The 121,896-nt window shown below is 40.3% G+C and overlaps 7 protein-coding genes across 12 annotated transcripts; 5 read left to right on the top strand and 2 right to left on the bottom strand.

The window, feature by feature from the left end:
• Positions 1 to 5,794: 5,794 nt before the first annotated feature.
• Positions 5,795 to 9,861, top strand: LOC131105575 (MARVEL domain-containing protein 1-like). The gene is made up of 4 exons (XM_058053833.1): positions 5,795 to 5,923; positions 7,453 to 7,626; positions 7,697 to 7,816; positions 8,913 to 9,861. The coding sequence occupies exons 1-4, from the start codon at positions 5,795 to 5,797 to the stop codon at positions 8,997 to 8,999; spliced, it is 510 nt and encodes a 169-aa protein (XP_057909816.1). The 3' UTR covers positions 9,000 to 9,861.
• On the bottom strand, positions 9,183 to 16,077 carry LOC131105574 (zymogen granule membrane protein 16-like). Of its 4 annotated transcripts, none has more exons than XM_058053832.1 (6): positions 15,802 to 16,077; positions 11,324 to 11,399; positions 11,127 to 11,253; positions 10,922 to 11,021; positions 10,709 to 10,801; positions 9,183 to 10,641 (listed from the first exon to the last, which is right to left on the bottom strand). In XM_058053832.1, the coding sequence occupies exons 2-6, from the start codon at positions 11,373 to 11,375 to the stop codon at positions 10,492 to 10,494; spliced, it is 522 nt and encodes a 173-aa protein (XP_057909815.1). In that variant the 5' UTR covers positions 11,376 to 11,399; positions 15,802 to 16,077; the 3' UTR covers positions 9,183 to 10,491. The 4 variants fall into 4 exon arrangements, with proteins under 4 accessions (XP_057909815.1, XP_057909813.1, XP_057909812.1 ...); XM_058053830.1 differs by having other exon boundaries at positions 11,324 to 11,422; positions 15,802 to 16,076; XM_058053829.1 differs by lacking the exon at positions 15,802 to 16,077 and adding an exon at positions 12,278 to 12,959 and having other exon boundaries at positions 11,324 to 11,422.
• Positions 16,078 to 24,399: 8,322 nt separating this feature from the next.
• On the top strand, positions 24,400 to 32,790 carry LOC131105344 (nuclear receptor coactivator 7). 2 transcript variants are annotated; one of them, XM_058053363.1, is made up of 7 exons: positions 24,400 to 24,613; positions 25,553 to 25,721; positions 28,240 to 28,389; positions 29,444 to 29,596; positions 29,691 to 29,786; positions 29,879 to 29,952; positions 32,037 to 32,790. In XM_058053363.1, the coding sequence occupies exons 1-7, from the start codon at positions 24,588 to 24,590 to the stop codon at positions 32,173 to 32,175; spliced, it is 807 nt and encodes a 268-aa protein (XP_057909346.1). In that variant the 5' UTR covers positions 24,400 to 24,587; the 3' UTR covers positions 32,176 to 32,790. The 2 variants fall into 2 exon arrangements, with proteins under 2 accessions (XP_057909346.1, XP_057909347.1); XM_058053364.1 differs by lacking the exons at positions 24,400 to 24,613; positions 25,553 to 25,721 and adding an exon at positions 27,905 to 28,069.
• Positions 32,791 to 37,176: 4,386 nt separating this feature from the next.
• hint3 (histidine triad nucleotide binding protein 3) lies at positions 37,177 to 39,110 on the top strand. Its single transcript, XM_058053410.1, has 5 exons — positions 37,177 to 37,348; positions 37,667 to 37,784; positions 37,897 to 37,966; positions 38,128 to 38,254; positions 38,387 to 39,110. The coding sequence occupies exons 1-5, from the start codon at positions 37,205 to 37,207 to the stop codon at positions 38,432 to 38,434; spliced, it is 507 nt and encodes a 168-aa protein (XP_057909393.1). The 5' UTR covers positions 37,177 to 37,204; the 3' UTR covers positions 38,435 to 39,110.
• A 66-nt stretch (positions 39,111 to 39,176) lies between these two features.
• Positions 39,177 to 40,283, bottom strand: si:dkey-29b11.3 (actin-binding Rho-activating protein-like). Its single transcript, XM_058053411.1, has 2 exons — positions 40,173 to 40,283; positions 39,177 to 39,977 (listed from the first exon to the last, which is right to left on the bottom strand). The coding sequence occupies exon 2, from the start codon at positions 39,959 to 39,961 to the stop codon at positions 39,473 to 39,475; it is 489 nt and encodes a 162-aa protein (XP_057909394.1). The 5' UTR covers positions 39,962 to 39,977; positions 40,173 to 40,283; the 3' UTR covers positions 39,177 to 39,472.
• Positions 40,284 to 40,737: 454 nt separating this feature from the next.
• On the top strand, positions 40,738 to 49,318 carry trmt11 (tRNA methyltransferase 11 homolog). Of its 2 annotated transcripts, XR_009119914.1 has the most exons (14): positions 40,738 to 40,861; positions 41,263 to 41,328; positions 41,446 to 41,519; positions 41,614 to 41,695; positions 41,776 to 41,868; positions 42,185 to 42,319; positions 42,393 to 42,549; positions 42,654 to 42,734; positions 43,324 to 43,488; positions 43,721 to 43,793; positions 43,888 to 44,022; positions 45,853 to 45,973; positions 47,834 to 48,634; positions 48,723 to 49,318. XR_009119914.1 is itself a non-coding variant. In XM_058053265.1 (13 exons), the coding sequence occupies exons 1-13, from the start codon at positions 40,784 to 40,786 to the stop codon at positions 47,978 to 47,980; spliced, it is 1,407 nt and encodes a 468-aa protein (XP_057909248.1). In that variant the 5' UTR covers positions 40,738 to 40,783; the 3' UTR covers positions 47,981 to 49,318. The 2 variants fall into 2 exon arrangements, 1 of the variants encoding a protein (XP_057909248.1); XM_058053265.1 differs by having other exon boundaries at positions 47,834 to 49,318.
• LOC131105712 (uncharacterized) lies at positions 49,268 to 50,347 on the top strand. Its single transcript, XM_058054119.1, has one exon. It carries the CDS (start codon positions 49,268 to 49,270, stop codon positions 50,345 to 50,347), a length of 1,080 nt encoding a protein of 359 aa, XP_057910102.1.
• The last annotated feature ends 71,549 nt before the right edge of the window (positions 50,348 to 121,896 follow it).

The raw sequence follows: 121,896 nt of genomic DNA, 5'->3' as shown, positions 1-121,896 counted from the left end.
GTTTCCTCCCACATTCCAAAAACATGCTAGGTTAATTGGCGACTCCAAATTGTCCATAGGTATGAATGTGAGTGTGAATGGTTGTTTGTCTATATGTGCCCTGTGATTGGCTGGCCACCAGTCCAGGGTGTAAATATTTTAATTTGTCAACAGCTTTTCACACTGGACCGTCGTGAAGGTGGCCCAGCATGCAGCAAACATGACATGAATTTCTAAACGAATCTCTCGCTGACGAGTATGAAGGTGATTCAAACCGTGTGATTGGTCACCAGAGACACTTTGGTTTTGAGATGGTTTCTTGGCAACTTAAAGTCTCATATGTTCAATGGGATTAAGGTCCATAGACGGACTAGACCACTCCAGGATCTTCATGTGCTTCTTCTTGAGCCACTTTTCTGTTGCCTTGCCCGCGTGTTTTGGGTCATTGTCATACTGGAAGATAAATCCAAGACACATCTTCAGTTATTTTGGCTGAGACCAGAAAGTTCTCATCCAAGATTCTATGGTCCATAGTCCCTTTAATCTGCTTCTCAATGCAGCAAAGTGTCCCTGTACCCTTAGCAGAAAAAAGCCCCAAAGCAGAATGTCCCAGATGGGTTTGAACGTGCGCCTTCTTATGGGCACTGCAAGATCCCTTTCCAGTTGGACTAAGTATGTCTCCAATGGTTTTCCAGCTCCAATGGATCATTAGCAGGCTCCTCCCTTTTAATTCTGGGCTGATATGTCAACTTTTTCAGAATCTCAGAAACTTTATTATTATTTGAATCCTTTGAAAAATACATTGTAGTGTAGTAGAACTGCAAAGATGACTGTACTGTACGAAGAGGTCATAAAGGGAATCACATGAAGCCATGAAGACCTTCCAAGGTAAACACTGCAGAGGTTGGGGAAAAAAACGAGTTGGTGTTTTTTTTTAGCGCTGATGTCAGGCCCGGTGGTTAAACAGGGCGGGGCTGCTTGTATAGTGATTGTAGGTTTGCGTACACTGTGCGTGTCTGCATATATGTGTGTGTGTGTGTGTGTGTTTGTGTGTAACCCACATGTACTCATGTGCTGGGGGATGTGGCAGATGTTGTACCGGCAAGGATTAGTGTGCTCGTGTGTCTTTAAGTGAGTGTATTAAAAATATCTTCACCAGAGCAGGAAGCCACATTGGCCAATTACAGTGCCGCATCTGGGCTAGCACACGATTATTAGTGTGTGTGTGTGTGTGTGTGTGTGTGTGTGTGTGTGTGTGTGTGTGTGTGTGTGTGTGTGTGTGTGTGTTTAGAGGGGATGGGGCGGTTCATGCAGAGTTTAGGTTATTTACATCGAAGCAAGCAGAGTTTTAATAAATGGAGCAAAGTGTACGTGTCGGTGACAATGATACAAGGCTTTGTGTGAATCTAATCACACACCATGAAGAAGAGGAACCAGAGGACAGAGCCCGGGAAACGGGAATTAGAGGGGAGGAAGTGTTCATATGAAAGTGAAGGAGACAATGGTTGGGAAGATAGCAGAAGTAGGGGAGGTTGGAGAGAGACACTCCCTCGTGCTTTGTCGGTTTGGACAAAGATGGGTTGCCGGTCTGTGCGCTCAAACGTTCACGTCGACGGGTAATGTGCGGTCTCCCATTAAAGGGATAAAAAATGACATTTTTAAGAACACCAGCGAGCCGAGCATCCCGTGTGAATTTCACCTGGCTATGTAGCTAGCTAAGGAAGTACATAATATAAGGCGATATAAGTAGAGTGGCCAAGTAGAGTCATCCAGAAACCTTCTTCGGTTGTATATTTTTAAGTGTGGAGTCCCCCTATTTATGTCTCTGGTGGGTGTGCCCCCTGGAGGTGGTCACAATGGGGTACACACAATGGGGTGGCCAGTCTTATGGAATGATACAATCTTTGGGGGAGAGGTGTTGGCTCATTGTTGGAAGTAGACGATCAGTGATGGCACAAATAACCTACTTTGTTCCTAGACGGCCTTTCTCGTTTGGTGTCAATGGATCCCTCCAATGGATCCCTCCAATGGATCCCTCCATTGGATCACTCCAATGGATCACTCCAATGGATCACTCCAATTGATCACTTCAATGGATCCCTCCAATGGATCCCTCCAATGGATCCCTCCAATGGATCACTTCAATGGATCACTCCAATTGATCCCTCCATTGGATCACTCCAATGGATCACTTCAATGGATCACTCCAATTGATCCCTCCATTGGATCACTCCAATGGATCACTCCAATGGATCACTTCAATGGATCCCTCCAATGGATCACTTCAATGGATCACTCCAATTGATCACTTCTAGAATTCTAGATGATACACAGGTGTTCAAATACTTATTTGCAGCTGTATCACACAAATAAATTGTTAAAAAATCATGCATTGTGATTTCTGGATTTTTCTTTTTAGTTTATCTCTCTCACAGTGGACATGCACCTACGATGAAAATTTCAGACCCCTCCATGATTTCTAAGTGGGAGAAATAGCAAAATAGCAGGGTGTTCAAATACTTATTTTCTTCACTGTAATATGTGATAATTATAATTATGCACTTCAACATTTTTTTTTCTAAACGTATGTGTTCTTTCATTTTGACAGAAAAATTGTACTGCATCTAAACTTGAATGTTATCTGACTATGTAAGAAGGTATTTGCAACATTTATGGTTATCAAAAATAAATACTTGACTGTGTGCTCGTCACCTTGATATTCGCACTTCACTTCAGTTATCCATCAGTTAGTTAGTAATTAAATAATCAAATGCATGGTTAATTCTTCCATAATGTAATGAGGTTATACTGACATATATTGGAAGTTTCAAGTCGCCATAACTGTGATGACGCCATAACTTTGACACTCCAGGCTCAAAGGTTGCTTGATCTCCCCAATGTAGAGGTCGTTGCTCCCCTCGCTACACTGCAATGCGTAAACAACGTTGCTGAGTTTGCTTCTTGGGATGTTGTGTTTGGGGTCAACGGATATGAAATGCAGAAAACCCTTCCGAGTATCTGTAAAAAAAAAACTTCCAAATATCTGTAACAAATCAGTGGTGTCATTGACCACCACATTCCGCCTCCAGTTTCTATCCTCAGGCTTGGGTGGAGTGGCCCTTCTGTTACAAAGGCCCGGATACGACACCCACGGTTAAAAAGATCCTACCTAATGTGTTTCGATTCCACCTTTGCGGATTACCATGACCTGGATGGCCGAGCCGCCGCACAGACCTATACAACTGATACTCTTGGTCTATATGGGGGTGGGAAAAAGTCACTTGGATGTTCCTGATGAATGGAGATCATATCTGCACCATCATGAGAGGACCCCTTCAGCATGAGCAGGCCTTTAGCGTCCAGAAATAGAGATCGAGCATGCACTCAATACACTGGCACAGAGAAAGTATTCAGTAGAGGAAAGAATTAGCCCATTTATTAGCATAAGGTAAAATATGTAAAATAATGCATGTCAGGCGAGAAAGCACAAAGCATCTAAACGTGAAGGTTATTTTGTTTTTTCATAAGCTTAACAACAAATACCTCATTTTGTTGGCTCCGGTGCCATTTGATTTTTGTGATACAAACGATTGGATTTTTGTAATCTGGTTATTTCAATCTCTCTCTAAGCAGCCTTGCGTCCAGAATTTCCGCCTGGGGAAATGTTGCACGAGCCAAGACACGTTTAATTCCTCTGATTAAATGTTAATACAAATGATATACAATTTGCACAATTTAGTCAACATGCATGCAGTATTTTTGCATCTGTGTGTATTTCTCCTCCCGGCTCCTGTTTTCTAAAGAAAATTAACCTAGCAATTAAATAACATGATTAATAATCATGCTTCCATATTAGTATTAATATAGCAGTAGACAATGCATGCCCACTATGTCACCTTGAAGTAATCATTGCTCTGCTGTCAATCACATGGCCCCTGGACCCATAGCCCCCCCCAGCCCACTGATGTCATGATGGCTTTCACCAACCCTCATTCTTTTGTCCGAAACACTTCTCCCCTCACAAGACTGATTTCAATTGGCACTGATTGTGTGGAAATACTGCCCCCTAGCGGAATTTACTGATCACTGCTGCTGGTGTCTGTATTGCAAAAGGAAGAAATGTTTTATTTATATATAAAATAAAAACAAAATAAATCAGATTACATAGGCTTTACCATGTTGGCATGTAATTAATTGTGATGTAATGACTAATTGTAGATTAATCGGAAGCACATATGACAATACCAGTATGCTTAACTACAAGACAAACTGGTTGAACTGACTCTTCCTGTGTCTGTCGGAGTAGTTTTATGGCTTATTTTGTACTGAACATTCAGTAGTCTTCGTATTCACCCCATGCATAAGAATTATATTTGACTTTCAACATTAATATGACTGAATGATGAATTTACCGGGCTGCACGGCGATCGTGTGGTTAGCGTGCAGACCTCACAGCTAGGAGACGCGGGTTCAATTCCACCCTCGGCAATCTCTGTGTGGAGTTTGCATGTTCTCCCCCGTGCATGCGCGGGTTTTCTCCGGATACTCCGGTTTCCTCCCACATTCCAAAAACATGCTAGGTTAATTAGCGACTCCAAATTGTGATTAAGGTATGAATGTGAGTGTGAATGGTTGTTTGTCTATATGTGCCCTGTGATTGGCCACCCTGTCCACACACACACACACACACACACACACACACACACACACACACACACACACATTGATACAGTTATTTGAGTAGGTTTAGGCTCTGTCCACAAGAACACACATTTGTCTAAAACGATGCCTTTGGGGAACACTCAAACGTAGGTTTTCCCCCCAATTTAATGTGGTATAAACCTTGTTAAACTGCTGTGCGATGAATTTAGTGTTGTTTTTAAGATGGCATCTTGAGCCGGAGAGGAGTCCACCAGAGTGGGGAGCTGACGTCATTTCAGCACCCCAATGAACGCCTTGCTCAGCCGCAATACATTATGGGAAAACTGAGTTGCAACAAAGAGTTGTTTTCCCCCCAATTTAAAGTGATATAAACCTTGTTAAGCTGCTGTGCGATGAATTTAGTGTTGTTTTTAAGATGGCATCTTGAGCCAGAGAGGAGTCCACCAGGGTGGGGTGCTGAAATGACGTCAGCACCCCAATGAACGCCTTGCTCAGCCGCAATACATTATGGGAAAACTGAGTTGCAACAAAGAGTTGTTTTCCCCCCAATTTAAAGTGGTATAAACCTTGTTAAGCTGCTGTGCGATGAATTTAGTGTTGTTTTTAAGATGGCATCTTGAGCCGGAGAGGAGTCCACCAGAGTGGGGAGCTGGCGTCATTTCAGCACCCCAATGAATGCCTTGCTCAGCCGCAATACATTATGGGAAAACTGAGTTTTTGTCCTTTGGATGAAGATTTTGAGAAACTCTGGTTTCAGCGTATGTTAAGTTGAGCATAAAATTGAGTTGACACAATAATCACGTGTTGTCATTTCCACACCAAATACATGCCGAGAAGACTTCTCACATGTTTCAGCGTCAACATACTTTCCTACTTTTGCTTTTTTTGCTACACTGACAAACAAAGGCCCCAAAATTGCTTCTGAAGATACGTTCTCCAACATCTGTGTGTGATGCAGCTCAGTGATGGACTATTCCATATTCACCAAGACACACACGAGTCTTCATAAAATGTCCGTCAAAATTGTATCTCGTCTGGCCAGCAGAGTGTTTATCAGATTGGGGGGTGTCCTTGTTTGATTTCGGGACCGGAATTTAACTTCCTCAGCGACGGTCTCACTAAGAGCAACACAGACGATCTGCATCAGTGCATCATGGAGAGAAGCGCCGTGGGATTGGACCGCCGACCTCAGGCTCGACCAGAATGCATTTCACCCTCCACTTTGGCCTACGACCAGCGTTTCACATCAACTGCTCAGGGGAGGCTACTCATTGGCCAGATAGTAAGTAAGAAATATTCTCGTTTTTACTGTGTACTTTTGATAATATACATCTGGACTGATTTTTAATCAACCAAATAGAATTTCGGAGTACTTATTGGACATGGAAGTTTTACGAAATCAGTGGACGGCAGCCCAGCGACAAACCTTCATGTCCCTGAAGAGGTTATCGTAGAAGCTGAAATAAATGTAAGAATATTACCTTAATACCTTTGTAACTATAAATTGTTAGAGGTACCCAGGCTAACATGCATAAATATAGAGGTAGGGATTATCATTATTATTATCAATAATTATTATTAATTATTACTTTACAAAAAATAGTAATAATGGACAGCAAGACATCATTGCTTCAAAAATTGGTTTGAGCACAGACCTAAAACCTTGCTTCCTAATGCACAAGACTAGACACACACAAACTAATAAACACGTCTAAAAACCTCAGGTAGGGTTTAACAAGAAGAAACTGATGTTTGGGTTGGTCACCTGTCCAGACACAGTCTCAAGTTCTTGTTTTTTAATGCATAAGATTAGACACATGCAATACAGAAAATAAGTAAATGTCACAAAAAAAGTGGGCTAATAAATTGACACACAAAGACTGCAGATTTCAGAAAAATAACAGATGAAATCTCTACACTCTACAAGAAGCAATGAAGTCTGTAAAATTAAATAATTAAAAATAAAAAATCACAAAATTTTTAACTATAATGATGGAAATGGTAATATTAATGATGATTATAATGATGGTAATAATGATAAAGATTATAACAATAATGATAATAATGATAATAATAATAATAATAATATTACAATGAAAATAATAACAGGGGAAACAAGACAGTGGCATGAACATGATTATATCCTGCAAAAAGGGGTAGGCATTTATAAGCTTTTGCTTCAGCCTACTCCTTTTGGGCTTGTGATCAGATAGTTGAATACAAATGTAAATAATGTAAAGTTATATTTTGATTGATGTAAGAAATGCACTGTAATGATTCACATATTTGCCCAAATAAAGGGGGGGAAAAAAAAAATCTTAAATGAGAAAAGCAAATCAGATGTTCATCAAAAACACCCCCCCCCCTTCCCCTTATTGTCTTTTTGTTTCCTTCCGAAATCAGCTGAGGAAAAAAGTCTGAAAACATAATCTGGCAGGCGGCCACTTACAAGCCAGAAACGTTAGATTCCATACTAATACCAGAAGTTTATGATCCATAATACATAACCAAAGTGACTAATAGGGACTTTTACTTATGTATACGTCAAAGACGAGAAGTATTTTTGGGCAGTAATATGAAACTTTCAGGAGGACGCTTGACTGAAACAGGAAGGGCAGGTTTGTTTCAGGACGGTGTTTTGTTTCCTTAGCTGCAACCTGACGAAAACTCAAAGAATGGCGGAGGTAGACGTCAACCATGCATGTATACTGGGACAATGCAAGTCCTGTAATGAGTCCAGATTTAGCGTTAAGTCCACCAAACATAACATCAACATGTATAAATCATGTCCTGTCATCTGCTCTCCTGCAGGTATGCGGCATGATGGTGTGGATTCTGTTAGCAGGCACGGATTATTTTAATCTGTCTGCCCTCTGCTGGGTTCTGTTTCTTGCCATCTTTTGCTGGGTTATCACTCTTTGCCTTTTTATAATGAACCTCACTGGAGCCCAAAGGAGGACACCCAAAGTACCGTGGACTACGCTGGTAATATATAAATTCAAATTAAAGGAGAGTATCAGTATCTGATGTAATAATACGTGTGCGTTTTTTATAGTCATTGTGTTTTAACAGCGGTGATACGGTTCTCTATCTGCTGATAGCAGTGGTGGAAGTCCTCTCACTGAAGACGACCGTCGCCGGGAGACACAACTACAACTGCTGGGCCGCATCAGCTGTGAGATCTATTCATTTGTATCCCCACACATTGCATACTAGAAGCATGGATTAGGGTATTCCCAAAAAGCCATTTGGGTGACTGTATTTTCATTACCGAAATGCATAAGATGATTTCAATACATTTAAAATATGCCTTCTCTGTATGGATAGAGAGTTGTTATATTATATACTTACTATCTATAACCAAAGACACAAATTCCAGAAGGAAGAGATGTACAAAAGCAAAATAACTATATCAAGGGTTCCAACTCAGGGCCCACCTGAAAACTTTTAATTTAATTTAATTTAATTTAATTTAATTTAATTTAATTTAATTTAATTTAATTTAATTTTATTTTATTTTATTTTATTTTATTTTATTTTATTTTATTTTATTTTATTTTATTTTATTTTATTATTTATATAATTTGTTTTGTTTTGTTTTGTTTTGTTTTGTTTTGTTTTGTTTTGTTTTGTTTTGTTTTGTTTTGTTTTGTTTTGTTTTGTTTTGTTTTGTTTTGTTTGTTTGTTATTATTATTATTATTATTATTATTATTATTATTATTATTATTATTATTATTATTATTATTATTATTATTATTATTATTGTTATTATTATTGTTATTATTATTATTAAGATTCAGGATTGAAATGAAAGCAGGGGGATAAAGGAAGCCCAAACTTTTAATCTAATTAATTCTCATACTTTTCATAACTGCATTCATAACTGCATTCTAGCATGATGACCAGAGAGCTACGTTCTAATTATAAACTGTATAAGGTTCCTAAAATATTGTGACAGGTCAATAACACTCAATAGGTTATTACTTAGGCCTATAAATAGTTTTTTAATGCTGCAATAAATATTTTACAATAAAAATAATTTTAAAAAATAATATTTGCAAAAATGAATCATATTTTTAATGACCTCTCATGGCCCACCTGCAGTACCACCATGGCCCATCAGTGGGCCGCGGCCCACACTTTGGGAATCACTGAACGATATTATAGAAATACCTTATTAGAAGAACCAGTGTGATAATAATAATAATACAGTATCTTCATGTAATCAATTTTCTTCATATAATTTCTCCTTTTTCTCGACTTTTCACAGTGTTTCGCCGTGGTGACCGCAGTGTGTTACGGAGGCAGCACCTACGTCAGCTACCGTGCCTGGAAAGCCACCAAAGAAGAGCAGTAGTCTCATGTTTTGTTTGGAATTCCTTTTCATGGAATGCTAGCTTCCAGTGACAGAGGTCAATGCTAATTCCTGTCAAACCGGTTCAACTCCGCCACATATGAGAGATGGCTGCCATCAACAAACTTCTGACGTGTAGGAAACCAACGTGAAAAACAAATTATATGGAATGATGATGTCTTTAAGTTGCTCAAAGATGCAGTTTATTCACCCTTAATTGTTGAAATAAATCATCTTTGTTGTGGACACAGCAATTTAACCTGAGAAATATACAAACATTAAATACAAATAAATGTTTTCCTATAATATATTGCATTTGAGCAACACATTCATTGGAGGACAAGCAGCAAAGAAAATGTAGTTATGTCTCTGTCCACCAGAGGGAGCCAGAGAGGAGTCCACCAGGGTGGGGTGCTGACGTCATTTCAGCACCCCAATGAACGCCTTGCTCAGCCGTAATACATTATGGGAAAACTGAGTTGCAACAAAGAGTTGTTTTCCCCTCAATTTAAAGTGGTATAAACCTTGTTAAGCTGCTGTGCGATGAATTTAGTGTTGTTTTTAAGATGGCATCTTGAGCCAGACAGGAGTCCACCAGAGTGGGGAGCTGACGTCATTTCAGCACCCCAATGAACGCCTTGCTCAGCCGCAATACATTATGGGAAAACTGAGTTGCAACAAAGAGTTGTTTTCCCCCCAATTTAATGTGGTATAAACCTTGTTAAGCTGCTGTGCGATGAATTTAGTGTTGTTTTTAAGATGGCATCTTGAGCCGGAGAGGAGTCCACCAGGGTGGGGAGCTGACGTCATTTCAGCTCCCCAATGAACGCCTTGCTCAGCCGCAATACATTATGGGAAAACTGAGTTGCAACAAAAAGTTGTTCCCCCCCAATTTAAAGTGGTATAAACCTTGTTAAGCTGCTGTGCGATGAATTTAGTGTTGTTTTTAAGATGGCATCTTGAGCCGGAGAGGAGTCCACCAGAGTGGGGAGCTGACGTCATTTCAGCACCCCAATGAACGCCTTGCTCAGCCGCAATACATTATGGGAAAACTGAGTCGCAACAAAGAGTTGTTTTCCCCCCAATTTAAAGTGGTATAATCCCTGTTAAGCTGCTGTGCGATGAATTTAGTGTTGTTTTTAAGACGACATCTTGAGTCAGTGTTTACATACGTATGTATACATATGCATGTACACACCGTGGGTTGACAAACTCATTGTGAGTGCACTGATAGCTTGCGCCAAAGAAAGCGCTACAATATTTAAATAATTAAATGTAGTTCTGAAGAAAAGAAGATTAGTCACAAGATTAGAATTTAGCCAGAAATTAGCTGCACGACTGTATGAACCGCAGGGTTCAAAATTAAAGTTGGAATTTACAGTTTACAATTTCAATCAAAATTTCATAATTACTCATTCATTGAACAGTAAACACAGGATTGTAATATTATATCCACGTTGAATAGGTCCACATCTCATCCATCATGACTTGATGATCAAGCCGGCATGCTTTTGTTCACGTTGGCGTCGCTGAGACTTAACAATCCCCAGTGAGCTCCCAGCGCTGTGATGCCAAACCCGTTGCTACGGCCGCTCACGAGTCGGAGCTCAGCCTCCGGGTAAATGGGGTAAAAGTTAAAAGAGGTCTGTAACATAGCATCAAAAGTTAGCATGAGGCTACAGTATGTAAAAGTGCGCGGTGATGGTCATCACCTGTGATGGCTGGCCACTAATCAACGAGCGTCCTGTGCTGGTCACGAATATCAGCTGATAGATGTAGTTGGAGGTGTAGTACTTCCCAGATACCTGTAATATTGAAGGTAGTATGTATGTTGTCTTCAAGACATGCAAGTAGAACACAAGTCTTTAGTTTCAACATACATGTTTGTACTAGAAATATTCACTTCCGTGAAGTGAGTCTCAAACCTGTACAATTTTTTCTCCACCGTGCAGCATCATTTCCTGGGGCTGGCCAACAATTCGGCCAACTAAATTAGTCCAAATATGGTCATAGCGAAACTGAATTCTGCACCAAAACACAAAAAAAGACACTTTAATACACTGATCTGGATGGTTAACACATGAATTTCCAGACAATTTTTCGGAACTGAAATACTGACGAGACACTGACCCGGTGATGTAACTGCCACTTTGCTCCCAGACGCGAACTGCCGTGATTTTACCGACTCCTTCTGTCATGAAAGAAGTTCCACTACCACTTCCAACCGTTGGCGAAAAAGAGTAATAGTCCTGGACAGCTGCAGGGCCAAACAACCCCGCTGTTAGAGCGCTGCGGCTTGGTTTGTTAAATAAGTTGCTGGTTCTTACGTTGTGTCAGTGAAGTTGCACAGAGCATGCTGAGGAGCAGGTACGAAAACATGGCGGTGGTTGGAGTTGGTCAGCTCTGGAATGGTCATCAAACATCACCTTAGTAAAACAGAATATATTATATATATATTTAAAATAAAATTAAAAAACTAAACTAAACTAAACTAAACTAATTATATAAATAATAAAATAAAATAAAATAAAATAAAATAAAATAAAATAAAATAAAATAAAATAAAATAAAATAAAATAAAATAAATACTTATATTTATATTATACAAACCCAGTAAATACTGTAAATCAAAAGAATAAGTAACTCAAGTAGCTTTAAGCAACAGTATGATACCTTACAGAAATACATAGATACTGTACATCACCTTAGTAAAACAGAATATATTATATATATATATATATATATTAAATAAATAAATAAATACTAAATAAATAAATACTAAATAAATAAATACTAAATAAATAAATAAATAAATAATGATGATGATGATGATGATAATGATAATGATAATGATAATAATAATAATAATAATAATAATAATAATAATAATAATAATAATAATATTAATAATAATAGTATAATATATAGTATATAAATATTTATATTTATATTATACAAACATAATAAATACTGTAAATCAAAAGAATAAGAAACTCAAGTAGCTTTAAGCAACAGTATGATACCTTACAGAAATACATAGATACTGTACATCACCTTAGTAAAACAGAATATATTATATATATAATAAATAAAATAAAATAATCATAATCATCATAATCATAATCATAATAATATGTAAATATTTATATTTATATTATACAAACATAATACAGTAAATCAAAAGAATAAGAAACTCAAGTAGCTTTAAGCAACAGTATGATACCTTACAGAAATACATAGATACTGTCCTATATTATGTACATATAATGCATCGGGCTCACCTGTGACTTGCGCGAAGTCAAGTTGTCGACTTGTGTGAGCAAGGTGAAGCAATAGTGTCCCTTATGAATCTGGAATTCCCTCCCCTCGTGTCACTCAAACAAGCAGTCCCACACGTACAGAATAACCCTAACATTCCATTTTGGCTGCTTTGACAGCTGAATGGTAGCATACCTGATATCATTTGGCCAAAACCTGCCTTGTTATGAGAACACGATAAAACCACAAAAGTGGACGAGGAGATACAGGATATACAAGAATACATCCATTCATCGTCATACAGTATTTATTGAATTTGAAACATCCCGAGCCACCTATTTAGTACCTCATTAAGTCATGCACGCTAATTGTCAAAAAGGTTTCAAAGATCCGGTTGATCAAGTTTGGACTTAGCAGTCAACCGATATTGTTTTTGTTTTTAGTCATTATAATTACTACATTATTGAATTCAGATTAATTTAGAGTCATATTAAGTCATATTAATATTGAACCCGGATAAAAGTATTTATTAGAATGTACTGTTGGTACACACTGGAAACTTTTGCTGTCGCAGAGGTCTTCAGACGCCAAGCTGTTTTAGCTGGTTCTACTGGAATAACCTTGCTGGTGTGCATAGTACATCATTCCAGACACCCACATGGAATTATTAAAGCTTGCAAACTTCCTGCTTGAATTTTCCGAAAATGTCATAGTAAAATGTATGCAATGTAGGCGTCAGAGTATACATAAAAAAAAGACAACAAATCACAGAACAAATAAGTAATAATAATAATAATAATACAAATCCAATCTGTGCTAATTGATTGAAAAACTGAAACCTATGCAGTATTGTAGAAACAAAATGTAATAAAATTAATATTTTGCCTAATGGCAAGATTTGATCGCAGCATTAATTTTGTGTAGGAGTCATCTTGGCTATGAACTTCATCTGGAAGATTGTGAAATGATTGGATGTTGGTACTGGTGCTGGTTGGGCTATTCCAATGCCCTCATCTTCTTGTCCGGCTCGCAACAAATATTTTTTCTCTCCTTCCTGATCTTCCCTGCTTTTCTTCTTACGTCTCGTTTAGTTTAATCTCATATTTTTAAGAGCCTCTCTTTGCACCAAAACCTAAATTATGGAATTGATCAATTGGTCTCTCCACACAGTTTGCAAGATCTTCTCAACGAGACATTTTGTGACAAAAAGCAGTAAGAAGAACCCGGTCCAGCCAATAACGAGATTTTATTGGTTCCATGTTACGTAGTACACGCCACTATTTTGCAGCTTAATGTATTGCTATTGGTTGCTATTGGCTCACCACACTACAGTTAATAAAAAGTCTTTTAAGGTGCACTGGCTCTTGGACTATGCAAAAATAGAAGAGGAGTTGCTGCAAAACAGACAGGAAATATGGAAATAAAAGTCAACTAAATTACCCAAATAAATGGTTAAAAAAAAAGAAACTGAAATAAGCTGGAATGGGGCACACCCTGAACTGGTTGGCACATATATACAAACCACTCACACCTCCTCACACTCACATATACAGTATACCTATGCATAAGTTATGTATAAGTTAGTATGGATAAGTCATGTCAATCAGTATGGTTTCCACCATAAAGTCCTCAAAGTGTGAAATTGTAGTCCATCCCCAAACATCATCACACGTTATCATTTTTTCCAGGCTAGAAGAAGCTGCATGTTGGAAATTGTGTTAATGTTTACAATAACTACTGTATATACTCACGTACTTCAATGTTCGTCACAGGAATCGACTCTAGATGTCAGTGTTTTATCATTTTAAACCGGAAGCAGCATGAGAATTATTGCATTATTACACCCAAATGGCACCCACTCCTGGCTATATGTAAGAATATATGTATTGTATAGATATATAATCATTCCCAGATTTCATTACAATACAGTACATACTGTAATAACAACAATATCTATAAACAAAAGTTGGCTTATTTCTAACAAATAAAATGTGGAAATCAAATTGCCTGATAGTGTTTTGGTACGGCTGACTTTCATACGTGGCCTTGATTGATTCCCTCATCTGTCGACTGTATATGTTCCCTGTGACAGAAAGGCGGCTGGACAGACTCCAACTTCCTGTGACACTAAACAGGTTGAGCAAGGCCGTCACTAGGACTCAAAGATGGGGGGGGGGGGGGGGGGGGGGGGGGTGCTTAGCCACGAGGTCAACTTTTAGGAATTGGACTTCATCAATGATTTTGGTTTTGCCTTTCCTCTCCCGAGTCGTCAGAATCTTCTTTTTATTAAAATGTATATATCTATATAAATATATATGTATATTAAAGTTTTTACAGATTGTTGCTAATAAAAAGGAACCCAATACAATTACAATGTAATACTGCGATGCCTTTATTTTGAAGCCTTTTTTTCACTGAACCGGAAGTCATTGCATCGATGCTGTGTAACTAGCCATAAGGTCAACGTCTAGGAATTGGGCTTCATCTATGATTTGGGTTTTGTCTTTCCTTTTCCGAGTCGTCACCATTTTCTTTTTATTAAAATGTATATATGTATATAAATATATACGTATATTAAAATTATTACAGATTGTTGTTAATAAAAAGGAACCCAATACAATTACAATGTATTACAATGTAATACTGCGATGCCTTTATTTTGAAGCTTCCTATTCACTGAACAGGAAGTCATTGCATCGATGCTGTGTAACTAGCCACAAGGTGAACGTCTAGGAATTGTGCTTCATCTATGATTTGGGTTTTGCCTTTCCTTTTCCGAGTCGTCACCATTTTCTTTTTATTAAAATGTATATATGTATATAAATATATACGTATATTAAAATTATTACAGATTGTTGTTAATAAAAAGGAACCCAATACAATTACAATGTATTACAATGTAATACTGCGATGCCTTTATTTTGAAGCTTCCTATTCACTGAACAGGAAGTCATTGCATCGATGCTGTGTAACTAGACTCGAGATAAGTTGCACTTCCTTATGTGAGTCAAATGAGTTTTTTTTTTATTGAGTAGCCACATACGACACAGGGGTCCTAATGGTATTTATTTATTTCAAAGTAATGCTATGCTATATATGCTAATGCTATAACAATGCTATGTTTACTTACTACTTATTTGTTATATGATAGGGCTACTAAAAGTATTACATTATCTGTCGTCACTCAGTGTTTCTGTCAACTACTAACTTTTGGATGACTTATTATAGATTTATTACCTCTTAATATTAATGTTATAAAATGAGAAACATAACAACGCACATACTCCAAACAGGCTCATCATTTTGTTGCTTCAGCAAAGAAATATACTCTATAACAGGGGTGCTCACACTTTTTCAGCATGCGAGCTACTTTTAAAATGACGGAGTCAAAATGATCTACCCACTACAAAAATGCAAAACATCTATTTATTTTCAAATGTATTGAGGATTATTTGTACGTACAATGTATGTTGATGTACCTTACATAACCAAATGAGCCAATATTGCAAAACACACATAATTAACTATTGAATTTTTTTGTAATTACCTGAGTTTACTTTGATGACTTGCACTGAATTGAACCAGCCAGGGATGCATAGTCCGGACAGTAGCTTCTGATAGCCAGCTTCAAGCACACTTCCAAATGTTTATCAGTCATGGATAATATCCGTATCATAATATCCGTATAATATTCCATATCCGTATGGAAGTGATATGTTTTTTGCCTTTTTACTTGGTCCAGTTTTTGCCTTTTTACTTGGTCCAGCTCCTTCACTCATTTTAGTGACCATAAACTTTAGCGAGGGCTTTAAAATCTCGCAATTCGCCGACTAGCTTAGCACTTTGCATCGTTGTTTACGCATGAGCGGTGACCTAAAGGTCAAAATTCAGTTGTCATCTGACTGGTTGTCCTGTATGTCAATCAAGTAACGGGGATGGATGATAGGCTGACATCGTAAGTTCTGCTGCACTTAGAGACGTTGTTTGATTTGATTGGTCGCCCGAAGGGCAACATTCAGTTGTCATCTGAATGGCTGCCCTGTATATCAATCAAGTGACGGCATTGATGCTGGGATGATATTTTTTTAATGTCACGCCGCGATCGACCAGCGATCGACCAGTGATCGACCAGTACCACCTCCGCGATCGACCGGTAGCTCGCGATCGACTTAATGAGCACCCCTGCTCTATAATATTGCTGATACTGCCCGTGTTCAATTAGTCTGCACTTCTTTCTTTGACCGCTGGGTGTCAGTATAAGGAGGAAGTACTCCCATTGCTTTGAGAAGCCAGTATTTTTCCATAACCTCCATCCCAGAACAGGATGGACATTGATGTCGCTTGAAAAAGTAGCAGCGGGTTTACTTGATTACATCTGGTTTGGCTTCTTCAATTTTAGATATCATGTTTTTATTATTAAATAATTATTCCAAGTATATTCTCAGTGATAGGAAGGGAATAGAAAATCTACACTTCTTCTCAAGACACATTTTTACACAGACACAGATCTTCTCCTCTATAGGAGAAATCCGACACTCCACTTTTATGAGTTACATAAGCATCACTCCATCCATAAAAAAAAAAACTGTTTCGCTGAGTAAGTGCCTATGGGAGCCTTTTTGGCAATGAGAGCCATGAAAGCCACATATGTGAAAATATAGTATTCCTGTGAGAAACATTGAATACAACTAAATACGTGCATTTTTAAGCAAGACCAACACTTCTCCAATAAGAAAAAAGACGTCTCATTGTTATTCTAAAGCTCCCTGATAATAAATAAATACTTCCTACTATTAATGCAACTTATGGTGCTGCATGTTTTGCAACCTATTCCATATAGTTCCGTCTTTTCTTTCCATTTTATTTGTCTATACGGAATTAGCAAGATGACAAATGATTTGATGAAAAGGAGGGAAGTTGACATCTCAACGACCCAGGTAGGTTACCACCTTACCCAGTATTGATTGGGTTTTACACCCAATCTTAGACCGCACCATCTTCCTGATCTCCTGACTGTCTGGGTTTGAATCCCCGCTCTGTGTGGCGTTTGCATGTTGTCATGACATTGCGGCCAGTAGCTGAAAGTGAAAGCAGCACCGCCATGGAGCAGAATAATTCACTAAATCCGATTATCCAATTAGTTATAATATCGCCGATGAGTGTTATGAAACAGAAGTTTGCAGAGGAAAATCTGCAAAGTTGCACTTCAGCGAGGAAGGAAGGAAACCCAATTCTTTAGCCTGACCCTGTTTCATAATATGGAGAAGAAGATTTAGTTTGCAGAAGAGAGCATGCATGAAAATAGAAGTTCAATGTAAAGTAAATACATGTATTGCTCAAGTACACATTAGCCATACTTTAGAATATATCGTAATGGCCGTTACACATCAGCAGTCAACATTCACACATCAGCTTTTAGACTTTTAACAATTTTTAACCTGGACACCAACAAAACAGATATAACGTAATGTCTTTAAATATCCATCGAGACAAAAAAAACAATGTAGTGCTAATGTCCAACAGTGCAGTACTATTCTTCTATCATCATTTTCCATCATGCCATGTATAAATATATATCTATTATGAGGATACAGTTAGCGAATGCTGCAATGCAACGCAACCCATCTGCACTCAGACCCATAACTATAAAAAACTGACAGAACTAAACGTAACCGATGTAGCACGTCAGCAATAGACTTCTGTAAATGTTTAGTGGTTTTTACACGTACTTAACATTTATGGGTGTGAGGCGATTTAACAAGATGCAGAATATGTGCCATGCTACTGAAGGTGAAGAACAAATGACCAAATGTGAGCGGGGGCAACACATTCGGGCTGGAGATTAGATTAGCACATCGGCATCACATTTCTGTAAATGGTTAGTAGATTTACACATAGTTAACATTTATACGTGTGCGGAGAAGGAACACGATCCTGAATGTTTACCACGCTACGTAAGATGTAGAACAATCTGTAAATGGGTCATGATCGCTTCTGATTTGAATAAACTCGCAGGAAGGCTCAGCTTTCTTCCATGTGTTAAAAACTAAATTTGGCAAAAACGATGGAGTTTTGTAATCCTTGTTAGGAACAATGACAGAGTGACTAATTACATAATGGGCGACCGCTTCTAAAAAAAGCACAACAAATCTTATTTCAACCTGCTTATTCGAATAGTTAAGCTGACTTGCGACATTATTCTCCTTCATTGCCATGATAATGTTAGGCATTAGCACTCCTATGATGCTAGGAAAAAAGTTGACAGTTCTGCATTGTTATATGAACAATAAAAGACGTATGAGTGGTTAGCACACAGACGTCGCAGCTAGGAGACCTGAGTTCAATTCCACACTCGGGCATCTCTGTGTGGAGTTTGCATGTTCTCCCCTTGCATGCATGGGTTTTCTCCGGGTACCCCAGTTTCCTCCCACATTCCAAAAACATGCTAGGTTAATTAGCCACTCCAAATTGTCCATAGGTATGAATGTGAGTGTGAATGGTTGTTTGTCTATATATTCATTCATTTTCTACCGCTTTTCCTGACGAGGGTCGCCGGGGTTGCTGGAGCCTATCCCAGCTGTCTTCAGGCGGTCACCAGCCAATCACAGGGCACATATAGACAAACAACCATTCACACTCACATTCATACCTATGGACAATTTGGAGTGGCCAATGAACCTAGCCAATTAACCGTGCATGCGTGAGAAACATGCAAACTCCACACAGAGATTGCCGAGGGTGGAATTGAACCCTGGTCTCCTAGCTGTGAGGTCTGCGCGCTAACCACTCGACAGCTGTGCAGCCCCGAATTGCAAACAAAGAAACACTTTTTGCGAGCCATTGCTAGCAACGTCAACACAGAAGCAGAGCTCGGGGGTGAGAGCTTATTTGGCTTACAGTCACGCCCATATAAGGAGATCTGCTCTTTGTGACATCACAAAGGCGCAGTTTTACCACGCCTTCTGAAACTGAGCGTTTTGAGCCATCCTAAACTTTTTTCAGGCCTCACTTCCAAATTTGCTAACATTGTTATCTCATATCTGTCACAATGGCGTGCCCTCAATTATCAATTCAACCAAATATAAACAACATATCTGAAGGCGTATGGTTTTGACCTTTACATAACGGAAAACAAAAGTAGTTGTTTCCATGTTTACTGTCATTAACACGACATTTTGTTGTTCTTCTGGTGGTTATACAAAGAAATGTCCTTGGTTAACCACCCTTCCATCTTCATAGCCACTGACATTTTCTCTGAAACAAAGCTAGAGAGGAAGTCTGGGTTTGTTCGAAATGAGAATTCTACCAACTTAAAATCTTCCGACATGACCTACATTTACTTGTGGTGTGTGAGGGCCATTGAAAGTATGATTCTAAAAGATAGTACAGTCAAAGTTATAACACCATTACGCTTAATTTGGTTATAAATCTAAGTTCTTACAACTGTTTTATACAAGTGTGCCATTACGTGGCATTTAAAGTTACATTTCACTACAAAGTGCCAAGTAAGCGATTTCATTCAGAGGCCAGGCAGTATAGTTCCTCCTGACTGAGAACTCTCACAGGCCCATCCTGTTTTTTACCCCCCCCCCAAATTCCTGTTGCGTAATCTTAGACCGTGCCAAGTGGGACAGCCTTCCTGCCTGACTTCAGTGTTACTACAGATGGTAGGACTTAACTCGGCATATCATTCTTCTCCTCCGGCGGTTTGCAGTAATCTAACACTGTACTGCACGTAAATGGAGTTTTAGCTACATGTGAGTAGCAGCAAAAATCAATCCCACCCCCCCAAAGACACACACACAAAGTTCACATGTGGTCATTTCACTTTGAGTAATGTTTAATTTGAACTCCTGCACCATTGACCACTCTTACCAGACACTTTATTTGGTATACCTGCACCATATGATGAAATAATCCAAAAACTGCATCTTTACTCTGACAACCAAATACCCAATAAAAAAACAAAACACAGCTTATTTTCTTTTAGGAAACTCTGACAAAGACAACAATGATCAGTTTTGACTGAGGTGTTAAATTCATTTTGCTCTGACTGTTATGGTAATGGTAATGGTAATGGTTTTATTTCATTTGAACATGCATCAGATTACAATTAAGTGCATCCCATAATCAGTTCCCAGTTCCACATGTCCAAAAGGAGTAGGAAGAAGCAAAGCTTATTAAATCCTACCCCTCCATCTGGTACTTTTACAATCAGTAACTGATACATTTGTTCACTTGCTGCTTTCCTAATATAGTAATTTAATTTAATTTAATTTAATTTAATTTAATTTAATTTAATTTAATTTAATTTAATTTAATTTAATTTAATTTAATTTAATTTAATTTAATTTAATTTAATTTTATTTTATTTTATTTTATTTTATTTTATTTTATTTTATTTTATTTTATTTTATTTTATTTTATTTTATTTTATTTTATTTTATTTTATTTTATTTTATTTTATTTTATTTTATTTTATTTTATTTTATTTTATTTTATTTTATTATGTTTTATTTGTTTTTTTAATTTTATTTTTGTCAAGTACCGCAGTATGAGGTGATATTTCTATTATTTCTATTAATTCTCTTATTAAGTGTTTAATCCCAAGGATGTGCTCAGGAATCTGTTCAATCTGACTTATTATAACAATAAATATAATCCATCCTGAAGAGATGTGCTATTATATAGGCAGAAAGAAACAAGTAAGAGCATGTTACAAAGAATTGTACCACCCTGCACGACTAATCAAACTAGCGGATAAAACTGATATTAACTCGGCACTAAATTGAGTGATTCTACCCCTAAAAAAATGTCTAAAGGAATATAAAGATATATTAAAGTTGTTCTTCCACACTTCACAAATAACAATTTTTGTATTTATCTATAAGACATACGTAAGCCAAACTCTGGTCAAGAGTTCATCCAGAATGTAGAAATCAATATGGAGAACAAGCGTCCTACATCAGGGTCAGAGGGAAATCTAAAATGTTGACGTGATGCCAGTTTGAGTGAGCGTGTGCTCTCGTGCACGTCTGCTCTAGCGAGCGTGCCCGGAGCCAGAGTGGCGAACGTGTTGTATGCTTGTTGTCGTGCTTCTCTTGTTGATATTGGGTTGGATGTGTGCACGTGAGGCACGAGTGGACACATAGAAATTAGACCAAAGTTGAGGCAAAGCTCCTGCAAAAACTGCTGCCAAGAACATTAGGATCCAGTCTTTTTCTCAGGGACATAAGAAGTCATAGGAAAATGACAAAAGAGAGAGATTTTACTAGTTTAGTTTAGTTTACACCATCATAATGGGTTTTAAACTAAAATGTCATTAAAGTGCAGACTTTCACTTCTCAATTCATTATTTTTGTGGGGCGTTTGGGTTGAGATTAAGCCAGGGATTTGCACACTGAAGAATATCAATATAAAAAAAAAATCATAATTTGGAAAGGCTAATTATTTGTAACTCTGACATGTTTCTGCAAGTTATGTTGAGATAGTGAAGAAGATTTAAGATAGATACTGTAGATAGATAGCTAGATAGATAGACAGATAGTCTCTCGGGAACCGCCAGTTTGACCTAGATAAAGTCAAACTGTCTGCACAACGCTATTGCAAAACGTTGGTGTTGCCTCATGAACCGTTGTGGACAGTCATCATTTACTGTATGATTGTTTTGTTGTCTACCTGCATTGTCTGCATGCATCACACGTGCATAAAATGAATTTGTTATATGCATAGAGCACGTAGTACATATCTAGGTTCAGTTTATGTATAAGAACCTATACCTCATAGATACTGCAGGTATACATAGGTACCAACTCGGTCAAGCAAGTACCCAGCCCTACCTACAGATTGTACATAGTAGCAAACTGTATATGCAACAAACTGAGCACCATGGCTGCCAATTAAATGCATTTTTAATGTGTGTTTTTTTCAGGCATGAATAAATGCAGTACACAGTCACCACCCGAGAACGGTCACTTGTTTCAAACATTAATTCATGAATAAATAATTGTATATTTAATTTAATGTATATTAATTGTATATTATATTATATTATGTACATTTTGTTCTGTATCTGTATCTGTTCACCCATCTAAATGATCTGTAACCGTATCTGTACTCGGAATGGGCGGGATATAAACCGGGGGTGGATGTAATTTTCTCAAAAATGGGTAGGGCATGACCCAGAAATGGGTGGGGCTTTAAGTCTGAAATTAACATGGATTGATGAGAAGTTGCTATATTTATTGTTCATTAATCGACTATACGTGTACTGTGTGTGTGTGTTGCTATATTTATTGTTCATTAATCGACTATATGTGTACTGTGTATGTGTGTTGTTATATTTATTGTTCATTAGTTGGCTATATGTGTACTGTGTATGTGTGTTGCTATATTTATTCTTCATTAATCACCTATATGTGTACTGTGTATGTGTGTTTTTATATTTATTGTTCATTAATCAGTTATACTTGTACTGTGTATGTGTGTTTTTATATTTATTGTTCATTAATCAGCTATATGTGTACTGTGTATGTGTGTTTTTATATTTATTGTTCATTAATCGGCTATATGTGTACTGTGTATGTGTGTTTTTATATTTATTGTTCATTAATCAGCTATACGTGTACTGTGTATGTGTGTTGTTATATTTATTGTTCATTAATCGACTATACGTGTACTGTGTATGTGTGTTGTTATACGTATTTATTGTTCATTAATCAGCTATACATGTACTGTGTATGTGTGTTGTTATATTTATTGTTCATTAATCAGCTATATGTGTACTGTGTGTGTTGCTATACTTATTGTTCATGACAATAAGTATTGTTATTATTATTATTGTTCAATCAGCTGCGCGTGTACTGTGTATGTGTGTAAGTGATCTGTCAGACTTATTAGTTTTTAGTATGAACTCTTCCACAACTTCCATTTTTTTACTGTTTACTGTTACTGTTTCCACAATTTGGCATTCACAGGCCCATTAAAAATGCCGTCCTCAAATGGCCCAAGGGCCACACTTTGGACATCCCCGGTTTACACACCAGGTTGAGGTGCGCTTTCCTGTAGAGTCTCCAACAGAAGAGAGAACGTCCACAAATACATGTACCATACATAATCCCATACCAATTCTTACCCCCCCCCCAAAAAAAACAACACTGAATGTTGCATAAAGTAAAAAAAGCCTAGCAGAGTCCTGCCTTACCACAGACCAGAGCCATCCCCTTTTTATTGTTCTTCTGCAACAATATGTCATTTTCGACAAGCCAAAAAGAAAAAAAAACTGCTCCGCTCTTCCCTGTCCGTGTACTGCCTAAAAGTAGGGCAGAATGTACTCAAAGACTGAGGGAAAAAAACCCAGATGAGAAACAGATGTGTTCACTCTTTTCATGTATGGATATACATTACATAGCATGCCTTAACGGGATTTTAGTGTAATTGCAATCTACTGCTGCATTTTTGTCTGACTTTTTATATCCAATGTGATGTTTAACTGCCTGAGTATCTGCTCATCTTTGTTGACAAATACAGCTAATTTGTCATTACCTTCATTTGGATTTTTTTTTTCTTCTTCATTTGGATTTTAATGCTCACAGAACAAACTTCTGGCTCTTGACGGTGTTGGCCATGATTTTTTTTTTTTATCATTTGGCTGTGATGAGAAATTGCAAACATTATTCTACTAATGTAATAAAATGTGTGAATCTAAGAGAAGACAACATGAAAAAATGAACAGATGTTGGTCTATCTCTCATTCTTCAAGACTTGGAGACTAGAAAGAAGGTTTAAAAGACGTACTAGGAACAGAAAAAGGAGAAGATTGTGACTGGTTGATGGAAAGAAACCACTTTTGCTGAGGTACCCATGAGCATGCCGCTCTTGCTGGCAACCTGGTATGTGTATGCATAAATCACAATGAGTGTCACAGACATGTACGATGTAAAAACTGTACATTTAAGTCCTTTATCCAGCACTTCCACACAGTCTTTACAGCGCCACCTTGTCCCCGTGCCACAACTTTGACACATTAACTGACTAAACTCCATGTTAAGCACAGGTAGCAGGTCAAGTTAATTACTAACTTCTACTTCCAGCCCCCTTTTTTAAAAGGCTGGTGTGAAAACTCATCCAGCCCGAGTTCAGCTTTCAGTGGGAAAGGGAGGGTTTTATGGTCAAAGGGGCTTATCCCAGCACCAGTCCAATGGTATAAAGCAGGAGCTCTTGCAGAGGCTTGCCGTGGACATGCTGCTCCAGCATTGAGCCTCCATACCCCATCTCTTTTCTCTCTTCTTCTTCTCCTTTTTTCTACATCACCATCAACTCTTGCAGTCAACCATGGGAGTTGCCTACAGCGTTGGAGAGTAAGTGAAGAGCATGCACAATATGAGGACGCTGGAGACATTTTGAACGGATTTTGAACACGCGGCCGTGCATGGGAAGCAGATACACCAGAAGGATATTCAACGTGTGTTAATGCATGGCAGTTGCAGAGCAGATTGAGGACTGATAAGTTTAAATGCATGTTCATCAAAGTGGTTTCTTGTTACATGTTACATAGTACGTGTTATATGGCAAGGTAGAACTTTGTTCTAGAATGATTTTGACTGCAAATTGAAAACGGACCTGCAGGAATTCACTCCTCGTACAAGGACCACTAGGACAATGATTAATACTTTACACAATTAACACAAAAGGTGTGCCTCGTTTTTTTTTTTTTTTTCCTGCAGAATGCATGTCTCAACAGATATCAATGGATGCTAAAAAAAAAAAAAAATTATAAATCATTCAACATGTTGAGGCCACACTGTCAGCACTAAATGATCATTAAATGATTTTATTTCACAACTCGGAGAAATTATATCACATTACAAGTCTAACTTGTGAAATAGCCGCTTTTGATGGAAAATGTACTGAATATGCAACATTCTGATATATTATATATGGCTTTATGAACAAAAGGCACTCTCACTGGCCACAATATTAGGTACACTTACATAATCTGTTGCGAAAGCTCTGTCGAATGCGTCTGTTTTTACAAAGAAATTGCTGTTTATGTTTTTACTGCCGATGTATGCATTACTGTGGCTGTTCTATATGCATTGGGTAATTTCTGCGAGGTAATTCGAACATTTTGGTTACCTTATTAAGCCACGTCAGAGGCGGACATAATCACTTATCAGCATGACGTATTGCAATTCAACACCGCACACTATTACTACATGATTATATTCAAATTATGACTACTACAACTTTTATTTTTAATTACTCAGCAAATGTTCTTTTTATGTCATTTTTTACAGGGTTGACCACCTCTACACCTTCTTTGTGCAATGGTCGCCAGATATGTACACCAACAGCAACAAAAAGAAGAGCCAAAGCCACTTTATTCGGGAAAAACATCAAAATCGCTATCATGGCAAGAAAACCAAAAATAAGCAGCTAAACAACCACGCGGCAAAAAACTGGGAGGTAAGTGAACACGTTTATGTTTTATTTGATGCAAGCACTCATAATTGCAAAGAATGGGTTCGGGTTTTTTTTGACGTAAAGTGGTAAGACATCCCCATCAGCAGTGTAGTGTATCAAAGGTGACTTGAACCCCCCTTAGAGGCCCAACTGTTAATATATATGAATATTAATATGAATATAACCTCATGGAAAGTGGTTAGCATGTTGGGCACACAGTCAGGAAATCGGAAAGATCTGGGTTCGATTCTCCGGGCAACCGGCTGGGATAGACTCCAGCATACCCACCACCCCGGTGAGGATGGGCGGCATAAAAAAAGGATGGATGGATGGATAACCTCATGATGTTATTAAACAAGTATTTTATAATTTTTTTCAGACTTATTTTTTACTTTAATTTGCTTTGAAATGAGAAGCGAAGTGAGAATGTCAAGGTGACAAGACGACATTATGCAGACAAGTATTTCTTTTTGACAACAAAAAACGCTTGGAATATCTTGTTGCATGATCAGATAAAATAAAAGTTTAGAAGAGCTTCACAGAAAACACATTTTCTATCAAAGTGAAAGAGTAAATCCATTTACAAGGTCATGAGTGACAAGGTCGTTATTCCCAGGCTCTCGTCCGCCAAATGTGGCCTCTAGGAGTTTGAGAAATGTGATCTAGATGTCACTTCAGTCACCACTGTTCACTACTACTACACAGGAAGCTAAATAGCTAGTCATGACACTTGTGGTTGCTCACTCTCAAGAAAATATAATATAATATAATTGGTCAAACCCCGCCTCTTGCCTGAAGAGAGCTGGGATAGGCTCCAGCACCCCCCACGGCCCTCGTGAGGAAAAGCGGTAGAAAATGAATGAATGAATGAATAATCGGTCAAACCCCGCCTCTTGCCCAAAGACGGCTGGGATAGGCTCCAGCACCCCCCACGACCCTCGTGAGGATAAGTGGTAGAAATTGAATGAATGAATGAATAATCAGTCAAACCCCGCCTCTCGTCCGAAGACAGCTGGGATAGGCTCCAGCACCCCCGCAACCCTCGTGAGGATATGCAGTAGAAAATGAATGAATGAATGAATAATCGGTCAAACCTCGCCTCTTGCCTGAAGACAGCTGGGATAGGCTCCAGCACCTCCCACGACCCTCGTGAGGATAAGTAGTAGAAAATGAATGAATGAATTAATGAATAATCGGTCAAACCCCGCCTCTCGCCTGAAGACAGCTGGGATAGGCTCCAGCACCCCCGCGACCCTTGTGAGAATAAGCGGTAGAAAATGAATGAATGAATGAATAATCGGTCAAACCCCGCCTCTCGCCTGAAGACAGCTGGGATAGGCTCCAGCACCCACGCAACCGTTGTGAGGATAAGCAGTAGAAAATGAATGAATGAATGAATAATCAGTGAAACCCCGCCTCTCACCCGAAGACAGCTGGGATAGGCTCCAGCTCCCCCCACGACCCTCGTGAGGATAAGCGGTAGAATGAATAATCGGTCAAGCGTGGGTTTTCTCCAGGTTCTCCGGTTTCCTCCCACATTCCAAAAACATGCTAGGTTAATTAGCGACTCCAAATTGTCCATAGGTATGAATGTGAGTGTGAATGGTTGTTTGTCTATATGTGCCCTGTGATTGGCTGGCCACCAGTCCAGCGTGTACCCCGCCTCTTGCTCAAAGACAGCTGGGATAGGCTCCATCACCTCCCTCGACCCTCGTGAGGATAAGCGGTAGAAAATGAATGAATGAATGAATGAATAATCGGTCAACGACATGATCTGGTGTTTGAGTTTGATTAAGTGGTGGAGGGTCAAGGTTACAGACACAGCACACACACACACACACACACACACAGAGAGAGAGAGAGAGAGGTGGGCGTGAGATGCACGCTACAAGTGAGCCGAAGGAGTCGTGTCTTTCTAGTGAGCCGAGCCATCAGAAGCGGCTCTCCTGTAAGAGACAATAGAGCAGCTTTAGACTCTTAGGGTTTGGCATCCATCCCGGTTGTTGTAACTCCCACTCTGCCTTTACATGGACATCCTTCCTCTGACTACTTCCCAGCACGGCAAACTGCCCACCCCGCCCCTTTTCCTGTTTTACGGGAAAGGAAACTTGCAGCATGGCAGAGCAAACCAATGAGATGAGTTCCCATCTTTTCATCTCACCAATAATGCGGCACTGAGAAAGTGAAAGTTATTAGGAGGGGCAACACGTGCGGTGGGGGCGGGCAGGTTAAATCAAATGTGGCATTGCAAAGAAGGACATTTGATAAAGAAATCGAGAGCTATGAAGCAGCTACCAGACAATGTCAAGGTGCTTTACTTCGCCAGTGACCACGTGGAGCCGTATGTCCAGGTAAAGAGACGACCATGCTGCATTTATCTCCTCATAGGTCAACCATGTATGTTATACTTTCTGGCACCTTCGTGTTTATGTTCAGCTTTAGTGATGGGGGTGTCATTTAGAAGAAGTGCAGATCATAAAGAATACCAATATGTACCATCTTTGTGCTTCTTATGTTCCAGATTATCAATGTCAAAGACCCTAAGCGACGTTTGAGTGTGTGCAGCTCTGACTCTGAAACAGAGGAACCCGAGTACCAGGGGGAAGTAGCGGTTGTTCTACCTGTCCTGAGTGACTACAGTGACCTCCTGGATCGTAGACATCTACTCAGTGTAAGCCTTACTTTTCACAGACGTTACACGTTTGGTTTGGTGCATCAGATTACAATTGAGTGCATCCCATAATCAGTTCACAGTTCCACATGTCCAAAAGGAGTAGGAAGAAGCAAAGCTTATTAAATCCTACCCCTCCATCTGGTACTTTTACAATCAGTAACTGTTACATTTGTTCACTTCCTGCTTTCCTAGTTTTTTAAAATTTTAATTTAATTTAATTTAATTTAATTTAATTTAATTTAATTTAATTTAATTTAATTTAATTTAATTTAATTTAATTTAATTTAATTTTTAAGCCCAAACTTTTATTACAATTAATTCTCATACTTTCCATAACTGCTTTCAAGTTCGTGACAATATCAGGGTTCCAAAACTTTACCAACTCAGGGCCCACTTGAAAACTTATTTAATTTAATTTAATTTAATTTAAGCCCAAACTTTTAATATAATTAATAATAATTAATCATACTTTTCATAACTGCTTTCAAGTTCGTGACTATATCAGGGTTCCAAAAAGTGTCACGTGCCAAAGTACGAGGTGATGGTTGTATTGCTTGTAATACTGCTTGTATTGTTTCTTGAATTAGCACATCGTTGTGCATTGTTTGATTTCCTTACTCAATCCATTCCATAGTTTGATTCCACATACTGAAATGCTATGGCTAGCATAACGTAGTCCTAGCATAGAAGTGTTTCAAATGTACTTCTTCCCTGAGATCATATTACTCCTCTCTTGTAGAGAAGTATTGTAGTATTATTAAAAGTATGAAAGCAAATTTAAGTATTTGTGATTTTAGAAAAATAAGGAGTTAGTATGTTCTCTGTAGGCGGCGTTATGAATTATCCTTACTGACCTTTTTTGCAGTACATTTAGCGAGTGAAGATTGCTTTTATAGTTATTAGCCCATATTTCCACACAATAAGTAAGATATGGTAGAACCAGAGAGCAATAAAGAATGTTGAGTGATTTCTGATTGAGAACAAATTTTCGATATAACTTTGTAAGCACGACATGTTTGGATGTGAATTACAGTCCTTTTTTCCCGTGTAGCTCGCATCTCACATGCCAGCAAGGACACAAGGCTACCCGTGGCAATTGGTCTACAGCACCGCCGTCCATGGGAGCAGCCTGAAGACGCTTTACAGAAATATGGCCGGTTTTGACAGTCCGGTGCTGCTCGTCGTCAAAGACATGCAGAAAAAGGTTTGATTCTTGCTTGTGCTCTTCAAAAATGACGAATGCACTAAATAGTTTGGCTCCGCTCTTCATTATCTGTCTTCTTTTTTATTGTCTTTAGGTGTTTGGAGCTTTTTCATCAGATCCATTTCGAGTCAGTAAATACTGCTATGGCACAGGAGAAACTTTCCTTTTCAGCTTCAATCCCGACTTCCAGGTAAGACTGTCTTTCATTTTACCACACGGAGCAGACGTAAACGGTGCAGGAGTGCATAAGGCCCCATGTCTTTCTATTTATCGTTCATTCAGGCTTATAAGTGGACTGGAGAGAACTCCTACTTTGTGAGCGGGAACTTTGAGTCTCTTCAGATCGGAGGTGGCGGGTAGGTTGACATTACCGATAATTTGGTGCTGTATATGTACACTGTATATGTTCAAAATAATAAGATAAGATAAGATATGCCTTTATTCGTTCCTCAGTGGGGAAATTTGCATTGCACAGCAGCAAGAGTACAGAATCATTTAAGCAGTACAATATACACAATATACAAAAAAATAAACAATATAAACAACCCGAGTATTAACAAATCAACAATTTTACCCAGAGTTACATAGACATAGACATAGACATAGACATAGACATAGACATAGACATAGACATAGACATAGACATAGACATAGACATAGACATAGACATAGACATAGACTTACCCAGAGTTACATAGACATAGACATAGACATAGACATAGACATAGACATAGACATAGACATAGACATAGACATAGACATAGACATAGACATAGACATAGACATAGACTTACCCAGAGTTACATAGACATAGACATAGACATAGACATAGACATAGACATAGACATAGACTTACCCAGAGTTACATAGACATAGACATAGACATAGACATAGACATAGACATAGACATAGACATAGACATAGACATAGACATAGACATAGACATGGACTTACCCAGAGTTACATAGACATAGACATAGACATAGACATAGACATAGACATAGACATAGACATAGACATAGACATAGACATAGACATAGACATAGACATAGACATGGACTTACCCAGAGTTACATAGACATAGACATAGACATAGACATAGACATAGACATAGACATAGACATAGACATAGACATAGACTTACCCAGAGTTACATAGACATAGACATAGACATAGACATAGACATAGACATAGACATAGACATAGACATAGACATAGACATAGACATAGACATAGACATAGACATAGACATAGACTTACCCAGAGTTACATAGACATAGACATAGACATAGACATAGACATAGACTTACCCAGAGTTACATAGACATAGACATAGACATAGACATAGACTTACCCAGAGTTACATAGACATAGACATAGACATAGACATAGACATAGACATAGACATAGACATAGACATAGACATAGACATAGACATAGACATAGACATAGACATAGACATAGACATAGACATAGACTTACCCAGAGTTACATAGACATAGACATAGACATAGACATAGACATAGACATAGACATAGACATAGACATAGACATAGACATAGACATAGACATAGACATAGACTTACCCAGAGTTACATAGACATAGACATAGACATAGACATAGACATAGACATAGACATAGACATAGACATAGACATAGACATAGACATAGACATAGACTTACCCAGAGTTACATAGACATAGACATAGACATAGACTTACCCAGAGTTACATAGACATAGACATAGACATAGACATGGACTTACCCAGAGTTACATAGACATAGACATAGACATAGACATAGACATAGACATAGACATAGACATAGACATAGACATAGACATAGACATAGACATAGACATAGACATAGACATAGACATAGACATAGACATAGACTTACCCAGAGTTACATAGACATAGACATAGACATAGACATAGACATAGACATAGACATAGACATAGACATAGACATAGACATAGACATAGACATAGACATAGACATAGACATAGACATAGACATAGACATAGACATAGACATAGACTTACCCAGAGTTACATAGACATAGACATAGACATAGACATAGACATAGACATAGACATAGACATAGACATAGACATAGACATAGACATAGACATAGACATAGACATAGACATAGATGAAATATATGACCAGTCTATACATTATGAGCTCTTGCTAGTGAGTTAATATGAGCCATTATAGAAATACTTCACTTAGAGCCTTAATATTGCACAGTGAATGGAGCCCGGAGTGACGATAACAAAGATAAAAAAAACAAAGTATTGCACAGGTGTACATAGTGTAGTGTAGTGTAGTGTAGTGTAGTGTAGTGTAGTGTAGTGTAGTGTAGAGTCTATTGAGAGCAATAAGTACATGTGTACGTGTATAAGATTTAACCGGACAATACTTGTTTGCTTGTAGGGGGGAATTCGGCCTCTGGATCGATGCCGATCTGTACCGTGGATCCAGTTTTTCATGTCCCACCTTCCACAACGCTCCACTCTCCACACAAAAGGACTTCATCATACAAGACCTTGAGGTCTGGACAGTACAAAACTGAACACGGACATCTGGAAAGAAATAGAAAATAGAATTAGAGAAATGGGAACGGGTGCGTCCACCAACGCCACCGCCGCCGCCGTGTGTCGCCTGCAGTAGCTAAACGTGTAGGTGGCGCCTGATGACGCCTGTTATGAAGGCGTTACCGATGAGGCGCTGCATAAAGTCCTGTGATACGGGGCGTTGTTGCCTTCAACTACTGCCTACCATCTGCAGCCAACGCTAAGCTGTAAGCCTTCCATTCCCTCCTTTTGTTCAGGAGAGCGTCACAATTCAGAGTTTGTAATAAACTTCCTGGATGAGATATTTTGTGAAAAAAGCACTTTTAGGATTAAAGCCAAATTCTGAATTTCTTTGAATGTTACCGGGCACATGTGCTTGGAACTTGTTAGATGATGTTTACGTATGAGCCCCATGATACTGTGACTAGGTTCTCATGAGTATTAGTACCAATCAGGTTCTGGTAAAACCTAAAAAGGTCATGCTAAGAAATACATGTACAAGTACTTGCACTGTTGACAGTAAGGCATCCTATTTTTTTTTTATCTACGGTTTCATACTTTCACAATGCTGTACCTTTGTCCTGTTTTAAAAAAAAACAACATTTCACATTTTACTTCTTTTTTTTTCGTTTGTACATTTCATTCCGAAAACAACCAAGCAATTAAGAGAGCCTAGTTTAATGTTTTTTTTTTTTTTTTTTTAATGTTATTTATTTATTTTACCGTTACAGCCATTGGTCGTGCTGGCTGTGTGGAACTAAGATAAGATAAGATAAGATATGCTTTTATTCGTCCCTCAGTGGGGAAATTTGCATTGCACAGCAGCAAGAGTACAGAATCAGTTGAACAGTACAAAAATACACAATATAAAAAAAATTCACAATATAAAGTATTAACAAAACAACAGTTTTACCCAGAGTTCTGTACAACTACAGTATGCAGATAATAATACAGATGAAACGAGATGAAATATATGACCAGTCTATACACTATGAGATCTTGCTAGTGAGTTAATATGAGGCATTATAGAAGTACTTCACTTAGAACTTAATATATTGTATTTGGAGCCTACTATCAAACACTTTGAACACTACTAACGAACAGTTAAGACACCAGGTCTTAACTGCTGACCATGAATAATAGCTTTAGACCAGGGGTGGGCAAACTACGGCCCGGGGGCCACATCCGGCACGCCAAGTGTTTAAATATGGCCCGCACGTTCTTTCCAAACTTAACATACAACCTGACATCATGGCTTTAGCCAACCTTTTGATGGTTTAGGTAGTTTTTTTTTTTAATCAATTTGTTTATTTGATGTGATCTGCTGTTTACAAAGTGCTCCTGAAAAAAGGACACAAGCACATATACATAGCAGGTTGCATGACACTTACAGATACAATCATTCCAGGTGGACTGTTAGAATTATATGCGTAAAATATATAGTCTGGTCCCCTGTCAATTTTGTTAAATCAATGCGGCCCGCGAGTCAAAAAGTTTGCCCACCCCTGCTTTAGACCATCCCACGCTTTATTGGCTGAGCAAAATATTGGAATGGGAATCCTCTAAAATGTATTTACGTTCCATGAAGACAGACTACAGACTTAGAGGTGGTGACGTATGCCGTTGTGGCGTCATGACGGCTTGAACAAGATGATGAAAGTGTGCTGGTGAGTTGATGAACCTTCAAGACCACAAATGCAACCTCAAATGAATAGTTGGGATTTTTTTGACATGAAGTTGTATGACACCCCCTTAAGCAGTGAAGTCAACAGCGACTCACTCCCCACTTTGTGAGTTCTGGTCAGATTTCGGTGCTGAGGAAAGTAGTTCCAGCTAGTTGCCGAGGACAGTTAAGTAAGAAGTATGGCTATTATTTTATCTGCCGTTCTATCACTTCTTGCTCCCACCTGTCCATTGTTGTTGTGTGTGTTCCACAGTGTTTAATGTGTGTAACAATGGACAGGCAGGAGCGCAAAGTAATAATAATATGGCAGAGAAAATAACGCCGAGCGATTTGTGAGGTTGGATTTTTTTCTAGTAGGCATTTTGTGATGCAAATATTATGCTTTTGAATGCATCTCGTTTTGAGAAGCCAAACTCTTGACTTAACTGTCCCCAGCGACTAGCTGGAACTACTTTCCTCAGCACCATGGACTTGCTCAACTGAGTCATAAAAAATGACGAGAATTCAAGGAATGGAAGCAGATTCTTTCAAATGATTCACAAGTCAAACGTATGCTCAACGTATGTAATAAAGCTTTATCATTGAAAATGAATGACAGGGCCAACCTTACACAAAATATATAAATAAGAACAAATCAGATCAAATAAGACTGGATTCTACAAAGCCACAGAAATGTCAAGGTGAACTCTAAATCAGATTGCAAGTAGTCCATTTTAAGCCACAGAAAAGACGTGATGGGACAAGTAAAGGAGCCAAGGCTGGAATGCATAGTATCAGCTCAGGCCAGCGGGGGCCAGGAGAGGGAGGAGGAATCCCGCCCAAGTCGAACATAGTCGAACAAATGGCCTACTGTGAGTATGCGAGTATGTGAGTATAAGGGATTTTTATGACACAAACCAGTGGTATAGAGCACGGATTTAAAACACCTCAACATTGAATGTATGTGCCCATCAGGGGCGTCACTAGGTTCTGAGGACGGGGGGGATTAGCCCCCCGGAGATGCACATAGACATTCAAAAAAATCCAAAAAAATCTAAATATCCAAAAAACAAATAAGGTTATAACTTTCCCACTTTTGGACAGATTTAGTAGAGATACTCAATTGTTTTAGGCCACCATTAAATGTACACAAGTACACACAATATACACTGCAAAACCGCTGCTATGCAATCATTCTGTCCAGTGGACAGTGATTATATATTATATACAATTATATAATATTCATTCATTCATTTTCTACCGCTTTTTCTTCACAAGGAAACCCTGGACTGGTGGCCAGCCAATCACAGGGCACATATAGACAAACAACCATTCACACTCACATTCATACCTATGGACAATTTGGAGTCGCCAATTAACCTAGCATATTTTTGGAATGTGGGAGGAAACCGGAGTACCCGGAGAAAACCCACGCATGCACGGGGGGAACATGCAAACTCCACACAGAGATGGACGAGGGTGGAATTGAACCCGTGTCTCCTAGCTGTGAGGTCTGCGCGCTAACCACTAGACCACCGCGCCGCCCTCAATTATATAATAATTATGTAATAATTATATACAATTATATAATAATCATTATTATATTATTATTACTATCACTATCATTATTATCATCACTATCATTATTCTTCTTCTGATTATTACTATTACGAGTAGGCTAGTATTAGCCTGCTTATTGGCTTGTTATTAGCCTGCTTTTGCGCTATTATATGAAATTTGTCAGTAAATGTTTTTTTCAAAATCAATAAAAAATATCAAATTATTTAGGGGGGCTTAAGAACATTTTAGCTCCCCTAAAATAGGCCTAATGACGCCACTGGTGCCCATCAAAAATGTAAGCTTATGCACCTTGACAGAGAAGTATTGTGTTTTTTTTTGGTGGGGGGGGGGGGGATCTAGTGGTAACAACAGAATGACGCATTGCTGTCCACTTCTCTGTGACCGCTATTTGTGTTTTTTCTATGAGGCATAAAAATCCCTTAAAGGGCAAACTCACAGCAGGTCTAAATCATAATGTGAGATCTAAAAGAGGACGTTTCTAGTCGCCGTAAAGGAGTCAACAGTAATTTCCTCTGCATCACTGAACCTGCGTTCCTACTGTATGTGGTTAATGTTTTACAGGCAGAGCATCTGATCTCATCTACAGTGTGTGGTGACTCAGGGATCTGTGCTTCCATTCGAAATATCATGTTGGATGATTTGGATAAATGGTGTCAAATTATGATGCATCATCACATTTGAAGTTGGACGTTATATTATGACATTATGATGAATAATATATAATATATTATGGTGAATTTAAGGCATGTGTAATATGCTCTAAGGAAAATATCTTAAAGTGGCGGTACCGGAATTATGCTTCCTTTTTCTGATGAACCAAATGACAACACAGTTTGGGATTGCTCATATTACTTGGGTATGTTAAATCGTTCAGCGTTTTTACCACTTTTGTCTCATAGACAAACAGACGTCACCGCCAGTTTCCAGCAATGATGATTCGAAAATAACGTTGCATAATAAAGAGTGTACAATGACCTCATGGTAGATTCTACACTGCAGTCTACATTTGGGGTTAAGCTAACATGTTTACTCACTGTGGATGTATTGGAAAGTGGGGCAATTTGTGCTGACGTTGCTGATATCCAAGACGGATACGTATTTGGAACAAGAAAAACATCAACGGTGGTTGAGTGGTTAACGGGTTGGCCACACAGTCAGAAGAACTGTGTCTGTGTGCAAATATGTGATGTGTTTTGCCCTAAATGCCCCCCCCCAAAGATGTACGTATGTGCATGGCAATAAGGCAGCAGTTAGGGACATTCATGTCATTTTATTAAAGTGCAACCATTTTTATGTATATTAACTTGGAATTGTGAAAAATATTGACATTTTTGTTCATTCTGTCATTTTTTTCCCCTTTTTAGGTCAAGTTTAGGAACTTTTGCAGATCATTCCATGCAAAGGGACCAGTATTTAAACCACTCTTGGTACCATATACTAGCCGGTTCTTACATTTTTTGGTTTAAAAAAATAAAAATAAAAATAAAATAAATTATATAAAATAAATAAATAAATAAAAATGTATAAAATATTCAAAATAAAAAATATAATTTATATAATATATAAATATATAAAAGTTGCATACAATCCCTTTAAGAAATGGAACTACAACAGCCTTTCAGGCAGTTGTGTTGGTTTCGTTGAAAGGCATGCACTTGTCGCCCTCTAATGGCGACAATGCGCACTTCAAACTTCCAACTCGACAATCTCTGTACTTCCCCTTTAATCGTTCGATGACCTCTGCGATCGACTAAGTTGGTCTTTGACTATTGACACAGTCCACAATGGAGGAAGCTAATGTTAATACAACACAGTCTATGCAGGAAGATGTTTCTAAAACTAGACAAGTATCCGTGGAAGAATATGACAAAAAATGTATTTTTTGCAGGATTGTCAACAATGAGATGGGCACGGAACTTCTGCACTTTGTGAGCATGTTGTAGTAGCATTTTAGCACACATGTCATCCGACATTCAGCAATTTAGTCGTCATAGATCTTTAATTATATTGACATCGCCTGTTTAGTCGAATATCCGTTTCTGAAATATGTGCCTCATATGACGTGCTTGTATTAATTTATGCGCTTTAATACATATCACTTTAATAAATGTAATACATATTAGCATCGACATGCTAGCTTACCATCTCTGTTAGCTTTATGCGGAAGATCCCTTATGACAAGTGCCGTTGTGGTTCCAATGTTGTGCTGTCATTACTGCATCAAAAGTGTCCATTATTCACAACAGGATGAAGAGATCTCATGTTTCCGAGACATCAAACCTGGAGCTCCGCACCATTACCTGGTAGTGCCTACTAAACATGTTGGCAACTGTAAATCACTGGGCAAAGACCATGTGCCTTTAGGTGAAGTGACGTTTTTATATTGTTTTTCACTTCCTTAATGTAGACACATAGTTTAGAATCAGCAGTTGATACAAAATAGTATGAGGTTGATGTTCATATTTGTCATATGCAGTGAAACGCATGGTGGAGCTTGGCAAGGAGATCCTGCAGAAGAACAATGTGACGGCTCTCAGTGACGTCAGGTGAGCACAATGTTAAAGTACATTGTTTCTTTCCACCTGGGTGCACTATGGACTGTTTCCTGTTTCCTCTAACTGTTTCTGCTTGGACTGTTTGCCAACTGAAGCCTAGTACATGATCCAAATATATAGCCCGTCAATCCTGTATCATTTTTTTTCTGCAGGTTCGGTTTCCATTGGCCCCCATTCTGTTCGGTCACACATCTACATCTTCATGTTCTGGCGCCTGCCAGCCAGATGGGCTTCATGTCTCGCCTAATCTACAGACTAAATTCTTATTGGTTTATTACAGTAAGTCATTCCCAGGTCTACTAGATTTGTCATTCTATTTGTTCATTGATTATTTGATCAATTTGCCACAAAGGAGTCACCACTAATTACCTGAGTTCATACTGTATACTAAATGTGGTTAATGTTTTGCAGGCAGAGCAACTGATAGAGCTTCTCAACTCCAAGGAGGAAACCAAATGATGACATGCCCTGAATTTTGCATCTATGAGGTGACTCTGATGTGTGGTTCCTTTCTACGTGTTGGATGATAACAGATTTAGTCAGTTTAAATGATGTCAAATAATAATACACTATTTATTTCCTCCCCCAACAAACACTATCACACTTGAAGTTGGGTGCTAACTTGGTATTAAGTTGAATTTAAGACCGGTGTCATATAGTGTAATCAAACTGTTGTTCATTAATGAAAGTACTGTTCCACTAAGGAAAATGCCTTAATTAATGTGACATCAGACCTTACCGTGACATGCAGTAACATACACACACGTGCACAATGACTACTTTCAGTAATGTGACATCGTTACTGCTGGGTATTTAGTAACATTGGAAACGAGAGCTGAAGCATCAAGTGGCATCTGCATGAACTATTTACAAGCTTGCTTTTAAGTGAAAACAACTAAGTAATCCTGATGCTGGAAGTTAAGTATGCCAAAGGAACCCTGCAAGTATTAGTCTAGCTTTTTAATAATATGTATGTGAAATTTGATTTCCTTTTCTGTCTCTAAGTCAGTGATTGGTTGTGTTATGTCAATGGGATGTAAGGACAGGGAATCATACCCTTTGATCTGTATCGATGTATGCACTTTAAGAAACATTCATATGGCATTTTAGTATCATGATTAAATATTAAACACACTCTTTGTACTGCTCGTTACTTTAATGCCACAAAAACAGTCATTTATTCAAGCATTAATGTCTACACTACTATGAATATTTCATTTATCAAACCCCTTGTGTGTTATATTTTAAGTAGGTTACATCAAGTTCATCATATAGCACCGTGTGTGACTTCATTTGAATTATTGAAGTTCCACTCATCCACATCTTGTCAATAAACATAAATGGGAATTGGCTTTTAACTGCAATGAGGTAAAGTATGATTGGCTTTTATGTAGCAATATTTGGCTTCATGTAATAAGCAACAAACACCATGCAATTTCTTTTTTTTAGCTTCAAAAATGTTATATTAGGCTTCTACAATAAATCTTTACTTTTTGGTCATTGCAACAGAGTAATCATAACATCATCATCCTTCCCTTGCCACAGCATTTCACCCTCAAAGTCAACCATCTTCTGCTTCCGGGCTCGTAGAAGAATCCCCACTAGTTTGTTCGAGATTGTCACGTAATGCTCAAACAGCTTGCCAAATTTTACAGAGATGCCTCTACCAGCTCCGTCTTCATATGTCTGCTCTCCAATCTTTCTAATAACCTCACACAGCTCCTGGACCTCCCTGCTGATGTGTGTGTGAGCATCCTCCCCGCGTTGTGCCGTCAATGAGCCCTGCAGAGGCCTCCCATAATCGTATTGCCCCCTCTGGGGGACCACTGCCATTGGTCTCGTGTCGTGACTGAAGGGGTTGTGCTTCTGGTGTTCCTGGTGATTGTCAGACCACTTCTGCCAGTTGTCTTTCAGGCCTTTTACAGATACAATGCATGCTGCTGTGTCATCAGTGAACCCAGCAGGAGAGTTATTTCCATGGTCCATGATTTTGTTGCTGTGGCTTTTAGTATCCGAATATGGGAGAGAGAAAAACATCTTTTAGTTTAAGAAAATAAGTATTCAAATCACACTTGCAGTTTATTTGCACTCTTTCTCATATTACTTGAGCGTGACTGCAGGGAAGAGCAACATTTGTAAGTGTTGCTCTTTTTGGAATGGTATGCAAAAAATTACACAAACTGGATCTGAAACTTACATGTCAAACTGGAATGGTCACTCCCGATAAAGGTACACTCCAGCCAAGTGCCTCGGTATGAACATGAGCTCCACAGAAGAGCAGCATTGCTGACAATACTAGGAGGACAGATTCTTTGCTGTGCCAAGGTAAAACCGCTGTGATGGACACCTTATTTAACCAATGGGCTCTTCGAAACGACACAGTTAGCCAATCACTGACTAATTTGGGCGGGCCAGACAAACTGCCTGAAGAAGTAAAGCAGATTACAACCTGAAGAGAAGTACAAGTAGTTGTGTTTGACACGAAACTACTTTGGTTATGAATAAGCTGTTATTGATTGAGATATATGACAATATGAGTGACTCAAAAACCACAAGTTCACCATTGTTATTCTAATAATTACTTCATCCACACATTTAAACATTGGTAAATTGGTTGTAGCTATCTTATCTTATCTTGTAGCTATCTTATAAATATGCATGTATAAATATATTAATATTTGTTTCAATAAACAGTTGATTATGACAAAAGGAAACGTTTGCCATTTATGGCAATTACGCCCCTAAATGGGTCCAGTTTTCCACTCAACGTAGTTTCCAGTCGGACGTATTTTGAATGAACAAAAAAACATGGCAGCCCCTGGTAGACGATCATGCGTCCAGTATTTAATACATCTTGCTCAAGACAATTTGGACTTCAGGTTACCGGTAAATGTTGTTAAACAGCCATTAAGCCGTCTTGCTCTTTAAAAACGTAATAGTATCGGTATGTGTACAAAACAGCAGAAATATATACCAGTACTATCTATCGGTCATGTAGCGGTAGCATTTCAGTAGTACGCTTTTCAGTTCAGACTGGAGTCAAGCTAAATGGAAACTTTAGCTTCTATCAAATTAGTCATATGAAATACATAATTTTGACAGTGTCTTATAATTACATGATGGTAACACGGTCATAAATTGTTCACTAGCACCTGTGTAGCGTTTAGTGATAAAGTTACCACTATTGCACTGTTTACGTCATAGCATTTATGCTACTAATGATGGACAATGCTATCGTTGTGTGTTTTTCTCTGTTTTTACTGTAAATATTTTGTATATTTCTCCAGGAAATTGAAGCTCTGCTGGCTCTCAGAGGGAAAAAAATCAATCCTGTGTGGCGCTTCAAAGAAACGGTATTTGTGCTATACTTATTGTGCTTTCTAGTAACCAGACAGGAATATCTTTCAATTCATTAAAAAGTTGTTCCCTAATTGGCAATACTTATAACACTCTTCACTTCTCTGGCCAAGGCTCCTTTCTGGTGTCTGGATGATTTGACAGAGGAAGATGTCCGGGGCATCATGACCAGATCGGTTTGTGCAAAGTAAGAACCCAAATGCTCACCATCTTGAAATCAATGTTATTGCATGTTGTGTTTGGTACAGTGATTAAGTGATGTTTTTTTTTTTTTTGTCAAGGTCTGCTTTTGAACTATGGGGCCACGGACGGACACACAGTGAGCTCAGAACATCTTTACTGAACTACCCAGTGGAGAACATGGTCAGCGAGTATGAGCCTTATTCTGTGATGTTGAACAATCTTTACTGTTTAATTAAACCTGTATACGTTTCTCTCTGCAGTCGCCATTCATGCACAAAAACTCAACATACAGAATAAATGTTTACACCTACAACAAAACCCTGGAGTTTCAAGAGAGAATTAAACGAATCGATGTGAGTATCGAACTATGTTTGTCTGAGACATTTAAAGAAAGGGTGTGTGTGCACAATCCAAAGATTTGCATTGCATTCACTTACAATTATAGTACAATTCAATGTTGTTTACATTATTAGAGAGCTATTAATTTAGCAGCATGTTTTGTATTGCAGTCCATTTCTTATAATCTTCTACTACCGCAAGCAAATCAGATGTGGCATTTTTAATACATTTGTAAAGATACATACATCTCTTTAGATGTGCAGGTGTCATTAAAGTTTACATTTTAATGACTGCATGTTCACAATAACATGCTGTGTGTTCTTTCTACAGGCAATGGAATACCTTCCATTTCAGGGTGTCGTAAACCTAAAGAACCCTCAGCACATCTTCTGTTTGCTGGAAGATTACGGCACTGACCCCAACAACATCCCTGAGCATCCGGATTACATTTTTTTTGGCCGATGGGTGAGACGCCTGGACACTAAAGACTGTAAATTTAATACTGAAACGTTTACCTTACCCTTGTTTACCGATACAGATAGCAGATGGTCAACGTGAATTGATACGTTCGCACAGTGTGAAGAATCGCCACTTCATAGGAAACACCAGTATGGATGCATGCCTCTCATTTATCATGGCCAACCATGCAAAGGTCAAAGAACACGACCTTGTCTTTGATCCGTTTGTTGGTACTGGTGAGTTGTCTTTGTTCATACGCAGACAAAAATTAAATTATAGCTTGCAAATTTTAGAGCATTTCTAGTTAATTTTGAATTTCTGCTTTGTTGATGTCCTGTAGGGAGTCTGCTGGTTGCGTGTTCTCATTTCGGAGCTTACGTGTGTGGATCGGATATTGATTACAACACTATCCATGGCAAAGGTGTTGTATACAATTGTTTTGTCTTTTTTCAATGTATGTACTACATATTAATACAGTAAACCTCGGATATATCGGATTCAATTGTTCCCACTGGTTTTGTCCGATATAAGCGAAATCCGTTATATGCGTATACCGGAAAATGTCAGTTTTACGCATATATCGGATTTATATCCGGTATATGCGTAAATCGGATTTTATCCGTTATAAAAAGGCACTTCCTTGACTATGTTTCCAATGTACCTGGACGCGCAGGCAATGCTGCAAACGCTGCAAATGACGTCGTATAGCGGCCTGTCACGATTCGGCGAATCGGAGCGCCACGATGCGGCCATCCGATATATGCGAGGGAAATTTAATGGAAATGCATTGGAACGGGACTGGAGATTTTGTCCGAAATAGGCGAAATCCGTTATAAAAAATCTGATATATGCAATGAATTTTTTTGGAAATGCATTACAGAAAAATTGGTTCTTTTTTATCTGTCCGTTGTGAGCGAATTTCCCATATATCCGAGTCCGATATATCCGAGGTTTACTGTAAAATATTTCGGGTATCATTTAACTGTACCATTATTTTCTTGTTCTTTAAGGACGATCAAGCCGTAAAAATCAGAAATGGCGTGGACCTGATGAAAACATCCGAGCTAACCTGCGACAGTACGGAGCAGAGAAGATGTATGTCGACGTGATGGTGTCTGACGCGTCCAGGCCTGTCTGGAGGAGGACGCCACTTTTTGATGCCATCATTACCGATCGTAAGTAGTTTTTGTATCGTTGCTTTTTCCTCTTTTCTGTCATGTGGATCTAGGTTTAATAAACAACGAATCTGCAACAGTATCTGTTGCAGAACCATGATCATTTTTGATTCTTTATTTAACAATGTGGAGAATATTATGGGTGTAAACTGAGGTGTTTATAATCATTTTGCTATACCACCACCACCATTTGGTTGTCATCACGGAGTACACTTGTTTGCTGTGTGCTCAGCTCCTTACGGTATACGTGAGTCCACGAGAAGAACGGGTTCCCACAAAGAAACCAGCAAGCCTCCGGACGGCATGTAAGTTTATTATTCATTTTTCAATCAAAAGATTCCGTGGTTCAAATTGCAAGGTGTACTATATTGTAAATATTTGGTTTTGTGGTAATTCCAGCTATGCCGAGTCGCATGTGGCTGTGTCCCAGTCCTACCACTTGAGTGACATCTTAGCTGACCTGCTAAACTTTTCTGCTCATCACTTAGTCATGGGAGGAAGGATGGTCTATTGGCTGCCTGTTCATCGGCCAGAGTAAGTAAATACATTTATAGTCACTTATCATATTATGATAATTATAATATTTCTACAAAGAATATTCAACATTTGTTGATTATTCTGCAAAGGTAGCGGACCAGTAGGATCCAACATCTCAGCTGCGGACATTGTGACAATCTTTAAGGGTATTTTGATAAGCTCGTCTATGATTAGCATTACTAAGTTCTAGCATAGAAGGTTAATCTTGCATTTCCTGTTTGAAACTCTAAATTAATTAATCTAAATTAGTCTAAATAAACTCTAAATTAATTCGCGTGTGATTTACTCAAGTCTACAATAATTTATTACATCATTATACAGTATTTCACCATGTGAGGTAATACTATTAACTGTCAGCAGGGGGCATCCTCGTACCAAAAACGGCACACAACATAAAAGTGAAATACTGTTTTTCCGTAATAAATACTGCAAAAACAGTCCAAGAACCACAAAAGTTTTCCAGTACACTTTACCCTGACATTGCAGAATACCCCCCCAGCACTGTGTTATTGCCATTTCTATATAATTGTCTGCAAAACTGCACTTACCTGTGTAAATGACAGTATAGTGAGCAGCATACAGGTGGGTCCAATTAGTAAACCACAACTGACAACAGTGCGCATCCTTTCGCACTCCAAAAACTACAGGACAAATCACATGAAACAAAGTTGTGCATTGTTTAAAGTTCCGCGCAGATGTAGCGCTGACTGCATATGCAGGTGTTGGTGCGGGTACAGGTAAGAACCACAACAAACAGCGAGCATGAGGATGACATAATGTTGCATAAGATGGGTTTTCCTGCCTGCATTGGCGTACGTGTCAGCGAAAACATAAACATTAGTAACCTTTGAAACCTATTTCATTCATTGCTTTTCTGTGTGTTTCACATACATACACACACACACATACACACACACACACACAGCGTATGCATGGATGTGTGTGGCCTCCTTTACAGGCACATCTGTGTCATCATGTTCACACATTTGTCTTGGCTACTCATCTACTAGTGCTTGACTCCGACTGTCAGAGCAAAGCCAAAATAAACGTCTGAGGCCATGCAAGTCAGATATGTCAACTGTCTGTCTGTGTGGCGTACACGCTGACCCCCGTGTCTGCTTGTAGAAGCCCAAATGTGGTCTGGTCTCCCGGGCCTAATCTGAGGCTCAATATGGCAGATATCAGATTTCTGTTACCCCCCCAATAGCTATGAGTGTGATTGCAACAATGGCGAACTGCTTATTGTGTACGTGGGTGTTTTTGCAGGGGACAATCGTCACACGAGTGGTTAGCGTGCAGACCTCACAGCTAGGAGACCAGAGTTCAATCCCACCCTCGGCAATCTCTGTGTGGAGTTTGCATGTTCTCCCCGTGCATGCGTGGGTTTCCTCCCACATTCCAAAAACATGCTAGGTTAATTGCCGACTCCAAATTGTCCATAGGTATGGATGTGAGTGTGAATGGTTGTTTGTCTATATGTGCCCTGTGATTGGCTGGCCACCAGTCCAGGGTGTACCCCGCCTCTCGCCCGAAGACAGCTGGGATAGGCTCCAGCACCCCCGCGACCCTCATGAGGAAAAGCAGTAGAAAATGAATGAATGAATAAAACCATCTAATTACTGTAGTAGTACATGTTCTAGTATGTTGTAATGGCAAAGGGACACCCGAATAGCTGTTAGTTGGGAGCATTTCCGTTGTGCTACTATTACGCAAACCTACACTTGAACTTTGGGTCAGCAATATCATAAATGAAATATGGATGGTAATTGAATTCATGAAAACTACCATTTTTTACGCGTATTGTTATTATTTTGTTTTTGCTTCCAGATACTGTGATGAGATGGTTCCCCTTCATCCATGTCTTCAGCTCATTAGCAACTGTGAACAGACGCTATCAAGCCACACGTCCCGTCGCCTGATCACCATGGAGAAGGTCAAAGAACCCGAGGTGAGTGAATATGTTTTGGGGAGGTAATCATTTATATTTGATGTATGCATTAAAGACTCCACTCAATAGTCTGAATGACGCAGCATGCAAGCAATGTTTCCGAGTACAGGCAACATTTCTGTGTTCAAAACATGTAATGATGATTGTTGGGAAACTTCTTCAGGGATTTCAAGCATATTGTTTCCTTGTGTGACTTGAAAGTTTATCTTTATAATGGAATTTTATTTGCATCCATTAAAGTCTGGCCATTTGGGAGCATGCTGTTGTAGGTTATGTTTTGTGGTTTTGTAATTGTAAGTGACAGGAACACATCTGCACAGTAACAACACGTGTGTTTATTACAGTACAGTATGTGTGAGCATGCACAGCAGCACAGTTCATGGAAAGTGAGAGCATATGCATAAGTCTCTATACTCTTTTTTTTTTATTTGTATTTTTTTTATACTGTACATCCACATTTCTTTCATATGCAACCGCATGAGTTGTCATGTACATGTCAGTGCAATGTTCAATGGAAGTCATGGTGTCACTTTGGACCAAACCTTACATCATAGCATACATCTTTATACATCTGTCATATAGGAATCTAAATGGCTTAACCAGATTTAATGAAATAATCCAGCTCTCCGTCATCCCACACACTCCACACTCTCCAATCTTAAGAATTCCTGGGATGCTAAGAGTGTTCTTAGAATTTACGTGTGAAGACAACAGTTACTCACAAAGCATCTCGGGCCTTCAGAGAGCTCCTAAGGCGGCAAATATGATGTTCAATGTACTTTTCTTTATTTTTAATCTAAATACCCAAATACTACAAATGAACAAGTATTATATACCTAACCGTCAACACTTGCAGGATTATTTATTCATTTTCAACATTACTTTACTGTTTAATATCATCAGTGCTTACATTTATTGTATTTTCTTGCAAATGTAAATGAGGTACATTCAAACATTTTCAAACATTTTTTCATGTTTATGACATAAAATCGCGATTATACATTTCTCAATACAGTCCAAATTCTAAGTGATCGATACATTTTACTGTCCGTTCATTACAAGGAGTGCGGGGCTCATGTTTTCCTTTTGACTCCGTCATACCAGCAATGGGGTCAACCACACCTCCTCACTAAGATAAACATTTCTGTCCCCGCCTTGCTCGGAATTGCTTTCAGAAAGTTCCTTAATCATTCTTATATTAAGATTCCTTGCAAGGACTTTAGGCTAAGTTATTAGAATTGTTAATAATAATACCTCCACCAATAATTAACCTCCACCCTGACTAAAAGCAGCATTTTCAATTAAAAAAAAGCACAATGATGGCATCATCCGTGTTTCAGCATAGTTAGGATATTCTTCTGGCGTTGCAGTGCTGCTTTTGGTCTGCTGTATTTATTATGCATATTTGATGGACTGGATTCAGCATTTGTAAAGCCTTGGGGGCACGGGACCTGATTTCTGGGTTACACGGCTACATCAGTGAGGGGAAAGGGACGTGTTGACAAATTACAGACCCGGCAATTTGAGTCATCACTTCCACTTGGCCTCGCCCTTTTCTTGTGGCAACCTTGCAGCCAAGACTAACTGTTTGTCTGAAGGCATCTGTAACAGTTCAGAGATGCAGACACGAGCTGCTTTGTATTCTCACAAAAAGGTAAAGACACCTACGACCTAAATATCGGACTAATGTGCTGCCGGTCATGACTTTAACTTGTTCATATTGTAATCTTTAAATTGGATACATAATAATAATGGTGGGTGTGACGTTTAATCCATTTAGTCAAATCTACACAACCGAATACGACAGCCTGAGAGGGAGCATGTCCACAGTCACATTTCCGTCCTTTTGTCTCTTCACAGGAATCAGACGGTCTAGCACACCTAGCGGACCCCCGCTTCTGCCCCTACCAGGGCCACAACGCCTTCAGAGAGAAGTACTTCAGCGGCGTCAACAAGAGGCTCGGCAAGGACAACAAATCTGATGCCAAAGAAGATGCAATCATTTGAAACCGCCATCTTCATAACTCGACATTATTACGGAAAGATTTTTTATTATCGGATTCCTTCCTAATGTGGTTAGTGACTGTACAGTATGTATTTCTTATGGTACTTTTGCGACACATTTCAAGTTTGACGTCTATTCTTTTCACTATTTTTTAAATAAATGTATAGGATTAACTTTTATTGAGTATTCTATGTGGACATTTAATTCCACATACACCTGCCGAGTGTACACGTCAAACAGATAACATACGCCCATTCAGAATATGCCGCTATTCCGCATTCCATCCTTTAAGTGGCTGAAATGTATCTTTGATGATCTCCAATTTTCATAATTATACTCCAGGATGTCACATTTTGTGACAGAATCACCGTGTGAAGTTTTCTACACGGATAAATCAATGTTTGTTTTTTAAATATCTCCTTATGTCTGAAATAGGGGCAGCAGGGTGGCATGGTGGTTAGCATGCCCGCCTACTCCGGATTCCTCCCACATCCACGAAACATGCATGTTTGTCTAATTAGAGACTCTCTATCTGGAATGGATTATTTGATTTAGATGATTTTCTATGGGAAAAATGTAATGACTACTTAGGTAACGCTGATTGACGTATGGATGGTCCCAAAGTCAGCTGGGATTGGCTCCAGCTTATGAACAAGGTATAGAAAATGAAACGATGCACGCTTCAAAAAGTTCGGTAATACTGCAAAACTGCAACTACTTGTATTTTCTGTATCTTCAAAACAGCATGGTGTCCGGCTTTCCACAGTCCTGCACCTAGTCTGCAGCTTTCTTCTTTTCCGACCGGTTGGCATGGAGGCGCCCTGATTCTTCAGACTTCCAGTTCACGCTCCCCGTTGTTTACCAGTCGAACCGCCATCCCTGCTGTCTCCGTCTTCACAGGAAGAGGGTGCCAGCCACCTCATTTGTGGTGCGTGTTGTTTACTGTTCCCAGCATGATGTTTTGTCGCACATCTTCATCAAGGACAAACAATTGGAAACCTCACACTTATCGCTTCTGTAGTTTTGGCCTCAGCATGCCTTGTAAAAATATAAACCAGTCCCATGTTTTCCACAAGCCGACTGTGTTAACTTTTAAAGCTTCTTTCTATTTCTCTTTGAAGCCTGCTGTGCGTGTGTTTGTTTGCGCTGCCACAAAACAGTGACAAAGCCCCCGGGCTCAGTAATTAAAGACTGGAGGGAGTTGGATGGAGGGGGTTCCTCGCTTTAGCGCGTAATTCCATCCAGACGTCGTGGAATATTAACTGGCTGTGTTTGAGGATCTGCTGTGCATGAAGTATGAAGTGAACTTGTACTCCGCCCTTGTCCTCACCTCCATCAGTACACTCCGCCCTCGTCCTCACCTCCACCAGTACACTCCGCCCCCGTCCTCACCTCCACCAGTACACTCCGCCCCCCTCCTCACCTCCACCAGTACACAGATCCTCTGTCCTCACCTCCACCAGTACACTACGCCCCCTTCTGCCTCAGTCCTCACCTCCACCAGTACACTCCTCCCCCGTTCTCACCTCCACCAGTACACTCCGCCCCCGTCCTCACCTCCACCAGTACTCTTTGCCCCTGTCCGCCCCCGTCCTCACCTCCACCAGTACACTCCTCCCCCGTTCTCACCTCCAACAGTACACTCCGCCCCCGTCCTCATCTCCACCAGTACACTCCGGCTCCGCCCGCCCCCATCCTCACCTCCACCAGGACACTCCTCCCCCGTCCTCACCTCCACCAGTACACTCCGGCTCCGCCCGCCCCCATCCTCACCTCCACCAGGACACTCCTCCCCCGTCCTCACCTCCACCAGTACACTCCTCCCCCCTCCTCACCTCCACCAGTACACAGATCCTCTGTCCTCACCTCCACCAGTACACTCCGCCCCCGTCCTCACCTCCACCAGTACACTTTTCCCCTGTCCGCCCCCGTCCTCACCTCCACCAGTACACTTTGCCCCTGTCCGCCCCCGTCCTCACCTCCACCTGTACACTCCTCCCCCGTTCTCACCTCCAACAGTATACTCCGCCCCCGTCCTCATCTCCACCAGTACACTCCGGCTCCGCCCGCCCCCATCCTCACCTCCACCAGTACACTCCTCCCCCGTTCTCACCTCTAACAGTACACTCCTCACCTCCACCAGTACACTCCGCCTCCGTCTGCCCCCGTCCGCCCCCATCCTCAGCTCCACCAGTACACTCCGTCCCTATCCCCACCTCCACCAGTACACACAGCCTCTGTCCTCACCTCCACCAGTACACTCCGCCTCCGTCCCCACCTCCACCAGTACACAAAGACTCCTCTTCACCGCCTTACCCACTTCACGCTGCCCACCACCACCCTCTCCTGCCTCCTTGACTCCTGATTAAACTCCCACATACGCACCCATGTGGTTTGGCATTACTGTGCTAGGACTATTACATATGGATGGATATATGGATCAGGACTATATGGAACAAGTCCTGATCCATCATCCATCATCATTGGTTCAGGTGTTAGATGGAGGCTCTTCAGCATGTTGGTCACACTGAGTGGACAGGGAGTGAAAGGTGACCTTCTGACCTCTAACACTGAACTGTTGGAAGAGGCTCGTGTGTGGCTCATAAGATGCAGATTGCAAGCGTGTGCCGGGTGGGCTCCATTTGTCCCACCTGAGTCTGTGTTTCAGGAGGGAGGTTTCAGCAGGTGTATTGCACCTGTCCATAGCGGGGGGGGGGGGGGGTTGGCCTCCCCTTCTCCTCAGGTCACCAAGGTGCCCCCAGGGAGCCGTCCGCAGTCCCTCACTTGTTGATGAAGGTAAGGTGAGAACCGGTATCGTCATGTCTGGGAGGAAAATCACCTCCGACGTTGAACCATTAAGGGCAACAAATCACAGCAAGTGTCTCATCTCTTGCAGCTGTGTGAAACTCTTACCACGCTCGCAGTGAAGAAGAAAAGGAATCATAAAAACGGTAAGGTTCCAAACAACGAGATCCTACTCTTGCATGTATTATTTAACTTGGCTTCACCGCAGTACTGAATGCAAATGCCACTAGATGACAGGCTTGAGCAGCGATCAGTTAGACTTGCAATACGCCGTCCATGCTGCAGACCATTTGGAATCAGGCCTGTTTACAGTTTGTAAACAAACAGTTGGGAAGCCGTGCTTTTGAAGTGATGGATCCACTTTTGAGGCAGTGCAGAGCAGCCCCGAACACAACATCCTCTTTCAGACAGACGCTCGCCTGGAAGTGGCAGACGAGGTTGTTGCCTCGGAAGAGAAGGGGGTGACTGAACGGCCCGTCACTCAACTTCCTCTTCCTTTTTTAATCAGTGTTTGCGCTCAGTGTTTGCGGCTATTTTTGACTCATATGTCACCAGTGGGGTCATTAGGCCTATTTTCATTTTATATTTTTTATTGATTTTTAAAAAATTTGTATTCATTCATTTTCTGCCATTTATCCTTTATTTGTGATTTTTATGACACAAACCAGTGGTATAGAGCACAGATTTAAAACACCTCAACATTTAATGTGTGTGCCCATCAGGGGCGTCACTAGGTTCCGAGGACGGGGGGGGGCTTAACCCCCTGGAGATGCACATAGACATTCAAAAAAATCCAAAAAAATCTAAATATCCAAAAAAACAAGACAGATTTAGTAGAGATACTCAATTGTTTTAGGCCACCATTAAATGTACACAAGTACACACAATATACACTACAAAACGCTGCTCAAGCTCTCCAGTGTATATATTATACACAATTATATAATATTCATTCATTCATTTTCTACCGCTATTTCCTCACGAGGGTCACGGGGGAATGCTGGAGCCTATCCCAGCTGTCTCCGGGTGAGAGGCGGTGTACACCCTGAACTGGTGGCCAGCCAATCACATGGCACATATAGACAAACAACCATTCACACTCACATTCATACCTATGGACAATTTGGAGTCGCCAATCGTTTTTGGAATGTGGGAGGAAACCGGAGTACCTGGAGAAAACACACGCATGCACGGGGAGAACATGCAAACTCCACACAGAGATGGCCGAGGGTGAGATTGAACTCGGGTCTCCTAGCTATGAGGTCTCCGCGCTAACCACTTGACCGCCGTGACAAATTTCATATAATAGGGCAAAAGCAGCCTAATAAGCAGGCTAATACTACCGTACTACCACTACTAATAGTAGTAGTAATAATCAGAAGAAGAATAATGATGATAGTAATAATAATAATAGGCTAGTTAATAATAATAATGATTATTATATAATTGATCAGAATGGTTGCAGAGCTTGAGCAGCGGTTTTGCAGTGTAGATTGTGTGTACTGTAAATTTAAGGCTAAGCCCCCCCCCCCCCCCCCCCCCCCCGCCCCCATCCTCAGAACCTAGCGACACCCCTGAATGTCACCATGCGGGCTGTTAGCACAGGATGCTACAATCACTGATGCTTTCCTCTCAATAAAATAATATACTGCATACATCATACATCATACAAGTCTCATACATCAAAAGAAACAATGGCCTCTACTGGATGTGGCGGCTTGGGCTCACATTATATGGTCAGTGCTGTTTTTCATTCATGACGAAAAAACCTCTGGATGGCTCCCCGAAGCCAAATTATCATGACTTATAAATGCGGGCATACATCGGCGGTTGTGACACATTTCCTCTTCTCCTCCTGCAAAGAGCATGAACCAGTAATGTCTGTCATTGGGACACATTTAAAAAAAACAAGTGAGGAAATGAGAGTGATGACAGCATTTTTTTATTCAGAACATGCTGGACAGATCATTGTTCTCGGGGCAAACACTCACATCCTCACCCTGGCATTGAATCACACTCATTCCATGCAAGTGGAATACACACAAGGCTGTTTTTGCTATGTCTTGCTTGTATCCGTAATTTCTATTTATACTGTGTATTATTACACTGCATTATAGTCATTTCCCAGTAATTGATCTAAATAAGGTTATGATTACAACGACATGTCTCGTTCCCAGTATTGGTATAAATAGACATTCCACATATGTACGTAACTATCTGGAGCTTACAGCAAAGGATACTACGTACATTTGTTTACACGTTTACAATTTCTTTTTTTGCTCCAAAACTTGACATACCTCTGTACCTAATAAAATATCTAATAAAAGTAGAGCCGCTGCTCCTTCACATCTAGACGAGCTTCCGGGACACCTCCCTGGTGAGGTGTTCCCTGGGCTTTCCTACTGAGACTACTGCCCCCGCAACCCGGATACACGGAGGAAAATGGATGGAAATAAGAGTAATAATAATAATAATAATAGTAATGATAATATACCGTATTTTCTAGATAAGTCACACAATGCCAAAAAATGCATAATTAGGTAGAAAAAAAACATACATAAGTCGCACTGGAGTATAAGTCGCATTTTTTGCGGGTAATTTATTTTCCAAACTACTTGACCAAAACCGACATCTATTCTTTTATTATTGTTAGAACTTGCCTTCCAAGATGATTTAATAACAGGCTGAATAGGTGTAAGATATGCTAACTCAATGCTTATTAGCTACACCAAAAATAAACATGAACAGAAAAGATGTCCAGTGTTTATGTAACATAAATTTATAAGTCGCTCTGGAGCATAAGTCGCAGGAACAGCCAACCTATGAAAAAAAAAGTGCGACTTATAGTCCGGAAAATATGGTAATAATAATTATGTGGGCGGCATGGCTCAGGTGGTAGAGTGGTCGTCTGCCAACCTGAAGGTTGCCAGTTCCATCCTCCGTCCTCCTGTAATCATGTCGAATCAACCTTGGGCAAGATACTCAACCCCCAGTTGCTCCTGATGCTGCATCATCAGTAGTTAAACATGCTAGCAGCGCTACATAAGTGAAAGACCTTGTTATCATAATCCCACTCTAGAAAAAGAACGGTTGGATGAAATCATAATGCCCCAAACTTGATATGACATCCACTCCCATGATGAGTGTTGTAAACGTCTGATTTGGATTGATACATCAATGTGGTGGAATATTTAGACCAGGGGTGCTCACACTTTTTCAGCATGCGAGCTACTTTTAAAATGACCGAGTCAAAATGATCTACCCACTACAAAATGCAAAACATCTATTTATTTTCAAATGTATTGAGGATTATTTGTACGTACAATGTATGTTGATGTACCTTACATAACCAAATGAGCCAATATTGCAAAACACACATAATTAACTATTAACATTTTTTGTAATTACCTGAGTTTACTTTGATGACTTGCACTGAATTGAACCAGCCAGGGATGCATAGTCCGGACAGTAGCTGCTGATAGCCAGCCTCAAGCACACTTCCAAATGTTTATCAGTCATGGATAATATCCGTATCATAATATCCGTATAATATTCCATATCCGTATGGAAGTGATATGTTTTTTGCCTTTTTACTTGGTCCAGTTTTTGCCTTTTTACTTGGTCCAGCTCCTTCACTCATTTTAGTGACCATAAACTTTAGCGAGGGCTTGAAATCTGACGCAATTCGCCGACTAGCTTAGCACTTTGCATCGCTGTTTACGCATGAGCGGTGACCTAAAGGTCAAAATTCAGGTGTCATCTGACTGGTTGTCCTGTATGTCAATCAAGTAACGGGGATGGATGATAGGCTGACATCGTAAGTTCTGCTGCACTTAGAGACGTTGTTTGATTTGATTGGTCGCCCGAAGGGCAACATTCAGTTGTCATCTGAATGGCTGCCCTGTATATCAATCAAGTGACGGCATTGACGCTGGGATGATATTTTTTTAATGTCACGCCGCGATCGACCAGCGATCGACCAGTACCACCTCCGCGATCGACTTAATGAGCACCCCTGATTTAGATGTTTCTTTCTCCACCTCCCCGGCGAACGCAGTCTTTGCAGATGAGCCAACAAGCTATCGAATCTGTGGCCTATAAAGTCATGCTAAAACAAGCAAAAATTCAATAACAACTTGAGATTGCTATTCAAACTATTCGATCATATTTATCCTTTCTAAGCACATGAATAATATACAAAGAGGCTAAGATGGAGTACTTGCAGACTTCATTTTCCATTTGTCTGTGTGGCCAAAAGCAGCCCCAGCAGCTTCAGACACTTTTGAATTAGTGTGTTTTCCTTTCACTTTTTGACTCGACAAAGTCCAGAGGCGACACCGATATTCATGTAGATAAATGGAACCGTGATACATTTATAAAAGCAAAACAAACAGCAAGCTATGTTTTAATAACTTACAAATATACAAAGTGGAACTGCAGTTGGTCTGTCAGGTTGCAGGAAGGTCCGTTACGTTTGAGATCGGATATGCGTGTGTTTTTTCGAACCTTTTTTTTTTGCCAAATTCAACAAATGTGATGTAAGAACATACTGCTAATGCGTGTAACAATGTTTATTCACATGTGCGTTTGCCATTGTCACCATTTCAGGGGGCTTCTATGAACTTCCTTGTTTTCTTTGGTTCCTGGTTGCCAGTCACCCCCATAGAAATATGATATTTGCTCATTTCCTTCAGAAAACCATTTATATAAGATCTTCTATTGGAGTCAGTGGACTCACTGAGTGGAGATCACCCAAATGAACCACTCACACGGAGTGGAGCACCAACAATGGTGGACTACAGAGCTCTGTTTGTGTAAAACCTCAACCTCCATGAACTGCACACAATTACACAACATCGTCATGGAAAACAAAGAAATGCATATGATGCGGATTTTAAGTTAAAAGCTCGCAATCTATAGCCGAGCGGTTAGCATGTCGGCCACACAGTCAGGAGATCGGGAAGATCTGGGTTCGATTCCCCGCTTGGCCACCTTTCGTGTGGATGCACGTTCTCTCCGTGCGTGTGTGGGTTTCCTCCCACATTCGCATAACATGCATGTGTAGTGGGTCTGTATGTGGGCCTGCACGTTCCGACTTCACGGCGTCGTGTTGTGGTGCACAATGGAGGGACCAGAAGTCTCTTTGGAACACACGTTTAATCCTTTGCAATATGGTGGGATATGTGGGGGGGGGCATGAGCGTCATGTCCTCTCAGCCGGCACACAAATGGACTCAAAATGTAAACAAAATAAAGCACAGAAAAAGGTTTAGTACTACTAGTCCGTGTGTCGCTGTTTTGATCGGGATATCCCGATTGTTTACAACTACCATGTATACAGGAATAACCCTCTTGGCTCAGGCATGTTATTCCCAAAGTTTCAGAAACCGGAATATTGACTACATGTAAACGTAGTGACTATAGAAGATGAAAATAAAACCAATCAGACGGTAGAGATTTTGTTGAAATGAACCCATTTTAGAGATAATAATAAATGTTAATATATAAAAATAAATGCCTCTCATGGGATAGGCTCCAGCATAACCCGAGTCCGCCAAAAAAAAAAAAACACCAATGGGTTTCAAAAGTCTGGACTATTGCGTGATGAAAAGACAAAACAGCACAAACTGAAGAGCTAATTTCGAGTGACCTTGGGCGTGACAATGAAAAAGCGAGAGAGGCTGACAAAGTGTGTGATGAAGGAATTATGAGGCTGTTCAAATGGGACACTGAAAATGACGGTGATGAATGGCGGGCGACTGTTTAACTTACATGCGCTGTTTGCCACTGCATTTATTTATTTATTGAATTATTATTATTATTATTATTTTTCTCAAACCCCCCAAAAAAGGACGAGCCTCTAAAAACGTTGTTAAGAACGTGATGTAGCCAAGATGCAGCCTCTTCATCGGCAACACTTTTTTTATTCAAGCTCCGCAGAATAAAGCCGAGTTGTGTTTGCGCTGTATACTCTGATATAAACTGACATTCACGTCAAGTCCTCTTACCGTTCTGTAGGCAACGCAGCAGCGATCTGCACACTTCAAAATGTCTTCTGGTACTTCACAGAACTGAACCAGATGTTGGCGGATTCCATCAACACAGCAGGATGAGAATTATGAGACGTGGAGAAGATATTCCAATTTGGATTTCAGACATAATCACACCATTGTGACAGGACTTAGATTATATTCTGTTATTCCTAAATCTGTTAAGGTTTGTGGTTCTGTGAGGATCTGCTGAGAAGAGAAATGGGTGGAATGATATTATAATTGTGCGGTAACGATGTTTCTCCCGTAAAGAGGGACACGAATACGTTGGAGCTGTGAGGAAAAAAGTCTCTTTATTACCTCGTCCGGATTATTGATGAGTGTTTTTTGTTTTGTCGTAAATCTTCAACATCTTTTGAACTTTGGATTTCGAGCATCTGTGCTGCTCGGGAGCACCGGGGACATTTCTTGGCAAACGATGAAGAGATCGGCACGTGAAATGGGAGTCGTGTCCTGATTCAAACAGTTTTATCTCACCTTTTTATGAGACGCTTCTCACTTCATCAGAGCTTTTCCAGACGGCGTTGTTGTAAAAGTGCATGCCTGGAGGCTTGCCAACCTGCAGCCACGCTGCGTCTGAATGGCAGGTGTTGCTAGGTGTTTGGCTAGGCGTTTCCTCTATAGTGGCGATTGCTCATTATGCGCCACACCGTTCTGGAAACACGCCACATCTATCTAAGACCAGGCGATGCCGTACAACGGCTTTGTGAAAGCTTCAAACTTTCATGAGCTGTAACAATTTTTTTTTTTAATGATAATGGCAACCACATTATGTTTCGTCTTTCATGTGATCAAATAGTTTCGAGCTTTCATTAAGATCTTATAGAAACAAACCAGCATCGTAGTGTGATCCAGTGTTGTAAACTATAAGTGACAGCTTGTGTAAAGCGCGCATTAATGGGAGGAAGTCGGGCAAGGAATTCCACCCTGACGTCATAAGCTTTGATCCGCTCTCATTCAGTCAAATAAACACACCAATTTACATTTAGATGAGGGGTTGAAAAAAAAAAAAAAAACGGTATCAAGGGATTAAGCCTTTATTTTGAAAGGGAAAAAACCTCCTGGCATTATACTTTTCATCCTTGCCTCGATTTTTCCCCAAAGGTCCACGTGCTTGAAGTGTAAAACGGTAAATGCGAACGTAAGTCATTTATCATAAGTTACGTGCCAAAACACATCAACAATTTTTGCAATGGAAGCCCGCCTTGGAAATGCAATACTTATGGTAGAATACAACATATAATAAAAAACAGACATCCATGCAATGGTCTGATTAGCTGCTAGCAGAGGAAACATTACATTAGGAGGAATGGAATCACTACCAAAGTTGGCCCTTAAAGCAAACAGCCAATCACTACTGTACTTTTCCACTCCATATATCTCCCCCAAAATAATGACTTTTATTGGAATTTTATCACGTTTGACAAATACCAGCTGTCGTCTTGCTCAGAAATGGATCTACGTCACGGATTAACTTTGAAATAGTCACGCACAACCTGTCGAGAGAATGTACGAGCACGATGACACCTCTCATACACACACATGCTTTTTACATCACGACAATGACGATTAAGTCTCTCGAAAAGGTACGCTCGCTTTCACACCGATTGGCAACGTCAAGCAGGTTTGGCACTGTTGTTGTCATGGGAATTGTTGTTGCGACTGATTTTGTCGCTTTTACTGTCCCCCCGCCCTTTTTTAAAAATTTTTATTTTATTGTATTTTTTTTGCTCTTTCTTTTCCTTCTTTTCTGTGTCCCTTCTTGCTCCGGTCCAGCCGCTCCAAATTCGCATAACAAAAACATAAAATAACTAAACAAAATTTCATAGCTGCATGGCGGACGAGTGGTTAGTGCGCAGACCTCACAGCTAGGAGACCAGGGTTCAATTCCATTCTCGGCCATCTCTGTGTGGAGTTTGTGGATGCATGCGTGGATTTTCTTCCGGGTACTCCGGTTTCCTCCCACATTCCAAAAACATGCTAGGTTAATTGGCCACTCCAAATTGTCCATAGGTATGAATGTGAGTGTGAATGGTTGTTTGTCTATATGTGCCCTGTGATTGGCTGGCCACCAGTCTTGCCTGAAGACAGCTGGGATAGGCTCCAGCATCCCCTGCCACCCTCGTGAGGAAAAGCGGTAGAAAATGAATGAATTATCCAAGGCAGCAATGGGAAGATAAAAACTGACCTCACAGTCGCTGCTCCTTTGCGTCGCTACTTTGCGGACAAACAAAGCAAATGATGATTTTTGATGATTATATCCAATTCTCCTCAGTTTGTGTCACGATCCTGCTTGTTTCCCTGCGGTGCCTTTTTTGTCCATAGTTATGAATGTGAGTGTGAAAGACAGCTGGGATAGGCTCCAGCACCCCCCTGCGACCCTTGTGAGGATAAGCGGTAGAAAATTAATGAACAAATGAATGAAAAAAGTGAAGAAATAGCAAAGTTTTTGGCCCAAAATACATATATATTTACTAGAACCTTGGGCTTTATTAATTTAAACCGCTTCAGATTGTTTTTTAGCGTCCCCGATGTCATAAATTCTGTTACTAAAACAATTCACTTCTTCCCGTCTTTGAGCGGACACTCACAAAAGTCATAAAAGCGGACAATGTTTTGATGTTTGGAAAAAATTAATTAATAAAAAAAATTTTTTTAATTATTTTGAAAGCAGGAAGTGAACAAATGTAACAGTTACTGAATGTAAAAGTACCAGATGGAGGGGTAGGATTTAATAAGCTTTGCTTCTTCCTACTCCTTTTGGACATGTGGAACTGGGAACTGATTATGGGATGCATTCAATTGTAATCTGATGCATGTTCAAATGAAATAAAACCGTTACCATTATTATTACCATATTTGATGGATGTAGGTCATCCATCAAATCTGTGGTCTGTGGCCCCTTGGGCTGTGGCGTCATACTTGTACAATATCCTGCAAGGCCCCTGTGTAGCGTTACCTGTGTCACAGTTTGGTTGAAATCCTGAGGTAGCGGTAGGTCGTCATCGTCATCATAAAGCGACTTACATTCAGTTGGGTCATTGCAACCAGATGTGCCATGGTATTACATGGACTCTGAACGGGTGTTTAGAAACTTATACGGATCATTACTCTGTACGTAGGGGATCCGTTTGACAGATTTTTTGATGTAAGAAATATTATCAAGCAATATATACAGTAAACCTCGGATATATCGGATTCAATTGTTCCCACTGGTTTTGTCCGATATAAGCGAAATTATATGTGCATACCGGAAAATGTCAGTTTTACGCATATATCGGATTTATATCCGGTATATGCGTAAATCGGATTTTATCCGTTATAAAAAGGCACTTCCTTGACTATGTTTCCAATGTACCTGGACGCGCAGGCAACGCTGCAAACGCTGCAAATGACGTCGTATAGCGGCCTGTCACGATTCGGCGAATCGGAGCGCCACGATGCGGCCATCCGATATATGCGAGGGAAATTTAATGGAAATGCATTGGAACGGGACTGGAGATTTTGTCCGAAATAGGCAAAATCCGTTATAAAAAATCCGATATATGCAATGAATTTTTATTGGAAATGCATTACAGAAAAATCGGTTCTTTTTTATCTGTCCGTTGTGAGCGAATTTCCGATATATCAGAGTCCGATATATCCGAGGTTTACTGTAGTTCGTACAGTTTTTTAGTCCTTTCCTAGTTTTATAGTCTAGTTCAGTGAATGTCTTCCATTCCCAAAATGAAAGCTGAGAAATTTGTTTTCCTTGATAGCCATCATTCATAGAACTTACCGAGCACAGTAAATTTCAAATTTGCACATCCATCCACACTTTCATTTTTCTCTGCAGAGGGCAGTGTATGTGTGCACGTTGATGTTATGCTTATTATCCTAAAATATACTGCCCACATGTGCAATGTGTAAGCTAGTCCAGTATGGTATGCTGCTGCAGTGCACACAAAGCTCCAATTCAGGCAAAGACTTTGGAGTCCTGCTGGGGCAAAGTTGCACACAATGTAATCCGTTGCAGGTTTTCCCTTCTTTTCATATTCTGAGACCCAACAAACAGACCACCTCTGCAAGAATGTGAGAGATGTTGTTGCAGTGGTTTGTCATCATACATAAAGCGAGTCCGCGCGCCGTGTTCATGTGCTTGGCTTGTTTATCCGCTCATAACCACTCCATCTTACTGCAGGGGAGCGGTATCTTTGTTTAGAAGTGTTTTGTCTCTATGGCTTCTATCGCTACGTGCTTTCCTACTCTTTGGCAACTCATAACAAAAGCGGTTGTCGCTAAGTTTATTGTTTATGGGACACTTCCTCTCAGCAGCCAGCTAGTCATCTCATCATCGTTGAAAAGGTCGATTTAATAACGATGTGTGACACCATTACTAGAATGATGCAAAGGCTATGGAATGTATCTTTTGTTGAGAAAATTTCAGTTAAAGGCCGTCTGGACACCAGCGACCACATCTGTCAATCTGTTTTCAGCCTTTAAAGTAACAATTGCTGAATTTAGACACTTTATACAGTAGTTGGGAAAAGTATAGCGGGTGTTAACTTGGAGCCAACAGTTGAGGGAATAACAGTGCCCAGTTGATGTCCACTATTGGTGGAATGGAATGGAATTGAATGGCCTTTATTGTCATTATACAAGATGTGCAACGAGATTGGAGAGCTTCTCCTTTCAGTGCAGTAGTCAATTAAAAAAAAAAAAAAGTATATAAAAGTAGAGTAAAAAAGACAATTTAACAAGCTTTATACAAGATATATACAAGATATCCAAAATATACACATAGTATTGCACAGGAGCATATGCAGGAGCATACATATTGCAGATATATTAATTTTAGTGCAATGATAAATGGGTCATAGTGCAAATAATGACTGGTGTATACCGATGAGTAAAGTCACATATGAGTGTATTGTATTGGGTTGTTAAATAAATAAATATGATTGAGGTAGTAATGAGTGTAGCATGAGTACCTAAGTACTACTACTGAAGTAGTGCATTACCTTGTCAGTACTTTGTACGTTGCATCCAACGTGGTCAAAACGATGAGTGCACAATGTCAAATTGCATGCACTCAGGAAGTCTATACTATACAGTATTTCCAGTTATTTAATTTTTACTGACATACTAAGTATTATAACGTTCACTTGGACACACAAGCACCAGACTTGATCATTACAACAAAAGGCTTTTATTGCAGATTTATTGCGGCCGTAAGTCAAGGCCAAGCTAAAACTCAACTCTGAACCCCCCTAACGTCACTTCCTGTCCGCCACCCCCACGCAGCCTCCCCAGAACAGCACCAGAACATATTTACAGTAACACACACAAGCACAATAATATGAACATAATGACCTTAAGGGTCTTTTTATGGTCTTCTACACAACTAACGTTTAGCATCCTGTAGACAAGGTGTTAGAACGGTTCTGGGTCAGGTGTCACAAAGGATCCATTCGACATCCAAAATGCAAATTACAAGTTTTGAAGTTCTTCTACAGTTTCTTCTACCACGCCTCCAAGTACTTCTTGAAGGATTCTTCTGGAATCCTCCTCAGCTCCATCATCACAGCATCATAATATACTAATGATGACTTCAGCTACAATTTTAACATATTTCTACTTTTAAAGTACCATACCCTCAAAGTACTTTTCAACCTTCCCTCACCGTACAGCACCTCAGTACTATCAATGTGACGTACTCGGATTTTGAATGCATATTTGTGAGCTGAGCATATCGTAGATAGTATCTGACAAATTAAAGCAGACACTGGATCAGATCAGGGATCAGACTTCAAAGTAGTAGAGCAGGCCAAAGTCTGACATGACCAGCTCTATTTTACAACTGGAAAATATTAGGTACTTTAGTACCGTGGTTCTCATAGGGTTGTTTTTTTTTGTGAAAGTACCCCTGATTAATTTTTTAAACATACAAAATCAGCAGATGAAATACTTATTTCCGTACTGTATATATTTTTTATATATATTAAGTACCTTCAGGAGTACAAGTACCCACATTTGAGAACCACAGCCACACTTTATATGAGGTGTGGTTTACAGTCATTATTACTATTTGTCTTTAATGTATAAATAAATACGCATTGAGTTTAGCGTTGCGGAAGGTTAATTGTTGAGAGTTGTCAGTACTTTTCGTAGCTATTTGCTCCTCAGCCTGCGGTCTGCATCGTGGTGCTCCTCTCGCCTCCAAGTCGGGTGTCAAGCCTGCTCTGGCTTCTGCTATGAAGCACCTGGCCTCCCCCCCCACTGTCCTGCTAACAGGGCCTGACAGGTCCGCTTCATGCTAGTCCAGGAGAGGAAAGCAGTCAAAGATGGGCCTGAAGAGTTGGCAGGTCATTACGAGTATCTCCCCAGGATCCCCACGTAAGCCAGATGAGGGATGAGTAATGGCCAAACCAAAGCAGGAATTGCCCCGTTTTTTTTTTTATAAGCCTGCATTTACACTGTAGTCAGGAAGGAGACGTCTGCTATATTCCGCGGATGATTACGAGACACAGATGTACAATGAGAAATAAAGGTATGTCACGCTGAGGTCAGAGTGGCAGAGACAAAGACCAGTTTAAGGAGACGCTAAGGGCGAAGGCGGTCGGTTGCAAAATGTCTTATATTTTAATATTATTAGTTATAGTATTATTAGTTATAGTGTGTTAGAAATTAAATGTATTATTATTCTTATTGTTATTATTGTTACTGTTGTTGTTATTGTTATTATTATTATTTTTAATATTAGGATTATTATTGTTATTATTATAGTGTTATTATTTATTATTTATTAATATTTTTTTATTATTTTTTATTATTATTATGTGCTTGTGTCCCTTTTTTCAGAAGCGTTTTCTAAAAAACAGACCACATCAAAGGCGGTCAATTGCAAAATGTCTTATATTTTAATATTATTAGTTATAGTATTATTAGTTATAGTGTGTTAGAAATTAAATGTATTATTATTATTGTTGTTGTTATTATTGTTACTGTTGTTGTTATTGTTATTATTGTTAGTTATAGTATTATTAGTTATATTATTATTAATAATATTATGATTATTATTGTTATATTATTATTATTATTATTTATTATTATTTATTACTATTCATTATTATTTATTAACATTTATTATTACGTGCTCGTGTCCCTTTTTTCAGGAGCATTTTGTAAACAACAGACCACATCAAAGGCGGTCAGTTGCAAAATGTCTTATATTTTATTATTATTAGTTATAGTATTATTAGTTATAGTGTGTTAGAAATTAAATGTATTATTATTATTGTTGTTATTATTGTTACTGTTGTTGTTGTTATTATTGTTAGTTATAGTATTATTAGTTATATTATTATTAATAATATTATGATTATTATTGTTATATTATTAATATTTATTATTATTTATTACTATTCATTATTATTTATTAACATTTATTACGTGCTCGTGTCCCTTTTTTCAGGAGCATTTTGTAAACAACAGACCACATCAAAGGCGGTCAGTTGCAAAATGTCTTATATTTTAATATATTTTAATATTTTAATATAACTAAAATTAGTTATAGTATTATTAGTTATAGTGTGTTAGATGTTAGATGTGTTAAATGTATTATTATTATTGTTGTGATTATTGTTACTGTTGTTGTTATTGTTATTGTTAGTTATAGTATTATTAGTTATATTATTATTATTATTATTATTATTAATATTTATTATTATGTATTTGTGTCCCTTTTTTCAGGAGCATTTTGTAAACAACAGACCACATCAAAGGCGGTCAGTTGCAAAATGTCTTCTTTATGTCATATTGTACTGCATGTGCGTGTATTCTACGGACACGACTGTTAGAGTACTTCATTTGAAAATCAACCACAGCCAAGTTGCATGCCAGAACATTTATCTCGAAATGTTCATTGTGGGAAGAGTTTGGGGAAGACCTGGTATGACGGTCCTCGAAGTTCAGTACAGAAAAAAACTACAGAACCACAATACCGATGATGAATTTGAATAGATATAAAAAACTCCAAAATCTTTCCAGTAGACTCGACAGGACTGGATTTTTACTTCCTGTAAATATATTGGCGCTGTGCATCTTCTGTACCCGATGGCGACTCTTTTGGATTCGGAAATGTGCTCTTTGTCTTCGCATTCTCTATTTATGCGCACACGTATGTTTTGGTCTTTGATGTCCGTCCCCTCCCAGAGTTGAAAGGGGAATATGAGAAGTCAGCGCCCACAATGCTCTCACCTGCGAGCTTTGATGATAGGACGGGCTAAGTAGTCCGAACCATGGATGTCTCTGTCACGACACACAGACAAACACCCACTCCGGCTGTGGTGGACTCCAGTTACAGTGCTGGATGGATGGGTGTCATATAAAGGTGAAGGACGTACTTTAGCCTCCTCGGTCGCTTGAACACCATCCCATCCAGGTTACTGCTTGTTCTCTAGGCCATAGATCTTTATGCTAGTATTGTATGCAAATGTCCTACTCAGTCACTAAAAAGTGGGACTTGGTGTCCAACACATCGCCGGATTTTACTGGAAAGCATAAATTTGTTTTTATGACCAGGATTTTCTGTCTCTTAAAAAATGCTTTTAGGGTGCACTTATAAATCCATACCACGAGCAGCCACACAAATACAGGATATTCTTGACCTTGAGCAGCTTTTGACATACTGAAAAGTGCTGCTACGGCATAAAGGTTTGCAATGATTAGTAATGACTGAGTCAATTTATTGATTGTAGACTAGCAAAGGTTGACCCCCCGGGTCAAGACTCCACTGCCCACCGGAGGGAGCAAAAGGTCTACACCTCATCCACCAGGTGTGCTGCAAGTCCACATTGTTATTGGAATGCAATGTTTAACTTTGCTACAGGTACTTGGTCCTTTCCTTTTGATTGCATAAAACCAGGTGGGGGCAAACTTTTTGACTCGCGGGCCGCATTAATTTAACAAAATTGACGGGGGGGGGGGGATTATGTAGTATTTTACACGTAACAGTCCATTTTTACACCTATATTTTTACACATATTTTACATGTAAAAGTGTCATGCAATCTGCTATATGTGCACTTTGAAATCATTTATTTGATGTAAAGTGTGTTATAAATGTATTATTATTATTATTATTAGTTATAGTAATGTTATTATATTATTATTATTTTGTTAATAATAATAATAATATTACTACAATTGATATATTAATATTATTAACAACAATATTAATATAATAGTAGTATTATCATTATTGACAACATTATTATTATTATTATTATTATTATTATTTGTATTACTATTATTGTGCTTGTGCTCCTTTTTCCAGGAGTATTTTGTAATATTACTACCATTATTATATTAATATTATTAACAACAATATTAATATAATAGTATTATTATTATTATTATTATTACTATTATTGTGCTTGTGCTCCTTTTTCCAGGAGTATTTTGTAAACAACAGACCACAAATAACGAAATAGATAAAGCAGCTACCTCAACCATCAAAAAATTGGCCCAAGCCACGATGCCAGGTTGTATGTTGAGTTCAAATTAAATATTTGGAAAAAACAGGCGGGCCATATTGAAACACTTGGCGGGCCGCTTGTGGCCCCCGGGCCGTAGTTTGCCCACCCCTGGCATAAACCTTCCTATACGTGCCCTATGGTCTAACTGGACACTAGGACATGTTGAAGGATGAAGACAGCCCTGTGGACAGGTGAACCAGATCCTGGCTAGAGGTCAGTCCAAGGTCAAAGCAGGAAAGATAAAATGTGTGTGTGCGTGTTCTCCTGAAGCCACGCCTCCGAGCACAATGGCACCGTTTAGCCAGCAGAGTCTTCCCATTGTCAAAGCAAAGAGGTGCTGAAGGCATCTGTCCTATGCTGGCTTCATCGCTTTGGCCCTCGGTGGGGGGTGACAATGACCCCCGTCTGAAACAGAATAGGCGCTGCACCTGGGGATAGAAGGGGTCCCGTGCTGGTTAGTTTGATTCACTTCTCATCTTTTACACTCATTATCATGTCAAACAGCACCAGGTCTCAATTGCAAGAGCAAGAAAACATCAAAGAGCTGCCCGGTCGGGGCTTTTGGATGAAAAATATCGATACTCTTTGATCCCCTGACGACTCCAAATAATCATTTTGCCCGTCCGCGTCATACTCATCATGTTGAAGGTGATATGTTTATTTATGACAAGCGATGCAATGAGTTTGATGGAAGGACCGGCAATAAAACCGACTGGCAAATGTGCAAATCCAGCATTAAAACGCCATTTTATTTATAGATCTTCACAACAGAATGGAGCAGGTCTGGAACCACGCTCCTTGTACAATTAGGAGAACCCCACGGGAGTAAACACTTGGTGACGGAAACCAGGAAAAACCTTGTCCGTCTAGAGAAGACACCTCGAACTGAACAGGTGAACCCTCCACTCATCTTAACAGCTACTCCAGAACTTGGAACACCAGTAGGAATTGATCAACCTCCATTTCTGCAGAAGAGCTTTAAATTGCAGACCCAATTGTAGGTCCTAAAAACGGGTATTTTTGGAGAACCTTAACTTTTTTAAACCTTCACACTTCACCACCTACCCAGTGTTGCCACCTTGGCTATTTTGTCGCTAGATCTGGCAACATTCCTCCATATTCCTACTACATATTTTCTCACAGCGAATTCAAGAAACAATACAAGCAGTTGATGTTTGCTAAATACAAGGATGAAGAGTCTTGAACCAGTCATGATGTGCTATATATATCACTATATTGACACTTACTATGGTACACATTATGGCATTGGATTATGTCATGTCATGGTCATATTACCGTACTTCAGTACGTGACCAAAAAAAAAAAAAAAATTTTAAACATTTAAAAAATTATAAAAATTTTAAAAAATTAAAAGTTAAAAAAAAAAAAGTTTAAATTAAAAAAAAAAATAAATTTAATAAAATAAAAAAAAACTTAAATTATATTAGGAAAGCAGGAAGTGAACAAATGTAACAGTTACTGATTGTAAAAGTACCAGATGGAGGGGTAGGATTTAATAAGCTTTGCTTCTTCCTACTCCTTTTGGACATGTGGAACTATGAACTGATTATGGGATGCATTTGATTGTAATCTGATGCATGTTCAAATGAAATAAAACCATTACCATTACCATTACCAAAAGCGACTAGCGGCAAATCTAGCGACTCTTTCTGATGTTGTTGGTGAGTTTTCAAAAATGGTGAAAGTACATATTGTATCTCTCGTACAAGACTATGCTTTCTTCCTAGAGAATTTTACAACATATTATATGTAAATGATATGTAAATTAGATGGTGATATTATCTGGCAACATCTCGGACAGCCAATAGCTACTTTTCTTACTGAAACGTTAGCAACAGTGCACTATCCTTATTACAGTTTCAGCTATTCATTGGACTTGAATGACTTGAATTTCAATAACTAAATGTAAAACTGGGGTGTTCTAAAACTTCCATACTTCCCATTGAGGGAATAAGTGTATTCCAGTGTATTCCAGTATGGCACAAGCAACTGGTATGGTGTAAAAAGCCATTGACTTGTGAATTGAGATTTCTACGAGTATTTTAATGACGTTTTCTCTTTCGTTGCCGACCTCAGCAAAGGCCACATTAAACTTTCTTTCTTAGTGAGTAAGTGTTTCTGGATTTGTATGACCCCTGAGACTTGTGTGTCTCCATCCACCTTGGAAGTGGGTGAAGCCGTGCCAGAAATGTCTGCCCTGATGGTTTCCATTTCTGTCTGTTTTGTAGTTCCGCTTCCTTGAGCTACACACTCATCATGAGGTCACTGCTGAGGTATCGGCGGTGTACACGCAGCCATCTAAGACCAGAATCAGAACCAGCGAGCGGAAACTACGATAAGCTCAGACAGATGGCCACCTGACCTGTCAATCACAGATCTTTAGCTAAATACGAGGACGTGAGAACACTTTAGTGTTTCCCCCAGCCAAGTACATAGCTGCCTCTTCCCTCCTTCATCTCAATCATATTACATTCATTATTATTATCATCATCATCACTACTATTATTATTATCATTATTATTATCATTATCATTATTATCATTATTATCATTATCATTATTATTATAATTTTATTATCATTTTTAATTATCATTTTTATCATTATTTTATTTTCATTATCATTTTTATCATCATTTTATTTTCATCATAATTTTCATCATTTTATTTTCATCATAATTTTCATCATCATTATCATTACTACTATTATTATCATTATTAGTATCATTATTATCATTATCATTATTATTATCATTTTATCATCATTTTAAATGATCATTTTTATCATCATTTTTATTATCATTATGATTTTCATTATCATTTTATTTTTATTATAATTTTTATCATCATTTTTATTATCATTATCATTTTTATCATCATTTTATTTTCATCATAATTTTCATCATCATTTTATTTTCATCAAAATTTTCATCACCATTATCATTATCATTACTACTATTATTATTATCATTATTAGTATCATTATCATTATTATTATCATTTTATCATCATTTTAAATTATCATTTTTATCATCATTTTTATTATCATTATGATTTTCATTATCATTTTATTTTTATCATCATTTTATTTTATTATCATTTTTATAATCATTTTCAATTTCATTTTATTACCAGCCTTGCAGTCATCGACCCCCCCTCCCTCTGTTCTAATGTCCCCATTAATGCAGCAGATAAGTCCGCCTCAGACTGTCTCCATCGACCCCCGCCTGAACCAACAGAGCTCAAATCCCAGGATCACCCCTCATTGCTGGGGGACACAGTGTGGGATCAACCCTGCTGCCTGCCTCTGGTCCAAGTCTTATGGCTGGACTCTGGCCCACAGGAGTAGAGGATGGGGAGAACGATGAGGGACACGGGTATTAAATGGAATGGTTATTAAAGTCAAACTTATGATTGAATTCTCAGACCAACATTTTTAGAGTTGGTTAGATTTAGCATCTGATTCTTCCCCACACTTTAATAGATATATGCTACGATGAATTATCGGGGAGAGGCGGGGTACACCCTCAGGTTTCCTCCCACATTCCAAAAACATGCTAGGTTAATTGGCGACTCCAAATTGTCCATAGGTATGAATGTGAGTGTGAATGGTTGTTTGTCTATATGCGCCCGGTGATTGGCTGGCGAGGGTGTATCCTGATTCTCGCCCAAAGACAGCTGGGATAGGCTCCAGCATGGATGGATGGTTTAAAACCTGTATTAAAAATATATTTCATTAAGAATTATTATATCGACCAGTCCAGGGTGTACCCCGCCTCTCGCCCGACGACAGCTGGGATAGGCTCCAGCACCCCCGCAACCCTTGTGAGGATAAGCGGTAGAAAATGAATGAATGAATGAATAAGAATTATTATATTGGCTGGCCACCAGTCCAGGGTCTACCCCGTCTCTCGTCCAAAGACAGCTGGGATAGGCTCCAGCATGGATGGATGGTTTAAAACCTGTATTAGAAATTATATTTAATTTAGAATTATTATATTGGCTGGTCACCAATCCAGGGTGTACCCCGTCTCTCGTCCAAAGACAGCTGGGATAGGCTCCAGCATGGATGGATGTTTTAAAACCTGTACTAGAAATCATATTTAATTAAGAATTATTATATTGACTGGCGACCAGTCCAGGGTGTACCCCGCCTCTCGCCCGAAGACAGCTGGGATAGGCTCCAGCACCCCCGCGACCCTCGTGAGGATAAGCGGTAGAAAATGAATCAATGAATGAATAAGAATTATTATAGCAAGTTATTTCCTGTGGCATCCATCATGGGCCAATCATGAAGAAATGCCCACTTTATGGATCTGATCCACATTATTCCACAATGTTGAAACATTATCAAGTCCTTTGGTAGGCTCCAGTTTCCTGGTCATTGATTTCAGGTACGATAGCATCAGCTTGAGTCCTGGCAAGATGGCGTCGTGTGATTCCATGCACGTATCCTCGTCAATCCGACTGCTGTTCAAGGTTCCTGTTGCCCTTCCAGCTGTTGTTAATCTGGCCACTGTTAGAGCCGTCACGGACCACATGAGAGGGCAGCAGGCAAGCGAGCTAAGGAGTTGACTTTGGTATCGCTCTAGCACGACAAGATAACACACAGCACGTTTGCTTCATCTTGGCATTCGTGGAATGGAATAGGACTGAATCAACTGCTGTATAACGCTCCGTCTGCGCCCAACTCGGAACATATGAGGACTGTTTGGGAAGCGGATGTGCCGTGGAATGAATCCTTTAACAGGCCACACCCGCCGCCAATGGTGGTGTCTTCATTCCTGGATCTGAAACGCCAGTCTGTTATCGGTTTAGATCCACAGGTTGAGGCTCGAAAGGTACAAAGCCCTGGTTCTGATCAGGATTTGTTAAGCAATTCCTTTTACATTATTTACATTTGTATTCAAATATCTCATCACAAGCCCAAAAGGAGTAGGCTGAAGCAAAAGCTAATAAATGCCAACCCCTTTTTGCAAGATATAATCATGTTCAAGTCACAGTCTTGTTTTCCCCTGTTATTATTATCATTATTGTTATAATCGTTATCATTATTACCATTATTATTGTTATTACTATCACCATTATTATAATCATCATTAATATTACCATTTTCATCATTATAGTTGTAACAATTTTTGGATTAAAAAAAATTATTTAATTTATAATATTCCATTCTGGTTAAGAACAGGCTAGTTCAGGGGTCAGCAACCCACGGCTCCAGAGCCGCATGTGGCTCTTCAGCCTCTTTATTGTGGCTCCCTTCACAATGCTCAAGTATTTAACACCCGAACTAAACATGTATGTCAACAAATGTAAGCAGTTTATATCTAATTTACATAGATACGTACGTATGTACATTTATCTTCTATATTAGCAAGAGCCGATACTAGCAAGAGTACTCGATCAACTCCGCTTTTTCTCCTCTGAACTAATTTGATACCCCGAAATTCCCTCTAAATTCCCTGTTTTTGAATTATGTTTTGCGGCTCCAGTTTATTTTCCTTTAGCGAGCGAGGGGGTAAAATGGCTCTTTTGATAGGAAAGGTTGCCGACCCCTGGGCTAGTTTGAAGCGGGATGTGTTTATCATCTACAAACAGGTGACATTTTCATGATGTCATAAACACACCGAATTATCGGTTATTATTCTCGATGAGGCTTTTCTTTGCCTTAAATGGTGTGATGTGTGAACCTCATGTCCACATACAGTATCTTCATAGACAATCATCTTCATAACATGCAATGATCTCATCTGTCATTATGCAAACATCATGGCAGCATCGATGTTTGTTATGAATATCTCTGCTCACGTAAGTATATATGTCTGAATATTTTTCTTCCAAAGTGAATGCATGCGTGTGTTTATGTGAATGTGTGTCTATGTATGCCTTACCTGGGGTCATAACTCTGCCCAGGACAGTTTTATAAAGTGTGGTGCAAGCAGTGAAGCCGCAGTAAATCACTTTTATTTGCTATGTGTGAGGGTCAGCTCTCTTGACACCCTCGGACCCTGACACAACAAGGAATGGACTGGCGGCCTTTTGCTATTGCAGCTGTGTTGTTGTAGACTGGTAGTTAAGGGAGATTTATTCTTCTTCAGACATGGTTCACCCTAGGAAAAAGAACAGTTGCCATTTCTTTTTGCAATGCTTAGTTTAGTTTGGATGGTGTGCAACATCATACGGTTTTTCGTGCCGCCTCAAATGGTTGCTTTTTTTTTTTTTTTTTTTTTCCTCTCACCAGTTTGACTTGTGCAAAATACGTCTTGGCCGCCACGCCAAGCAAAATCCAGCAATTTTGTCATAACTGCAAAAAGAGAAAACCTCAGATATGTCAGTGTCGTGGTGTGTTTGTGTTGGACGTGTTAACGAGTTACATTGATGAACATAGTCAATTGCCAAATTCAGTTGGAATTCTGCCATGGCTTGAGAGCTTATGTTTATCTATACGCATGTCATAATACTACGAGACTACAGTCATCATTTCATATCCTAACCCATGTATTAATAACAAAATATCCTAAACAATAATGTGGCCAATTTATAGCTAAAAGAACTACATTTCCCATGATGCTTATAGTGCATATTCCGGAAGTTTAGTTTAGTGAAGCTAAAACCAGGTTTTGGTCTTCATTCATTTTCTACCGCTTATCCTCATGAGGGTTGCGGGGGGTGCTGGAGCCTATCCCAGCTGTCTTCGGGCAAGGCGTGGTACACCCTGGACTGATCGCTAGCCAATCACAGGGCACATATAGACAAACAACCATTCACACTCACAATTTGGAGTCGCCAATTAACCTAGCGTGTTTTTGGAATGTGGGAGGAAACCGGAATACCCGGAAAAAACATGCACACACACTCCACACAGAGATGGCAGAGGGTGGGATTGAACTCAGGTATCCTAGCTGTGAGGTCTGTGCGCTAACCACTCGATCACCGTGCAGCCCGCGTTTTGATCTGACAAATCTTAAGTAAGTTTGATCAAGTGTAGAATTGCGACAGCTTCTGCTTGAACCGAGGCAAAATGGATCATCTGTCCAGTCTACCATCTATCTAGTACGGATTCGGATTTGGGCTCATTTCGTAATGTCCCTTGGAGGAGTTTGCCAAATTGCAACTCCTGCTCCCCAAAATGGCTTCAAATCAAAAAAGGTGCAAATTCCTGTGCGTTTTCAATCATGGGTTCTGTGAGACTGCTTCATAAAAGCAAATACAAACATGTAGTAATACGAAATATGAAGTCGTTGAAATGCGGCCTTAAGAAATAGTCAACGATTTGAATTGTTCAACATTCCTAATGGGCGGCACGGTGGTCTAGGGGTTAGCACGCAGACCTCACAGCTAGGAGACCAGGGTTCAATCCCACCCTCGGGCATCTCTGTGTGGAGTTTGCATGTTCTCCCATGCATGCGTGTTTTTTCTTGGGGTACTCCGGTATCCTCCCACATTCTGAAAACATGCTAGGTTACAGTTGTCACCAGGGTCGTGGGAGTATGCTGGAGCCTATCCCAGCTGATTTTCGGGCGAGAGATGGGGTCCCCCATGGACTGGTTGCGAGTCAATTGTAGAGACACATTTTCACGTAATTAATGAAATTAATTAGTCACCGCTGGTTCTGCTTGGCTGCACAGCGGTCGAGTGGTTAGCAAGCAGACCTCACAGCTAGGAGACCCGAGTTCAATTCCACCCTCGGCCATCTCTGTGTGGAGTTTGCATGTTCTCCCCGTGCATGCGTGGGTTTTCTCCGGGTACTCCGGTTTCCTCCCACATTCCAAAAACATGCTAGGTTAATTGGCGACTCCAAATTGTCCATAGGTATGAATGTGAGTGTGAATGGTTGTTTGTCTATATGTGCCCTGTGATAGGCTCCAACACCCCCCGCGACCCTCGTGAGGAAAAGCGGTAGAAAATGAATGAATGAATGAATGAACATTCCTAATGGTCAACCTTACTGCCAATGTTTGATAGAGTCACGGTGGTGGAGAACCTAAAGGCAGCAATACGTACATAGCACATGGACGATATAAACACTACGGGAATGCAAACAAAATTTTGCTGGTTCTCCTTTTCTGTTCCAACAAACCTCATTTTGTGTCATTTTCTTGGAGCTCATTTCCTTTAGGTCTCCGTTTCAAAGAGGTTTGAATTCACAATTGTAAACCACCTAGAAATATAACACTCTTCTCAAATAAGCAGATGTTTAAATGCAATCACCATTTGAAAATGGGAGGATGATGCGTTGAGGGTTTACCTTCAAAGAAATGTGGAGAGTAGAATAGAATTCTTTAAAAACATTTTTTTTTTTTAAAAAAAGCATCATATTCATTTAATGTGGACTTATTATACAAAACAGATTTTAAATTGCTTGTACACACATGCTTGGACCTCTGGAGTGTCCACCCAGCCATTATGTGGGCAATTACAACAGTTTTAGCTGCCAAAATGTGTCTTTCAAAATAAAATTCAGACTTTAGGGCTAATTTACATAAATAAAATATTTTCTTACACGCAACAAGAGACCGCTGTCATGTCACAGACAAGAGCTGCAGTGTGTTGTTTGATGCCACATCAGAGCAACATGCATTCATTTGATTTCTGATCGTCAGCCATTCTGTTGGAGCCTCGTTTGGTCTGTCGGGGCCTCGTTTGGTCTGCTGCTCCAAGGCGGGGGTCTTTAATGCCTCCACATCAGAGATAATCCACTAATTCGCTAGTTTTCTGGGTGCTTACTTTTTCCTCCTCACAGTGTTTCCAATGCTTAACAAACAACATATACAAAATAATAATACATTATAATGCATTCATATTTTATTGTAGAAAACATTTTACTTTAATGTTTGCTATTGGAGGCTGCACGGTGGGTGAGTGGTTAGCGCGCAGATCTCACAGCTAGGAGACCAGGTTTCAATCCCACCCTCGGCCATCTCTGTGTGGAGTTTGCATGTTCTCCTCATGCTCGTTCTCCGGGTACTCCGGTTTCCTCCCACATTCCAAAAACATGCTAGGTTAATTAGCGACTCCAAATTGTCCATAGGTATGAATGTGAGTGTGAATGGTTGTTTGTCTATATGTGCCCTGTGATTGGCTGGCCACCAATCCAGGGTGTACCCCGCCTCCAGCCAAAGACAGCTGGGATAGGCTCCAGCATGGATGGATGGTTTAAAACCTGTATTAGAAATTATATTTAATTAAGAATCATTATATTAGCTGGCGACCAGTCCAGGGTGTACCCCGCCTCTCCCCCTTCCTGCAACCTTTGTGAGGAGAAGCAAATAAGAAAATGAACAAATTAATGTTTGCTATTGGTTTGGGGGTCAGCTTCAGCAAATTATCCCGAGGTGACACAGATATGGAACCAAAGCAGAAGTAGAAATACAAAATAAAATTACTTAAAGATTAAAAAGAGATGCATTAAGTAATGAATGTAAACAAACAAACAGTTCAAACCAAAAAGCAACATACAAAGTTCAACTCCAAACTACACAAATCAGCAAAAAATACAGCAAAAAGCCACTCAATCATAAAACAAAGCAACAGCAACGCACCATTAAGGCAGGAAGCAACAAAGCATTTGAGTGCAGCGAAGACAGAGCTTATAAAGGCCAAATTGGGAACGCAAAGCAGGTGTGCAGCTGCTGACAACCGGTGGCTCCACCCAGGAACCCCCAAAACAGGAAACACAAAGAAACAAGCAGGATCATGACACAAACAAAGGGGAATTGGATATAATCATCAAAGTCTGCTTTGTTTGTCTGTGAAGTGGTGAGAAGCGAAGGAACAGCGACTGCGAGGTCAGTTTTTATCTTCCCATTTCTGCCTTGGATAATTCATTCATTCATTCATTTTCTACCGCTTTTACTCACGAGGGTGGCGGGGGATGCTGGAGCCTATCCCAGCTGTCTTCGGGCAAGACTGGTCGCCAGCCAATCACAGGGCACATATAGACAAACAACCATTCACACTCACATTCATACCTATGGACAATTTGGAGTCGCTAATTAACCTAGCATGTTTTTGGAATGTGGGAGGAAACCGGAGTACCCGGAGAAAACCCATGCAAACCCCACACAGAGATGGCCGAGGGTGGGATTGAACTCGGGTCTCCTAGCTGTGAGGTCTTTGCGCTAACCACTCGACCACCGTGCAACCATTCTTACATCCAAATAAACACTTTATGGATCCCATTTTTAAGAAAAAGTCGACGCTCGTTATTCCCGCACACCCGGCAAATTGTCATACGGCTGGCAAATTCACTTCCTAAATCTGTGGCGTGGAAATTCATAAGATGTTGCGCAATCCTGACCCTCTAGTACCTGACCGTTACTGAGATTTTGTAAGTGGCATTAAAACGAAACCAGAAATAACTTCAAAACATTACAATACAACATTTTAAACTGTCAAAAAACGTCAGAACTGTAGGACAGGATCCCTCTGAAAAACTCCTGCTGTCAGACCCCCCCCAACCCCCGCCCGCTGAGCCGTGACAAACTACGAGTCTTGATATCGGTAATAACTTACAATGTGTCTTCTTACTCAGTGGGAGAAGAGAAACGGCTTGCTGTTGCTGTCTGCTTCGTACGAGATGATTCATGGAGCCGTGGCGTATAAGTTCATCGATCTAAAGGAGTTATATCGTGTGAAAAGTCGTTTAGAACGTCATATACTTACAACGCAAAGGCTCCAGGAACTACTGAATACCGGAATTCTGAATTAAACAGAACATATGAACAGTAAATACTGTCAACCGTCTGTATATTTGAGGCGTGTAGTATATTTATTTATAAGAGCAAACAGTACACAGTACACAATTTTCAGACAAAAGTGGTAAATGAGTAACACAGAAAACTTAAATATGGTTGGTCGACTTTACCAGGCCATCATTGGATCAAATGACGCGGACACACCTCTGCACATGTGTGTTAGTGTTTAGAATTAGATGCGCTGATACTTTGCAGGACTTGGAGAAATCCCCCTTTTGCACACTCTCTGGGAAAATGTGTGTCCACCCCCCCCCTTCTCCCCCCTCTCTGTTTGCATGCACCTGTTTTATGTTTCTTACCTATCAACTCTGGAGGTCTTTTATAGCAGGCTGCAGTCCGATATTCAACAGATGCCCTTTGGAAGACTGAAAACTGGCCTGCCGTTAGCATTCAGGGAGGGGGGGGAAGAACCGTCCCGATATGGGATTGTTTCATAGTTGCATCTTAGACTAATTATGTTTTGGTAATGGTAATGGTTTTATTTCATTTGAACATGCATCAGATTACAATTGAATGCATCCCATAATCAGTTCCCAGTTCCACATGTCCAAAAGGAGTAGGAAGAAGCAAAGCTTATTAAATCCTACCCCTCCATCTGGTACTTTTACAGTCAGTAACTGTTACATTTGTTCACTTCCTGCTTTCCTAATTTAAAATTTAAAATTTAAAATTTAAAATTTAAAATTTAAAATTTAAAATTTAAAATTTAAAATTTAAAATTTAAAATTTAAAATTTAAAATTTAAAATTTTTAATTTTTAATTTTTAATTTTTAATTTTTAATTTTTAATTTTTAATTTTTAATTTTTAATTTTTAATTTTTTGTCACGTACCGAAGTACGAGGTGATATGAGCATCCAATGCCATAATGGGTACCATAGTAAGTGTCAATATAGTGATATATATAGCACATCATGACTGGTTCAAGACTCTTCATCCTTGTATTTAGCAAAATTATTTGCATTATTTTAGCTGTTTGAAGATTAACTATATCAGCAAGTTGATGTATTTGTGATTATGTGATTATATATCGATGTCCTTCATGTGTGTTGTTTACAGTGTGAGGGACTTTGGAGTCAGAACAATCAGAACAAAGGTATAATTTAGGTGTTAGATTCCACTTACGCTAAAACCCGACTTAGATCTCAGTCCTAGAATGGGTCTCATATGCAACCCATTCAACCTGTATATTCGTGACATATTATCATTCATTACTTTTTCAGGCTTCTGATTGGCCAAAAGCACTTGACTGCTAGTGAATGTGCTTTATGTGGAAAAACATTTTTTTTTACACTAGAGTGGAGGAAATGTAGGTTTTGGAAAACATCCGTGTTTGTGTGTACGTAGCCTGATGTGCACATTTTTTGGCGCTATGTCTTTAAATGTCACGTGCGTGGTCATACGTGCAGATTCCAGATCCAGGACAGCTGTATCGGTGTTTGTGTGTATGGTTGTTTCTGTGCTTAATTAGAACACGTGTCTATGATTTGCCATTCCCGGGTGAAAGTGAACAACTTGCAAGTGTGATTCATCTGCTGGGAATCTATGATTTGACTTGACACGGCACTTGTCTCACATTTAACCAATCCCCGTCTCAATTCCTCTGCTAAGATCCATATTGTGTGTGTGTGTGGTATGACCCGAGAGTCACCTCAGACCCAAATGACATCCAGAAGCTGCAAACCAGTTAGTGCTCAGTAGATGGATAGCATTTCAATCAAAAAGCCCAGGCAAGTGTATCAGGTCCCCAGATAGAGAACTATTGGGGAAGCAAAACGAAGCCAGGAAGAGGCCAACACATGCACGGACTTTGATGAATTGTGATGGCGTTGGAGTGTCCTGACATCCTGGGGGACGGATGGGGGACACAAACAAAAACTTGCTAATAGCACTCAAAGGGCAGATTTGTGAAGGGGTATGGATGCATACTTTGGTGGGAACCTAAGCACGTATGGTATGGTGGTACTCGGAGGTCTTGACTGATTGTTCATGTGTCGCTGATAGTGACGAGTACTGACGAGTACAGTCAACCCTCGTTTATCGCGGTTGCCATATATCCAGACTGTAAGTTCAACTTTGGCTGTTTGTAATTTGGCTGGTCCTGGGACGTATACTCCGGAGCGATTTATGTATATACAGTATGTTTATAATGCTGGGAGAGCATTATAAACTTGTGTGCCAGTATCTGCAAGTTCACCAAACTCCCAATCTCTTTCCACATCATTTATCCTTGTTGTCGCTGGCCAAGAGCACCCTTTGGGGACTGTTGATTCTAATGTTCACTCCTTGGTTCATGACATATATATGTATATATATATGTCATGGACTGAACATAAGAATCAACAGTCCCCAAAGGGCGCTCTTGGTTCATGACATATATATATATATATATATATGTCATGGACTGAACATTAGAATCAACAGTCCCCAAAGGGCGCTCTTGGCCAGCGACAAGATCGCCCTTTGGGGACTGTTGATTCTAATGTTCACTCCTTGGTTCATGACATATATATATATATATATGTCATCCATGACATATATATAGTATATGTCATGAACCAAGGAGTGAACATTAGAATCAACAGTCCCCAAAGGGCGCTCTTGGCCAGCGACAACAAGGATAAACAATTCAATGATGTGGAAAGAGATTGGGAGTTTGGTGAACTTGCAGATACTGGCACACAAGTTTATAATGCTCTCCCAGCATTATAAACATACATATATATATATATATATACGTATATATATATATATATATACCGTATTTTCCGTACTATAAGTCACACTTTTTTTTCATAGGTTGGCGGTTCCTGCGACTTATACTCCAGAGCGACTTATAAATATTAAAACTGTTTATGTTACATAAACATTGGACACATTTTATGTTCATGTTTATTTTTGGTGTAGCTGAATAAGCATTGTGTTAGCATATCTTACACCTATTCAGCCTGTTCTTTTATCATTAGAACTTGCCTTCCAAGGTACGTAATGTCGGTTTTGGTCAAGTAGTTTGTTTTGGTCAAATGCGACTTATACTCCAGTGCGACTTATGTATGTTTTTTTCTGACTAATTATGCATTTTTGGCCTTGTGCGACTTATACTCCAGAGCGACTTATTCAAACAAATTCATGAAAATATTTGACATCATCTGGACAATATAAAAATTGAAATAGCTGTAAAAATATTCTTTGCATAGCGACGGTCCACTCAGGCACGCGAGTGGGGAGTATAAATTAGCTACACGTCCAACCACCGTGCAAAGCTGGCTTATGTCTGCACTTAAAAGATTGATTCTGCTTGAATGCAAAAATGCCAGAGATTTCAGGAAGGGTGTTAAACCTGGCAACAGCCTCCAGTAGTGATGGCAACTTTTCCTGCTTAATGGCGTATGAACAGCCTTTGATCAGCTTTCAGAGGCTGTAGCCACCACTGTAAAGCAGAAAGTGGAAAAATGTGTTGCGGCCGAGCAGCAAATGACGGGCCAACTATCCAAATAGCGGTGATCTACCTAATGATTTTAAACTCGCCCATTCTACCGACAACGGGAATGAAATCATCTCATGCGGTGGTCGATTGCTTTGCACTTGCAAGTCTGTCAATTTGTTTTTTTTTTGGAACTTTTATCTCAATTTTCATTTCGGAATCACAATTTACTGCTAAATCTCTGACGGAGCATTTGATTTACGTCAAAGATAAAATGCTAATAGCAGCTGCTGCCAAGCTGCTCCCGTCTCGACCAAACTGACAAACTATTTCTGAACATTTCCAGAAGCTTCCATCGGGGTTACGGTATGCGATACCATCTGTGGTGAATAAATGCCCTTCATTAGAAGCAGAAGAGAAGACTATGAATGCAATCCAAAATAGAGTGGGGGTGCACTGAGGCCAGGTGTGTGCCTACTTTTTCTGCTAATACAATTCGAAATGAGTATCCATTTAGGTTTATTCAGTTGTTTATTTTTAAAGTATACACACTTACCAAATGAGGCCAATGCAAAATACTACATTCATCTTCTTAATGCTTTGTATTTGGATTTTAGTTCATTTAGACATGCTGCACGGTAGCCCAGTGGTTAGCATGTTGGCCACGCAGTCTCGCGATCAGAGAGGATAGGAAACGGATAAGCGGTATAGAAAATGGATGGATGGTCTAGATGGCCAGTGGGGTGCCTGCAGAGAATCCTGGGGTGGCCACAGCCACCACTGACCTCCCCATAGCTCTGCCGCTGATTTTGGACCATCTATTAGAGCAATTATTAGCTGAGCTGAGTTCCATGGCCGTGTTTGCAATGCAGAGTTTCAGCATTCTGCTCACCATCATGGCGGCTAAACCCTTGCCACATCGGCCCTCCTGTTTTAAGTCTGGACTCTTTGGTTTACATGCCCACACAGTCTGCTGCTATTAACAGAATTGAAGTTAAATTATACATAGTGAGAAAAGCTGAAGGGGTGGCCACTGGGGTGTCCGGAGAATGACCAGGGGTGGCCACGGCCATTCAGCATAAAGAAGAGTTTGAACATCTTTAAAGATGTTCTTTATGCTGAATGGCCCTGGCCACCCCTGGTGAGAAAAGCTGAAGGGGTGGCCACTGCGGTGTCCGGAGAATAACCAAGGGTGGCCACGACCATTCAGCATAAAGAAGAGTTTGAACATCTTTAAAGATTTTCTTTATGCTGAGTGGCTGTGGCCACCCTTGGTGAGAAAAGCTGAAGGGGTGGCCACTGGGGTGTCCGGAGAATGACCAGGGGTGGCCACGGCCATTCAGCATAAAGAAGAGTTTGAACATCTTTAAAGATGTCCTTTATGCTGAGTGGCTGTGGCCACCCTTGGTGAGAAAAGCTGAAGGGGTGGCCACTGGGGTGTCCGTAGAGTGACCAAGGGTGGCCATGGCCATTCAGCATAAAGAAGAGTTTGAACATCTTTAAAGATTTTCTTTATGCTGAGTGGCTGTGGCCACCCATGGTGAGAAAAGCTGAAGGGGTGGCCACTGGGGTGTCCGGAGAGTGACCAAGGGTGGCCACGGCCATTCAGCATAAAGAAGAGTTTGAACATCTTTAAAGATTTTCTTTATGCTGAGTGGCCGTGGCCACCCTTGGTGAGAAAAGCTGAAGGGGTGGCCACTGGGGTGTCCGGAGAGTGAGTTGGGCTTCCACCACAATAATATTGTCGGAACGGGACCCTGGTATCGATCTATGGATCTATATACCATATTTTCCGGACTATAAGTCACACTTTTTTTCATAGGTTGGCTGTTCCTGCAACTTATACTCCAGAGCGTCTTATAAGCGAAAAAACTGTTTATGTACATAAACACTGGATACCTTTTATGTTTATGTTTGTTTTTGGTGTAGCTGAATAACCATTGTGTTAGCATATCTTACACCTATTCAGCTTGTTCTTTATTTTTTTATTGTCAGAACTTGCCTTCCAAGAGGACATAATGTCTTCAAAAAATGTGACTTATACTCCAGTGCGACTTATGTATGTTTTTTTTCTACCTAATTATGCATTTTTGGCCTTGTGCGACTTATATTCCGAAGCAACATATAGTCCAGAAAATACGGTATTTGTACACTTAACTGCACTTCACATCAACTCCCTGCAAAGACAAGCACCAGTGTGTATTTTGTAAGTACAAATGATGTATTTTGCTCAGGGCCACTCTCTTCCATTTCAACCTGTTGTCAAATGCCAAAGCTCAGGATAACTAATTTAAACCATGAAGCCATGTGCCATTAAACCGGACTCAAACTCCTGGCAGAGCACCAGACAGCTGCTATTATTTATTAATTTATTTCTAATTCTGCAAATGCTTTGCACATGTTTCACATTCCTTATGTTTCCTGGTGGACGATGCCATAGAATGGTAATGGTACCTTCACATATGATGATTATTTTGTCCCATTTGCACTCATTTGTCCCAAGGAGAAACACTCAGCATCTGGAACATAGATGATACAGAATTATTCCTGTTTTAAGTGGAATATCTTTCATTTTAATCCGAATTAAGACACTCTCACATCTGAGTGGGTCTAAATCAGGGGTGGGCAAACTTTTTGACTCGCGGGCCGCATTGATTTAACAAAATTGACAGGGGGCCAGACTATATATTTTATGCATATAATTCTAACAGTCCACCTGGAATGATTGTATCTGTAAGTGTCATGCAACCTGCTATGTATATGTGCTTGTGTCCTTTTTTCAGGAGCACTTTGTAAACAGCAGATCACATCAAATAAACAAATTGATAAAATAAAAAAAAACTACCTAAACCATGAAAAGGTTGGCTAAAGCCATGATGTCAGGTTGTATGTTAAGTTTGGAAAGAACGTGCGGGCCATATTTAAACACTTGGCGTGCCGGATGTGGCCCCCGGGCCGTAGTTTGCCCACCCCTGGTCTAAATCCTTTGCAAAGGACTGAGTCATGAATTCATTATTAAAGTCCCATATTGCCGACTCCAACTCTGCCATCCCAATTTGACCACATTAATACCGTAAAACGGGCCACAGGGATCCAAAGCAGAACTGTTTATAGAGACCTCGCAGTTTCCCCCTAAACCAAAGCAGAAGACTGCTTCTGTAAAGGAGGCTATTTGAAGTCCTTAATCATAGTGAGGTGATATAATGACTACATATGTGGTTTTATGGTTGCTTGGCATTGCAGTACTCTGCATGCTATATAAAAACCAAGCCAGATGCACGAGTACGGCTTCTTGATAGGATTGGTGGCTAATCATAGTCATAAACAGGTGCTTGGAAAGGCCTTTATTTATATTAGATTTCATATATTTTGAATGAATTAAAGAAGCTGGTTTATGATTACTAGAGTATCCCAGGGGGACTTAAAAAGTCTTCTTTCGGCTTTTTAAAAAAGTCTAAAATTCTTCAAGATTGAACCGTGATGTGGTGAGGGACTACTGGACTTTCCTAACATCTCCAGTTTTCCTTCCTTTTGTATTTTTTTGCTCGTATGTATATAAAATTAGCCTTTTACTGTTTTAATTTAGGTCTTTAAAAAGTTGACACGAGACAACGTCGCTTAGTGGGATTAGTGAAAACAGTCGTGGTCACCTTAAAATGATTTTATTACTGACGGAGGGAAGCTATGAGTCAGGTTCTGAGACACATTATATCGGCTTCTCTTGTGGCGACCGTGGCTTTGGTCCATACTGTATGTCTCTAACATCTGTCTTACTGGAACTTGACTTCTGTGGTTAGAATTCACACACACACGCTTACACCAAAAGTAAGAAATAGTGATGGGTCGCTCTTTGAAGTGAACGACAGGAGCTCGTTCTTTGAGGTGAACCAGCTGTTGTTTTTTTCTCATCTTTTTTTTCTGTTAGAGCCGCACATCATTGGTCAAACATGGTGGTGGCGTTCAGGCGTTGCAGACACAAAGACGTGAAAGCAACTGAACAGTTAAAGCAGGGGTCCCCAAACTACGGCCCGCGGGCCGGATCCGGCCCGCCTCCACCTTTGGTCCGGCCCCCTGAGCAACACCAGATAAATACCCCTCTCCTGTGTTGTTATATATTTCCTGACTTTATTTTTTCTTTGAAGACCCCAGAGAGTGTATTTAGTTATTACTTATTTAATAATTGTGTTGTTAAATATTTCCTGACTTTGGTTTTTCTTTGAAGTCCCCAGAGAGAGTATTTGGTTATTATTTATTTCACAAATAGTATTATTTATTTTATTAATACTGTTATTATTTATTTCCGACTTATTTTTTCCGTGAAGATCCCGGAAAGGGTTATTAATATTTGGTTTTGTGTGGCTTTCTGGAAAACAATAAATGTTTATGTTTAGACACCCATGCAATCGTTACATTTTCTGCTACAAACTGACCCCGGCCCCCCATCAGAGCAGGGAAAAGTTATGTGGCCCTCACAGGAAAAAGTTTGGGGACTCCTGAGTTAAAGAGTAGTATTATTGTCACTAAAGACACGTAAAAAACTATTAGCTACCAGTCAATCCGAGGGCACAAAAGACAAACAACCATTCACACTCGCATTCACACCTCTGGACAGTTTAGGGTCTGAAGAGAACCGATCATACCGTACATGTTCTTGGAAGGCAGAGCATAGACTCTAATTTATTCCTCATTGTGATATTTGTTTGAAAATACCACATCTGACTTGTTGGCATTTTTTACAGTGGTCGTGCGGTTAGTTGAAATGCAGTGAAAATGAGTTGTTCTCCATATATGGCAGTCATGGTAAAGCCCTACAATTTATATGCATGGTCACATGCCTTCTGGATAGGATGATGGCGTCAGACTGTTGAATAATAACATATTCCATTCCATAAGCTGAGAACTTGTGTATAATGTGGTATAGGACATTGTCCGTTTACAAATCTCGCTTTTTGTACACTCCAGTTTTTGTACAATTGGGTTCTTTTTTTTCACCAAATTTTCGTCAGATTTTGCCCCAGTTTTTGTCTCGGTTTTGGTACAACATTGAAACTTCATTAGACCTGTACTGGATTTTTCCACAAAACCATGTGGCCAAAAATACCCCCTCTCATTGACCATAGTCAACCATGAAGCAGCAATCATTTATGAATGAATTAATTTCAAACCAATATTGGAACTGCGATGTATCGAGGGACGACTGTACTGATACTTTATATACGTATATATACCGTATTTTCCAGACTATAAGTCACACTTTTTTTCATAGGTTGGCTGTTCCTGTGACTTATACTCCAGAGCGACTTATAAATGAAAAAAGTGTTTATGTTACATAAACACTGGACACCTTTTTCTGTTCATGTTTATTTTTGGTGTAGCTGAATAAGCATTGTGTTAGCATATCTTACACCTATTCAGCCTGTTCTCTATTCTTTTATTGTTAGAACTTGCCTTCCAAGAGAACGTAATGTCTGTTTTGGTCAAGTAGATGGTAAAATAAATTACCTGCAAAAAATGCGACTTATACTCCAGTGTGACTTATGTATGTTTTTTTTTCTACATAATTATGCATTTTTGGCCAGATACTCCAGAGTAACTTATAGTCCAGAAAATACGGTACTATATATATTACAATACTGACAATGTATTAGGTCTTGGGTGCATGTCGTGGGTTTAGACATCGGGAGTAGTCATAGATATTTCTATTATAGTTATCATTATTACAACTATACTATTACTATACTGCTTCCAGTTGTGTTAAAGGAGAAGTGCGTGAACGTGAGCACATTTCTGGTGCCAGACTTAAGGTGAGAACGATCCGCGTTTTACGAGAACGCCCTTTGACAGAAGGTCCCCAAAGAAATATTCTTTGAATTGTTTTGGGGGACTCAAGAGTCAGATCCATAAAAGTCCCTACTGTTGAACCTCTTGTGGAAAACCCATTTCCTTTTCCAGAACTGCAGAGCTGCCATATTTGGTATATTACGATACTACACAAGTGAATAACTAGAGATGGAGCAGAAAGGTGCTGACTTCTACAAATGGGAAAATGTCATGTTGTCATCCAGTTTACCATACGTCCATCTCCATCCTTCTACAGATCTGCTCCACGGGGTTTTCAGGGGGGGGGTAACAGTGGCTTAGTGCTCATTTGACCTTGGCCATGTTTGATGGTTGGTCGGACATGAAAACACTGGAACTGACAACCTTCTTTGGCTTGTTGTAGATGGTAACTGGCTAGATGGTTTGAAAGAGGGGATCGTCATCCACCTCCAGCAGGTTCACCCCACAGAACAGACCCACATGGTCCGGACCCCCAGTATCAGGACTTCCTCTGGTGAGACTCGAATCACTTCCAGGACAATGGATATTGTGTACAGTTATAGTATCTGTTTTTAAAGCAAATCCGACTGTTAATGAAATGACATCCAAAATTGGAAGTGATGTTTTTCATAAAGGGAATCCCAGTCCTTATAAGGACTTCCTGTTTAATTGTGTTCTTGTGTTTAGTGGAGTGGTTGTGCAGTACGCAGTACGTGCCAAATATACAACAAAGTCAGACTGGGCCTCAAAAACAGCTTCAACAAAAGATGTGTAGATTTACTTGCACTTGCACACTTTCCACATTTGGACACGTCGCAAGTGTGGAGAATCCGTCTGAAGCGTATCCAGGAACGTTTACCAAACTCTGCTAATGATTTCAATGGAAAGAAAAAACAAACAGGATTTCTGGTGTGCCTGCGTGATAGCCATTTGGGTGCAATTTCAAGCTATTAATACTTCATTTTCATAATTGGGGGGTCATCTTGGGGTGTGTGGATATTCCACCAACAGCTGCTGAAAAGCGGAGTTGAGCCTGGCCTCATACATAATCAACATACACAAGCTGGGTCCAGAGGTACTACCAAAAGGCAAAGGTCATTTCTTTTGCCCTTTTTTTCTTCAAGTCTGCAATGAAAGCTGACAGTTAAGATGGGGCTGTTTGTTGTCCATATCGTATTCCCGGGATCACTGTATAGGGGGGGTGTTGGGGCAATCCCAAGGGTCTCCGACTAGGCTGGGGTAACCAAAATAGGTAACCATTTACGGTAACTAAATAGGCAAATTTGTGGCTGCACGGTGGTAGAGTGGTTAGCACATAGGCCTCACAGCTAGGAGACCAGTGTTCAATTCCATCTCTGTGTGGAGTTTGCATGTTCTCCCCGTGCATGCGTGGGTTTTCTCCGGGTACTCCGGTTTCCTCCCACATTCCAAAAACATGCTAGGTTAATTGGCCACTCCAAATTACACATATGACAGTACAGTGGTCACCAGGGTCGTGGGAGTATGCTGGAGCCTATCCCAGCTGATTTTCGGGCGAGAGATGGGGTCCCCCATGGACTGGTTGCGAGTCAATTGTAGAGACACATTTTCACATAATTAATGAAATTAATTAGTCAACAGCACAACAGTCGAGTGGTTAGCACGCAGACCTCACAGCTAGGAGACCCGAGTTCAATTCCGCCCTCGGCCATCTCTGTGTGGAGTTTGCATGTTCTCCCGTGCATGCGTGTTTTTCTATGAGTACTCCGGTTTCCTCCCACATTCCGAAAACATGCTAGGTTACAGTTGTCACCAGGGTCGTGGGAGTATGCTGGAGCCTATCCCAGCTGATTTTCGGGTGAGAGATGAGGTCCCCCATGGACTGGTTGCGAGTCAATTGTAGGTCATGTAGAGACACATTTTCACGTAATTAATGAAATTAATTAGTCACGGCTGGTTCTGCTTGGCTGCACAGCGGTCGAGTGGTTAGCACACAGACTAGGAGACCCAAGTTCAATTCCACCCTCGGCCATCTCTGTGTGGAGTTTACATGTTCTCCCCATTTATGCGTGGGTTTTATCCGGGTACTCCGGTTTCCTCCCACATTCCGAAAACATGCTAGGTTACAGTTGTCACCAGGGTCGTGGGAGTATGCTGGAGCCTATCCCAGCTGATTTTCGGGCGAGAGATGAGGTCCCCCATGGACTGGTTGCGAGTCAATTGTAGGGCATGTAGAGACACATTTTCACCCAATTAATGAAATTAATTAGTCACGGCTGGTTCTGCTTGGCTGCACAGCGGTCGAGTGGTTAGCACGCAGACCTCACAACTAGGAGACCCGAGTTCAATTCCACCCTCGGCCATCTCTGTGTGGAGTTTGCATGCGTGGGTTTTCTCCGGGTACTCCGGTTTCCTCCCACATTCCAAAAACATGCTAGGTTAATTGGCCACTCCAAATTGTCCATAGGTATGAATGTGAGTGTGAATGGTTGTTTGTCTATATGTGCCCTGTGATTGGCTGGCCACCAGTCCCTCGTGAGGATAAGCGGTAAAAAATGAATTAATAGGCAATTTTTTGAGTTTTTATGCTTTAAAATCGATTTCAATTTGATGTTAATGTTGTTAAAATGATGACCGATCGCAAACTGAGCCATGTGTGAATTATGAATAAAGTTTTAATTCTTGTAATAGTTTAATTACATAATTATCCTTCCATCCAACAACATCAGCAGTATGGTACATCGCTGATTGACAGCACAGCTTGAACGTATACTGATGGCGATACATCAAAAGTAATCAGCAGGTGGAAAAAGTCCAACACAAGACATATTTAATGATATCATAGCTTTAACTTCGGTATTAGCAATTATTCTTCCTTCCTTTGGAACAACACGCCTTGGTTGACAAATATGTTTGTGTTACTTTGCTGCCAAGAAAAATGTGTTGTCAAGGAGGAGGCAACGTTACCTTTCTCACGGGGAGCTACCTCCAGCCTAATTCCCTCAAGAAGGAGAGATTGAGTTTCCAATCCACACATTCATTTAATCATGCAGCATTGCTAACAGATGTCAGCGTACCGCGCTTGGCCCGCCGCGCCTTCATCAGCATGTGTTACTGCAATCAATACCCTCATTAGCAAGCGGAGGAGATGCTTTTTCATGTTCGATTCCACTGCAAGCTCTGGCTTGCTGTCCAATTTTGGTCCTGGCTGAGTTTTCTGAGACTTCTGCAAGTATTTCATATTCCGTTGAAAGAGTTTTCTCACCAGACGGTTCGAAAATGAACAATAATCCTGATGTACTAATACTACAGCTTCAGCATTATGCAGTATTATGCAGGAGATGATCTCTCATTATGGCTCTTCATATGAACTATTTAACAAAATCATTTTTGTGTTCTAGTTTTAACTTCCAGGCATGATTTTATCATGTTGGATCATTGGTTCCCAATCACTAAAATAATTTTCAGTCCACAAAGCAGCACATTTTTGGAGCTTAACTGTGCTCTCGGTCGCAGGAAGGGACATCCCAGAAGATTCACGGCGTACTTTGCATGCAGCACTTGTGGTCAAAACACAGCAATGGTGAGGGAGGGTAGCGGGAATGTAAAAAAAAAAACACACAAAAAAAATGCGAATGCGCTGCAAGAAATACACATGATGATGATGATGATGCCCGGGTTTGCATGAGAAACGAGCCATGACCATGACAAGTGGATCAGACATTTTGATGAGCTTGTATGTGGGTATGGTGGAGACATGGATATGACCATTTATGGGCCGGGTGACGTCGTAATATGAAAAATAGAAGAGTGAATTTATTATTATTTATCTATTAGCATTTTCGAGCTACAATTTCATTCATTCATTCATTCATTTTCTAACGCTTTTTCCTCACGAGGGTCGCGGGGGGTGCTGGAGCCTATCCCAGCTGTCTTTGGGCGTAAGGCGGGGTACACCCTGGACTGGTCGCCAGCCAATCACAGGGCACATATAGACAAACAACCATTCACACTCACATTCATACCTATGGACAATTTGGAGTCACCAATTAACCTAGCATGTTTTTGGAATGTGGGAGGAAACCGGAGTACCCGGAGAAAACCCACGCATGCACGGGGAGAACATGCAAACTCCACACAGAGATGCCCGAGGGTGGAATTGAACCCTGGTCTCCTAGCTGTGAGGTCTGTGCGCTAACCCCTAGACCACCGTGCCGCCCGAGCTACATTTTTTTGTATCAAAATTTAATATTTTCTTGAAAAAAACTCTATAAAGTGCCGAATATGAAACTGCCCCCCCGTCATACTGCCCCCCTAGTTTAAAAACCACTGTGTTAGATGAAGATGAAGATAATAGGCGTTGCCACCAAATGGCTGCAGTATAATGGGCCTTGGTAAGTTAGCATTTTGCTAAAAAAATGACACCATAAAAATATACAAACGGCACACGTTGGCCGTACAGCCAATCCACCAAGACGTAGAAAATGTATGAATATGTCTTGCAATCTAAAAAAAAAATGTAAGCACCCGTAGTTTCTTTGACATGACAAAGAACCGCTGCTTGAGATCACATTTTCTAAGACCGTGGGGGCCGTGAGACCAGAATCTAGTTTAAATCCCGCTCACTAAAAACTCAATAAAAATAGCCCTGGCTGTCTGTGACTCACATAATTTACTTTTAATAATATTCCAGGGATATGATGATTGATTAGAATGTAATTTCATACCTTACCTAAACGCTTATGTCATTGTTTCATAATGTATGCACATTTTGTGCATGAGATAAAAAAAAAAAAATACGCAAATGCCGGGTCCAACACTAACAAAACATAGTTTCCTTTGTATGCTCGTGCACAGTGGGTGCATGTGTATCGTGTTATCACTTTTGTGTGTGCATACAGAGAGAAATTGTATCAACAGAATGCATGTGACCTGGGGAATGAGGCTTCCTTAATCCTCCTGTCAGTCCTAATTGGGCAGTGAGGGATTGAAGGGGGATTGAACTACTACACTCTGTATGTGTGTGTGTGTGTGTGTGTGTATGTGAGTGTGTGTTCTACGCAACCTGATTGTTGACTTTTAAGACATTAATTTGCTGTACTGTATTTCTTCTTTGGGGAAATTTAAAAAAAAAGTTTTAATAATGCTATTGTTTGGATTCAAGTTGGTTCCACCATTGAGCAGCACTGCAAAAATAAGAACTTCAGTTCCTCACCAGTAGAGGGCAGTACTGCTGAAACTACAGTGACTATTGCTGGCATCCCCACTCCAACACACAAATCACATCCACTATCTTTGTTGTTTCAGGAGGGTTGAAAGAGTTGCTTTCAGGGAAGTTTTATATTTGTTGAACAAAGCAACGTTAACAAATGATGCTAGGATGTGTCTTGTAACGGCAGAGAGAGAGAGAGAGAGAGAGAGAGAGAGAGAGAGACGAGGGAGGCGGCTGTAAATCACCGCACGCATGACCCGCCTTTGCGTTCAAGGCCAAAGGAATTTATAATTGCGGTTAAGACTCACCCCGTCCCCAGCATCACCATCCATCTGCGTGAGCTTCACTTTGGGAGAGACGTGGTTCTATCTCAGCCTGAGTTATGGATCTTGCACACTTAGATGCAAGAAGATGAGATGGCGTGCAAAAAAAAAAAAAACACACAAAAAAAAAAAGATAGATAAATTGGTGAAAGCCTGACCAGCTGGGTGAAACTAACCAGACTCGGCACTGAGGCTCACCAAAGAAATTTATCAAAACAAAGAACTGCACCACATATGTTTTTACTGCTTTTCTTTCTCCCCTTTCACCATTTGGAAGGTTTTACTCGTGGATATTTTGGCGAGAGTGCAACAACGTTAGTCACACAATACTTCAGGAACACTGTGCTTACCACTAAAACAAGATCCTTCGCCTTTAGTTTGCTTTGTTTATTATTCTTGCTAATTTGATACACTGTATTTCTAAAATCACAAATACTTCAACTCGCTGATATAGTTCATCTTCAAACAGCTAAAATAATGCAGAAGGCTAAAAATAACCAATTAGCTAAAAATGTCATCCAGTACTTCTCTACAAGAGAGGAGAAATATGATCTCAGGGAAGAACTATACACTTACTATGGTACCCATTGCTCATATCACCTCCTACTCCGGTACGTGACAAAAATTTAAAATTTAAATTTAAAATTTAAAATGGGTTTTTTTTGTTTTTTTTTTAAATAATGTACCTCGTACCTGTTCATGCTGAAATGTTAATTAATATAGGAATCCATATATATGGGTTCCTATTTAAATTTAAAATTTAAAATTTAAAATTTAAAATTTAAAATTTAAAATTTAAAATTTAAAATTTAAAATTTAAAATTTAAAATTTAAAATTTTAAAGGTACGAGGTACATTATTTTAAAAAAAACAAAAAAAAACCCTTAAACTGTATTATGGAAAGCAGGAAGTGAACAAATGTAACAGTTACTGATTGTAAAAGTACCAGATGGAGGGGTAGGATTTAATAAGCTCTGCTTCTTTCTACTCCTTTTGGACATGTGGAACTGGGAACTGATTATGGGATGCACTCAATTGTAATCTGATGCATGTTCAAATGAAATTAAACCATTACCATTACCATTACCATTACCATGTATGAGGCTGATCAAATGCCAACTACAGCGATGGCGAGGATGAACGGATGTAAACAAATCACAAGGTATCTTATATATATTATCGTATATTAAACAATAGCATCAAAATAATCCGTACAAAGGAAGTGCTGTTCTGGGATGTTGCGCAACCTCCCTTTCATTTATACCCCGCATTGCATTCGTCTGTTAGCCTCTTCAGATGCAGGTCACTCACATGGTTTTGTTAACAAAATGATGTTCCAATGATCTAACACAATGGCAGCCTTGACTTAAAAGAATCCACTGAAATCAGGCTTGAGGTATTTCTTTTTCCAAAATAAAATGAATATAAGATGTGATGCATTGTGGTAGTCTGATTTTTGAGGACACACAATCATAACATGTAATGCAGCGCATGTCTGGTAGAGTTAACTGGAGGGGCTCTGGCCGAGTGTTGTTTACATAAGAAGGGGCTTTTTCTCATTATTTTATCTCCTCTCCCATGTGTGTTTATTATTATTATTCATTCATTCGTTTTAATCAATTATGCCGGTAAAGATGACAGGTGAGCTGGAGCCTATCTCAGCAGATGGTGCAGCAAAAGGCGGGGCACACACCGGACTGGGACGCAGTCACTGAAACAAATTTACACTCACATTCACAGCCATGGGAATTTAGTAGTATGACATATGCATGTTTTTTTTTTGCAAGTTTTAAGTCTGGGCGGCACGGTGGTTGAGTGGTTAGCATGCAGACCTCACAGCTAGGAGACCAGGGTTCGATTCCGGTACTCCGGTTTCCTCCCACATTCCAAAAACATGCTAGGTTAATTAGCGACTCCAAATTGTCCATAGGTATGAATGTGAGTGTGAATGGTTGTTTGTCTATATGTGCCCTGGGATTGGCTGGCGACCAGTCCAGGCTGTACCCCGCCTCTCGCCCGAAGACAGCTTGGATAGGCTCCAGCACCCCCCGCGACCCTTGTGAGGAAAAGTGGTAGAAAATGAATGAATGAATGAAGTTTTAAGTCCATAATTATATTTTCCATCCATCCATTTTCCTCCGCTTATCCGGGTCCGGGTCGCGGGGGCAGCGGTCTTAGTAGGGAAGCCCAGACTTCCCGGTCCCCAGCCACCTCCTCCACCTCCACCTGGAGGACACCAAGGCGTTCCCAGGCCAGCTGTGAGACATAATCCCTCCAGCGTGTGTCCTAGGTCTGCCCCGGGGGCCTTTTCCCGGCTGGGCATGCTCGGAACACCTCACCAGGGAGGCGTCCGGGACGCATTCGGACTAGATGCCCGAGCCACCTCAACCGACTCCTCTCGATGTGGAGAGGAGTCGTCGGAGAAGCGGCTCTACTCTGAGCCCCTCCCGGATGACTGAGCTCCTCACCCTGTCTCATAATTATATTTCCTTTATATTTTCTTTCTATATAATTATATTTTCTCGTATATTATTCCCTTGTACCAAGCAGCATCTGACTCCTGACAGAGAACTGTTGTTTTAACAGGTAATGGTCTAAGAGAAACACGACCACAGAAATCACTGTCACGCTTGATCTAGTTACTCATACTGTGTGTGTGTGTGTGTGTGTGTGTGTGCGTGTGTGTGTGCGTTGCATCTACATCCGAGCATATCCATAAGCACCAATGCATCACCGTGTGTGGAGTCACAGCTGCCGTGTTGGTGTTCGAGCGCCTTCGTTCACCGTAACACAACATCAGGTTAGAAGGTTAGCGCGCTGGTGTTTATTTGTTTGCTGTGCAAATGCCCTCATACGGGGCGCCCCCGCTTGTGCTCCATTTAAGATGTTTACACAGCTGAATATGAACTGATAGGGCGGCACTCCAGTATTTTCATGCTTATGTTAGCGCATGTTTGATAATGGCTTTTTTTTCCGCGGTCTCCAATCTCCCGTACATTCGGCCCTTCTTTTCCCCCACCTGCTATAGGTTCATCGGTGCTCCACTTTTTCACCCAGCCGCTTGCTTTTCTTCCATACACAAAAAAGCCGCATGGAAGGTCTGCTTCTAATCTCCACATGCTGGGGTCTCCATTTGTTTTTCTTGTCCGGAGACCCGACAATGCAGTTTCCATAGACCAGGACCCACTCAGCGCAGATTTAATTAGATAAAGACCAATAGTGGAAGGTCCTGGAGAATTAAAATTGGACATGGGGGTTTTTCAAGGAGAGCTGGTTGGTCCCTCGGCACCGCATGGGCCCACAACAACAATGTGCTTCACGCTGAGAGGGGCAATGAGAAAGTGGAAAAGGCGGGAAGCGGAATGAGAGGACTTGAGGATGGCATACTTAACTCTATCCTGGATATCACCAAGGGTTTTTCTTCTATGCTGTGGGTCAATACCATTAACTTTTTTTTTGACTGGGCAAAACCCACGACTTTGCGACTTCTGAGGTCACAAAATCCTCGTAGTCGGAACCCCTGATTTCCCATTCTGTAGTGTCCCCAAGTAATAAACAAATTGGGGGTCTTGGTTTTTAGGCTTCAGACAAACAAACCCATAACAACTAGGTTTAAAAAAAACAAACATAAACACAAAATACGCCTCAGCGTGGTCTTACTGCAAGTGCAAACTACACATATGACAGTACAGTTGTCACCAGGGTCGTGGGGGTATGCTGGAGCCTATCCCAGCTGACTTCGGGCAAGAGATGGGGTCCCCCCTGGACTGGTTGCGAGTCAATTGTAGGGCACGTAGAAGTTTACATTTTCACATAATTAATGAAATGAATAAGTCACAGCTGGTTCTGCTTGGTTGCACGGCGGTCGAGTGGTTAGCGCGCAGACCTCACAACTAGGAGACCCGAGTTCAATTCCACCCTCGGCCATCTCTATGTGGAGTTTGCATGTGTTTCTTGAAGTCTGCAATGAAAGCTAACAGTTAAGATGGGGCTGTATACCTGGGATCACTGTATGGGTGGGGTGGGGGGGGGGCAATCCCAAGGGTCTCCGACTGGCTGGGGCTGCAAAAATAGGTAACCATTTACGGTAATTAAATAGGCAAATTTGTGGATGCACGGTAGTCGAGTGGTTAGCACGTAGGCCTCACAGCTAGGAGACCAGTGTTCAATTCCATCTCTGTGTGGAGTTTGCATGTTCTCCCCGTGCATGCGTGGGTTTTCTCCGGGTACTCCGGTTTCCTCCCACATTCCAAAAACATGCTAGGTTAATTGCCGACTCCAAATTGTCCATAGGTATGAATATGAGTGTGAATGGTTGTTTGTCTATATGTGCCCTGTGATTGGCTGGCCACCAGTCCAGGGTGTACCCCGCCTCTCGCTCGAAGACAGCTGGGATAGGCTCCAGCATCCCATCGCAACCCTCATGAGGATAATCGGTAGAAAACGAACGGTTCTGCTTATTGAAGTAAGAAGTTCCTTTCTGATGGTATTGTTCAATCAAAACGAACGTTGAGTCAATGTCGTGACCTTGAGGTAAAATACAACAAACCAATTTTTTATCACGTACCGGCTGTTGTATACCAAAGCCGGAATTTGACCATTAGCGTGGGGATTCAGCTGGGTCGGATTATGGAGCACAGCCTGTACCCGATCTCCATTAAGATAATTGATTTGCGTTTGCAGGTGGATGATGTTTCAGGATCAATGTTGCTGATATTTTATGACCGTGATTGTTATTCATTTTGATCAGGAATTATTTACAATAAACGATGAACTACCCATTCTTTGAGATGATCGTCGGTGATTATAATGACTTCAAACTATGGAGGGGATTTTTCTTTATGCCTTTACTTCTTTGCTACTTTCCTCTCGTTTCTCGGACACAGAAACATGTTTTTATTTAAATGAGTCCTGTTAATCCGAGGTATTTCTTTAAAGTATTATTGCCACCATGTGTAGCTAGCTTCAGGCTCAACAGTACTTCCAATTATCCAATATGATGAATTGAACATACGTAGACTGTTTACGTTAATCAAACTAACAAGGTCAAAACTAAATGGCAGCAATTTCTGCTGAATGGCTCGATTTTGTCTTTAAGTTTGTTTTTTTTTAGGTTTGTCTTCATCCATCCAGCTGTACACATCTGTAGAACATATACGATAAATAATATAACTCACATTAAAGTGTTCTTGTATGAAGATTAGTATTTATCGTTTATTAGCACGTTGGACACACGGTCAAGAGATCTGGAAGATGTGGGTTCATACGTATGTCAGTTGGGCTGCAACGATCTGTGCGGATGAGTTTGGGTAGGTTTACTCCGGGTACCCTGGCTTACGCTCACATTGCGTAAATATGCAGGTTAACCTGTAGGGTGTACCCCGCCTCCCACCCGAAGTCAGCTGGGATAGGCTCTGGCATACTTCCGCCACGCTAATGATGATAAGCTGAATAGAAGATGGGTGGATGGATGGATGGATGGATGAATGTGTCCAGTGATTGCCTCGCAACCATTCCAGGGTGTACCATGCCTCTCACCATGAAGTGAGCTGGGATAGGCTCCAGCATACTTTTGCCACCCTAATGATAAGCGGAATAGAAGACGGATGGGTGGATGGATGGATGGATGGTTGGATGGATGGATGGATGGATGGACGAATGTGCCCAGTGATTGCCTCGCGACCAGTCCAGGGTGTACCATGCCTCTGACCTGAAGTCAGCTGGGATAGGCTCAGGCATACTTCCGCCACCCTAATGATGATAAGCGGAATAGAAGATGGATGGATGGATGGATGGATGAATGTGCCCAGTGATTGCCTCGCAACCAGTCCAGGGTGTACCATGCCTCTCACTTGAAGTGAGCTGGGATAGGCTCCAGCATACTTTCGCCACCCTAATGATGATAAGTGGAATAGAAGATGGATGGAAAGATGGTTGGATGGATGGACGAATATGCCCAGTGATTGGCTGGTGACCAGTCCAGGGTGTACCATGCCTCTCACCTTCACCTGAGCCTTCTGGAATAGGCTCCAGCATACTTCCGCCACCCTAATAATGACAAGCGCAATAGAAAATGGATGGAAGGATGGACGAATGTGCCCAGTGATTGGCTGGCCACCATTCCAGGGTGTACGCCGCCTCTCGGCCAAAGTCAGCTGGGATAGGCTCCAGCTCCTAGTGAGGACAAGGGTGGGGTTGGGTGGGTGGATGGATGGATTGATGATGGACAAATGTGCCCAGTGATCGGCTGGCGACCAGTCCAGGGTGTACCATGCCTCTCACCTGAAGTCAACTGGGATAGGTTCCAGCACCTAGTGAGGACAAGGGTGGGGTTGGGTGGATGGATGGTTGGTTAGCTGGTTGGATGGATGGATGGACAAATGTGCCCAGTGATTGGCTGGCCACCATTCCAGGGTGTACCTGCCTCTTGCCCAAAGTCAGCTGGGATAGGCTCCAGCACCTAGTGAGGACAAGGGAAGGTGGGTGGATGGATGGATGGATGATGGACAAATGTGCCCAGTGATTGGCTGGCGACCAGTCCAGGGTGTACCATGCCTCTCACCTGAAGTCAGCTGGGATAGGCTCCAGCACCTAGTGAGGACAAGGGCGGGTGGATAGATGGCTGGATGAATGCACATAGACAACAGAAAATAAATACAGATAACGGAACCTAGAAGATGAATATCTAGATTATGGGTGCATTGTAGCAGCAGAAATACAACAAGGGGGCATATTACAAAATCCGTAGGGGCGGTCCATGTAAGGATCCAGATGTGAGCAGTCAGACAGTTCCAGTAGTTCTCAGATGTTATGAAGCACCACCTCATGCTTTCCTTAAAACGATTAACTTTTATTTTGTGAACATTGCAGCACTACAACTGAAACTGTTTTCCACTGCTTGGAAGACACGGAACACCTGTAATTCATGTAGCGTGTCCAAATCCATTCCAACAAAAAGATATTTCTTTTTCTCACTATTACCATGTCAAGGACACTGAAATTGAGATGGTGATAGTTATATTGGTTTCTCCGCCTCCATTCATTTTTTTTTGAAACCATTTTCTTTCCACTCTCTTTTTGGCTGCAATAAGAAACACATCAGTGAAAGACGCGTATTGACTCCTAATTACTATTAACATTATGGAGCGGTCATGATATTTGATATTAACACACTCCTGCATAATCACTTTCTTAAGAAGCTAAAGTAAAAGTAATCTGGAACCGCAACATCGATGTTTTTTCACGGTGAAAAACAGCAGGTTTGTGTTTAGGCAGATGGACGGGAGTTGGCCGCCGCTGCTTGGGGATGAAATCAACTCTGCCGTAGACAGAGGTCCGTGTTTATCTTTGGGCTTTATTAGATGTTGATGTTGGCCGCGTGAAGGAACCACTTGTTTAAAAAACTGTTTTTAAAGGAAAAGAGCGAGAGAAAGTGGTGGGCTGAGAAACTGAAGGGGGGGGGGGGCAAAGACGGCACGAGTGCATTTGTGGATATTTCATCAACTCGAAACTACATCGAGATAAAAAAGACACACATGTACACAAGAAGGTTGTTTCGCACGTATAGTACACGTTGTTCCGGAAGCGTGCAAGAAAGAGTCCCGCTTTGATGGATGACGTACGTATATGACGGTTGTTCTGTTCTCACCTCTAGAATTAGCCAAATCAGAGTGACTTTTGGGTAAAATCACACTGCTGGGATCACAACACAACCATTGGGGCCCCAAGCATCCAACGCAGCGCTTGGGTTTTCTTTGGAAGGAATCGAACTACACCTGTGGCAGGCCATTTTTTGGTTGGGGGTTGGGTACATTTGTGAATGTCAGAGGTTAGTATACCTTAGCGCTGTTTAATAATGACTCATGGGAAAACAAACAAGGGACTAAATGGGCTGAGGTCACAGCCGCAGGAACCTGGCAGCAGATGCTACGTATGTCAAGCTGCAGCTGAACGAAGAGACGCCGCGATATTTTCATGTGGCGGATGGGATGGGAATCTCAGGGTACCTAATGATATGATACAATAACGATAACATCTTGATATGACATATTGTGCTGTATCATCAAGATGTTTTATTTATGCTGATGAAACAATCAAACAAAATAAATACATTGTATACTTTTTATTTTGCAGCCTAATTTAACCAGAAAAAACAAAATTTTGGTTTGGTTTGTTTTTCCACATCCAGGGGCGTCACTAGGTTCTGAGAACGGGGGGGGGGCTTAGTACACAAGTGTACTAAGTGTACATAAGTATACACAATCTACACTGCAAAACCGCTGGACAGTGATCAATGATATAATAATCATGATTATATTATTAATTAGCCTATTATTATTACTATCATCATTATTCTTCTTCTGATTATTACTACTACTAGTCGGCTAGTATTAGCCTGATTATTGGTTTGCTTATTAACCTGCTTTTGCCCTATTATATGAAATTTGTCAGAGATTTTTTGGGGAAAAAATAAAAATTTAAAATTTAAAATTTAAAATTTAAAATTTAAAATTTTAAATTTAAAATTTAAAATTTAAAATTTAAAATTTAAAATTTAAAATTTAAAATTTAAAATTTAAAATTTAAAATTTAAAATTTAAAATTCATTCATTTTCTACTGCTTTTTCCTCACGAGGGTCGTGGGGGTGCTGGAGCCTATCCCAGCTGTCTTTGGACGTGAGGCGGGGTAATTTAAAATTTTAAAATTTAAAATTTAAAATTTAAAATTTAAAATTTAAAATTTAAAATTTAAGATTTAAAATTTAAAATTTAAAATTTAAAATTTAAAATTTAAAATTTAAAATTTAAAATTTAAAATTTAATCAATAAAAAAATATCAAGCTTGAAGCCCCCCTAAAGTGATGCCTAATGACGCCACTGGCCACATCCCATAATCATTTTGTTCTTCTGCATTTTATGACTTTTTACTTTCTCCACCTAAAGCTCCCTTGTGGTCAAACATAACCTGAAGAGGATATGTAATATCTTTCATCACAAGGCTTTATACTTTATACTTTCAAGTAGTCTCCGGAGTGCATGGATGATGGTATCAAATTATGACTTACTAATACTCCCTCAACATCAGATTGGTAATAACAAGACTGCATATTTTCCTCACTTTTCAGTCACCCGTACACTGCATCTCCCCGTCTTCGCCCCCCCCCACCATGAAATAAAGGTGCTGATGAGTGGTCTCTATCAGCAAATGCCATCTTAGCCTTGTCATCGGTGGCTTGCATGGTCACAGGGCGCTGACGGCTTCGCCTTTCAAAGGCTCTTTGCCAGCTGCGACCTCCCCTCAAATTCCTTTGCTCCCCGTCATTTTATGCGACATTTATTACTTGCACTTAGATAGTTTCCTGTCTGAGATTTTTTTTACCTGCAGGTCACATTACAGTTGGAATAATAACCGTTGAAAAGATTTACCTGAACCTGATGAACGAAAGAAAACACCACTTTAGTTGCAAAATTTGACTACCAAAACAACCACAATATAAACGCATGTTGAATTAATTCAGATACGATTCTATCCTTCTGTAAGTCATATTTGTGTCTGACTCAGTGTTTTGTATCTGGTGAATGTGTTGGTGGCTAGCGCCATTGCCAACATCACAGGATGGAGGGCTGAACAATGAACTCGTCAGATCGGAACACGCCTAACAAAGCCATGCCGTGTTTGTTTCCTAATAAATGTTGAAAGGAAAACAAACATCTGACAAAGAAGATGTGGGATTTCTGGTACTCATCTGTACAAATGGTACTTACATAGCGAAGAGACATGGTAGGACGACACCGACGGCATACAGACTAATTACTCTCAACACGCCTCTATGTACGGTATGTCATCGTTCCTTTAATTCGTTCATTTCAGTGAATCAATTATCGTTCTTACCAGCATTGTGAAAGTTACCGATCAAATGAATACATCATATGACCAAGAAATTCTCACAGAGAGCTGTCATTGGTCAGCATTTTTTCGTCAAGGATTTTTGCTTTCATAAAAGTGCCAAAAAGCCCGCCAAACCAAAATAAACAATGGCACAAATTGTTTCTTTTTGATTAGTTTCAGCCCCAGCAACCATTTGGACACGGCTCCAGCGGCCATTGTTCACCAGGATCGTGGTTGCTCACTCGCATACTGCCCCTAGTGTTTTGGTAGAGAATTACAAGTCACCCACTCAGCCTCGGCTGAACCTGCGTTACAAAATCCACGGTGTAACTCAGTATATGTTTAACCAATGACAATGCCAAAACAACATATTGCTAATGAGAATCATTTTAATTGGCCTACTTATCAATCACAAAATTATATATGAACTTCATTCATTCATTCATTTTCTACCGCTTATCCTCACGAGGGTTGCGGGGGGTGCTGGAGCCTATCCCAGCTGTCTTCGGGCGAGAGGCGGGGTACACCCTGGACTGGTGGCCAGCCAATCACAGGGCACATATAGACAAACAACCATTCACACTCACATTCATACCTATGGACAATTTGGAGTCGACGATTAACCTAGCATGTTAGGAAACCGGAGTACCCGGAGAAAACCCGGGGAGACCATGCAAACTCCAGACAGAGATGGTCGAGGGTGGGATTGAACCATGGTCTCCTAGCTGTGAGGTCTGAACACTAACCACTTGACCGCCGTGCAGCCCCTCAATATGAACTTGTTTTATATAAATCGCTTGCCTTTCTACAAGAAGAAGTGAATGCATTCTTACTATTTAAGGCTCATGGGCCTGATTAGAGATGTTAGATTTACCTAAAATGTAAATTTGGGAGTTTTGCAGTAGCATTTCTAGGAGCCACAACGATGGCCAAAGAACACACTGCCTAAGTCGGGGATGAAACGCCCAAAAATGGCACTTCAATATTGGACTGGCTCTCCACTGAACCGCTCCTATGAAGCGTTGTTGATCTTCATAACTTATAAACCCATCCTCCTCCTCCTCAGCACGCAATAGATGGTATGGCTGCGGCAAAGCAAACCACGCACGGCAGGAATTCTGGCAAGGATTAGACCAATAATTCATAAATATTAAGCTTTGGTTTTTATAATTTCTCCTTTGAACCATCTCAAATCCAGTTTTATCATAAGAGAAACTACTAAATACTTAGATTCTCGACCACTATTGGTGTGTGATTAATAATCCTTCCCAAAACGTGAAACAAAATAATGCCTCATATATTTCTTCCTACACGATCATTTGATTTTGGATCCCATTCCCAGGATTCAGAAAGATTCTAGCAAGATTGAGACAAATGTCCTGCAAAGTGTATCGTGTTGTTGGGAGCGTAGTTTGCGTTGACAAGTATCTTCAACTTTATTTTCAGACATTGTTGCTTCATCCCATAGCTCGTGTTACTCAAGTGTATTGTTTTCTGTCCACGGAGAATCATCTGTTAACTTATAACAGCGTTCATCATGTAATTAGGAATTTTCCTTTGGAAAGACAAAAAAAAACGGATGGGGAGATTTTCCAGAGCACGTCTCTTTGGATTCCCACAAATTGATCAAAATACACTGAAAGCGTGCATGCAGTTTTGTGGCTTTTTTAGGAAGGGTGGGGGATATGTCGGACTAGATAATGTTGCGGTCTAATGTTTCAAAGATAAAAACAATAAAAACAATGACTCAAAATTGTTGGTCGCCCTCTTTGAGGCTGCTTTCATGTGTTTATATCAGACGGGCATATCCTTCGTCACTTTCATCGACCATTCATTCCCTTTATGGCAGCACCTTGCTGTAAAACACCTTTGATGGCTTTGACGGGGAATCATCATTGCATCATCTTTGATGGCATCCCTTAAAGACCCACCGAGAGTGACGTCTCCTCACCACTGGTGACGTCTCCTCCTCTCCTGGCTTCTTGAAGCGTTTGGTGTAGCTAGCATCGGTACTGCGTCGCTATGTTACTCAATACTGATACTTGATGGATGTTACAGGGTGTGATGTTATTGGTTGTGTGACGTTTTCTTAAAGCGATACGCCCACCGACATGGCGCTTTGCTCTTTGCGTGTGACAAATGCAATGTTCAAGGACCCATCAGTAGTCACCAGATTGTTAACTTGTTTGGCCCTTCCGCCACGTTCACTGCCCAGTTGTAGAAATCCTCCCCCTGAGGACTCTCAGTGGGTTTTGAATAGAGGATAAGGGAATCTTAAAGAACCAAATTATAGAATGAGAACCAGATTGTTTATTTCTGACAACAATACCTAATACAGACGTCCGGGCTTATCTGCAGTCCCTGTATACCTACAAGTAAGCAGGTCTTATTTCCTTTTATTTATTCGAAACTGCCAAATAATCACATCACAACAATTCTTACAGAAGAGTAAAAAATAGGTACACCACTGTTGTTTTTTTGTTTTGTTTTTTTTTTCACTTTTTTAAACAAAGCATAAAAAGACTTCTTAACTTAATTTGATAATGATGATTTGATGATTCGACTGTGACTGTTTCATCATTTGTTGTTAAGTTAAGAAGTCTTTTTATGCTTTGTTTAAAAAACAAAAGTGAAAAAAAACAAAACAAAAAAACAACAGTGGTGTACCCATTTTTTACTCTTCTGTAAGAATTGTTGTGATGTGATCATTTGGCAGTTTCTAATAAATAAAAGGGTGTGCCATAATAAGACCTGCTTACTTGTAGGTATACAGGGACTGCAGATAAGCCCGGACGTCTGTATTAGGTATTGTTGTCAGAAATAAACAATCTGGTTCTCATTCTATAATTTGGTTCTTTAAGATTCCCTCATCCTCTATTCAAAACACACTGAGAGTTCTCAGGGGGAGGATTTCTACCACTGGGCAGTGAACGTGGCGGAAGGGCCAAACAGCCGAGTGTTACCACTCGAAAGTTAACAATCTGGTGACTACTGATGGGTCCTTGAACATGGGACTTAGGGGATAGTATTCCCTCGCCACTTTGCACTTTGAATTTTTACGTCTTTCCTCAATCACTTTTTTTCAAAAATATATTAATTACAAAATCATGCTGTTTTATTGTTAAATCTGTCTTATTATTCGTCCAAATTATGTATAGTTACATAAATGTTACATATTTCTTACCTAAGTTAAACATTTTCAAGCATAACAATGAAGTAAATGAACTAAAATACAAATATAAGGCATTCAGAAGATGCATTCAAATACGTTGTGGTGACATGTAGTATTCTACACCGGTCACAAAGTAATGTTACATAGCCACCGCAGGAAGTTCTGTAAGGAACAGAAAGTAAAAAATATTCCACTATGTCTAATATGTCCTATTTTCCCTTATTATGAATATTATACAGTATAAGGTCATTATTGCATTTCCAGGGGTCACTAACTTGAAAATAACACTGAAAATATTCAATGTATAAGTCAGGGATCCTATTTTGCAAAAATTCACTTATCACCAAACAACCGTGATAAAGGAGGGAGTTGTCTACCGCATTATGTTATATTACATTGTATGGAGATAAGGACGCACTGCCTCTTTAAATACTGTAACACATACATTTAATACTAATTGTGTATATGTACTCCTGTTTAAAGACGTTTCAACATGTGTGGGTGTCCGCAGGCCACATTCCCTTACAGGGCAATCAGATAGGCGTAAATGATGTAATAGTCCACCTCCTGCAAATTTGTGGCTCTGTGGGCCACACATACCTGTGGTGCACGGCCACACTGCATAGGTACTACCTGAATATGTGTGTCTGTGTGTGTGTGTGTGTGTTGGCAGGATGTGTGGGGTAGTTGCCTGAGCTAGTAAACAGTTGTAGTAATTAGATACAGTTAAAGCTTCTGGGTCTGCTCTGCCGCCACCTGATACAGCATAGCCCACCCTTGGAGGCTAGCATGTTAGCCCTATATTAGTCTTCATGGAGACCGACGGTGTTAGTGTGTGTTTGTGTGTGGTTGTGAAGAAAAGAAACGAGTGAGTGAGAAAGGAGGAAGTTGGGAAACACGATGCAGCGACACAGTGGATCATACGCGATGTTCTAACATCTGAATAAACTGAGTCGGAATCAGCAAAGCAGACAAATTACAGTAGTAGGAATAGAACACAGCACAGACCTCCGGAGATCAGCTTTCTTCACCTTTATCCAAATTCCCCCAAATTGTTTTACCTTGGCCCAAGTGCGATAATCTTGCTCGCAAACTGACAAACAGACAACATAATATTCCTGGCTACAGTGAAGTGGACTTCTAAGATTTTCTCAGAGGATTTGTGGTTCAGTCCGACAACCTTCAGGCAATGGCCTACAGCTCCGACTGATGATGTTTTCACTACAATGTATCACTAAAAAGTGTCTTCTGTCCAGTGATGTTCTGTCAGGGTTGGTATAATATTTAAAAAAAAAAAAACTGTCCAATGATTGTGTTTCCATGTTTCCACCGTACGTTTATGCAAATCGCTGCATCGCTGGTTTAGTTTCCGACCCAATTCACAGTAAATGTCAGGCGATACAGATGCAATACTTTGCAAATTCACCAAATGTGTATGGTCATTTTTTTAATGATATTTAATAGCGTAGCATAAAGAATACATGATAATTTCTTCGTGAAATTAAAATTAACAACTTTTATTATACATTTTTCATTCATTCATTTTCTACTGCTTATCCTCATGAGAGTTGTGGGGGGTGCTGGAGCCTATCCCAACTGTCTTCGAACGAGAGGCGGGGTACACCCTGGACTGGTGGCCAGCCAATCACAGGGCACATATAGACAAACAACCATTCACACTCACATTCATACCTATGGACAATTTGGAGTCGCCAATTAACCTAGCATGTTTTTGGAATGTGGGAGGAAACCGGAGAACCCGGAGAAAACTCACGCATACACGGGAAGAAGTGCGCTGTGAGGTCAGCGCACTAACCACTCCACCGCCGTGCATCCCGCGTTTTGATCTGACAAATCTTAAGTAAGTTTGATCAAGTCTAGAATCACCACAGCTTCTGCTTGAACTGCTTGGACCGAGGCAAAATGGATGAAACCGGAGTACCCGGAGAAAACCCACGCATGCACGGGGAGAACATGAAAACTCCACACAGAGATGGCCGAGGGTGGGATTGAACTCTGGTCTCCTAGCTGTGAGGTCTGCGTGCTAACCACTCGTCCACCGTGCAACCTGCGTTTTGATCTGACAAATCTTAAGTAAGTTTGATCAGGTGTAGAATCAGTACAGCTTCTGCTTGAACTGCTTGGGCCGAGGCAAAATGGATGAAACCGGGGTACCCGGAGAAAACCCACGCATGCACGGGGAGAACATGCAAACTCCACACAGAGATGGCCGAGGGTGGGATTGAACTCTGGTCTCTTAGCTGTGAGGTCTGCGTGCTAACCACTCGAGTGGTGCAGCCTAATAATACATTTTATGCATTTATTTAGCGGGGTCATTTACATGGGGTCATTCGCCTATGCACAAAACTAATTGCAGAAAATTTCGAGGAAAGTAATTTTTCAAAAAATGGGGTAAAAACGCTGGCATAGTATATAATACATTTAAACGCCCGCTTTTATACGTACCCTATTTCCTTCTCTCATCTATTATGGTTTCTGCTGATTCAACAATGTCTGTAGTACTTTTCCAAAATGTTAGCAAGGAAGTTGGACCCCTCAACATTGACAATTTCCTTCCATTTAACAGGCCACTTAACACTCATAACCGCCTTCACACCGGTCTAGTCAAAACTCAAACAGCTCCATCGTAGGCTCCCCTTCAGCCCCAGGCTACATGGGGAGTCAATCGTAAATGAGTCGGTAAAGACTCTTCCAAATTCATTAGTTCACACTGACGTTGCGTCCCTGCGTGCACTGCCAGAGAGGCTCGTAAAAAACCTCTTCCCCAGTAATTGAGGATGGGATCCCCCCCACCCTCCCGCCGCCTCACGACCAACCTCCCGGCCTCCTCCTGTTCAAACAAACAGACGGAATGACAGGGAGTAAGCGATCTCCTACCACCTGAGGTCTGTGTGTGTGCTCGCGTCTGGCCTGCGAACCATGAATAAACACAGTAAATGGTTTGGACCGTAAAAAGCTTCAGCTCGCCTGCCCTTTCTCACGACGAGAGTGCAGCCGGGCTCTGCACTCCAAACCAGAACAATTCTTGCTGCAGTGGAAGGAGAAATGCCACAAACAACGACTGTTGCGGCCGTGATAAGCTGCTATAAACTTCGTTTGTCAAGAGGACTGCAGCACCATAGAGCAACAGGTCCAACGGAGATATATCCTTATGGTTTTTATGCTATTTTCATGCAAAATGGACATGCGGGTCTACTGTTGCAATTTTCCCGGATCTGCGTGTAAAAGATGCTGATGTTTTTCTTTATTTCGCCTTAACAACCGTTTCCGTGTCAAGGTACTCCCCAAATGAAATACCTACATTTAATGGCGTGAGAGTTCCCCATTTAAATTAACGTCATGCTTTGTGTAGCCGACATATTGAGCAATGTTTACACCCACACGGCGAAACACGGGGCCTCAATGAACCCTTCCCCATCCCTTTTGCTTGTGAACTGAGTTATGCCACCGGCTGGGCCAGAGTACCCCATTAGCTTAATGGCCGTCTAGGATTTCACAGGGGATGCATCACTGTTATGGCTGAGTGCTTTGCATTTCCCTTTTTTATGGCTCCTTCAAAATAAAACAAACACTGGGGCAACTTTAAATGGACTGAGAATGAACTTTGGCTGGCAAGTCAAGAACGTAAACATGGATGTAATTTTTAAGTAAACAAGTCCGATTCAATAAACAAAACAGATTACTTACAGTTTTCGAAGCGGTGAACGACACAAAAAAATACCGCTTTCGCAGACGTTGATTTGTTTTGAAAATGATTTCATTCCAAATTACAGCTCCGTCAAACATGTTGCCATGGTGATGTTAACTGCCCTGCGCTGCGCCGCCCGACACTCTGAAAAACCTGCCTGGGAGGTTTTGGTGACGTGTGTACACGGTGCGCCTGTCAGACAATGTAGCACGGCGCAGTGTGCGCTTCGCCTGCACCAAGAGAAAAAAACAAGTCGGAGCTGGTGATCTTTCAGGGCATCTTTGGTGTTTTGTCACAAAATATTCAGTTGGAGTTGACACCGCCCATGGTGCGCCACCAGGCCCATCTCGTCGCAGCCCAATTTACCAAATTACCAAATTGGCTGCGCACAGTGGTGCGCAGGATGAAATTACCACTGAGTGGGGTGCGCCACTCTCTGTTACTTTGCGCCACCTTGCGCTGCGCCACAAAATTACAGCAGGGTTCGAAGTGTGAGAACAAAGTAGTGGCTTATGAACTGGAAATTACAATATATACTTACTGTTATTTTATATTTATTTTATTATATATTATATATTTTATTATATATATATTTTATTTTATATATTATTTATTTTTACGCATCGGCTATTTTTGTTTCAAACCCATCCCACCCCCCACACGCAATTTCATATGTCATGAACCATTTCAAAAGTTTTGACATCAAAATGCTAATTATTGATCTGCAAACAGAGAAGTTTACGACAAAAGCTTCTTCAAAGTCCTAAGGAATGAAAAAATAGAATATTGTGTTTATGTTTACAAATGCAAAATCTGACCTACCGACTTCCTCCTGCTCGTCTTGGGACTGACTGACTTAACAACTGAGGACCTGAGTCTCTTTCCCATCGCTTTGACCTGTTGACCTCAGTGACTTCTCCAGCTGGACAAAAAGTATTAGGAAAGAAGGGTCAAGTTCCACCTGAGTTAAGTAGTCAACGTGACACTGAGTATTTGGTTTGTTTTGTTTGAATCTGCACTTACCCAACATGGTTTAATCTTGACCTGGGTTACTGGGGAAATTATTTGTTTTATATTTTAGCTTTCTCCAGCTGCATTTTGCCTCAGGAATATTATTAACTAAATGGTAAAATGTCAAAAAATGTCAAAAAATGACTTTCAAAACATTGCAAATCTTATTGCCAACTACAACTTTGACGTTAAAGCTTTTAAAAATCAGGCAGTGAGAGCCACACGGTGCAGGGCAGCTCTATCAGACTGGCACACTTGACCTGGCATGACCATTTTGGAGTACCGGTTCCTCGGACTTCACTGTTACGACAGCTTTGACCTCTTCTGCAATGGGGTAATACTTTGAGAGATGATGGATAATTTAACTTATGGATGAGATTATAAGGTATCGGACCAGTGCATCATATTTTCATCGTTCAATTAGACGTTAGATCTTAGATGTTGTGCACCAGCTCTTGCTGTCATGACTCTGACACCTCACCATTAGGAAGCTAATCTTTCTGACCTGTCACATCCTCAACAGACTTCCGCCAGCTTAAGTAGGGGCTCTGCTACAGTATGTGTGTGTTGTGTGTTTGTTGACAATGCGATATGTCTCTGTTGTTTCAAAGGGCCGGCTGTGCGTGTGAGCTTTTGGTCATGGGGAGCACTGGAAAAATGTCCAGACTAAAAACAAGTAAAAAAAATTAACACAGCTTCAGTAGAAACACCTGCTAAAAATTTACAGATTTAATTTAAAATTACTGAATCGTTTTGGTGACCAGTCTGGTCGAAGTCATCTGGGATAGGCTCCAGCATACCCCCGCGACCTTGTGAGGATAAGCGGTACAGAAAATGGTTGGATGGATTAATCGTTTTGGGTCGTATCGTTATCTTGTAATTCAGGGGTGGGCAAACTTTTTGACTCGCGGGCCGCATTGATATAACAAAATTTCCGGGGGGGGGGGGGGGGGGGGCAGACTATTTTACACGTAACAGTCCACCTGGTATTATTGTATCTGTAAAATTGTCATGCAATCTGCTATTATTATTTATTATTTTATATTTATATTTAAATATTTTAAAAATAATAAAATATTATAATTAAAATAAAATTAAAATAATTATATTATTATTACGTAAAATATGCAAATATAACAATATTATATATAATTAATATAATAATTAGCATTAATATAATAAATATAATAAACATAATAGTTATAATAATAATATAAAAATTTTAATTTTTTATTATTATGTGCTTGTGTCTCTTTTTTCAGGAGCACTTTGTAAACAACAGACCATGTCAAACAACGAAATTGATACAACCATCAAAAGGTTGGCTCAGGCCATGATGCCAGGTTGTATGTTGAGTTTAAATTAAATACTTTTGAAAGATTGGGCGGGCCGTATTCAAACACTTGGCGGGCCGGATGTGGCCCCCGGGCCGTAGTTTGCCCACCCCTGTTGTAATTGAATTGCATCAGCAACCCGGAATTGAATCAGAATTTAATCGTTATTAAAATAAATCCTGTTACACTTAAACATAACAATTATAATTACTTGGGAAAAACAAACACATATAACACACACAAAAAAATGAGGAATTAATTCATTCAATGTGAGGCTTATTACCGAGCCATATGGACATATGAGTACGTATAGTATGGGCTTATGCAACATGCTAACATGATTAAAGCTCACCTCGGCGTATGAACGAGGACGAGGTGAAGGGAAGAATAGTCGGACAAAGTCATACGCATAAGTCTCAATCTGCGCCACACATGGTGTTTTCAAAAACCGCCTAACAAAGTGGCCGCAATGCCCGAAGACGACACATTATTTGTGAAAGCATAAATTTACTTATGCATGCAAAATTGGGGACTTTCTACCGTAGTCAGTGCAGCCATTCGACAAACAAATGACTCACACAGCTAAGGAAACGCACTAATTAGTCACAGCACCACGTAAGAAGTCCAGCTTTCATTCAGCAAACAATGTCGATGATCATGAAAAATATTCAAGATAAAACACTTTCAAAGGGGACCTATTATGCTTTTTTTCACTTTTCTGACCTATAAATGTAGTTGGAATGTTGTATTCTTGCATTAAACGTGAAATATCTGCCAAACTGTTGCTGTAGCTAGAAGCAGTGCGCTCTCGCTGGGAAAGGTGCATTCATGTCGGACACTGAGTCTACTGAGGTTTAAGAGAACCACGGTGCTCAATGTCCGGAGTCCCGCTGAAATTGTGTAAAGACCACATTTCCACTACTGATATGATGCCAAGATTGTCTGCAGTTTGTAAACGTGGTGCCCTCATGTCCGGCTTCTGAGCTCCACGGCACCGGCGGTGCCTCTGACAAAGTGTGTGCGACAATGAGTGCTCCTCCTCGGGCAGATGAGGTTAGAGGCAGCGGCTACACATCCTGGTTCTCCTGACCTCCACGGCACCAACGCTGTTTCTGACAAAGTGTGTGCGACAATGAGTGCTCCTCCTCGGGCAGGCGAGTTTGGAGTCAACGGCTACACATCCTGGTTCTCCTGATCTCCACGGCACTGGAGGTGCCTCCGAAAAAGTGTCTGACAATGAGTGCTCCTCCTCGGGCAGGCGAGTTTAGAGTCAACGGCTACACATCCTGGCTCTCCTGATCTCCACGGCACCGGAGGTGCCTCCGAAAAAGTGTCTGACAATGAATGCTCCTCCTCGGGTAGGCGAGGTTGGAGGCAGTGGCCACACGTCCTGGTTCTCCTGACCTCCACGGCACCAACGCTGTTTCTGACAAAGTGTGTGCGACAATGAGTGCTCCTCCTCGGGCAGATGAGGTTGGAGGCAGCTGCCACACATCCTGGTTCTCCTGACCTCCACGGCACCAACACTGCTTCTGACAAAGTGTGTGCGACAATGAGTGCTCCTCCTCGGCAGGCGAGTTTTGAGTCAGCAGCCACATGTCCTGGTTCTCTTGACCTCCACGGCACTGGTGGTGCCTCCGACAAAGTGTCCGACAATGAGTGCTCCTCTTCCTAGGCAGGTGAGTTTGGAGGCAGTGGCCACACGTCCTGGTTCTCCTGACCTCCACGGCACCAACGCTGTGTCTGACAAAGTGTGTGCGACAATGAGTGCTCCGCCTCGGCAGGCAAGGTTGGAGTCAGCAGCCGCATATCTTGGTTCTCTGAGCCTCTGACAAAGTGTGTGCAACAATGAGTGCTCCTCCTCGGGCAGGTGAGTTTTGAGTCAGGAGCCACACGTCCTGGTTCTCTTGACCTCCACGGCACCGGTGGTGCCTCCGACAAAGTGTCCGACAATGAGTGCTCCTCCTCGGGTAGGCGAGGTTGGAGGCAGCGGCCACACGTCCTGGTTCTCCTGACCTGCTGCTTCTGACAAAGTGTGTGCGACAATGAGTGCTCCTCCTCGGCAAGCGAGGTTGGAGTCAGCAGCCACATATCTCGGTTCTCCTGAGCTTCTGACAAAGTGTGTGCGACAATGAGTGCTCCTCCTCGGGCAGGTGAAGTTGGAGGCAGCGGTCACACGTCCTGGTTCTCCTGACCTCCATGGCACCAACGCTGCTTCTGACAAAGTGTGTGCAACAATGAGTGCTCCTCCTCGAGCAGGCGAGGTTGGAAGCAGCGACCACACAACCTGTTTCTCCTGATCTCCACGGCACCAGCGGTGCCTCCGACAAAGTGTCCGACAATGAGTGCTCCTTCTTGGGCAGGCGAGGTTGGAGGCAGCGGCCACACGTCCCGGTTCTCCTAACCTGCTGCTTCTGACAAAGTGTGTGCGACAATGAGTGGTCCTCCTCGGCAGGCGAGGTTGGAGTCAGCAGCCACATATCTCGGTTCTCCTGAGCTTCTGACAAAGTGTGTGCGACAATGAGTGATGTACAAAATAAATGACTATGACTGTCAGTGTAAAATAATGTAATAGTTTGTAATTCTAAAAGACATTAATATTTCAGAGAAAGGAAAAGAAAAAAAAAAGATGTCGGTCCCAGGAGACAACATTTCGTGTGTGTGTGTGTTTTCAGCTCGTGATTTACGAGCTGAGAGCAAATTCTATCTCTAACTGACTCTTACACTTTGTCACCGGTGATAAACGAGCAGGTCACACACTTTCACCCCTAAATGAGCTGAATCTCCTTCCCAAACGGCCACATCTGCACGTGTACGGTCGCATACAGTACATGCAAACATTCACACATACACACCCGTACGCTCCCACACCCACAGTGGGCACAGGAGCAGGAGAGGAAAAAAAAAAAAAAACTAAAAAAAAAAAAAAATCACACAAACACTCGTCTGGAGCACATAAACACACACGTTCGCACACACTTGTCACTCATTACCCAGAACTCTTTTACCCCCCGAGCCACCGTCCACTGACAGACGCTCACCCTGACTTCTCCCTGACACATCCCCCGAGGTCAAAGGCCACCTCGGTAGTGTGAAGAGTGGTGGCGGTGGGGGGGGGTTAGTGTTAAGGGGCCTGTGGTGCGGCTGGTGGGCCCGGGCCGTGGAGTGCACTCATACTGGCTCCTTGTATAGGAGGCACTGAAAGGGGGGGCATTGTTGAAGAATACTTGCGATAATGATGTTATTTGGGTACTCGCACGGCCTGCTCGGCAGCTGTTGACAGTAATGATGTAGTGCGTGTGCTTGTGTGTGTAATTAATGATTCTCACAGCTTTCCTGCATACCAGCTGTTGACTGAGGCAGGAAGTGGATGATTGATGGGAATTATTGATACCTTTCTTCCTTACGCGCACCCCCCCCACGCACATACACACATACATACACATATTCATGTAACTCATGGCAGCTGAATCCCTGATAGGACATTTCGTTTGTTACTCTTCTCCACTTCTTAAATGAACTCATCAGTCACTCCATGAAGGAATGCCAATACTCTGCTGTGTTTACCATCAACCATATGCTCTGTGCTTTTCACCACATCGAGTGTGCAGGTTATTTTGTCATGAGAACATGTAAAGTGCTGGGAAAGGCCACAAACAGAAACATTCTGACTTTTTTTTCCAAACGTCAACACAATGAATAATATGTCTGTTATTAGAATATATCAACGTCTACTGATTCCCTTCACAGTGGGATACCTTTTATTTCTTTTTAAAATAATATTTATTAAAGCAGAATTTTTTTATATTCTAAAATCTGAATTTCATAAGAAAAATATGCAAAAATGTAAAAATCAACAGTAATTTTACAAGTATTAAGTAAAAATTCTAAGAGAAAAAAATCAAAATCTAAATTCATCATTTTACGAAAATAACGTCGTACTTTTATGAGGAAAAATAAAGTTGTTTTAGTAGCAACAAGCTGTAATATTAAAGAAAGACATTTTTTACAATTGTAATATTACGAAAAACAAACAAAACAACAAATAAAGATCTGATTTTTGGAAAATCAAGTGTGGAAACAATTATAATGTTACGAGACTGAAGTCAAAATAAATTCATAATTACTAGCAGAAAATTTACAAGAATAATGTTTAAAGTTAGTTAAATTAAAATTTAAGTTAGTTAATTTTACAATAGGGCTGCACGGTGGTCAAGTGGTTAGCGCGCAGACCTCACCTCGCGCAGCTAGGAGACCCGAGTTCAATCCCACCATCTCTGTGTGGAGTTTGCATGTTCTCCCCGTGCATGCGTGGGTTTTCTCCGGGTACTCCGGTTTCCTCCCACATTCCAAAAACATGCTAGGTTAATCAGCGACTCCAAATTGTCCATAGGTATGAATGTGAGTGTGAATGGTTGTTTGTCTACGTATATGTGCCCTGTGATTGGCTGGCCACCAGTCCAGGGTGTACCCCGCCTCACGTCTGAAAACAGCTGGGATAGGCTCCAGCACCCCCACAACCCTCGTGAGGATAATGAATGAATAATTAAGTCAAAAAATTGCAAAAAACAGGCACAGTTTTACAAAAATAAACTGGTAATATTATGTGGAAAAATGTCATTTTAGTATCAGTGAGCTGAAATATTAAAGTGTTATTTTTAATTCCATTTCATTCCAAATCCATTGTTCATGAATTTGTGCCATTTGGGCCTGCAACCATGTCGGGGTGAGGTGACGTGACGCTGCTAATGAGGTGAGACTGCAGAAAAATGAAGTGATTTGAATCAGGTGATGTCAACAGGTGATTTGAATCATCATTTGGTTCCAGCATCCAGGAAAGTTGAATCCTCTCAGAGAAAAGATGGGCTGAAGATTATTATTTTGCCAAGAAATACATAAGACAAATGCATGCCAGATGATACTGAAATAGATGTTTGTCAAAACAGCGGTATAAGTTGGAGAGCAATTCCTGACAGTTGCATGCAAATGAAGCTCAATACAAAGATAATTATTTGTACGTATATATTCCAAAAGAGTGCACAAACATGTGGTGCTGTCTCAGGTCCCATTCTCCTCTGCGTGTGTTCAGTGTGCGTGTTTACAGTAAAGCAGGTCCAGGAACATGTGGCTGCTATTATCACCACAATGCGTGGTCAGTGCCGAGGACCCGCCGCCGCCTTTTCAGAGCGCATGTGTGTTTGCGTAAAGGCCCATCTGAGCTGGAAGAGAAGCCGTTTGAACGTGATGGTGTGATATCTTTGGAGTGGCGCACCCATACATCTTTGATGAACATCAACCTGCTGATGAGTGAGGGTGATTTAGCACCTTTTCTCCATACAGGACATGTTCAAATTGGGCAGAGTCCATGTTTGAATTGGATTAGCAATGCTTTATGTGTGTGTCGTTTATTCACAGTTTCAGAAAATAATCATGACAAATACACCATTTCATCAATAATAAACAAAAGCAGGGGTCTACCATGTTTTTTTCTTGTGAAAGCTGCATTTGAAAAATTTTTTCATAGCTGATTTCAGCCCAAACAAACTGATTAACTTTGTTTTACTACAACATTGAAGCTTATCCCGAACAGGATTTGATTAACTGCAGTCAAATTGCATTAAAAAAATATTTAAAAAATATAAAAATAAGCACCAGTTACGTTCATTTTAGAAATAAAACAAAAAAATCCAACCAAAAAAACCCCCAAAAAATCAAACCAATAAGTTGTTCATTATTTAATGAAATGTTTATTTTTTGGTACATTTATTATTTCTCATTAACCAAGCAAAAATATGTTTTTTTTTCCCGATTACTAGATTCATCGACAAAAATTTCAGTAATTTAATGAAATGTTAATTTTTTTTGGTACATTTATTATTCATCTTTAACCGAGCAAAAATATGTTTTTTTTCCCGATTATTAGATTCATCGACAAAAATTTCAATAATTTAATGAAAATCTTTTTTTTGGTACATTTATTATTTCTCTTTAACCAAGCAAAAATAAAAATTTTTTTTTCGATTACTAGATTCATCGACAAACATTTCAGTAATTCAATGAAATGTAAATTTTTTTTGGTACATTTATTATTCATCTTTAACCAAGCAAAAATATGTTTTTCTCCAGATTATTAGATTCATCGGCAAAAATTTCAGTAATTTAATGAAATGGGGTTTTTTTGGTACATTTATTATTTCTCTTTAACCAAGCAAAAATATGTTTTTTTTCTGATTACTAGATTCATCAACAAAAATTTCAATAATTTAATGAAATGGGATTTTTTTTGGTACAATTATTATTCATCTTTAACCAAGCAAAAATATGTTTTTTTTTTCTGATTACTAGATTCATCAACAAAAATTTCAATTTAAAAAACAACCAACATATTCGATAGCTGCAGCCCTAAAGATACATTTCAAACATAATTTTCACTTTCAATCATTTTTTTTTGCTTTTGTGACAGCTCAAATATCTAAACAACAAAAGGGTTGTTTTACATTAAAATAATTTATATATAAATTTAACACAATGGGCGAGTTACAATTTTATTATATGGAACTAAACTGTGTGTGTATGCATGTGCGCGCATGAGCGTGCATGCTACACTCCTCCATGCACTTCCACTTCCTCCTTGCTGTTGAATGTGGTAATGCACTTCTGCACTTCACCTTGTGGCCGTTTTCAACTAATAATTTAATAATTTCAACTAATAATGTGCAGTTGCATCATCATTTTTTTGCCTGAAAACGTAAAAGACGTATGTAAGTTTAGGTTTATGCTCTTTATTTTGTTGTGTTTTTTAAAGTTCAGTCTGTACAGTACAAATAAATTTCAAAATATGATCAGTTTCTCTAGTATTTCAAATCGTGGGAGCACAAAAACATTTTTGTCCCTTGGGGGTGCATGACAGAAAATAATTAAGACAGAAGCGTTAAAGCAAGGCAGTTCGATAAGAAAATAGATTCATACTTGCAATACTGACCGATTCTAGAATCAAAATAGTGAACCCATTTTTGCTGGGTTGCTATTTTGATTCCAGCACCAAGAATCCAGTATCCTTGGACGTATTTGGAATAAAAATCATGATCGTGTTCGAAACCCGAAGCCTCGCCGTGCGGCGATATCCAACAGTGATGCGAGCTACAGTAGCTCCAGTGCCTCCACGTTTTGTAGTCAGTGTATCATCTTGCATGTAGCGCTGACACACAGTTTGTTAAATCAGACTTCAAAGGAGGAGGCCTGACGCTGTTCGCTTCCATCTGTCTCCGTGCTGCTCACTGTTTATTGTTCCATCTCTACTTTATTTACTGTCCGCTTAATTCCTTCCATGTCTGATCTTGCTGGGGAGAGGGGGCGGGGGGCGGGACGGATGCCCCTTTTCCTGATGTATCTCCCAAATCACCAACGCCACCTCCTCGGCGCTTGCGCGTAAGATGTTCCCGTTTACTTTCAACCCTGACCATGAGATATAAATGACTGAGCGTCATGTTAAACCTCTTAAGCTTGAGTGGTTGTTTATTTAAATAATAATCACTGCTAAATTGCAGCAATGGGAGTATAAATAATATGGAGAAAAGCACTGAGATGGGAAATGTTGCTTTAATTAGAACATTGATGTAGTCTTTGTGTGTATGTCGACTTTTTTTGACAGGGATTTATTATTTGATGTGGTGTGCACTATCATTAGACAAATGTACTGTATATACTGTACATCAGTGTATCATACGTATATGGCTCAGTCTAAGATAGATTGCTGGAGACTACCGCGTCACTGTGCGCTCATCTTGACTTGTGACGCCAAATAAGTTTGATTTTTATGGCAAGGTTAAAATCATGTAGAAAAAAATGAATAAATAAAAAAATAAGGCCATAATTGCCTTGTAAATTGCCTACAAATATGAATGTGAGTGCCAGTTGTTGTTGTTGTCTACAATACAGGTGCCCTATGGCTGCCCCCCCCTCGCCCAAAGTCAGCTGTCATAGGCTCCTGATCGCATTGCGACCTTAAGCGGTACAGAAAATAGATGGCTCAAAAACCATCCAATGTGTGTTAGAACGATCCACCGACTGAAGGTCTAACCATCAAATTGCTCTGTGGGGCCTCAGCGTGACCCCTCTCCGACAGTTTTTGGGAATCGGAAAAACAAACAAATGGCAATCAAAACAATAACCCCTGCTTCACACTTAAATTTCTCCCACCATGAATAAACTATTACTTATAAACCTTCATAGACTCGTATATGCGACTATGACTATGACTGCTACAAGATGACTATTGGCTCCAGGCCCTGTGAGCATGACAGTCGGTCCATTTGCATTTCAATCAGTGTGACAATCATGAGCCGTAATGTTTGAAGACCTGACAAACATGCCTGAACTCGGAGTGACCGTGCACAGCCATAAAAATCACATGGATTCCATTGGAATCAGCGTTGCTGCATGGAATATCGGTTCTGTTCAACATGTGCTGGGCCTTTAAAAATGCTAGAAAATGTCATTGAGAACGGACTTCATGACAAAGGCTACGTCCACGCTGCAGGACTTTTGTATGTTTTTATTTTTATGTGGTGGTTCACATTACCAAACAAATGCTAAATGTTTAGATGCACAATAGCATGATATCACTCGCATTTCCGTGTGTAGTAGTTGCGAGAAGGGGTTTGGAGTTTGGATTGGGGATGGGATGGGGATTTGGATGGGAACCCCGGATGGGGATTCAGATCAGGGGATGTTGTCAGCTTGTAAAACTCTTTGAGACTGTTTTGTGATTAAAGGCTGTATAAATAAACTTGACTAAACTAGACTAGTGCAATGCTATCGATTTCTTTTCCGAGCCAAAACCAGGTACAAATTTAAGCTGGTATCAGTGATACCATCCACTGGTACGTATATTTGTATACTGTATCTGGTACAGTATTTCAAATCACAGCGTAAAGAATACAAGACATCATATTAATTTATTGATGTATTTTAAAACTTTAAGGTAGTGGGGTGATTTACAAGATATATTTACAATATACTAGCTGATATACAACATCAGAAAAACACTTCCCATGATGCTCACGTATCACATATTTGAATAATATCACATGTTTTGACAGAAGTCCTATACGGTGATCGTCTCTTGATCTGACAAATCTTAGGTAACTTTGATCAGTTCTAGAGTTGAGCATCAGTTGTTGAACGTTCACTAACAACGTCGTCACACAGCTCGAGTGAGTGACTCTGGTAACGCCAAGGCCTGTGTGTCATCATTGACAGTAGCAGAACCCTGGCTGGTTCTACAACTAGTTCTCTAGATATACGTAACTGGTCAGGTCTATAAACAAGGGACACTAGTCTGCACGTCCATTGCTTTTTCAAGAATAACTTTCTTTGCTCTTGTTTTCTACTTCGTTATTAAATAAGATGTAAACCAAATGCTGCGATTGATCGGCAGAAAGATGTTATTTTTTCCATTAGCTACACTCTTGTAACTCAATACTGGTGGAATATAGGATCTGGTCTAGTCAAGGCCATGATACGCCTGTTCTTTGCTTCAGTCGGATGCTGGTGTGGTCTGATTGTGTTCTGGGAAATGCCCATATAGCCAATGCTAGTGTGTGTGTGTGTGTGTGTGTGTGTGTGTTGTATATGTTACAAAGGACGCATTCAAGCACACCACAAGAGATGCAGACTGAAAGGCCTGTCTGTGTCTTTTAGCCAAGTTCACACTATATGGTTTTCCGAGCTGTCACATCTCCACGGTGTTCTCAAACCAAAAGTCGCCGTACTGAAAGATAAATCTTCAGTTGTGGTTTATTATGCACAACAAGACCGTCACAGCCGCACCAGGAGACGACTGACTGTGTGGAAATACAGCACAGGCACAGGAAGTGCACAGTGTTTTGGTCCAAAAATAGATATCCCACAGAAACATGCACTTCTAACAGGTGACACCAAAAATACGAGGAAAAAAACGGCAAAGATTATATTCTACAGAGAGAATTGGAGTAAATGTAAACTACTTCCTGCCTGAGGGTGTCCACTGTTGTTCCGACTGTGAACCAGATGCTTGCAGGCAAAATGTCCCCGTTAATCACTCAAACATGATACTATTTATGTGCAACCTCCTGTAAAGTGGTGACTTTTACTGAGACACTTTATTGTTTATATTGATTAAAGTGCAGAGGGATTATAATTAACTTTGTCTCAACAATTCTCTGGTTCCCGCATGAACCCCTGGGTAGTAAAAGTCACTGGTCCGTTCAACCAGAAACCATAAGACTTAACGTGTGTGCTAAAGTCTGCACATGACATAGAAAACAAAGTATTTTTGACCGTTACCGTGTGTGTGTGTGTGTGTGTGTCAGACTTTTACTAGCCACGCAGCAACGGACCATTATTCATTCAATATTAGTCGCAGAAACTTACACGGATCACTGCAGTATTTTATATTGATCTTTCAGTTTATCCCTGCAGACATTTATCTCGACTTTTTGACTGGAGGCGCATTTTTCATGAAATAGATCAGGTCAAGTACAGTATGAAGATTGATTTCAAAGGTAAAGGGGCTCTTTTAGAACTAAATGGGTACCGAGGGAATTTTTAGGATGGTAAATTTAGGCCCCCGCAATATGAACTGAACCATCGGCGGTGTTGTGGTTCTAAAAGTTGACAAATCAGATCTTTTTCCACAAATACCCTGGGACTAGCTTGGAGGTTTTACTCGATACAGAAAATTCTCCCCAGAATGTTGAGCTAAACCGACTTTACACTGGCTGTTCTGTCAGTCAATCAGTCAATCAGCCGGCTTCCAAAACAAAATTGTAAAACAAAATTAACTTCACACGCTTTAAACAATGCAGGTTTTATGATTGGACACAGACAAATAACTAAAAAAAGATATTCCAAACTG

The sequence above is a fragment of the Doryrhamphus excisus genome, chromosome 17, assembly GCF_030265055.1.
Source record: "Doryrhamphus excisus isolate RoL2022-K1 chromosome 17, RoL_Dexc_1.0, whole genome shotgun sequence".
NCBI classification, from domain to species: Eukaryota; Metazoa; Chordata; class Actinopteri; order Syngnathiformes; family Syngnathidae; genus Doryrhamphus; species Doryrhamphus excisus.
The sequence above is the reverse complement of the archived record's forward strand: the minus strand, read 5'-3'. Positions and strand labels throughout refer to the sequence as shown.

Coding starts and splice junctions, on each gene's coding strand:
- LOC131105574 (XM_058053832.1), bottom strand. CDS start 11,375: ATGTTTTCGTACCTGCTCCTCAGCATGCTCTGTGCAACTTCACTGACA. Junction 11,254..11,323: donor TGCAACTTCACTGACACAAC/GTAAGAACCAGC, acceptor TTGGCCCTGCAG/CTGTCCAGGACTATTACTCT. Junction 10,802..10,921: donor GTGGAGAAAAAATTGTACAG/GTTTGAGACTCA, acceptor TCAATATTACAG/GTATCTGGGAAGTACTACAC.
- si:dkey-29b11.3 (XM_058053411.1), bottom strand. CDS start 39,961: ATGGACCATGGAAATAACTCTCCTGCTGGGTTCACTGATGACACAGCA.
- LOC131105344 (XM_058053363.1), top strand. CDS start 24,588: ATGGGAGTTGCCTACAGCGTTGGAGA. Junction 29,597..29,690: donor TCAAAGACATGCAGAAAAAG/GTTTGATTCTTG, acceptor TATTGTCTTTAG/GTGTTTGGAGCTTTTTCATC. Junction 29,787..29,878: donor GCTTCAATCCCGACTTCCAG/GTAAGACTGTCT, acceptor TCGTTCATTCAG/GCTTATAAGTGGACTGGAGA.
- LOC131105575 (XM_058053833.1), top strand. CDS start 5,795: ATGGAGAGAAGCGCCGTGGGATTGGACCGCCGACCTCAGGCTCGACCA. Junction 5,924..7,452: donor GGCTACTCATTGGCCAGATA/GTAAGTAAGAAA, acceptor GCTCTCCTGCAG/GTATGCGGCATGATGGTGTG. Junction 7,627..7,696: donor AAGTACCGTGGACTACGCTG/GTAATATATAAA, acceptor CGTTTTTTATAG/TCATTGTGTTTTAACAGCGG.
- trmt11 (XM_058053265.1), top strand. CDS start 40,784: ATGGCAGCCCCTGGTAGACGATCATGCGTCCAGTATTTAATACATCTT. Junction 43,489..43,720: donor TGATGCCATCATTACCGATC/GTAAGTAGTTTT, acceptor CTGTGTGCTCAG/CTCCTTACGGTATACGTGAG. Junction 44,023..45,852: donor CTGCCTGTTCATCGGCCAGA/GTAAGTAAATAC, acceptor TTTTGCTTCCAG/ATACTGTGATGAGATGGTTC.
- LOC131105712 (XM_058054119.1), top strand. CDS start 49,268: ATGAAGTATGAAGTGAACTTGTACTCCGCCCTTGTCCTCACCTCCATC.
- hint3 (XM_058053410.1), top strand. CDS start 37,205: ATGGAGGAAGCTAATGTTAATACAACACAGTCTATGCAGGAAGATGTT. Junction 37,785..37,896: donor CAAAGACCATGTGCCTTTAG/GTGAAGTGACGT, acceptor TGTCATATGCAG/TGAAACGCATGGTGGAGCTT. Junction 38,255..38,386: donor ATTCTTATTGGTTTATTACA/GTAAGTCATTCC, acceptor AATGTTTTGCAG/GCAGAGCAACTGATAGAGCT.